We start from the raw sequence: 140,934 nt of genomic DNA, 5'->3' as shown, positions 1-140,934 counted from the left end.
GATATAGTCTGCATAATTCGACCGCATCATCCTACAAACCTGTGAAATAATCCATTTTTGACATCCAGAAATATTGTTGGATCGCCACTTCCAAGATCCCCAACAAATTGCAATTAGGATAGTAGCATTATGGTGATGAAGAAGAGCCTCCAGCCCAGTGTAGACATCATTATGGCTAAACAATAATCTATCAAACCTTCCCATTCTTAGCCAAAGTTCCTTGGAGTGAAGACAATCTCGGAAGTATGTGAAGCGTAGATTCTACCTGAGAAGAGCATCTTGGACAAGAAGCATTTGATGTGAAGTGGCTGCAAACACACTTCTCATTAGTAGGTAGTACATTAGTATAATAATCTGTCAAAGAAAGAAACGAACCTTCTCTAGCACTTGGGCTTGCAATATTTTCCTCCAGACGGGATTAGAATGACTGTCACTGATCTGTTTGAGCCAACGGTATGCTAACTTAGACGAATACAACCCAATAGGATCAAGTTTGCAACAAATCACATTTGCACTCTATGGACATCAGGGAACATTGATCATCTCAATCTGCTAGATGTAACTCTTGGGAAGAAAACCTCCTTAGTAATTGAGTGTTCCATGTATTGTGATCCCAAAAGCCTGCTATGACTAGATTTGAATCAATAATATGAACATAAGGAACTTACTGACATAGATTCCCCGTTCCTAGCCAAGTAGAAAACCAAAAGGACGACGAGCCATCCCCTAATCTTGGTTGAAACCCATTAAGAAAGGCATCCCTAGCTTTGATAATTCTTCTCCATATATAAGAAAAACCTGTAGGGGCTATGGTTGTTAAGATGGAGGCACCCTGCAAATATTTAGCACTAAGGATTTGCACCCAAAGTTTATGAGGGGAGTTAACAAGAAGCCAAACAAGTTTGCTTAAGAGTGCAATATTCATACATCTAGCATCTTTGACCCCTAGGCCACCCATGAGCTTAGGCTTGGTAATGATCTCCCAAGATGCCAAGTTCCAATAATTAGAATTTTGTTGATTAGACCATATCATAGACCTGCATGATTTGTTGATTGAAGCACAAACAAACTGAGGCAACCACATTAATTGCATGTTATACGTGGGCCAGGCCATTAGCATTGAGTTTGTGAGGCACAAATGCCTTGCCTTATTGAGTAACCGTCCCTTCCAAGAGGCTAACCTGGAATTCACCTTGTCCAAAATTGTGCTAAAATCTGATTTAGCTACCCGGTTAGTCATGAGATTGAATCCCAAGTACTTCCCAATGTGTGTAGTGCGTTGAATACCTAGAATATTCATGAGCTTCTCTCTAGTTGCCTGAGTGACGATTGGAGAACAGATAAATTTAGACTTATCTTGATTCACCTTTAAACTTAAATTATCGCAAAATTGTTGTATAGTCTTAAAGAGCACACAAACTTGTTTCGAGGTAGCCTTTCAAAACAACATGACATCATTTGCAAAGAGTAAATGAGACAAAGAAAGCCTTCCTGTTGTGAACGGAACAGGTTCCTAGACACGATTATCCACCAGATGTTGAATTTCAATGGAAAATCTCTCCATGCATAACATAACGAGGTATGGAGATAAAGGATCTCCTTGGCGTAAACCTCGTTTTGGAAGGAATTCCTCCAGTTTAGAGCCATTCCATAAGATAGATAAGGCAGATCCCGTGACACCCCAAATGATGAGGTTAGAGATCACTGTAGGGAAACCAAAGGCTCTCAATGTATCTTGTAGAAAGTTCCAGCTAACTCTATCATAAGCTTTCTCAAGATCTACCTTCACAGCTAAGGACCCCTTTTTAGCCTTACACTTTTTAATAGTATTTATGGCCTCCTAAGCCAATATAACATTCTCAGTTGTACATCTGTCAGGGATAAAGCTACCTTGGAAAGAGGTAATTAAATCATCCAAAAAGGGTCTAAGACGTGCAACCAGTACCTTCATAGTGACCTTATAAGCCACATTACATAAGCTTGTAGGATGAAATTCCTTTAGTTGAGTGGGGTGATCAACTTTAGGAATGAGTACAACCAAGCTTTGAAGCAAACTTGAATCAGCCTGACTAGATTGGGACACATCACGTACCATTTTCCAAATACCATCTCCAATAATATGCCAATATTCTTTTGAAGAAGAACGGTTGGAATCCATTTGGGCCAGGGGCCTTGAAAGAGCCCATCCCCATGACCGCCGCTCGCACTTCTTCTTTGGAAACAGGAGTAAAAAGTGCCATAATAGTTATCTTAGGTAATTGAGGGAGGTGGACACAGGCACGAGAGCTCGTCACTTGATTATCTGGGGAAAATAGGTTCTTAAAGAATCTATGTGTTTTCTGTTTGAGTACCTTTGGGTCATTGCTCTAGGAGCCGTCAACTAGAAAAAGACCATGGATTTTATTCTTTTTCATTCAAATAATTTTCCGAGTGTTGAAGAACTTGGTGTTTCTATCACCAAATTTAACCCATTTCTCTCTAGATTTTTGGAACCAAAGCAGTTCCTCCTGCTAGAAAACCGCATTAAGCTCTCGTTGAAGTTCAACCTCCAAACGGATAAGACTCTCAGAGCTTCTCTTCTCTAGTTCCTTTTGAACTCCTAACAAACAAGCCTAGATATGACGTTTTCTCTTCAAAATATTTCCAAAGACTTTTTGATTAAATACCAAAGCACTCTCCTTAACATCCTAGAGTCCGTTAGGGACGTGGGGGAAGCCTTTATTCCATTCATGTCAGATGATGTTACCAAAAGCAGCGTGGTTGTCCATGCTGCAAGGAAACGAAACGAACGCTCTCCATGAGTGTCTTTGATCCCACCACAACCAATCAAAATTGGGCAATGATCCGAGTACACCCTGTAAAGATTTTCTACAAAAGCTTCTGGGAACCCAAGCCGCCAGTCTTGATTAATCAAAGATCTATCAAACTTTTTGGCTATAAATTTACCTATTTGGTTTCGATACCAAGTGTAATGAAATCTCTTCGTGGTTAGTTCAAATAAGTCACAATTATGCATCATATCCAACATAAGAGTTACTCTGTTTAGAGAGAAAAGCCCCCCATGAACCTCAAAAGGCTTGAGCACTTCATTGAAGTCCCTAACCAAGAGCAAAGGATGGTGGATCAATTGACAAACCATGTTAAGATGCTCCCACAACTGAACTCTTTTGTGTGTGTGCGGGCTAGCATAAATAGCACTACAACACCAAGACAACGTGCCACGTGATACACTAAAAGAGATAGCTTGAGGAGAGCTTCGAAGTATATTTGTTAGAAATATTGGTGGGCATCAAAACCCAAATACCACCAGAATGTCCAATAGCTTCAATAATGTGGCACACTTCATACCCTAGAGAAGTCCAAAACTTTTCTGCTACTGCAAATAAGTAGTGTGTTTCTAAAAGGATAAAGATGTCTGGGTGAAACAACTTAACAAGCTCTCGAAGATGACGTCTCCCTTTCACATTAATAGCTCCACGGATATTCCAGGAGATAATATTCATATCCTTAAATATATTCATAGATCAAATTGTTAGATGAGAAGGTCCATCTCTAGAGTGTCATCTCAATGTCATTAAGAGAGGTATTATCATGAGCCATGCAAGGCTCCTCCATGTGTAGAGACGTGCCATCAGGGTCGTCAACCACTACAAGCAAAACTGTTATTATTTACGTAATATTACTCGCGAAACTTTTTTCATAGATAATATTTAGTTATCTATGGAATATTACTTACGAAATTTTTTCTGTAGATAATTTTTAGTTATCTACTGAATATTTCCTATGAAAAATTCTGTAGATAACATTACCTACGGAAAATTTCATAGGTAATGTTAAATTTGATATGAAAATATTATGACATAATTAGATAAGATTTTAAATTAGTATTTTATTAATGGTTGATAATTAGAAAATAAAACAAGAATAAATACATTCTTTGAATTTTATATCTTAGATTTAAGATGAATAAATATATTAAGTTAATTAATAATTTATTTAAAATATTAAAATTTAATTTATAAAAATAATATTTTAAAAGAGAAGGTAACGTTGTCTACGAAAAATTTTGTAGGTAACGATACCTACGAAAAATTCTATAGGTAACGTTACCTATGAAAAATTTCGTAGATAACGTTAAATTTGATATGAAAATATTATGATATAATTATATAAGATTTTAAATTAGTATTTTATTAATAGTTGGTAATTAGAAAATAAAACAAGAATAAATACATTTTTTAAATTTTATATCTTAGATTTAAGATGAATAAATATATTAAGTTAATTAATAATTATTTAAAACGTTAAAATTTAATTTATAAAAGTAATATTTTAAAAGATAATGTAACGTTATCTACGAAAAATTCCGTAGGTAATGTTAAATTTGATATGAAAATATTATGATATAATTAGATAAGATTTTAAATTAGTATTTTATTAATGGTTGATAATTAGAAAATAAAACAAGAATAAATACATTTTTTGAATTTTATATCTTAGATTTAAGATGAATAAATATATTAAGTTAATTAATAATTTATTTAAAATGTTAAAATTTAATTTATAAAAATAATATTTTAAAGGAGAAGGTAGCGTTATCTACAGAAAATTCTATAGGTAACATTAAATTTGATATGAAAATATTATGATATAATTAGATAAGATTTTAAATTAATATTTTATCAATGGTAGATAATTAGAAAATAAAACGAGAATAAATACATTTTTGAATTTTATATCTTAGATTTAAGATGAATATATAAATTAAGTTAATTAATAATTTATTTAAAATGTTAAATTTAATTTATAAAAATAATATTTTAAAAGAGAAAGGTTATAATAACACGAGTGTAACTTTTGCTAAGTATTATACCACTCAATAACTTTATATTAAATGTGAATTTTATAAATTCAATCATTAGATTGAAAGTTTTTTTACTCTTAGCTCATATATACAAAATTTTATATTAATTCAAGATATATGATTTGATACTTCATTATTGTAAAACAACATTGACGTAATATATAAATATACTAAAATATGAACACTTTGATTACCTTCAAGTTGTTGTTCAATTTTAACAAAATTTGATATAAACATATAAAGTGATATGAACTTTCAATCTAACGGTTGGATTTTTACAAAATTCACATTTAATATAAAGTTATTGAGCGGTGTAATACCTAGTAAAAGTTACACTAGTGTTATTATAGCCCTTATCATTTTAAAATATATAAATTATTATTTAAACTTTTAAATTTGTAATAAATAATTTAAATTATATCATAATATTAATTTTAAATAAAAATAAGTAGATTGTTAATTATACAAGTAAGTATATATATATATATATATATATATATATATATATATGAATAAAGATTAATTAAATATAATATAATTATTATTATTGGTAATATAATTATTATATATATTTTTTATATTTTTATAGCGGCCTGGACATACCAAAATGAGAGGGACTCAAAAATAGTTTAAGTATGAGATTGTATAGTTGAGGATGACTTAAATGAATTAATTTGCACTACTTATATTGATAACATGCATTTGCTTTTCGATAGCTTATCTCATTAGAACTCCACAGTTAAGCGTGTTTGACTTGGAGTAATATAGGGATAGGTGACCTTCTGGGAAGTTTTTCGGAAAATGTACAGTAAGGACAAAACACGTTGAAAAGTGAAGTGTAATGAAATAGCATCCTTGAGAGGGCAAATATGAGGGTTGTTATATTAATAAATTTATTAAAATTAAACAAAAACTTTTCGAAGGTTATCTACGAAAAAAATCTGTAGATAACAACTTTCGTGAGTTATCTACGAAAGATTTTCCGTAGGTAACGTTATCTACGAAAAATTTCGTAGATAACGTTACCTACGTTATCAATGACCTTATTACGGCCTACGGATTTTTTTTCCGTAGATAATTTTCAGTTACCTACAGATTTTCATGCTTATCTACGAATTTCTTCCGTAAATAATCATGATTTTTCTTATAGTGAACAAATGTTGCCTCTGCCATGAGTTCCTGAGGTGTCATGATATCATCCCCAAGGTTGATCGGAGATATTTATTCCCTTCTTTATGCACGAGATTCAATGAAGTCTTATAATCAATTTAGGAATTTGGTAGATCACCATTAGAGGTAGTATTTATAGTTGGATCTGGTTCTCGAATGACTATGCCCTTCAAGTGGGTCATGCAGGTAATAGGGCGTCCCCCACTAGCCAAATTTAGAGAAGTCTCTTGTTGTACATATTGTTTTCATTTTTACTTGAATTTCATGAATGTTATATGGTGAAGGTTTTAAATCACTCTACTTGGCAAGCAGACCAAGTTTTGATGTAGTATTTAAGTATCGTCCTTAGGGATTTGAGATTTTAGTAATTCTTACTCGAATGATTTATAAAGAGACAGTGATATGATTGAAAGTGAATTAATGTGAAGTAAAATAGAACAATAATGTAAAATTTATAAAAACAATTATATGAAACAAGGATTGGACTCAGGAGCACTTGCTAACTCTTAAATCTTCTTAAAATAAATATGATGTCAATTTCATGACTTCCATGTTCATTTAGTAATTCAACAAGATTCCTCAAAGTTGAATCCTAAAGTGATTAATCTAAAACATGATTCCTCTATGCTTTGAGATTAACACTTTGCATTAAAAACAATGACTTCAACAAAGGTGACTAACCAAATCAAATCATCTATCCCTAGAACAAGAGATAATTAGGTGCAAGATTCAGTTCAGGTTTTCGAAGATGTTTTCCAACAAGATTCAAAAACCAAAAATTATACAACGGGTGATCAAACCGATATAAGCATTAAGGGAAAAATCAAGCATAAGTAATGAGAATGAAATGAATATATATTTAGGAAGAAGAAGAGTTAGTAGTTACATTCGGACCAATCCTCAAAAGTTTAGCAACTCATGGCCATTACAAGATCAAAGGAAAAGAAGAAGAAATTACAAAGGAAAGGATGGAGAAAAGGAGTTGATCCTCGTTCCCAAGTGATCCACCTCAGAATCTCCCTTCAAACCTTGTTCTTCGTTCCTCAAGAGCTTTCTCTCTGTTTTCTCTATTCCACACGTGATGATCCCTCTCTCTTGTGTTTTCCTTTTATACTGCCTTCAAAACAGGGGAGAAAACATGATTTTAATCCCACCGCTGCAGCTGTAAAATCACAGCCATGGCTGCGGAGAGTTCTTCATAGAGAAGTAAGCTCCACCGCTGCAGCTATGAATCCATAGCCATGGATGTGGAGACTCCTTCATGCCTAAGTAACTTCCAATGCTGTAGCTATGGAATCCACAACCATAGCTGTGGATCTCTGGAATTTCTCTTGATCTCCAGTACCTCACCACTCCAACATGTGGACCCCCAGCCATAGCTGCAACTCTTTGGAGCTTTATTTTTGCATTCCCAGTTTCCACGACCATGGCTGCAAAACCACAGCCATGGCTACAAGTCTCTAACTTCCAAAATTCATTCCAGATTCCCACGACCATGGCTACAGAACCACTACCATGGCTAGATAATTCTGACTTCCCCTATTTTTACAAAAAGGAGAGAAATTTTCATTAAAATCTACTACTCTTCTAACCTCCTTGCAATTTTTCTATATTAGAGTCAAATATCATCCAAATATTTGCATTCCTACCTAAAAAAGTGCCAAATCTTCACTCAGAATCATGAATAATAGGCACTCAACATTATAATGTAAAGTTGGCATGCTCTCATTTTCCCCTTATAAATTTCCCAAGGATGTGAATATTATATATAAATATGTAAATTATGTTATAGAAATCCAATCCAATCAAATTATAGTAATTTTTTTTATATTAATTATGATGGTTTTGTTTTGTAGGTTAAGAGAAGAGAAATCAAGACAGAGAAAATAATTGAAGTTCAAAAATATTCATGGAAGAAAATATGTTTATCTCTATCAACTCAACAAGCCTTAAGCTATATCAGAATAGCTTAAGCCATTTCAAAGAAATTTAAGATTACAATCTGCCATAAAAAGGCTTAAGCCATTTCAGAAAGGGTTAAGCCATTTTAATTTCTTCATAGTGAAGTATTTAAAAAAAAGGCTTAAGTTATTTCAGAAAGGCTTAAGCCATTTTAATTTTTTCATGATGAAGTATTTTAAAAAAGGGTTTGAGCCATTCAAAAATAGCTTAAGTCAATTCGTGGTAGTAAATGACCCTTTGTTATAAATCATAACATATAAAAGGGGGTGAAGAAAAATAAGACAGGGGAGCTTTGGAGGAAACGACACACCTCAACCATCTCTCTCTCTCTAGCCTCGAAGACCATCCAAGTTGAAGATTTTGGTGGTGATTCCGACGTTTTGAGAACAGAACGACGACAATTTTTTCTTCTCTTCTTTTGTCGGTTGGCTCTCATGGAAATGAGTAGCTAATCTTTTCTTTTTGGGATTGGATGTAATCTCTTGAACCTTAATGTAACTCTTGATTTTCACATATATGTTATGATCTCTTCTACTTATTAGTGATTCATTTTTGTTCTTAATACCTTTACATTTTGATCACTCGTATTTTGGAACTTTGATTTAGAACTTGACTGGAAAATGTTTTCTAGATCATGATTTAAAATGAATCACCTAATGATTTAAGTTGCTAGGAATAGAGCTAAAATCATTAGTCTTTAAAGGATTTTCTTAATGCAGGTTCTCCTTTATTTAAATATGCAAGGAATTGATATTTAAGGGGGGAAACTTAGAATCTCTTAACTAAGGAATTAGTATTGAGTGATTGTAGTCCTAAATAATAATATTGTAGGAGAGGAATTAACACATGTATGCTTATTAAGATTACAAAGAGGTGTAGTAGGTAAAATCCAGTCCCAAGCATTTCATCATATATGAATTTCTCTAATACTTATTTGCATATTTGTCACTTGTTTTAAGTTTTATTAATATTAACTTTGATTTTAATGAATCAAATGTTGAACATGTGTGAATATATTATATGTATTTACTTTTTTCTTTTCTAAATTAATTGAGAATCAATCAATCTACCTAGTTCCTAAGGAGACGACCTTACTCATCACTCTTACAAGTTAACTTTGGTGCACTTGCCACAGGACCAACACATATGTCCCAATAATTTGTTTGCCTCGATCTGCACAATCCACTCTAACCCTCTTCTTCTCATTTTTCTTACTAACGTGGCTTGTTGATGATATAGCACCTTCCTTAACCATTTTTTTAAGGAATATTATCTATATATCTTGTAGGCCCCACATGATACCTATTATCTGCATGTTCGTGATTATCTACATGATAACTCTGATTGTTATTATCTCGTATCAAATCACCATGAGATTTGTTCGTAATATGTGATTATGTCTTTTTTTGCTTTTTGTTTCATAATCAACCACTCATCGTGTGCTGCAAAAAGAGGACACCCCGAGGGTTCCTTGGTAGCCTGATTAGGGTTACGCATGTCAGTGCTAGCAGCCGTTGTAGTCTTAGGTACTATTGCTTCAATATCTTGTGGTTTCTCAGAAGTTATCGCCTTACACTCTCGTGAAACATGTCCATAACAATCACATTTGGTGTAGAGTATGTAGAGACCTTCGTACTCCATATTATACCAAATGTCATTGAAGCAAAATTTTCCCACAACAGGAACATTAAGGGGGTGTATTGAATTAGGATTTTAAAAGACTTTTTTAGTTGAAAAAAGTCCTGTGAATTTTAAAAGACTTTGCAGGATTTTCATAATTTTTAAGATTTTGTAAGATTCCGCAAGACTTTCAATATGGATTTTAATGGATTCTACAAGACTTTTAAGTTAGGATTTTAATGGATTTTGTGTAACTTCGTGAACTTTGTAGAATTTCGTAGATTTTTAACATACGATAAGAGTTCATAATTTTTTTTTCATACATTCAAAATTTAAAAAGAGTCAAAGACAAAAATAATAAAAAAATAAGAATGTTTGGATAAATAATAATAATAATTCTCCATAATATCATATCCTTCTAAATATTATTCACCGTATATCCATAGCTATACTAGTCCTCAAAGCATTAACATCTTTTTGTTTTTACTTTTGGATGTTAATAATATACTCAAAATTATGATTTTCATTAACCGCTAATGTTGAAAATGAAGGTTCGTCCACCACTCTAATTGAAATTTCATCAGAATGACATTCTTTACGAAGAAAGTTATGTAATGTTGCACATGCTAAAAATTATTCTAAACAATATTTTAAATTTTTTATAATTTTTGATTTAAAATATTTTATTTATAAATTTATAAAGGATTAAAAAAAATAGTGGGAAAACTTCCCTACTCTCTTATAACTAAATATGTCCCTTCATTTTATATTGGTATTAAAGTAGAAATTTACAAACATCAACTATGAGAAAAAAAATATATCTGAAATTTGTTACAGGTACAAAATATTTTTTTATAATTTTTTAATTACTTTCAATTATTCACTCATGAAAAAATATTTTTAGTATTGAATTATAAGATATTGCAATGTCTTATGTTAATTTTTTTAAATATAAAAAATCCTAATTTCACAATATAAAAATTAAAAAATAAAATTCATAGTAAAAAAAGAAATAAAATAATTGTTGAGTCATAAAAGGAGAAGATAACAATAACAAATTCAAGAGAGGGGGAGAAATCACAATTTTTGTGCTAAGAGGGTTCTTCCTATAACTAAGATCTATTCTTATCTCATTTAACTCACAAAAACCTTAACCCAAATTCATATTTTATATATATATATATATATATATATATATATATATATGTTTTGATAAATCTAAATTGATTACAAGGTCTTGAATATAGAGATCATGATATCAATATTAGCGTTCACCTTTCCCTTTTCTTAACACCTGTTATAAAAAAATTACTACAATTGAAAGTTCATGCGTTTTCTATTATATAACTGAGGAACAATCTCAACTAAATAGAGTAAATATAGAATTTTCACCAAATAGGAGAATAAAATGGGAACAATAGTACAATATTATATGAGAAGTAGTGCAGTATTATTAGCAATAGAAAAAAAATGGAAAAGACATGAGCATAGAAAAAAAATAAAAAACTCACTTGAAAATTCTTGAAGCACTTGAAAAGTCACATCAAACAATCCTCCAAAATCTCATGGGTTTGGATGAGATTGTTTTATGAATTTGGTATTTATAGATACCACTAAAAAGTCCTTCAAAATCCCTCTAATACAACAATCCTTTAAAATTCCTATATTTTTGAATACCAATGGATTGTTTTTAAGTTGTAAAATGTCTCAAATGAATACTAGTGAATTTTAATGGACTTTTTAAAACATCTTAAAAATCCATATTGAATACCACTTGATTGTTTTTAAATGACATAAAATCCTGATCGAATACCAACAAACTTTTTTACTCAAAAAAAAGTCTTTTAAAATCCTATAAAATCCTAAACCAATACACCCCCTAAGATCGATTTAAACAGAAATTAAACTCTAGCAAAGTGGCCTCTGAACATAGTGAGTGTATTTGTGTCCACTTTAATAGTAGTACCAATGGTAGAAGCAATTGAAATCAACACACTTTCATCATAGTAGACCATTCCAAGTCTTGGAAAACGAACCCAAGCTAGAGTTTGATCTACTGATGCCTTCGATGCCATAAACTCAGCCGACAATTTTTGTACAATAAGATAATGGTCAAAAATCATCCAAGGTCCACCGTTAACGATGTTTTCCCGATCTACTTCAAGATCAAAGTTGACGATGAAGTAACCATAAGTCACATCTATTAATTCAAAACCACCTTCCAGTTTTCAAATGGAACGAACTTTCTCGCGCATAGTGATGAAGGCAATCTTCTTCCCTAGGATTTTAACCACTAAGCACCTTTTCCATAGAGAGCACAACTCATCAAGCGTTTTTGTCTCGATAGTGAATTTAGGCGACAATTTGTTTCCTCCTTCATAGTCTAACTGCATGACCCCATTTTTAATGATATTTCTCACCTTTTTTAACCTAGGAGATATTCCTAGTAATTTTTCTCTAAAGGTTGTCCTCCACTACTACTCCTCCCCGCCATCAGGTGGTTTTACTGGGATATCACCATCGTCACGTTTTTCGTTCATAGTCATTCGTGAAAAAATTAATCAAATATATATATTAATCTTAATCAAAACAACTACTTTTTTAATTTCGGAGATTTAATCGTTTGTGTTTTTTAATAAGGATCGGAGTAATTTTTTTTTTCTTCTTGCCCTTAGATATTCTCTAATTCACAGTAATATAGATTAATTTCAATTGTAGTTGTGAGACCCCCGTACGGATTTTCTTTTCCCCAACCTGCTTCCTCTCTAAACTCTCACTCTCTCATTTCTCTTGTCTCACTCTCAACTTTCCCTTTTCCCTTGGACCTTTCTCTTGCTGTTACAAGGTAGTGGAGCTGAGTGAAGTGGGTTGCTAACTGGTGTCGAATCTCTTTCTTCTTCTCTCCCGTCCGTTCAAGCTCATTTCATCTTTTTCTCATTTCTCCTTTTCTCGGAAGCTAGGATTTCTTGATTCGAGGTAAGGGAAGCTAGGTCTCACTGATCTTTGGCTGAAAATGTGTTTTAGAACTCTCTTGTTGGCTGGTATCGGTGATTCTTGGTTGAGATGGCTGAAAATAGAACTTCGGGGGGGGGGGTTTGGGTTTTGAAGGAAATTTGGGGATTTTTGATGATTAGTGGTTGCATGTTAAAAATGAGGCGTTTTTATTGTAGTTTGATGAAAATGGGAACTTTTGGCTGGATTGCATGTGTATTTTCTGTTAAGTCTTGCAGGTTTTGGGTCATTTTCGAAACTTGGAGGAGTTGCTGCTGTTCTTCGCGCTGGGCGCTGTTCTTCGCGCCAGGCGCGTGACCACCAGGAGGCTCTGTTTAGGCAAGCCGTCGGGCGCAAAGGTGTGTGCGCCGGGCGAGCTTGAGAATGGGAGCCTCTAGTTGGCCCTCGCCGGGCGGGACTTGGGCTGCGCCGGGCGCGATATCAATGGTGACCTATTTTGGATGTCCTGGTACTGCGCTAGGCACGTGTTTGGACCCGCTGGGCGTGAGACTCCTTGGGAGTCTCTGCCAGGAGGGCGCTGGGCGCAATTCAAATTGCACTGGGCGCGAGATCAAGGGGAGGTCTCTGCCTTCCCCACGCTGGGCGCGGGCCTAGGCACGATGAGCGCGTGAGACTCCATGGAGTCTCTGCCTGGAAAGCGCTGGGCGCAATTCTAAATATCGCCAGGCGCGTGAGGGGGTCACGCCGGGCGCAAGAAGTCTTGCGCTGGGCGCGCTGGTCCCTGGTGCCCTCTGGATGTGCCGCGCCGGGCGCAACCATGGGTGCGCCAGGTGCGCTTGAGGATGTTGAATTGATGTGCTATTAGCTGTTAAACTTTGCTGAAATTGCTGAGAGAGGTTGTTTTATGCTGAACTAAGTTGTGATAGATGTATAATGTTGTGCTGAGCTGGGTTGTTATTGATGATTTTAAAATGTTGTATTATAATTGATGAATATTGCTGTGCTCTAGAATGATGAGCTGAGTTGTGAGTAGTAGGCTGTGTTGAATACTACTAGCTGTGTTGCATGCTGATTTGTTGTGTTGTGCCGTGAATTGCTGAGTTGTATGCTGTGTTTAGCCACTATGGTGGTGCTGTTCTAGCCGCTATGTCGATGCTGTCATTAGCCACTATCGTGGTGCTGTTATAGCCGCTAAGTCGGTGCTGTTATTGCCGCTAAGCGGTGCTGTTATAGCCACTTAAGTGGTGCTGTTATAGCCACTAAGTCGGTGCTGATATTGCCGCTAAGCAGTGCTGATATTGCTGAATTGTTGTGGTGTAGTATAAGTTGTGTGGATGAGCTGATAGTCGTAGCTGTTTTCTATCATATTGCTATATATGTATGTTGATTTCTTTACACTAGCTTACCTTTTGTTGTTTCCATGATGTTTGGACTGTGATGATCATACTATGTATAGGAGCAGATCAGGGATAGGTTGATAGCTGATGGTGAGTCTGTAGCGGGCAGATGGAGCTGATCCTTTAGATCTTTTGCTGTTTAGCTACCCAGTAGTGTAGCCTTTGATGTATTTTGTACACTTTAACTCTATCCAGACTTGGATCATGTATATGTATATATTCTAGACCCTATATGTATACACTTGTTCCTTTCTGTGTAGTGTTTCTAGTGTGCCGTGCCGTGTGTAGTGACTAGCCGGGTCGTTACACTTTAGTGGTATTAGAGCAGTTCGAGTCTAGTGAACACTCTTTGGGGGTGGTTCCTTTAGGCTTTTGTTGTGCTGAACTCTGTGTTATGTTGTCTTGCTGTGTTGTTGCTGTGCTGATTGATGTGATGTTTGTTGTGCTGTTGATTGCTGTTTGGTCTAGTTATTGTGTACTAAAGATGTTGTTACTTTTGTAGACAATGTCTAGAGCCAACGAACAGATAGCCCGGGCCATGGAGATGATGGCCATGGCTATGCAGCAACAGAATGCCTATTTTGCTAGAGCAGAGGCGAATAGAGCTGTGGCTGGTGCAGCAAGGCCCACTGGGTCACAGGAGAGCCAGGACCTAGCCGAGTTCCGGAAGTGCCATCCTCCACAGTTCAAAGGAGATGCAGATCCAGAGGTAGCTGACCACTGGATTTGTGAGCTAGAGAATATTTTTACAGTGCTGGACTGTTCACAGGAGAGGAGGTTGGCATATGCTGTATATATGCTAGTTGGGGAGGCAGAGCACTGGTGGAGAGGTACCCATCACATGCTGATCGCCAGAGGGGTGGTTGTTGACTGGGAATGCTTCAAGAGGATGTTCCTGGAGAAGTATTTCCCTGAGAGTGCGAGGCATGCCAAGGAAGCCGAGTTCATGCGGTTACACCAAGGAGGGATGACTATTTCTGAATATGCGATGAGATTCGAGCACTTGGCTCGTTTTTATTCGCAAGGTATAGTTGAAGCCTGGAAATGTTGGAAGTTTGCGGAGGGTCTGAAATATGATCTGAAGAGGGTGATGGTGTCTATGGCCATCACGGAGTTTCCAGCCTTAGTGGAGAAGGCGAAGGTAGTTGAGCGGTTGGAAGGTGGTAACCGCGGGGTGAAGACTGTTGAGGGACCAGCTGGGTCCAAGAAAGGCAAGAACCAGAGGAAGCCGTATGATAGGCCCCAACCTCAACAAGGGGGTCCTGTCATTAGACAACCTTCTGGTGCTGCAGGTGGAGGGAGGCAGGGTGGAGGTGCCACTCTGAGATGTTATAGGTATGTCGGGCCCCACTTTGTGAGGGACTGCCCGCACACTGAGAGCTGTTGTTTCAGATGCCACCAGATGGGCCATGAGTCGGCCAACTGTCCTACTATAGGTAGACCAGAGAGGGGTGATGCGCAGAGGAGTGGTGCCCAGAGAGGTGATGCTTAGAGGGGTGACAGACCCACTACAGTTGGTAGAGTTTTCGCTTTGACTGGGGCTGAAGCTTCTACTTCCTCAGATCTTGTGAAGGGGAAGGGTAGAGCTGCTGGTAAGGATGTGATGATTCTTTTTGACTCTGGTGCTTCACATTCCTTTATATCTTATGCATGTGCTGTTATGCTGGGTGTGCCTGTGTGTGATTTGGGGTCGAGACTGCTAGTGTCGACGCCCGCTTCTGCTTCGGTAGTTGCTTATGAGCTGTGTGCTGGTTGTCCGATTGTGGTGAATGAGAAGAAGTATAAGGTGAACCTGATTTGTTTGCCTTTGGTGGATATTAACATAATCTTAGGGATGAATTGGTTGTCTGCCAATCGCATTCTTATAGATTGTGCCAATAGGCGGTTGATTTTTCCTCAGATGGAGGATGAGCTGTTGATTTCAGCTGGCCAAGCTGAGTCATTGCTGAGAGATGGGGCAGAGTGCTGTCTTCTACTTGCTGCGTTGAGTGTTGAGACCGAAAGGGTCATAGCTGAAATTGATGTTGTGCAGGATTTTGCTGAGGTGTTCTCGGATGAGGTGCCAGGGTTGCCTCCTGTGAAGGAGATGAAGTTTAGCATTGACTTGGTTCCAGGTGCGGGGCCAGTGTCGGTGGCTCCCTATAGGATGGCTCCTGCTGAGCTAGTTGAGCTGAAGGGTCAGTTGGAGGACCTGTTGGAGAAACAATTGGTGCGGCCGAGTGTATCACCGTGGGGTGCTCCTGTGCTGTTGGTGAAAAAGAAGGATGGAGGTAGTCGACTGTGTGTTGATTACCGGCAGTTGAACAAGTTGATCAATAAGAACAAATATCCACTTCCCCGGATAGATGACTTGATAGACCAACTGAGGGGAGCATCCGTTTTCTCGAAGATTGACTTGAGGTCAGGCTATCACCAAATCTGGGTGAAGGAGGGTGACATACCGAAGACTGCTTTCAGGACTAGGTATGGTCACTACGAGTATGTTGTGATGCCGTTTGGTGTGACCAACGCCCCTGCAGTGTTCATGGATTACATGAACAAGATCTTTCGGCCCTTCTTGGATAAATTCGTTGTGGTATTCATTGATGATATCTTAATTTATTCAAGGACCCCGGAGGAGCATGGAGAGCACTTGAGGTTAGTGCTGGAGATTATGAAGGCGAAACAGTTGTACGCTAAGCTTTCAAAATGTGAGTTCTGGTTGGATGAGGTGAAGTTCTTGGGACATGTGATCTCAGCTGAGGGGATTGTTGTTGACCCGACTAAGGTGGAGTCGGTGTTGCAGTGGGAGCGTCCAAGAACTGTCACGGATATTAGGAGTTTTGTGGGTTTGGCGGGTTACTATAAGAGGTTCATTGAGGGATTCTCCAAGATAGTGGCACCTTTAACCCAGTTGATGAGGAAGGAGCAGCCGTTCATATGGACAGATGCCTGTGAGCAGAGTTTTGATGAGCTGAAGAGGAGGTTGACTACTTCTCCTGTGCTAGTGTTGCCGGATTCTAGTGAACCTTTTGATGTGTACTGTGATGCTTCTCACCAGGGTCTGGGGTGCGTGCTGATGCAAAACAGGAAAGTGGTGGTATATGCTTCAAGGTAGCTGAAGAATCATGAGAGAAATTATCCCACTCATGACTTGGAGTTAGCAGCGGTGGTGTTTGCCTTGAAGATATGGAGACATTATTTATATGGTGCTCGGTTCAGTGTCTTCGGTGATCACAAGAGTCTAAAGTACTTGTTTGATCAGAAGGAACTGAACATGAGGCAGAGGCGGTGGATGGAATTTCTGAAGGATTACGATTTCCAGTTGATGTATCACCCTGGTAAGGCCAATGTTGTGGCGGATATTCTGAGTAGGAAATCCATCCACATGTCTAGTATGATGGTGAAGGAGCTGGAGCTGGTTGAGGAGTTCAGAGATCTGAATCTCCATGTAGAGTTAGCTCAGGATCACATTAGTTGTGGGATGCTTACCATAACTAGTGAGTTCTTGAGGCAGGTTGGACAAAATCAGTTGCAAGATGTCAAGCTGGTGAAGCTTCTTGGGTTGCTGGGTACCAAGAAGGCTGTTGGTTTTGAGCTGGGAGAAGATGGAATCTTGAGGTTTAAGGGCATAATTTGCCTATCTCAAGATGCTGAGCTGAAGAGAGCTATACTGGAGGAAGGCCACAAAAGCAGACTTAGCATACATCCTGGTATGACTAAGATGTACCAAGACCTCAAGAAGACTTTCTGGTGGTCTGGTATGAAGAGAGAGATAGCTGAATATGTGGCGGCCTGTCTAACTTGTCAGAAAGCGAAGGTTGAGCATCAGAAGCCGAGTGGGTTGATGCAGCAGATGGAGATTCCAGAATGGAAGTGTGATAGTATCACTATGGACTTCATCGTCGGGTTGCCTAGGTCGGCTAGGAATAGTGATGCTATCTGGGTGATTGTTGATCGGTTGACCAAGCGTGCACATTTCTTGCCTGTCAACATCAAGTGGTCCTTGGAGAAGCTAACGCAGATGTATGTGAGGGAGATAGTACAGTTGCACGAGGTGCCTTCCAGTATTATTTCTGACCGAGATCCGAGGTTCACTTCCAGATTTTGGCAGAGTCTACATCAAGCCCTAGGCACGAAGCTGAAGTTGAGTTCTGCTTATCATCCACAGACGGATGATCAATCAGAGAGGACAATCCAGTCCTTGGAGGATCCGCTGAGGGCTTGCGTGTTAGACCACTTGGGTAGCTGGGAGGAGGTCCTATCGCTGGTGGAGTTTACTTACAATAATAGATTTCATGCTAGTATTGGGATGGCGCCGTTTGAAGCCTTGTACGGAAGAAGATGTAGGACTCCTTTGTGCTGGTATCAGGATGGTGAGACAGTGGTTATGGGACCGGAGCTGATCCTACAGACTATTGAGAAGGTGAAGATGATTCAGGAAAGGATGAAGACTACTCAGAGTAAGCAGAAATCTTATGCTGATAAAAGGCGTAAGCCTTTGGAGTTTGTTGAAGGGGAACATGTGTTTCTGAAGGTGACTCCGACTTCTGGTGTGGGTAGAGTGCTGAAGGCAAGGAAGTTGACAACGAGGTTTGTGGGTCCCTATCAGATCATACAGCGTGTGGGTCCGGTTGCTTATCGGTTGGCCCTGCCACCGTCTCTTTCAAACCTACACGATGTGTTTCATGTATCCCAGCTGAGGAAGTATGTGCATGACCGAGTCATGTGGTGGAGCTGGATGATGTACAAGTAAAACAGGACCTGACTTTTGAGAAGTTGCCGGTAGCTATGATTGATCATAAGCTGAAGGAGCTGAGGGGCAAGTCCATTGCTCTGGTGAAAGTGTTGTGGGATGCAGCTACTGGCACTACTAGAAAAATTAAAATTAGAGAGGGAAAAAATCCGTCAATAAACTTCATAAAATCCGTCACTAAACTTCATAAAATCCGTCACAAATAAGTTAGTGACGGAAATGATTCCGTCACAAAATTTGGCGTCACAAAATATTTAGTGACGGATTATTTGCTCCGTCACAATTAGTGACGGAATTAAGGCGTCACAAACAATATAATTTCCGTCACAAATTTGTAACAATAAATGTTTAGAAATTAATAAAAATCCGTCGCAATTTGTGAGGGATTAAATCCCTCGCAATTTGTGAGGGATTAAATCCCTCGCAATTTGTGAGGGATTAAATCCCTCGCAATTTGAGAGGGATTGAGAGGTATGTAAAATCCCTCGCTATTTGAGAGGGATTAAATCCCTCGCTATTTGAGAGGGATTGAGAGGTATGTAAAATCCCTCGCTATTTGAGAGGGATTAAATCCCTCGCTATTTGAGAGGGATTAAATCCCTCGCTATTTGCGACGGATTTTATCCGTCACTAACTGGGATGAATCCCTCACTAACTGTTTGATTACTGAATTTGAGAAAACTATTGTTTTAAAACTCTGGTAATCGATTACCTATACATGTAATCGATTACCAGACAATGGAAATCATATATATGTTCGAAATTAACTTATTAAAAGGGTCTCTGGTAATCGATTACCCATTTCTTGTAATCGATTACCAGAGCTATTATTGAAACAATTTCAATCAAAAAAAATATCAAGTCTTTTTTATGAAAATGCATGATATCATTTAAAATGAAGATAAAAGAACAATACAGACATCAAGAGGAGTTCCCAAGATTAATGATGTGCTTAATCGGCAAGACAACACATGAAAAATAATGAATGACCTCTATCAGTGTAACTATGACAATAAAGTTTCATTGGAGTATATCCATAGCCATGATACTTTTCATCATTTAGAGATCAAAATCCACAAGGCACACATTTAGGCAAAGAAACCCCTTCAAACAATACACATGAAGCAACCTAATTTTACTAAGCTAGATTGCTTATATAGTGATGACCTTATACCTATCTACGAAACATACAATTAATAGAGGCAACATGTTGAAAATTCCAAATCAAATCATACAAAAATTCAAATACAGGGGAAAAAATTCTTAAAATTGATTACCCTTTTTTCCCGGCCTAACAAGCCTCAAGGCCACCTCAGCAGCAGTATTTGCAGTAGCAATAACATCAGCTGCCCTTCTTGTGACAGGACCTTCCTGAAGAACATGAGTGTGAGCCACAGCCGCGATGAAACCATCTATATGACAAGCCAAATCACTACAAACAACCAAAGAAACTACCATCAACTTCCCAGTAATAGCGAAAAACACTAATTTCATTCCCCTATCACTCATAACAAAATTCCTACTGAGAAAAAAAAAACCATGCTCAAAAATCTTACATTTTCAATATATCACCTTCTTCCAACACTGTCTCGTCACTGGCTAGTGGAAACTAAAGGAAAACCAGCATCATCAAAGCAAATATATGAACTGACAAATTAAAAAATATATATAAGAAAAAATCATGTGGGCATAAGTCTTAATACAAGTGTTGGGAACTTCCCTGCAAAGTGGTGCAAAATATCAAAATAAGGTTCAGCTAAAGCAATATTGAAATCAGAAACCCAAAATATAACAATTCTAAAAAGCAGGGAATCAAATTAAAAGCAAGGGATAGTAGAGCCAATTCAAAAGGATAACCAAAGCCACTTAAAAAAATTATGTAGTTAGTGTTTAAAAACATCCAAGTAAATACAATATAGCGCAATGTGACCAGAAATTAACAAGAACACAGCAATGTATTATGTGAACTGATCAGAACAAGCAAATCACCAAGTACACTCTAGAACATCCAAGAGGATCAAAATCGTAAACCCAAAACAATAAAACATGCCTGCCTTGTTGAGACCAGGTCCCAAAAAAGTTACAAACATGCACATACAATTAAGCCTTACAGTAAAATAGTCATTAAAACTATCAACACACCAAAAAAATTAACATGCCTTGAACATGCCTGCATCAATTGATTATCAAATTTACATATGCCAATATATCTTATTTAAAAAGACCCGAATGTGAGTTGATGACAATAATCCCCTCAATGATTTTCAAAAATGACACTCCACCACAACCAAGCTACTCTAAAATTATACTTCCACAGAATCTAAGAAAACAATCAGGCAACTAAAGATTTAACTATTGTTTAATCAAGTTATTGTACCATATATTTTTTATTTTATAAAATGTGATATTTTGAAAATGAAAACAAAGAAAACTCACATCTCTACAAGTAAAAGGTTGTTTAACACCGGTAACCATTAGTACAATCAGAACACAAAGGCCAAGACAGTAGTTCCTATTAGTTGCCATATTTTCCTTTCTCTATATCAAAGCAACTGAAAGCTAATACCTTGAATACTAGCATATTATTCATTTGTTTTCAGGATGAAATTTGCTTTTAACAGAGTGCAAGGATAACTAATGATTTTGAAGGGAAAGAAAGTTCAAAATGGCTGTCACTGATGCATTTAGGTTTAGAAAAATGATTGGTTTCCTTCACATACATGTTAACAAGCAATTCAGCAATAAGTGAAATATCATTTTCAGGCTATTTCAACTTTCTTCTATTTATTTCCACTAAATAAAATTTAAATCTTGCAAACATTTTAGCATGCCTGGTATGAAAAAGATGACAACAACAAAAAGAAAGAAACAATCAAACAAATTCCCCCCTTACTAAGAGAGAATAAGAGTCACACAGTAAGAGTAGACTAGATTATGCAAAAGAGCTATATATAATAAGGCAAGACAATTAAACCATTAAATAAATAAAACTTACCAAACCCATATGACCCAAATGACCATATTTGTAACAAGAAATTTCTCATGGTGTTGCATCATCAGAATTGACACAGCATAAGTGGCCAAGCCTCTTGCAGACATAACATTGAATTTCCTAATTAAACAGAAAAGGTAAATAGTCAGTGACTTAGCAATTCAAATCCAACAGAAGCCACTAATTTTATGCAAATCCAACCAAAAACATTTCCCAAATTTGACAATAAAAGAAAAGCACAATAAGAAACAGAACAACCTTGAGATCATCCAGTGAATAATCACTCTTGCAAAAAAACATATCATGCCCAGAATTTCCACACTTTAAGCAAATAGAAATGCTTTTAGAAGTACTCGCATGCTTTTCTGGACAGTCTTTAGCACGGTGACCACCTTTTTTGCAGATAAAGCAATCTTGCGTCTGTAGGAGCATAAAACATATCTCAACAAAACACATTAAACCCTCATATTCCAATAAAATGACAGAATATGACTATAAGACATACCTTAGTGCATTGTTTTGCATTGTGTCCCAAACCACCGCAAACATAGCATGGTTTCTTCCGCTTTACCGCTGAACAGTTCACAGCGGCGTGACCTTCCTCGCGGCGCATCTCTTCGATGAAGGCGTAGCCGTCGAGGAGGATGGTTTCCTTGGGGGGGCGGTTGGACCAGTTGGGGTTGGGGTCGTTGAGGGAGGAGGTGGTGGCGCATGTGGAGAGGGCGCGGAGGGAGGGGGTGGCGGGGAGGAGGAAGCAGCGGAGGGAGGGGGAGGCCGCGAGGGAGATGCGGCGGAGGAAGGAGAGGGCGGAGAGGGAGGGAGGAGCGGTGGCAGAGAGGGAGAGGGAGCGGGAGAGGAAGGGGGTTAGGGTTACGGTTTTGGGGAAGAGACAGAGAATGTGTGAAGAGGGCTCCCTTCTGCCCTCTTTTAGGGTTTCTTAAATTACCCTTTTGCCCTTCTAGAAGGCTTGGGTCAAATTGGGCCCAAACTGATTTGAACATTGCAAAACAAGGCCCAAAACGTTTCCAGATTCCGTGGGTCATTTTCGGGCTCCATTTTGACCATCTTAGGCTTCGAACTAGGAGATGCACATTAGTGAGACATTTGTAGCTTTTTCTCTTAGCTTTCCAACGCCACCAAGATTGCTCAATTCGGAGTCCTGTAGCTCCAGATAGAGCCAAAAAACCGAGCGAAGGTCAAACTGTCCAGAAACAGAAATTTGATTAGTTTTGCAATTAGGCCCATAATTCAAATGACAATTAGCAAACATGATAAAACCACGAAATTAACCCTAAATGTGAGAAGTAATCAATGCCATAATGATATGAATTGAAGCACTAAATTACGGCTCATCAATCAGTTTATAAGAAAAATGACTACAAATTTTAGTTCCTAGCCAATCAAACCATCTTGAAATCAATTTTCTTTCCACCCTAATAGTCACAGCTGATTAGGAATAACATTGATTCCAGACATCGACGAACCACCACAACTGCACTAATAAGCTTTTTCATACACAAAATTACTACAATAATATTATAATTAAATGTATTAAATTTATATATACTGATACGAGCAAGAGTTAGATAACCAGTACAAAATGACTATAATTAAAAAAAAATACTTGCTACTAATTATTTAATAAGCAGTGTTATATTGTAAAAAAAAAAAGTTACAAGAATTATAAAGTTAATTAAAGGTTTTTAGTAAAATTGGCTCATAAACTAACTGAAAATTTATAAGTTATAAATTGGAAACTGAAAACTTATTAGTTAAGAACTGAAAAATTAGAAGTTTGTGAACTAGCTAATTGAATTGGAAGTTTTTTGTAGGCTAATTGATAATTATAAAATGTCAAGAAATAATTCTTATAACGAGGATGAGAAAATGACAAGAAAGATAAAGTAGTTTTTAAATTAAAAAGAATAAAAATTAATTTCAAAAAAATAATAAGGATAAAAAAGTAAAAAGAATAAAAAAAAAAGACTTACAAACTGAGTTATTTCAATTAATTTATAAAAATAAATTATAAACACCCATACTAAACAAGCTTATTTAATCGGATTAGCTTGTAAACTAGTTAAAATAACTTAATAAGCTACTTAAATGTCTTCTCTCAAACACAATCTAGATCAACAGATTTTAAAAAAAAAATCACTCTTAAGTATACCATATAACAACTCTCTGGTAGTATTGATTATTATTCTCAAATAACAACCGAGTGATTTGAAAAGATTAGAGTTAGTTCTTAAAATATTTTAATATTGATCATTCAATTAAATAAATTAAATTCACATAATCAAGTCAAGAGATCAAAGTAATTGTTAAATATGTTTTTATCTTCATTGTGAAATTTAAAATATAAAAAAAAGAAATTAATATATATATATATAATTTTTTTTTATAATATATCATAAACAATATAAATTGTTAAGATAATTCTATAAGATATAGTTTAGATATACTAGTTTATACTCTCTTAATTTATTGTTTAGTTTCCTAAATCAGTTTTATCTAAATTCCTAAACTTTAGGGACTAAAATTATCCAATTAAAATCTTAGGGATCAAAATTGCACAATTACAATACTTGAGGAATCAAAAATGTAATTAAGCCAATTATTTATATTTGTGGACATTATCTTTTTATAGTTATTTTAATGACTTTTATAGAATGTTTTAAAGGTTTTTAATAATTATTACTATTTTAATAATAAAAAATGTATAATTTTAATATCTCTATGGTTCCTATGAGAAACCTAAAAGTATATTTGGATGAGGAATTTTAATGGGGTAATTCATTTGTTTGAAGAATTTTAAATTTTTGAGGTGAAATACTTTGTTTGGATAGAGAATTTACAAAGAATTTGAATTCCAAGCATTTGTGAAATTCTTTGAAATAATAGAATTTCAAATTCTCCAAAAAATGTAAGAATTTGAAATTCCTCATATTTTTTCCCCTTATTTCACTTATATATTTTATCTTATATCTTCATATTTTTAATTATTGAATATTTAAAAATACTTTAAAAATTATTAAATATTATCTAAATTAATTTTTAAAATTATTAAATATTTAAAAATTGGTTAACATTTTTTTTTATAAAATTTTATTTAAAAATCTCAACATATAAATATATTTTTAAAAGCAATTTTATCATGATAGAATCAAATTATCATATCCATATTAACAATTTAAAATTTTAAAAAAATTGAATTGACTTATCCAAACAAAATATTTTAACAATGATAGAAATTGAAATCAAAATAATTCAAATACCAAGAATTTCAAATTCCTTGAATTTGTAAAATTACTCATCCAAACACACCATAAGGGAATGCAATTGTAAGAGACAATTATATGAGTAAGATGTTTATTGTATGGATTAGAGTACTCTGTAGGTTCTTAAGAGAATCCTGAGAGAAACAAATAAACTATGCAAGTTTATATTTTACTTTTTGATTGTTCTCTTGTATTCCTTGTTGCGTGAGATGTATGAATATCTATTTAATTCCACAAATACATGAGTTTTGATTTGAATTAAACATGTTTGATATTTATCCGTCACAAACATTTTTTTTTATTTAGCGATGAAATTAGTGACGGATTTTTAGAGACGAAAATTTTTTCATCACAAAATCCGTCACAAATTTTTTTTTTTTGATTCAGTGACGAAATTTGTGACGGATTTTTAGAGACGGAATATATTCCGTCACAAAATCCGTCACAAAAGTCAATAAATTCTAGTCCGTCACAAAACTTAAATTCCCTCACAAAATCCGTCACTATTAGCGATGCTATTTTTTCCGTCACAAAATTCGTCACAAATATTAATTTTTCTAGTAGTGTGGTGAGGCTACTTGGGAGGTGGAGCAACAGTGCAGGGAAAGGTATCCGTTTCTTTTCCCAAGTAAGTCTGTTTTCGGGGACGAAAACTCCTGTTGTTGGGGAGGTTGTGAGACCCTCGTACGAATTTTCTTTTCCCCAACCCTCTTCCTCTCTAAACTCTCACTCTCTCATTTCTCTTGTCTCACTCTCAACTTTCCCTTTTCCCTTGGACCTTTCTCTTGTTGTTACAAGGTAGTGGAGCTGAGTGAAGTGGGTTGCTAGCTGGTGTTGAATCTCTTTCTTCTTCTCTCCCGTCCGTTCAAGCTCATTTCATCTTCTTCTCGTTTCTCCTTTTTTCGGAAGCTAGGATTTCTTGATTCGAGGTAAGGGAAGCTAGGTCTCGCTGATCTTTGGCTGAAAATGTGTTTTAGAACTCTCTTGTTGGCTGGTGTTGGTGATTCTTGGTTGAGATGGCTGAAAATAGAACTTTGGGGGGGGGGGTGTTTGGGTTTTAAAGGAAATTTGGGGATTTTTGATGATTAGTGGTTGCATGTTAAAAATGAGGCGTTTTTATTGTAGTTTGATGAAAATGGGAACTTTTGGCTGGATTGCATGTGTATTTTCTATTAAGTTTTGCAGGTTTTGGGTCATTTTCGAAACTTGGAGGAGTTGCTGCTGTTCTTCGCGCTGGGCGCTGTTCTTCGCGCCGGGCGCGTGACCACCAGGAGGCTCTGTTTAGGCAAGCCGTCGGGTGCAAAGGTGTGTGCGTCGGGCGAGCTTGAGAATGGGAGCCTCTAGTTGGCCCTCGTCGGGCGGGACTTGAGCTGCGCCGGGCGCGATATCAACGGTGACCTATTTTGGATGTCCTGGTACTGCGCTAGGTGCGTGTTTGGACCCGCTGGGCGTGAGACTCCTTGGGAGTCTCTGCCAGGAGGGCGCTGGGCGCAATTCAAATTGCGCTGGGCGCAATTCAAATTGCGCTGGGCGCGAGATCAAGGGGAGGTCTCTGCCTTCCCCACGCTGGGTGCGGGCCTAGGCACGCTGAGCGCGTGAGACTCCACGGAGTCTCTGCCTGGAAAGCGCTGGGCGCAATTCTAAATATCGCCAGGCGCGTGAGGGGGTCACGCCGGGCGTGAGAAGTCTTGCGCTGGGCGCGCTGGTCCCTGGTGCCCTCTAGATGTGCCGCGCCGGGCGCAGCCATGGGTGCGCCGGGCACGCTTGAGGATGTTGAATTTATGGGCTATTAGCTGTTAAATTTTGCTGAAATTGCTGAGAGAGGTTGTTTTATGCTGAACTAAGCTGTGATAGATGTATAATGTTGTGCTGAGCTAGGCTGTTATTGATGATTTTAAAATGTTGTATTATAATTGATGAATATTGCTGTGCTCTAGAATGATGAGCTGAGTTGTGAGTAGTAGGCTGTGTTGAATACTACTAACCGTGCTGCATGCTGATTTGTTGTGCTGTGCCGTGAATTGCTAAGTTGTATGTTGTGTTTGGCCACTATGGTGGTGCTGTTATAGCTGCTAAGTCGGTGCTGTTATTACCGCTAAGCAGTGCTGTTATAGCCACTTAAGTGGTGCTGTTATAGTCGCTAAGTCGGTGCTGATATTGCCGCTAAGCAGTGCTGATATTGCTGAATTGCTGTGGTGTAGTATAAGCTGTGTGGATGAGCTGATAGCCGTAGCTGTTTTCTATCATATTGCTATATATGTATGTTGATTTCTTTACACTAGCTTACCCTTTGTTGTTTCCATGATATTTGGACTGTGATGATCATACTATGTATAGGAGCAGATCAGGGATAGGTTGATGGCTGATGGTGAGTCTGTAGCAGGCAGACGGAGCTGATCCTTTAGATCTTTTGTTGTTTAGCTACCCAGTAGTGTAGCCTTTGATGTATTTTGTACACTTTAACTCTATCCAGACTTGGATCATGTGTATGTATATATTCTAGACCCTATATGTATACACTTGTTCCTTTCTGTGTGGTGTTTCTAGTGTGCTGTGCCGTGTGTAGTGACTAGCCGGGTCGTTACGGTAGTATTGTAATTATTATTGACATAAAAAGTTCTTGCATATAAAGGAAATCAATACCGAAATTTTTTTCTAAATAAATCATAAAATGTGAGCTTAGAATGTCATTCCAACCCATTAGAGTTCCAGTAAGGAACCGAATGAATGCTATGATGATTTATAGAGGTCTCAAAGTGAGTTCCGATGTTTTAATCTAATCCTTGTACATTGTTTTTATTCATCTGCCTACAGAAGAGTAATTAGGAAGAGTGGAGATTCTTTGTAAAATATCATTCCATTTTACATCGTCATAGAGAGGAAAGGTGTTGCAGTGGGGGTTAGATTATTTTTTTTCTCTGTTGCATTTATTCCTTTGATTTCTCCCTATTTCGAATTTACTATTTTAGTCTATTTATAATTAAAATTTAGGTTTAAATGCATTTTTTTTTCATCAAGTATAATAATTTAAATTTAATCTCTTTAATTTTAATTAAACAATTTTAGTTCTTCAAGTATACTAGTTGTGTAATTTTGATTTTTTAATTTTTAATTGAGCAATTTTAATCTCTCAATGATAAATTATATATAAAAAATACTATATTTAAATATATAAATTATATTTAAAACTTATACAAATAAATATTTTTAAATATATAAATTATACTTTAGACTTATGATCGATAATTTATATTGTGATAGAAGATTATTTTAATTATTGATAATTTATTTTAAATTAATTTATAAATAAATATGATAATTGAAAATTGAATTAGATATGAAGTTAAAAAATTTCTAACAATTGTCTCGGTGAAAAAAAAAAAGATGCCTAAAAGTGAATCATATCTTATACTAGGGCATATAGGTATTACTCCTTTCATTTAGAAGCTATCCAAACAATTTTAGTTTAGATGATTTTGATTTATTATTTTAATATGAAGAGGTTAATTGTCATCCTTTTAATTTGTTAATTAAATAAAAAATCATTATTAACATAATTTTTAAGATATTTATTACAAAATTGATAAAGTCACTATAATTAAATTAAATAAATTTATATGGTTGGCACATAAATTATTTATTTTAGATTTAAATATATTATTAGTCTCTCGAGTATTATAATTATGCGATTTTGATCCAGCACATTTTAATTAAGTGAATTAAGTTTTCAAGTATATAAATTATACAATTTTAGTGTCTAATCTTTTGTTAAAATTATAATAATTTTGTTGATATGACATTGATGAGTGACATAATAGATGATGTGACATTGAGAAATGAGATTCACATGAAGACATATTGCTAATGTAGTGCAGGAAGTAAACAATAACGTAACATGATGATGTAACATGACATATGAAAATAAAAAGAAAAAAATGACAAAATGTAAAGATAAGATTTGAAAGTATCATCCTTCCCTTCAACAACAACAATCAATACTTAATTATCACACTATTAATCGACTAACCATTTAATTGGAACAGCTAGCACAGGTTGAACCTTCTCTAAGGTTAGTCCAAACTTGTCATCCTTATTCATATCCTATGGTTTGGCACCACCCTGAGGCTCCCAATCAAAGGAATTGATAAGCAAACCCAACATTAATTGGAACAACAATCTTATGGCCAATGGCAAGCCAGGGCATATTCTCCTCCCACCACCAAATGGTGTGAGCTCAAAACTCCTTCCTCTATAGTCAATTTCTGACCCCAAGAACCTCTTTGGTGAAAACAAACAAGGATTGTCCCATAAATCTGGGTCCCTGCCAATGGCCCACACATTAACTAACACTTGTGCACCCTTTGGGATTGTATAGCCATGCATCTCCAACTTCACTTCAACTTTTCTAGGAAGCAAAAGTGGAATTGTTGGGTGCAACTTGAAAGTCTCTTTCATTATTGCTTGCAAGTAAGGGAGTTTACCAATGTCTGATTCTTCCACACCCTTACCTTTGTTATAAGTGAGAAGATTTGTGTGAGAATGTCAAAGAATATTTAGAATTATTCACTATATAGCAATAAAAGGAAAAAGAAAGGAAATAGTAATAAAACAATGACAAACATATCAATCTTATCCTTGTACATCTCCTGACTATTCTCTTCAGCATTGTTGAGCATGGCATCTAACATGTCATTTTAGGTGTAGTAAGCAGTATCTTTCCTATACTCCTATCTAGCTCTACCTTTGCCTTTTCCATGATATTTGGGTTGTGAAGTAACTTAGTCATTATCCATTCTACTGTAGATGTTAACCTATCTATTCCTGCTACAAACAAGTCCTACAAAAAACCCATAATCAGCAAGTGGGTTATTTTGCACGTGCTCATTTCAAATCACAAAACCAGAAAAATGCTGAACAAATCTACCATTATTAGTTTCTGACTGTTATAGGAACAAATGATTAATTAAACTTATTATAAACTTTTGTAGTAATTATTTAAAAGTTACATCTAATTTCTAACCGGTAATAATATAAAGTTATTTACACTAACACAATCAAACTCATCTTGAAAGCACCCAAACATTATAATTTCTTAGTGTTATAAGTGAGAAGATTTGTGTGAGAATGTCAAAGAATATTTAGAATTATTCACTATATAGCAATAAAAGGAAAAAGAAAGGAAATAGTAATAAAACAATGACAAACATTCAATCTTATCCTTGTACATCTCTTGACTATTCTCTTCAGCATTGTTGAGCATGGCATCTAACATGTCATTTTAGGTGTAATAAGTAGTATCTTTCCTTAGCTTCATCTTTTTCTCAACCAAGCTCTTGAATATGGTCAATAACTTGCTAAAGTAACTACCTGAGCGCCTTCTGATGCCATGAAGGTCAACGAACTTCAACACTGGAAAACAATCAGCTAAATTTGGCCTTCCAACCTCTTTCATGATATTTGTTATTAGTTCCTTGATTTCCCTTACCTTATCTGTAGAGTGAACCAAATCCTCTGAGTAAACCATATTTGACAACAAGTTTATGGTTGTCTTAAAAAATCCAATCTTCCAATATCCATTGCTTCACCCCTCAAGCTGTTTTGGTAGATGTCACTGAGAAGCTCCTTAACCTTGTTGTACCTAAGCCCCTCACTGGCAACTAAGTTCTTATTAGAAAACAATAGGCCATTACATAATTTTCCCAAGTCTCTCCAACGATGTGAGACTGGAATGAAGGGCAAGTTGTACTCATCATGGTTAGCACCTTTCATTACATCAGGGATTTTGCTATTTAATAAGAACTGGTCATGCATTAGGAAAACCTCTTTGGCCATTTCTATTGAGGACATCACTATGGTGGTGATTTGGCCCAATTTGAGACTCATTATTGGGCCATAAGTGTTTGCTAGATAGGCCAAGGATTGGTGGGGCTTAGCACCGAGTTGGTGGAGATTTCCAACTATGGGAAGACCAATAGGTCCTGGTGGGAGCTTGTGATTTGTTTTGCTTCTATTTAGGAATAGTAGTGAAGTGAGGGCTTTCATAATGATGATGGTTAAAAGAAATAGGATTATGCAAGTGAATGTGTCCATCTCATGTGGTAAGATGGGGGCAAATCAGCACAAATTGCGAAGATGGAAGGAGAAGAGAGGACCAGACCTTTCTACTGCTAGCAAAGGTTGTTTTCTTGTTCAGATTGATAGACCAATTTTTGTATATCTTTCTATGCATTATTTTTTGTTTACTCGACTTTTATTAGTATCATATTGTAATATTTTAGTTTTAATTTGTTCCAGTGAGTCATTTTGGTCTTAGTTGTAAATTCTAATTAATTTCCATAATTTTTCCTATTTTAACATTGTATTTTGTGAAAGTCATATCTAGAGCTCCTAACATCAGATTTGGACGTTTTTGGTGTCCTTTGGAAAGATAATAGTTTTACAACCTCTTTATTAGGTGCAAAGGTCAATTCGGACACTAAGTGATTCATTAAAATTGCGGTCCTGCACAATATTTTATTTTTAGATTGTGATGTTAAGATTTGTTTAATGATATAATTAGTTGATTTAGTGGGCTGGACCTTTAATAATACCAATAATTTTAACTACTCCCTCATGTATTTATTATAGGACCCAAAGTTTTGAATTGATTTTGTATATTTTGTAAGTTCTAATCTATTATATTTCAAGCATTAATTTTTACTTTACAAAAATATTTTTATTAAATGAATTTTTTAGTTCATTAAATAAGTGGAATTTATTTAATGTACACCTCTTAAAATACAAATAATCTCTTCTTTTTTCTTTTTTCTTGAAATGCAAAAACTTTAAAAACATATATTAAATAACTCATAGGGTAATTTTAGAAAGAAAGCGAAATTTAAGATATATTTATTAATCTTAATCAAAACAACTACTTTTTTTTTTAATTTTGATGAATTAATTATTTATATTTTATAATATGGATCGGAGTAAGTATTTTTTTTCTTTCCCTTTAGATATTCTCTAATTCATAGTAATATAGATTAATTTCAATTGCAATATTGTAATTATTATTGACCTAAAAAGTTCTTGCATATAAAGGAAATCAGTAGCGAAATTTTTCACTAAATAAATCATAAAATGTGAGCTTAGAATGTCAATCCAATCCATTAAAGTTCATTAAGGAACCGAATGAATGCTATGATGATTTATAGAGGTCTCAAAGTGAGTTCCAATGTTTTAATCCGATCCTTGTATATTGTTTCTATTCATCTACTTGCAGAAGAGTAATTAGGAAGAATGAAGATTCTTTATAAAATCTCGTTCCATTTTACATCGTCTTAGAGAGGAAAGGTGTTGCGGTGGTTAGATTATTATTTTTTCTCTATTGCATTTATTCCTTTGACTTCCCCCTATTTTGAATTTACTATTTTAGTCTGTTTATAATTAAAATTTAGGTTTAAATGTATTTTGGTTCATCAAGTATAATAATTATGCAAATTTAATCTTTTTAATTTTAATTAAACAATTTTAGTTCTTCGAGTATACTAATTTGTGCAATTTTAATTTTTCAATTTTTAATTGAGCAAATTTTAATCTTTTAATTATCACAATTGTGTGATTTTAATATTAAGTATGAAAATTATCTCAAATTTTTTTTTTACTAATTTTTGATCTGGAGGGTATGTTTCAAAAGTTCCCCAGAAATAAGTTTCATTCTTGGCCAAAGTTGTCCTGTAGGCTTCTGAAAATAAGGTCGACTGGTGATAACTATGGAAGTTAGGGACTCACATTGTTCTTTGGTCTTTCCCTGTTGGTTTCTGTGAAAATTAAGAATCTTTTTTAACTCACGTCTCCACCATGTCAGAGGTGAAAACCATTCTAACAAAGTCCAAAATAAATAATTATCTTTATCTGAATTTATCAGAATATTATAAGCTGATTGGGTTCTTAAGGCAATTGGGATTGGATTTTGGACAGTTTTACACCATATGGCCCAAAGAGTTGGTTCAGCCAAATCCCAACCAATTTCACAGAACAATTCAAAAATCCCAGGGTGTTCTTCTGTAGGGTCAAACATAGATGGAGGAACTATTTTAAACTTTAAAGTCTCATGAAGATAATAAAAATAATGGGCTTTGGCAAACTGGATAATTTCTTCAGGACTTTTTGGGTCAAAACCAGGAGGATATAGCTTTCTAGTTTTTGCTGTATTAGGTAAAGGTTTTACCATGAAAGTTAATGGAAAGTTATGGGAGGATGATATGTCAAAAACTGGTTTCTGAGGTCTTGAAAGGAAGTCAGGGATGAGATTGTGTTTTCCTTTAATGTGTTTAACAGTAAAGTCATACCTGGAAAACCAATCTTTTAACCTTAAGATCTGAGGTTTGGGTGGCAGCTTATTCTTGAAGTCCAAGATTTTTGGAAATGGGGAATTATCCATTTGAACTTCAAAATGATGTCCTCGTAGGTGGAAATCAAACTTCTTGATTCCATTTTTTACTGCCAGTGCTTCTTTGTAGGTGGTGTGATAATGTTTTTCTGCTTCTTTGAATTGTCCACTCGCATGTCCACAATAGAACTTCTTTCCTTATATTTCTTCAATGAAGACTGCTCCCCAATAATGATCATTTGCATCCGTCTAGATGATTCTTTTCCCATTTCCTGGGATTTTTAATACAGGAGGATTTTGTGCAATCTTTTTTATTTCTTGGACAGCCTGTGTTTGTTTTGGTCCCCATGGAGGGGAGTCTTTTTTTAGCATCTTCGAGAGAGGACTGGTATATCTATAACCTTTGGGAATAAAATCTCGAATGTAATTTAGGATCCCCAAAAATTGTTGAATCTGCTTGACAGTTAGATTTTCTTCAGGAAAGTTGAGTAATTCTTTGGCAATATGGGGTTGAGGCTGATAAGTCCCCTGAGAGAACTTCATACCCAAGAAATCAATCTCCTGTTGGGCTAACTGTATCTTCTTTTCTGAAAACATGATTCCATGCAAATCTACTCTTTCAAAGAATTTGTCTAAGAGCTTCTTATGGCTCTCCATATCTTTTGAAAACAAAAGAATATCATCAATGTAGATGATAGCACTTTCTAGGAGAGTTTCAAATATCTTTGTCATTGCTCTTTGGAATAGTGAAGGTGCGACCTTTAAGCCGAAGGGTAAGACAGTCCACTGGTACTGTGCATTGGGTATGCAGAAAGCTGTCTTGTGTCTTTTTCTGGGTTCAATTCTTGACTGCCAGAATCCAGATTTGAGATGAAATTTGGAGAAGATGTTGGATTCTTTTAGCAATATAGGTAAGGACGATGTTTTTGGGAGAGGAAACTTATCATCCCTCAGGAAATGGTTGAGGGGTTTGTAGTCAATGACTAATCTTTTCTTTCCTCTGAGTCTTTATGATCTTTTTTCAACATAGAAGGCTTGGCAGGACCAGTTTGATTCTGTATGCTCTATGAGGCCTTGTCTGAGCAACTCTTGGCACTCTTGTCTAGATAGCTTAAGATCATATGGAGACATGCCTGGATGGGTTGCTTTTGTAGGATTTACATCTTCATTCAGCTTGAATGGTAGTTGTATAAAGAAATCAGGATTTTTCCAAAGTGGGTTTGGGTGAGTGAAATCTTCATGACTATCAGAACACAAAGATTTCAACTTTATCTTGATTTCCTCTAACTCTGGTGGAGCTTCTGAGAGAGAATATAGCTTGTTGGTTGGCACAAAAGGCTTGAATTCTCTTTTGAATTTGAGTCCAGTAGGATGGATAAATAATCAGTGTGCTAAACTGAAAACATCCATTCCTATTAGAAGGTCTTTGTTGGGTAGCTTGCTTCCAATGACTCTGGACCAAATAATCCAATCTTTGAAGAGTCGAATGCCTACATGTGCTTTGGAAATAACCTATGTTTTAAAGGTTTTTCCATCAGCAGCTATGAAGTATGTAGTTTCCCTTTTTCCAGAAATGAGGTGGTAAGATTTCTGGATTCATCATAGTCTTCTGGGCTCCGGTGTCAAGGAAACCTATTACCTTGACAGGCTTCTCATATTTAGATGGTAGTATCTCAATTTCCACATTGGGATGTGGAGGAGTAATAGTTGACATATTATCAACTTGATCAGCAGCGAAGACCGGAACTGGTTCTTCTTCTTGGCTAGAGTCATCCTATCACTACTAAAATCGTCTAAGAAAGATTCTTATAGGGCAAATACGGTGTCTTCATCTGCAAAACTTTGCTCTGAGTATAGGGATTCTACCTCGTCTTGGTCATTCAGATGTAAAGATGTGATCATCTTTATGGCTTTCTATGCTTTGTTTGGACAGGACTTAGCAAAGTGTCCTGTTTTGCCACAAATGTAACATCTTTGTCCTGGACTCCTTCCACGAGTTTCTTTTCTTCTAAAAAACCTATAAGGTTTTTTATGCTTCCTCTTCTTGAAGTGAGACTTGAATTTTTTGCCTTTGAATTTCTTCTTTGAACAGTGGCATCTGTCTTTATCTTTGCATTTAATCTCCAAGAAGTTTTCTACAAGCTCTAGCGTACTTCCCCTTATCTCTTAGCATGTTTGAGAAATACTCATGCTGGCGGCAGAGCTTATCCACAGCTTCTTGGGTCATCTGATGAATCCATCCCATTGTTAGTGCTGTAAAGTCTTTGTTGATGGCAGCAGCCATTCTGGCGAGTTTTGGCTGAATCTCTACAGGGAGTGAGCTTACATAGGTGTTTTTCAAGCTTGGATCATTAAGACCATTGAGAAGATAGAATCTTTTAAGCATCCTTAAGTAGTGCTTATCAAGATCTTTCATCTTTAATGAACAACATTTCATCTCAAAGAATTCTGGTCTTATTTTTCTGTCTGTGAGTGATCCATCTCCTATGAATTCTTCATGTATTGCGCCAAGAACTGCAGTAGTGTTTCCTAGTTCATGAAACATATTTTGGCGAACTGGCCCCAAATTTGCATACCATTCTTTGAGAATCCCAGTCATTCTGCAACCAAATTCTTCGATGATTTTGTAGGGTTTAGTATCTCCTTTCATGAACTGGGTATCTAACCAAGCACCAAATTCAATCAGCCGAGATCTCCATTGGCTTGGCTCAATATCATCAAGTGTAAACCAGGGTCCACTAGTTGGTTTGGCAACCCCATTTCTAGGTCTTTTCTTGGGACTTTCATCAGCTGATTCATAAATTGGATCTGGTCTAGTGGATGTTGCCATTAATATAGAGAGATCTGCTAACTGTGCTTCTGATGGGGATGAGTTGAGGGAATCATCATCAGATAATTCATTAAGAAGATTATCATCTGATTTGGAGTTTTCAGATGATTCTGACACGATAACTTGCTCATCCGGCCTGACAGAACTAAAATGTTGTTTGATGGGCATCTGAGAGTAAGGATCTTGTGAATCCTAAAAATAGTGGCTTTTCCCTGAGTTATGCCTTTTTGGGAATGAAGTTGGAGTTGAATGGGAAGACTTTGGTGCATCTTCTGTGGATTTGGACACCTTCTTCGAGCTGGATTCTGTCCTTCGCCATTGCCAGGTTGTAGAGGCAGTAGGTATATTGTAATATGATCTTTCAGGTTTAGACCATGAAACTGATGGTGTCTGGAATAGAGAATGAGATACTGGTGCAGGAGGATGTAAAACAGCATAAGGATCAACAGAGATGGGTTGGGGCTGTGAAGCCTTTTTCTTTTGTTCAGCTTGTTCTTCCAGTTGGAAGAGTTGAGCTCTAAGGCTCCTAATCTCTTGATCCTTTTCATTTGCTGCTGCGCCAAAAGGGGTGTGCCTCATTTCATTCTCTAATCTAGAGATGTCAGTAGTTAACTGATGAAGGTTTTTCGCAAACACACCACTTGGCAAGTGAACCAAGTTTCGAAGTAGTATTCAAATATCGTCCTCAGGGATTTGAGTGTTTAGTAATTCTTGCTCTGATGATTTAAATGAGAATGATGTTAAAATTGCAAATGGGTAAAGATGGAGTAAAACAACACAATAAACTAAGAGTAGTAAAGACAATGGGTAAGAGACAAGGATTGGTCCAGAAGCACTTGCTAACTCATAGATCTTCTTAAAATACATGCGATTCTAATTCCATTATTTCCACGTTCATTAAGTAATCCAACAAGATTCCTCAAGGTTGAATCCTAAAGTCATTAAGCTCAAAACATGATTCCTCTATGTTTTGAGTTTAACACTTCGCATTAAGAACAATGACTTGAACAATGTGACTAACCAAATCAAGTCTATTCCTAGAACAAGAAATGATTAGGTGCAAGATTCAGTTCGGGTTTTCAAAAACGTTTCCAACTAGATTCAAAAACCAAAAATCATACAACGGGTGATCAAGCCAATATAAGCATTAAGAAAAGAATCAATGCACAAATAATGAGATCAAAATGCATATATTTAAGAAGAAGAAGAGTTAGTAGTTACATCCAACCAATCCTCAAGAAGTTTAGCCACACATGGCCATTACAGGATCAAAGAGTGAAAAGAAGAAATTACAAAGTAAAGGATGAAGAAATGGAGTTGATCTTCGTTCCCAAAGGATTCAGCTTCCAAATCTTTGTTCTCCCTTCGTTCTTTCCTCTTCACGTGCTTCTCCCCTGTTTTTCTCTGTAATTTTTCGTGATACCTAGTTTCTCCTCTTTTCCCCTTTTATATGGGCTTCAAAACAGGGCCAAAAAGTGACTTTTATTCCCACGGCTACAGCTGTAGATCCACGGCTATAGCTGTGGAGAGTCCTTCAGGGTGAAGAAACCTCTGGCGCTGCAGCTGTAGCTCCACAGCCATGGCTGTGGAAACTCCTTCATGATTAAGCAACTCCCTAAGCTGTAGCTGTGAAACCACAGCTATGCCTGTGAGTCTCTGTGGCTTTTCCTTGATCTCCCAAGCCTCAATGCTCAAGCTTTGGACCTGCAGCTTTAGCTTCAAGTCTCTGGAACCAAAAATGAGCATTCTAGATTTCCATAGCTATAGCTGCAGAACCACAGCTATAGCTGCAAGTTTCTGGTCTTCAAAATTTCTCCCCAGATTTCCAAAGCTATAGCTCCAGAACCACAACTATGGCTGTGGAAATCTGTAATCTCAATTTTCCTACAAAAAATGGAGAGAAAACATTAGGCTTTTGCTACTACTCTTCTACCCTTTTAGTATATTTTGATTCTTCCTATTTAGGGGCAAAATAACATATATAAATATCTACAAATACCAAAAAGAGTACCAAAAGTTGAGTGTAAATCATACATAAAAGACACTCAACAACTACCCCAACTTAATCTCTTGTTGGTCCCCAACAAGATACCAATCAAAAACCAAAAAGGTTACTTCCTACCATGAGATTTCTTATATATCAACAATAGGTAAACACTCAATCAATTCACCATCAAAAACCAATTTCTACTCACTGAGGTGCCCACAACAACAACCATGCCCAAACACAAAAATTGCAAGGCAAATCATAGCATGAACATTACAAACCAATATCTGAACATACTCTCTCAACAATGGCTCTCCAGGGTGAGTGTTTCTCTCAAGTCCATTCATCATTTCTATGAACATAAGCATTGATATCATCTCTTCAGTACTACTCTTTGAGAGAAAATTAAGGATCACAAGGACTTTTTTGGAAAGTTGAGGGTTGACTGAGGCTTGGTTAACAAAGGAATGTGTTTTTTTAGATTAACAGGGTTTAAACTCAAGAGAGTAATATGAACATGAACCAAACACTCCGTCTTTCTCACTCTAAATATTCAACTCCAACCAGATCTCTCAGCCCAAATTCTTCCTCTAATTACACACCCTCTTTCCTTGAGGTTCTTTGCCTAGATTTCAAGAGGTCCCTCTCTCTTTTAAGACTCTTTGTACAGGTGCTTACTTATTTTGCTCTTGATTTGATTTGATTTTTTTTTTTGAGATCAAAATAATGTCAGAATGAAAATAACAAGCACACTTGAATGTGAACAGAGAAAAATGATGGAGGGGTGACTCTTCCCTTCAACTTGCATTGGCTTACTTTCTCCATTTTTTTTCCACTTGGCAATTCTTACCAACTACCCCAACTTAATCCCCAATTCATTTTCATTTACTCTCAAGAGTTTGGTCAGGGTGATGAGTTGGTATTTGGGAAAGGTTTAAGGTGATTTGAAGGTTAAGGCTCAAATAGGTTTTAAAGGATGGATTCAATTATGGCTGGCTGTTTGGCTCTAGGCTTAAAAAGATTTTAGTTATTTACAATGGAATGCCTTGATCCTGTCCAAAACTTTCTCACAAGAACAATCATTCAAGACTCAAACAATGCAAACACATATGCTATGATGATGGCTCTCAAAGTATAAGTGTATATGATAGATGCACTGTTTGGTCTCTCTCACTCACCAGCTTGGCTAAATGTTCAATTACTGATTTTTCATGCCATGCTAATCAAATATCTCACAACTTCATGATCAAACAAAGTTGGATGAGTGCAACCTCAAAACAAGCCGCAAAACAAATCATTTTTAAGTGAATTAAAAGATGTGTTTTCCGCTTTTTGTTGATCTAAAAGCCATCTCATTTCCTACCTTTCAACAAACCATTTTTTTATTGTTAATTCACAAAAAGTATATAAACCACCAGATAGTTCAAACAATTAACAAAACAGAAACTAAAACAACTATAATTTAAAATGACATAAAATTAAAGTGGAACTTCTCTTCCTCAAAACAAGGGTGACAGCGACCCTCCATCCTCTCCTTTTCATCATTGCTTTCTCATGCTCCTGCTCCCCACCATGAAGTTGTTCACCTTGACCTTCTTGATCTCCACCCCCTCCAGAAAATATAGGACTGTCCCCAGGCCACTTCAGATGGTGGTGGTGGGGTTGGTGCATCTGGGATTTTATGAGTGGCTTTAGAGCTTCCGCTTGAACCGCCACCTCTTGAACAAACTATCTGAAAATTTTACAACCAATTCTTGCAACCAAGTTAGTCTACAAGTTGATCATACAAACAAAACACAATTCTTCATGGGGCATAAGGAATGATCAATAAACATTCTAACATGTGAAGCACTAAAGTTATTTCAAAGCCACCAATGAACAAGAAAATATTTCCTACTAGCTCCCATGATCAACCAACCACAATGATTTTACACTTTAAATAAAGAACACAAATTCACTCAAGCATTTAACCAAACACGTGGTGTACATGAGAAAGAAAAGCAAAATGCATGTGAATTCTTGCCATGCAAGGTTTACATTTCTTCACAAAAATGAAACATTTCAGTGATCACCTTTTTCAAAGCTTTCATTGTGTTCAAATCAAATACTTTTCTCATTCAGGAAGTTCTTCAAACACAAAATAGGCAGAAAATGAGAAGGATCATGCATGTGCAATATTGAAGAATCAAACACCCAAATTCAAGCATTGCATTCCACAAGTGAACTACATCACAACTGATGCCATCATCATGCTTTAAAGAACTCAAAAAGTAACAAAATCATGCTTAAGGTTCAAAAGAGTTGAAAAGAGCAAGCAAATGTTTCATGCAATGTAGACAAAGGTAGAAAGATGGAGACTTTACCTTGACACCCAAATAAAAGGTGAGTGCTTTGATGTTTAAGTGTGTGGTGAATGATGAAAAATGCAAGATTTATAAAGAAGAAGTGAATGGGAAAGGAAAGATGTGGGGAGAATAGAGATTGCACGAGAGAAACGAGAGTGAAAATGAAGAGGGAAAGGGTCAGTTTTGAAACTGACTGAAACTGTTCCAACTTATCTCATTTAAAGTTGCTTCGAGCCCCACAGCCATGGCTGCCAATTGAGCATTCAACTATGGATATTTAAAAGGGTGAAAAGCCTAGGCTGAAAGTCAGCGCCATGGCTGTGACACTAGCGCTAGAGCGGTGAAGATTTTTTTTGAATTTAAAGGAGAGTTCCAGGAAGTTGGCGCTAGAATTGACGCTGAAGCTCTGGAGGTTTTGTATGCATCAGGTTTTTGGCAGGGAGTTAGCATCTTGGCTGTGGGCCTGGAGCTGGAGCGTGGAGTGATTCAACATGCAACTGGGCTAAAACAGAAACCTGGCGCCATGGCTCTAGAGCTGGAGCTTTAGCTTTAGAAGTTCAGCACTTAAACACCTTGTGTCCGAGATTGGGCGCTATGGCTGTGAAGACTGGCGCTACAACACTGGGAATTGAGTTTCAAGTGGGGTTCCAAGAAAAGAGCTCAATTTGGCGCTCTAGCTGTGGAAGCTAGCGCTTGAGCGTTGAGAATTAAATATGCAATTTGTGCCAAGACAGCAAGTTGGCGCTAAGGCCGTGAGTGGGGCGCTGCAGCTGTGGAATTTTTTCCACATGAGAGTCCCTGGCAGCAAGTTGGCGCTAAGGCCGTGATGCCAGCGCTGCAACGCCAAGACTTAGAATTTGATTTTCTAAGTTAAAGCTTACTATCACTCAGGTCCCTAATGTTTTTCATGATTTCAGGGAATGGCAGAATATCTTAAAGCATATGATTAAGCTATTACAACCAAGGTCACACATCATTCATTCCTTTTGAATTCTTTTTGTTGAACTCCCTAATTAAACCACTAACTCACAATTCTCAAAAAATTTTAGGCCAATGTGAGTCACCACTTCATTTCAAACAGAGTGTGCAGCCAACATGATCAAGGAACTAAATATTTTACAAAATTTTGTAACCATTGAAACACATCAAACAAGCTTATAACCATATGACCCCAAACACCTACTTGAACCAAAAACTTGAAACTCTAACTCTTTCTATTATCTCACACTACTAAAACTGCACACAACTCAAATATATTAACAACATAATTTTATGCACTGCAGCAACATATCAACCATGAAACAACCACAACCAGCTATTGCACAACCTACCTATCACACACAGCAGGGAATCAAACCTCCCTATAAACAAAGACATATTTCTCCACAATCCAAATCATCAAAATACTCACAGACCCAACACTCAGAATGCTACACAACCACTCTAAAACATCAAATTAACTTCATATATCCTAACACACAAAACACAAACATAACCTCAACAAGATCAGCAATCTTAACATATCCCAAAACATGCCAATCATCAAGCACATCCATTCTGAATTCAAACAACCCTATGCACAAAAACTCTTAACTACTCACTATTCAAAATAAAACTTAGAATCTAAAATAGAAATTAAAACAAGAACATGCTAATTTAGTGTCTTTAGCTTGACAATTCAGATTGTTCATGGCTTCTTCAAATGTGTGCTGGCAGTGAATCTCTCAACTTCACCACCCAAATAGTGCTTGAGCCTCTGACCATTAACCAACCAAGTCCTTCCAGAAGCAGGATCTTCAAGTTCAATAGCTCCATATGATTTGACAAATTTAATCAAGAAAGGACTTGACCACTTAGATTTGAGCTTCCCAGGGAAAAGTTTCAACCTGGAATTGAACAGTAATACTTGCTGGCCAGGTTGGAAGTTCCTGTTCAGAATTTTCCTGTCATGATATATCTTGGCTTTGCGCTTGTAAGACTTAGAGGACTCATAAGCTTTCAATCTCCTTTCTTTCCATTCATGCAATTGAAGCTTTCTTTTCTCCCCTGCTGCCTTCAAATCATAATTTAAGGCCTTCAAAGCCCAAAATGCTTTATGTTCCAATCCCACTGGTAGATGACAAGCTTTACCAATGACCTTTTCCAATTCTTCATTAGAGATAGGCAAAGCCTTCTCTAGTGGCGATGAGCTCTTGAAATCATTTTGAGTTTCCAAGTACACATCATCTAATACATCAATTCTAAAGCAATCTTTGTTGCCTTTTGGAAACTTCGTTGTTTCAAATACATTGAAACTTACTTCTTCATCTTGAACTCTCACCTTCAGCTTTCCATCATCCATGTCTATGATAACTCTAGCTGTCTTCATGAAGGGTTTGCCCAATATCAAAGGAACTTCTACATCCTCTTCCATATCCATGACTACGAAATCAACCGGAAACATGAACTTATCAACCTTCACGATCATATCTTCCACTATACCATGTGGAAGCTTGATGGATCTATCAGCCAACTGCAAGGTCATCCTTGTGGGTCGTACCTCTACTTCTCCTATCTTCTTCAGCATGGATAAAGGCATCAAGTTAATACTGGCTCCAAGGTCTAAGAGTGCCTTACCCACTGATAGATTACCAATTGATACAGGGAGAGTGAAACTGCCTGGATCTCTGGACTTCTGAGGTAAAGACTTCTATATAATAGCACTGCATCCTGCCTCAAGCTCCACAGTCTCTTCTTCAAGAATTTTTCTCTTCTTAGTAAACAATTCCTTCATGAACCTAGCATAAGTGGGCATTTTCTCCATGGCTTCAGTGAAGGGAATATTTATCTGGAGCTTCTTTATGATATCCAGAAATCTCAAGAACTGTCTTTCTTTTTCTTTCTTAGAAGGAGCATGAGGGTAAGGTAAGTTTCTTACAGGAATAGTGGAAATGACTTCCTTGCCTTTCTTTTTCTTTTTCTCCTTCTCAACTCCATTCTTCTCTTTTATTTTCTCACTATTTACACTCTCATTTTTATTGTTTTCTTCCTCATTCTTCTCACGCTCTTCCTCAACCTCCCTCAATTCAACATTTTCTTTCTTTTCATTTTTCTCACTTACCCCAACATCATTACCTACCACCTTCCCACTTCTTGTTGTTATGGCTTGGCAATACTCTTTGGGGTTGGTCTTGGTGTTGGCTAAAAATGGGCCTTTAGACATGTCAGTTAATTGCTTAGCTAGCTGACCCACCTGTACTTCTAAATTCTTGATGGAAGCTTCATTATTTTCTGGTTGTTCATAGACACCTACATGAACTGGTTTAGAGTCTCCTCCAATTTGTTGGTTCTTTCATGCATAGAAGGATAAGCAGGCTGATGTTGCTGTTGTTGTTGTGGTGGTGGCCTATTGGATGGTCCAACTTCATTCCTCCATCCATATCCTTGGTTGTTGTTGTTGTTCCAACCCTGATTTCCCTGCATATAATTGTTAGTATTATAATTACGGGAATTAAAATTACCTCCTTTTTGTTGGTTTCCCACATAGTTGACCTCTTCTTCATTTGGTGTTTCAGAACAGTGACCATTGGGATGATCTCCCCCACAAAAATCACATTTTAGAGAAGAATTTGCTTGAGTTGAAGAAGAAGCAATAGCATGAAGCTGTTGTGGAATCTTGGCCATCTTCTTAGTCAATGCTTCAATCTGTTGGGACAGCAGCTTATTCTGAACAAGGATTGCATCATTAGTGCTAAGATCAAGAACTCCTCTTTTATGAGATTGATATCTTCCATGCTCTGCTTGGTGATCAGAAGATGCCAAAGATTCTATAATTTGAGTAGCTTCTTCTGGGCTCATAGTCATCATGGTGCCACCAACTGCTGCATCTAATAACATCTTCACCTCAGGCTTGATTCCATTAACAAAGAAGTTGAGTTGTTCTATATCTTCAAACCCATGGTTAGGACATTTTCTAAGCAATGACTTAAATCTCTCCCAGGCTTCACAAAATGGTTCACTTGCACCTTGCCTGAAAGTAGTAATTTCTGACTTGGCCTTAATATACTTGGATGAAGGATAGAATCTATTCACAAACTTGTTTTCCACATCACCCCAGCTTGTCAAACTTTGATTCGGGTGAAATTGTAACCAAACTTTAGCTTTTCCTGTTAAAGAGAATGGAAACAACCTCAAGTATACAGCTTCCTCATCACCTTCAGGAATTCCCATTGTTCCACATAACTCATAGAAATTTGAAAGGTGAGTATGGGTCTTCATGATCTAGGCCAACAAATTGTTGTGAGCTAACCAAAGTAAGGAAGGCAGGCTTCATCTCCATTTCTATAGAAGTATTTGGAGCTGCAATGCTAGAGAAATGCCTAGGGCCATGTTGTTGTGCATAATCACCTAGGGTCCTTCTAGGAGGCCTGGCTGGTCCATCTGTTCCCTCTTCAGCCATTTCTGATTCAAGGAATGGTTGATTTGATGAAGTTGAAGAACTCAGAAGATCCTGCTGTTGTTTTTGGATTCTCTCTAACTGTCTAAGCCTTCTTGTTCTACTATTGTTCCTCCTTGCCGTTCTTTCAATTTCAGGGTCAAAATGTAAATCTTCGGCTGGAGTTTTCCCTCGCATACACTTTTAAGAAGTTTGCACAGCAAGGTGAGTCCACAAAACACAACAAGACAAATATATATATATTATAAGTATTCACAAATAATTTATTTACAAAATTACAAAATCACAAGATTAAGAATCACTAAATAGCACCAAATCCCCGGCAACGGCGCTAGAAACTTGATGAGGGTTTTTCGCAAACACACCACTTGGCAAGTGAACCAAGTTTTGAAGTAGTATTCAAATATCGTCCTCAGGGATTTGAGTGTTTAGTAATTCTTGCTCTGATGATTTAAATGAGAATGATGTTAAAATTGCAAATGGGTAAAGATGGAGTAAAACAACACAATAAACTAAGAGTAGTAAAGAAAATGGTTAAGATACAAGGATTGGTCCAGAAGCACTTGCTAACTCATAGATCTTCTTAAAATACATGCGATTCTAATTCCATTATTTCCACGTTCATTAAGTAATCCAACAAGATTCCTCAAGGTTGAATCCTAAAGTCATTAAGCTCAAAACATGATTCCTCTATGTTTTGAGTTTAACACTTCGCATTAAGAACAATGACTTGAACAATGTGACTAACCAAATCAAGTCTATTCCTAGAACAAGAAATGATTAGGTGCAAGATTCAGTTCGGGTTTTCAAAAACGTTTTCCAACTGGATTCAAAAACCAAAAATCATACAACGGGTGATCAAGCCGATATAAGCATTAAGAGAAGAATCAATGCACAAATAATGAGATCAAAATGCATATATTTAAGAAGAAGAAGAGTTAGTAGTTACATCCAACCAATCCTCAAGAAGTTTAGCCACACATGGCCATTACAGGATCAAAGAGTGAAAAGAAGAAATTACAAAGTAAAGGATGAAGAAATGAAGTTGATCTTCGTTCCCAAAGGATTCAGCTTCCAAATCTTTGTTCTCCCTTCGTTCTTCCCTCTTCACGTGCTTCTCCCCTGTTTTTCTCTGTAATTTTTTGTGATACCTGGTTTCTCCTCTTTTCCCCTTTTATATGGGCTTCAAAACAGGGCCAAAAAGTGACTTTTATTCCCACGGCTGCAGCTGTAGATCCACGGCTATAGCTATGGAGAGTCCTTCAGGGTGAAGAAACCTCTGGCGCTGCAGCTGTAGCTCCACAGCCATGGCTGTGGAAACTCCTTCATGATTAAGCAACTCCCTGAGTTGTAGCTGTGAAACCACAGCTATGGCTGTGAGTCTCTGTGGCTTTTCCTTGATCTCCCAAGCCTCAACGCTCAAGCTTTGGACCTGGAGCTTTAGCTTCAAGTCTCTGGAACCAAAAATGAGCATTCTATATTTGCACAGCTATAGCTGCAGAACCACAGCTATAGCTGCAAGTTTCTGGTCTTCAAAATTTCTCCCCAGATTTCCACAGCTATAGCTCCAGAAGCACAGCTATTGCTGTGGAAATCTGTCTTCTCAATTTTCCTACAAAAAATGGAGAGAAAACATTAGGCTTTTGCTACTACTCTTCTACCCTTTTAGTATATTTTGATTCTTCCAATTTAGGGGGCAAAATAACATATATAAATATCTACAAATACCAAAAAGAGTACCAAAATTTGAGTGTAAATCATACATAAAAGACACTCAACATTAACCTTTGATAATAAGCTTTCATCTTTGATGAGAGATATTCCAACTTGTCTTCTGACATTTGCATACTACTTGACATTTTTGTGACCTTGTCATCAATCTTTTTCAGCAGGGAGTTCTGTGCCTGGGCATTTTCTGTCTGCCAGTTTAGAACTTCTTCTGCTTTGCTGAGTACCTTCAGTTTCCCGTCAGTACCAATTTCTGATGGAATGATGGTGGGTTTGGTAGAGTATCTGGTGTTAGGATCTATTTTTCTCTCCAAAGGAGGGAACTCTACATCTCGTTCTGCTTCTGAAAACATGAAGCATGGTGTAGGTTTAGAGGTAGGTTGGAAAACCTTTTCTACCTCTCCTGAACATCTTGGTGAGACCATGTTGAAGGAATTACGGTTAGTGTTATGAGTTCTTCCCCAAGATTTGTTCTGTGAATCAGATCGCCTGTTGGGACGAGGAGGTAACTTGCAGGGCGTATTCCATCCCTCATCATCACTATCCGATTCACTATTTTCCTCTTCACTGGTATCTCCTGAGTGCATCCAGCAATCACACTCAGGATCGCACATATCTAGGTTGACATTCCAAATAAAGTGGCCATTGATGCGGTCAGTATAGACCACGTTCCCATCTGCTTTGACTGAGTCTATGGGAATTCTTTCTTCTTTGACGAAGGGTTCCAGCATCATGGTTTGGAAATTTGGTCCTGAGGATTTTTCTGGTTGTTGAAAAATCGTCCAAACTATTCCGTCAGTATATCGACGAAAGGTTGCCTGGTCTGTCTGTATGGGTTTCCCATGATGTTTATGAAGATTTTCATAGTTGGTTACCCACTGCAAGGGGATGAGCTCCTTCAGTTGTTCCCTAGTAATATTTCTAGGGACTTGGACAATAGAAGGGTTTTCTTCTGCCTGGTTGGCCAGGACAAACAGGGTGTTGTCATTACTGCTGGGCAGGGCTAGGTTCACTGCATGAGACTGTAATCTGTAGATGATTTGGTAGTGGAGTGTGGCACAAACAGCATATCAGAGATCTGAGCTGCTCTAGTGATCTGAACTTGGACCTTCAATCGGTTTGGCACGGTAGGGTCTTTTAGACTAACATTATAATCGAGAAATAATGTTAGTACAACACTTCCAGCATGAAGTGTAGTTAAGACTGTGCCTATCACAGCATTTTCATAATGGAGGTAACTAGTGTCTAGCAAGGAAATCCTTGCAGAGACAGGAAGTCCACGTCTTCCATGGAGTGTGAGCATTAATCTAATGGCTCCATAGTGAAGATGATTATAGCCATCAGCTCTCCAGTGCCTGATAAGTTCTCTGGGAATCTCAATAGTGACATATTGTTCCTCAGAGGTGACCATTAAAGAACACTGTTCCATCTTGGAAGATTGAACGTATTCTTTCTCATGAGGTCGTTTGGATCAGATCAATTGGGTGATAGATCTCACAGTAGATGTCTGTCTTTTAAATATGTTGTATGGGCTCAAAAGGGGGGCTGTGCTTTCAGAAATCTGAGCGTCTTCAGGAATATAGGAATATTCTACAAGGTTTTCTATCTTTGGAGCTAAGGTTCTGGAGACATGGTTTGGTAAGGATAAGGGAGTATTTAGAAAAGTGGGTTGGGTTTCTGAGTTTGATTAAGTAAGGATTGGATTTTCCATGATAAGAAAATCTCTCCCCTACTCACTCCTTCCTCTATAATAGTATTATATTCTCAGTCAACGAGTTAGGCTCTGATACCACTATGCCTGGAGCCTTAGAGACATATAACTCACTTACCGTCGACGTCATATAAGAACTTGCTTACTTTTATTTAAATATATAAAATTATATTTAAAATTTTTACAAATAAATATTTTTAAATATATAAATTATATTTTAGACTTATGATGGATAATTTATATTGTGATAGGAGATTATTTTAATTGTTGATAATTTATTTTAATTTAATTTATAAATAAATATGATAATTGAAAATTGAATTAATTAGATACGAAGTTAAAAAATTTCTAAGAAGTCTCAATGTAAAAAAAACGCCTAAAAGTGAAATTGTTCTAGTTAAACAGAAACTCCTAAAAAATATTTTCACACAAAATAATCAGGTCTTATACAAGAGCATATAGGTACTACTCCTTTCGTTTAGAAGCTATCCAAACAATTTTAGTTTAGATGATTTTGATTTATTATTTTAATATGAAGTGGTTAATTGTCATCCTTTTAATTTGTTAATGAAACAAAAAAATTATTATTAACACAGCTTTTAAAATATTTATTACAAACTTGATAAACTCACTATAATTAAATTAAATAAATTTATATGGTTGACACATAAATTATTTATTTTATATTTAAATATATTATTAGTCTCTCAAGTATTATAATTATGCGATTTTGATCCAACACGTTTTAATTAAATGAATTAAGTTTTCAAGTATATAAATTATACAATTTTAGTGTCTAATCTTTTGTTAAAAATATAATAACTTTTTTAATATGACACTGGCGAGTGACATAATAGATGATGTGACATTGAGGAATTACATCCATATAAAGACATATTGTTAATGTGGTGAAGGAAGTAAACAATGACGTAACATGATGATGTAATATATGAAAAAAAAATAGAAAAAAAATGATCAAATGTAAAGATAAGATTTGAATCTATCATCCTTCCTTTCAAAATCCACAATCAATACTTAATTATTACACTATTAAATTTCTTTAATATATAAATAAAATTTATAATATATATATATATATATATCTTTATTCAAAATCAAAATTACAATATTTTAATTACAACTAAACAATATATGCATATAATTTTTTAATTTTTCAGAATTACAATAACAACACTAAGGTTTCATAGATAAAATCATGTACATACTACTAGAACTCCCTACCGATAAAAATCTTGTAATTCTAGAATGACAAAATAATTAGTCATATTTCTCATGGAGTTAGAACATTATATAATTCACTTGCAAATTTATGAAACTAGGATAGAGCAATACACTACATTTATTACAAGGACTAAACAAAACATGGTGTAAATGAAAAAAGGAAGAAAAAAAAAAAGATAAAACTACTTTGCCATATCACATAAACCATTTAATTGGTTGTTTTAATCGGAACAACTAGCACAGGTTGAGCCTTCTCTAAGGTTAGTCCAAACTTGTCATCCATATTCATATCATGTGGTTTGACACCACCCTGAAGCTCCCAATCAAAGGAATTGATAAGTGAACCCAACATTAAGAACAACAATCTTATGGCCAATGGCAAGCCAGGGCATATTCTCCTCCCACCACCAAATGGTGTGAGCTCAAAACTCCTTCCTCTAAAGTCAATTTCTGACCCCAAGAACCTCTCTGGTGAAAACAAACAAGGATTGTCCCATAAATTTGGGTCTCTACCAATGGCCCACACATTAACTAACACTTGTGCGCCCTTTGGGATTGTGTATCCATGCATCTTCAACTCCACTTCAACTTGTCTAGGTAGCAAAAGTGGAGCTGCTGGGTGCAACCTGAAAGTCTCTTTCACTATTGCTTGCAAGTAAGGGAGTTTACCAATGTCTGATTCTTCCACAACCTTACCTTTGCCTATACTCCTATATAGCTCTGCCTTTGCCTTTGCCATGATATTCGGGTTATGAAGTAACTCAGCCATTGCCCATTCTACTGTAGATGTTATCGTATCTGTTCCTGCCACAAACAAGTCCTACCAAAAACCCATAATCAGCTAGTTGGATATTTTTATGACGGTTAAAGGCCAAATGATTAATTCAACTTATCATTAACTTTTGTTGTAATTATTTGAAGGTTGTCTTTAATTTCTAACTAGTTGATAATATAAAGTTATTTACACCAACACAATCAAACTCATCTTGAAACATCCAAACATTATAATTTCTTAGTGTAGTAAGAAGACTAGTGTGAGAAGATTTAGAATTATTAACTATATAGCAGTAAGGGGAAAAGAAAGGAAATAGTAATACCACTGACAAACGTTCAATCTTATCCTTATACATTTCTTGATTGTTGTCTTGACCATTGTTGAGAATAGCATCTAACATGTCATTTTTGGTGCAGTAAGTAGCATCTTTCCTTTGCTTCAACCTTTGGTCAACCAAGCTCTTGAATATGGTCAACAACTTCCAAAAGTAATTACCCGTGCGCCTTCTGATGCCATGAGGGTCAACCACCTTCAACACTGGGAAACAATCTGCCAAATTTGGCCTTCCAACCTCCTTCATGATATTTGCCACTAACTCCTTGATTTCTCCTGCCTTATTTGTAGAGTGAACCAAATCCTTTGAGTAAATCGTGTTTGACAACAAGTTAATGGTTGTCTTAAAAGCCAACCTTCCAATATCCACTGCTTCACCCCTCAAGCTGCTTTGGTGGATGTCACTGAGAAGCTCCTTAACCTTGTTGCGCCTAAGCCCTTCACTGGCAACTAAGTTCTTGTTAGAAAACAATAGGCCATTACATAATTTTCTCAAGTCTCTCCAGCGATGTGAGACTGGAATGAAGGGCAAGCCGTACTCATCATGGTTAGCACCTTTCATTGCATCAGGGATTTTTCTGTTTGATAAGAACTGGTCATGGATTAGGAGAACCTCTTTGGCCATTTCTACTGAGGACATCACTATGGTGGTGATTTGGCCTAATTTGAGGCTCATTATTGGGCCATAAGTGTTTGCTAGAGAGGCCAAGGTTTGGTGGGGCTTGGCACCTAGTTGGTGGAGATTTCCAACTATGGGAAGACCAATAGGTCCTGGTGGGAGCTTGTCATTTGTTTTGCTTCTATTTGGAAATAGCAGTGAAGTGAGGGCTTTCATAATGATGATGGTTAAAAGAAAGAGGAGTATGCAAGTGAATGTGCCCATCTCATGTGGTAAGGTGGGGGCAAATCAACACAAACTAGACATAGATTTGCACGATGCACGAATTAAAAAGAATTATATAAGTTTTATATATAATGAGCATAAATGTCAATTAATAATGATTATTAGGTTTTGACAAAAACAATTTTTTTAATAATGATTCATAATTAGCATTAATATTAATATTAATTATTTTTTAAAATAGAGAATTTAATCAAATTAAATTTCTTAAATAGTAAATTAAAATTAATTAATATTACTTCATTTTTATTTATAACTAAAATTAATTTTTTTTGTAACTGAAAGTTTAACAAAATTTAATCTCTTAGTTAATAAAATCATTAATTCATATATAATGGCATATTAAATGTAATTTACATTATAATTTTGGCAAAAAAAATGTTTTTATTTTTGGTATTTTATTTTTTTATAGCAAACAATTTAATTAAATTTCATCTCTTAATTATTAGTTAATATGATTATTTATATAATTATTAATTTATTAATTAAATATAAGTTTAAGTTATTTGTTACTCAATACAAATATAGAAGAACAATAAAAATAATATTATAGATAAAATGTGTGACAAATTGAGAATAGTGGGAGAAGGAGGAAAATTAAAGAAAGAGGATAAGAGATAGATTAGATAGAATATAAATATATAATATAAAGGATAGAAGAGAAAAACAAAAGGAAGTGAGAAAAGTAGTACCATGATGAAATAAAAATTAGACAATAGAGAAATGAGAAAGAAAAAAAATGAAGAAAAAAAAGTAGTATCTTTTTGATGACGATGATGATGAAATAAAAATTAGACAATAGAGAAATAAGAGTTAGATTAAATAGAATTTGGATAAATGTAACATATAGAAAGTAAAGGAAAAATATGATAGAAGATAGAAGTTTAGAGAATTTGTCACATAAACTGATATGATACATTTAAGTTATGAACTCAATTTTGCATACATAAAACATTTCCGATAGGTACTTAAATACTAAAACTGACTAATTCTTGGTTAGATAAATCAAACTGTAAAATATGACTAAGGTCATAAGCAAACATCATTTGCTTGTACAACTTTTTAACCAAACTTTTTTTTAAACATAAACAACTTTTAACCAAATTTACAAGTAAAACAAAAAATTGCAAGAACTTTAAAATATTCACTACTATAGGATGCATATTCTACATCAGTTTTGTGAAGTTATCTACATCGGTTCTAAAATCGATGTAGAATAGAGCGACTTAGAAAATGTATACATTTTTACATCGGTTTAAAAAATGTAGATTATACATAAATCTACATCGGTTCTCTTGAGAACCGATGTAAATATATGCATAAATTTACATCAATTCTTAGGAGAATTGATGTAGATTTATGTATAAATTTACATCGATTCTCAGGAAAATCGATGTAGATTTATGCATAAATTTATAATTTTATATTCTTTCTAATTACCTGTAATGAATATATATATACATATATATATATATATATATATATATATATATATATATATAAATTTTAGACAAAATACGATAATCTACAGAAACAAATTATAATATACATACTTATGTATAAATTTTAATGAAACAAATAAATATTTATGACACCTATAAGCAACATAACCATAAAAATGAAATAGAAATCCAAATGTGATAGGAAAAATAATTCCAAATATGATAATCCCTACAATAATCCTCTTAATTATTTGAAAAATATTACACTAATATTCCTTAAACATTACATTAACTCTCTTAATTATTTGAAAAATATAACATTGTGGTAAAGAGGTTCATGAAAACGTTACAAAAAAGAAGGGAGTTTTGGTGCAATTCTCGCTCTTGCTACTCCAAATTGTCCTAAGCCTCCAAGAACCGCGTGGAATAACTCCAAGTTCTTCTGCCAAGAGCATGTTTCGAACTCTCCTTTTCCTGAACCACACCAAGTAGATGACAAAAACTATTTATTAAATTAAACAATTTTGATACATGCATTCGTCAATTATAAGATGTAACATTTTCCATGTTGCCATTTCAGTCTTTTAATTATATGAATTAATTAATTGACCAAAAGTAAATGACTAGACCAACATAAAGTTAATCAATAATAGAAAACTATGACCGTGGACCTGGTTCTAATTCTAATCCCATGGAAACGTTTGCATCACTCACCCATATTATAGAAAAAGACTATTATGTTTGAGTTCAACAACCACACTAATTAACTAGGTATGCATAAAACATGTTAGATTTAAACTCGATGTAGAATATGTAACGACCCGCACTAACAACTAGGGTTTTTGTGAGTCGAAGGTCAGCACCAAAAGAGTTCGCGAGAGTGTTATGTCGAGAGGGTTCAGTTGCGTGTGATGAATGTCGTAGAAATTTGCTTTCACTTCTACATTGGTCAGATTTAAACCTGATGTAGAATATGTAACGACCCGCCATGGTCCCTACACTTTGTAGAATTGCATACTACTACTAGTGAACTAAGAGAATATAGAAACTGAACAACTCATACATACAGGTGTATAAATATAAATATAATAACTACGTTTCTATGTACAAAATATAGCACATCACCATATATGTACAGTCATCCCAAAATCATAACCTCCTAGTGTCGGTCAAGCACACACAACAGTTACCCAAGAAGGTAACTCTGACACAAGAATAAAACTCCTTCTCTCATAGCAGTCATCTCAACTCTAAGCTAGCCCTGACCTGCTCCCACACAAGGTATGATCATCGCAGTCCATGAACATGGAAACAAAAGGGTAAGCTAGAGTTCAAAAATCAATCATACAAGTACAAAATATCAATCTATACTACCAATTCACCCAAATCAAGTCCCACAGGAACTTCCATCTCAATCATTCATCAATTAATAAAACATGAAGTCAAACACCATGCACCTCATCATCATAGCAATCATGATATGCATGCAACTCATGACACATATCAACGCATATCAATCATCTAATGCGTCATCACACATACACCTAGAAGATCTCCCTAATAGCAGAGCAGCATAAGTGACATCCCATCCTACCGAAACCACCCCAACCGTTTTCACGCCCAATGCGCCCGCTCGGTCACAGCTAAACAGGATATAAATCCTCACTCGGGTTTACTCGGATGATGTCACTTACACAATTAGAAGTTCGGTTCCATCGTCAGGTATAGCATAGCTGGGTACAGGCTTACCACGACCTTTACATGCATCACCAAGTCACTCGTGGGGTTCGTCCATCGACTATCCGCAAGGAACCACACACCTTCCCCAGTACTTGGTTAAGGGAATAACCCTCGACCTTATACTCCGCTCCAACACTAGCTAAGGACTTAGAGGAGACTCACCCAAACCAGTGGCCTACTTGAGCACCACTCTCACCCAAAACCAATGGCCTACCGGAGCATCACTCTCATAATCAGTGGCCTATCCAAGCACCACTCTCAAGAGACTCTATTTGAACTCTTCCATTTTGAAAATGTTTCCCTCTCCTAAAGTCCTAGGCTAGACACATGCCATAAGGCATCACATGCAATAATGCATCATACATCATACATGGCCTACCCACCATCACGATCAATATCATTCTCATATGAACATATACACATGTCATATCATATTTAAACATTCATACATATCTTCACTAAGCATATATACATATGAATCAAACACCACCACACATCATATATCATACATACATGATCAAAACTTCAACTTTAAACATGCATAAGCATCATTTTCAATCCAAAAGTATCAAACCCACTCATATCTAAAGCAACCAAATCACGCCCAACCTAACATCTAACCCAAGAGCTCTAAGCTCTTCCATGCCCGACGTGCTCAACTTGCTCCCAGCCTAGACCCAACTAGAGAGTCCTGAAACTTATCGATGCCCGGTGCGCTCAGCTCGCGCCCAGCGTCCTTGAGGTAGAGACTCATAAGAGTCTCCACACCTAGTGCGCTCACCTTGCGCATGGCGTGCTCCAAACAGAGACCATCCAGAGTCTCTCCACGCCCGGCGCACCTAACCTGTGCCCGATGCCATACCAAAAAAATGCCCTTGAAGTCACTATCTGATATCGCGCTCGGCGTGGTTCCTCTCATGCCCAGCGCGAACCCATCTAGAGACCTCCATTTCAGTTCACGTCTAGCATGACTAGCCTCGCGCCCGGCGTGAGTTTGAAATGGTTGCCTCTAATGAAGGCATGCTTGGTGCCAAGAACTGCGCCCGACATAAATCCAAATAGTAGCCTCTCCAAAACTTCAAAAATTCCCTCCAGCACCTAAAAATCAGAAAATTCCAATCACATGCAAACCAAGAAATACAATGCATGAGCTCCATACAATTCGAAAACAATCATGGATCCAACATGCATCTAACATATGCATCAAATCATCAAAAACCCTCATTTTTCCCAAAACCCCGAAAAATGAGCAATTTCTCCAATCCAATCATGGATTCTCAACACTCATGCATCAATTGAGTTTCTAAACTCACATGTAACGAAACAACAAATATTCTAGCTTCCCTCACCTGAAAATTGGCTTAGAATAGCCAAGAAATGAGAAGAAGAAAAAGTTTCCTCCAAAGCTCGACTCCCAGACTTCAATCCCCCAAAAGCAAGCTTCCTAGCCTGAATTCCAAGACAAGACAGAAAGAGTTAGTGATCTAGAAGAGAAGAGGAATCAAACAGATAAATTTGGGAGAGAAAGGAGCTCACTGTTCGAGAGTCCTTCTCTCTAAAATTTCTCTCTAGCTTTCTTTGAAAATGAACTTATGAAGTTCCCTTCTCAGAGAAACCCTTATATACTCTTCTCTCTAAAGTCAACTAAACTCTGAAATCTACTCTCTACGTTACAGAATAATTTTGTGATTCCATTTCTACATCGGTCAGTGACAAAATCGATGTAGAATTTTTCACATCTATATCGTTTCTCCACAAAACCAATGTAAATATGCTTACATCTTTTATTTATTTACAAAACTGCCATCGCGTTTCTTATTTACATCGTTTCTATTGAAACTAATGTAGATATAATGATGTTAAACAGTGTTTTTCTAGTAGTGATTTAATTAAGACAATAATAAAAATAAAACACTTTGAATCTCAACTCTTATTAAATAAATCTGATCGACTTATAATTTTAGTTTTAAATATACTTCAACTCTGACAAAGACATTATTCTAAAAAAACTTTGAACCATTGTAGTTCACCTAATAATTACCATTCTATAATTTTTTTTATTGATAAAAACTATTGAAAATTTGTTTATAACACTCTTTTATATAATTTAGATTACTAACAATACATTTCTTAATATATTATTTTTAACACACATTGTGGTCTATAAGATTAATCAAGACGAATTCTTAGGTGGACCAATATTACATGTGGCCCACTATACAACATTATTGATGACCATTCTATAAACTTATACTGCAGTTTATTTTCTCATATACCCTCATACATCCTAATCTAATTTCCACCCAAAATTTGAACAGTTCCATATCTCAAGTCAGAGACCAGGGCAAACTTTCAGTGTCTAACCATGGCACTAGTGGAAGGCAACGCCACCATAGAGTGGGATGGAGGACGACACAATAAGTGACCATGATGGTGGAGGGAGACTTGTATTTTGAGCCAACAAAAATTTATCAAATTGTCTCTTATTTTACCAGACTTTTTTATAGAGGAAATTATTCTAGTGTTAACAATTTTATATATTAACAATTTTATATAATAAGATTAGTACTACTTATCATATATGAAAAATACAAAAAAGGTTATATATATATATATATATAACTAAATTAAATTACCTCTCTTTAAACGCAATGTATATTCAATTATTCATACAATTCCAACAAAAAAAAATGTGATCGAAAGCAATAACATTAATCAAAGCTCTAACTTTATATTTATACCAACCATATATTAGATTCAATTAATTTAGTTTTATAATCAACTCTTATATATTAAATATAAATTATATATAATATTGAAATGTTTTTAAAAAAAAATTCTTATAGATTAAGTTTTTTTAACTTCTTATCTAATACAATTTTTATATATCATAATTATTTATGAATTAAATTTTAATATTTTAAAATAATTTACCAATAAATAAAAAAATCTATTTTATAATATAAATTATTTATCATAAATTTAAAAGATATTTTATAATTTTAAAAATATCTACTTATATAAATTTTAAATATAATTTATATATTCAAACATAATAATTATTATTTATATGTAGAATATACATTTTAAATGTGCATTGATTGCACATCCTAAAATAGTAGTTATTTATTATTATAATTTCAACCAACAATTAAAACTAATTAATAGCATTAGATAATGTCATATTAACTTTTATTTTGATCAAATAGAAATTTACCAAATTGTCCCCCATTTGGATGGACATTGGAGAGGGAGAAATTGTTTAAATATTAACAACTTTATATAATAAGATAATTATTTATCATGTATAATTTCAACAAAAAAAATTAAAAGAAATTAACATTATAATTAATGACATCATGAAATGTCATTTTAACCCTTATTTTTTAATCCAACCAAAATTAAGCATATTGTCTTCCATTTGGTCAGACTTTTTGTGCAAAAATCGCTCCAATGTTAACACTTTCCATAATATAAGATAAGATGTTTTGAACTATCACCAAATTTGTCACACCCTTTTACCCCAAAACATAAATATTAAATATTTTAAGATATAAAAGCAATTTGAATTAAAAACATTATAAAATACTTAAATTTTAACTCTTCTAATAAAAGGATTCACAAAATTTTTAATAACACTGTTAAATAAAAAGATAACCAATAAATTACCTCAATTTAACTCATTTTTTTTATTATTTATGAGTTCGAATGTAAGATTCTGAGTAATAATCTATTTCAATCCCAAAAAAAAAAAATTATCTCTCCAAAATAAGGATTAATTAAGCTTTCGTACTTATTTTTAATTAATTCAATTTTTTAATTATGAATAGATTTAAATAACTTTTTCGCCTTGTAAGATAAGAGTATTAGTTTTACTTCTTTTAATTTAATTTTTCAATTTTTTATTTTTTATTTTTTATTTATTTTTTCATTGTCATTTAATTGACCGTTAAATCAAATAGAAAAAATTGAAAAATTATAGAACCAAATTTAAAAATAAAAAACAAGCACAAAACAAAAACCAACTAAATTTTGGAAAAATTTTTAAACTAAATTTATAAAATCCAAAACTTAATTTACATTACACTAATAAACAGTAAAAAAAAATAAAAAAAAACCCTCAATTTCTAGTGAGTGACTTTTTTTTCCGTTAAAATATATAAAAATAAAACATATAATATTTGAAAGAAAAAAATAAAATTAGATAGTTACATTTTATATATAAAAATTAGATGGTTAGATGCTTAATATAAAAATAATTTATCCTATAAATTAAATGCCAATTATTTATTATTAATACCGTAAGATAGCATGCCGAAGGGAAGAATAGCATTTATCTATAAATAAATAAATAAATATATATATATATATATATATATAGGGAGTTATAATTACATTGCATAACTTTTACTAAGTATTACACTGCTCAATAACTTTATATTAAATGTGAATTTTGTAAATTCAACCGTAAGATTGACGTAATATATTCATTTTAAAATACATTAAAATATGAACATTTTGATTATTTTCAAGTTATCATTTAATTTTAACAAAATTTATATACACTTATAAAGTGATATGAACTTTCAATTTTACGGTTGGATTTACAAAATTCACATTTAATATAAAATTTTTCAGCGATATAATACTTAATAAAAATTACATCGGTGTAATTATAACTCCCGGCATATATATATATATATATATATATATATATATATATATATATATATATATATATATATATATATATATATATATATTTGTTCGCAATCTTTGACTTTAATTTTTTATATTGATTGGTCTTCGCATACATTACAATTTACACAGAAGACGTCATTCAGAAAACGCCGCCGTGAAACCGGCAACGAACAATCCGGTTGTCTATCGAAGAAAAAATTTGTGTATTCAAAGTGAATTTTCTCATTCTTGAAGGGATATGTTAATGATATTTTCTAAGAAATATATTAGAAAGTAATATAATTATTAAATTAGATTAAATATGTAATTTAGTCCCTATATGGAATGTAAATTTTCAATTTGATCCTTGTAAGTAAAATAAATCAATTCTTATACGTGTAAACATTATTAATTTAGTATCCAATATACCGTCAAACTTACTACACATTCTTAATCTGGTTTGTCTTTATAACATTCTAATTTTTATAATTAAATATTATGTCATAGTTTTAATTAAATAAATAATTTAGAAATATTTAGGCTTTGAAATGAAATAAGTTTCTATAATTAAAATATTTAAAATAAATAAATAAAAAGGATTATAATGATCCAATCTAACTTAAAAAAAATCCAACTTTTGTCCTTTTTGACTCTAAAAAATACTCTAATGAGAAGTCTCTTAAGCCTAAACCTAAACCTAGCGTGGATCTCCTATTTTTATGTTTTAACCTAATGAATTTATGACTTGTTAACAATGTTGTGTGTATGATTTGAATGATATATATGAATATGCTATGAATGATGATAAAAAAAATGTACAAGAATATTATTGTATATTGTTATTATTTGAATGAAACTTTGATTTGTAATTATTGTTGTAGGTTGTTGAGATCACAAATCAAATTAAACGCATCACAATTCAAATCAAACTCTTCAAGTGTAGAATGCACCATGCATGTAAGATACAATAGGATATTCCTAATACTTAAATTGAGAGTGTAGAACTGACAAACTCCTAATCCATAAAAGATTGAAAATAGAGGGAGAGAGAGTTGAGAGCAAAAATAAAAGGGAGAGCGATGCTTAGTGCATCCAACTCTTTTGAGTGCTCAGGTATTTATAAAAAAAGAATCTAATCATTGTTACTACGATTAATCATAAAAATAAAAATTAATTAATTTTAAAATATTGATAAAATAATTATAACTACAATGGTTATATTATTATATCTTATTAAAACTTATATTAATTGAACATTAAAACTTGTAATTAATAAAATAATAGTTTTGAGTTTAAATTTAAATTTAATATAATTTTGTGAATAAATTAGTTAACCTTTTTGAAATATAAAAAATATACAATAGTAACAATAGGGTCCTAAATGTGAAACCTTATGAGATCATGTTCAGCCCTTTGTGGTCCTCCATGTGAAAACTTATGAAACATAAAAAAATTACTAGATGTATATTATCACGATGGAATGTTGTTTTTAAGAAAATATTTAATGAACCTATCTAGTGGAGGCTACAAAGGGTTGTAAATCTTAACTAGGGTCGGCCCAAGCATAAGGTTGTCTAAGCCTTAACTTTAGGCCCTCAAAATATTTTTTTTACTTATAAAATACTGACTTTGGTTTGTTGATCATTATTTAAGCCTAACATTGTACGAACTGGGATTTGATTCTAGTATTATAATTTTTTGCTAAAAGTTCCTTTTTTTATGGATGACTGTTGATTTTCTTTCTCATCTTTAAAAAGGTCTAACTTCAAAACTCGCTTTAGGTCTTAAAATATGTTAGACCAGTCTTAACCCTAACCTTGGGGGGAGATTACATCTAGCAAAGAAACCCCAATGGTCCATGTTGATTCATAATGAGTTAAGACGTATTATTGTAGCTAGGTGACCCTAGCTGACTAGTCACTAGGAGGATATCATACTAGTTGAATAATGTTAGTGTCGGTCTTATCATGTGAGAGGGTGAGCTGTGACTATATGTACTCTTCCACTTTCAAATGTTCTTTACACGATACCATATGCATGAGATAGAAAAGTAGGGAAATTGAATGGCATCATTTGCATATGTTTGGAGTTGATAAAGGACATTATAAACTCTTTATTGCTTTTGTGAACACATGTTTTACTCACTCCCTTTATTACTTTAGCATGATGTAAGATAAGGGTGTAAACGGGTCAGGTTAAGTCAAATTTTACCCATTTTAGGATCCAACCCAATTTTACGTTGATAAGTTTGTATTTTTTTTCTTAATATGGTTGGGTTTGTAACATTCCAATTTTCATAATAAATTAATAAATAATTTTAAATTTAATCAATTGGGATTATTTTTAAAACAAGAGTTATTGATAAAAAGAAATATTTTCTAGTTTAATTATAATAGATAATTATTTGAATTTCAAGATAGGAATAATTGACGATGAATTAATGGAATTTTACTGACTAGTTTAGGGTTTAGGGTTGACAGTGGATTAATGCAATTTTACGACTGATTACACAGGATAAAGTTTAGTATCTTTTTATATAAATATGTTAGTAAGACAAGAGTTGCCTCACAAACTCTTCTAACACACGCTCTTGGAGATTTCCATCAAGTGTTTGGCATCCATCAAGGTAAAGGGGAATGAGTGAGTGAAGTGACTGTTAGGCTACCAGAAAAGGGGTTAAATTATTTTTTTTAAATCAGTTTTTTTTATGGAAATTTTTTCTTCAAAAGGTAAACTTTTGAGTATTTAAACTTGGAGTATTCTTTTGAAAATAGTTTATGAGTTAACTTATTTTTTCAACAGATTATGCAGCAATAAAATACAAAATGCAGTAAGGTAAATAAACAAGTAAATGGATAGAGTTGGAGAGATTGCACAGAATTTTGCACTAGTTCACCCTAATTGGACTACATCTAGTCCCCAACAAACTTATGAGATTTTCACTATCATAGCTAATTGTTGTTTAATCACAATTCAGCCACCTGCTAATACAATAACATCACTACACAACCACCTATTGTTAGTGATAAACATTCAGACACCTATTGAGATTGTACACTCAATAACTTGATGAGAAAACCAACTTCACAACCACCTACTATGAGATCACACAACCACTGTTGTGATTCCTTTATTCCTTCCTACACCTCTTCAAACTCATATCTGGATAGGAATGGTTTTACAAATGGGTTTTGTAACTTAGCACTTTGCTAAGATTACAACATGTTCTCCTAAGTTGGATCTTTCACTAAGGAAGATTCACACTTCTTGTATCTATTACAAGATTGATACAAAATATTAAAGTGAAGATCTCTGAACAAATTAGAGCATGAAGCAAGGATTGTAGCTTGATAGCTTGTGTTTTTATTATCTTTTTTATCTTGCTTGCTTCCATAATGTGTATCCTTAATCTTCCTTTTATAGCCACTAAAATAGATTTGTTGTGACTAGCTTAGTTTTTAAGCAAAGTTGACATCATTGTACTTTGCCGTTTTTGATACTGTCAACTTTTTCTTTAGATGAGGTACTTTTTGAGTACAAGTTTTATAAGAAGTTATGATTTAACTGAAACCTTCTAATAGATGGGTCAAAGTATTGGTCATCTGAGTCAAGTCTTCAAGTCATTTCCTCTTAGAGGAAATGATTAATTTGAACCTCTTTGAACATAGACATAATACAATCATCTTCTTGTTTAGGACAGACAAGACTCTTGGTACTAAATAGCAGTTCAAACAAATTAATTAATATCTTATGAAGCTTCTAAATAATTAAGTTTAGACAACCTCCTAAAACACTATTTACATTCTCTTATTATTAATTTCTTACTTTATTTTATGTTAGTTCTAATATACAGAAACCCAAATACGCTAGTCAATGTTACAATGTAGATTTTCTTTTTATTGCTAAAACAACGATTAACAATATTGAATAACTCATACACAGTGCCATCACTAAAAATAAAAAAGTAACACCATAATAGCATCAAATTAACAATCAAACTAGTAAAATTAAAGACACACCCGCTGGCTTATGGTCTCTACAGATGATTTTGATCATTTTGTTAAAATTAAAATTTTAATCAAAATCATGATTGAAAAAAAAAAGTAATTTACACTAGTTTAACATGTGTAGGGTAACCTTTTTTTTTTTTGAATTTACAATTTTGTTTTTGATTTTCATATCCATTACCACCTACCTAATTGCAAGACTCTTCAAAGGGTGGGTCTGTGATTTCTCTCAAGAAGGCCCTCCATGATGACTTTTTTCTTGTACTCCTCAGAATCAAAATAGCCGTCGTTTGACTTGGTCGTATGCGGACGGTCATCGTCGTTTACGGCACCAATGTTCCTGAAACGCGGAGTACAGTACAACCAGAGGGAAGTGCAGAGGATGGCGCATAAACGACCCCAGAATATGATAATCACTAAGGTCACCACCAGCACCGACATGCCAACCACAGGGTCGTACGAACTCCTCGCGTTTTTGGCCTTCTTCGATGTCGTTTGGCTTTGCACTGACGACGACACCCGCCGGCCCTGCCGTTTCGCCTCTGCTGGAGAACCTCTACCCTGTCTCTCCTCTACGTTGCTCGCACCATGCCTTGTCTGGACACATGAATTAACAATAACAACTTATTCATCCAAAATTAATTTCCTCATGCACTCTAAATAATTCTATTTATAAATAAAAAAAACAACTATCCATTTCTCAGTTTATTTAAATGGAGGGAAAATAAAATTAAAAATAAAAAGTTTCACTTTTAAAAGTTTATAAATTTTAATGAAATGAGAAATTACTTAAAAAATAAAAATGATAAAAAAAGGTAACTAATAAAGATAAAAACACCTTAAAAATATGTATATGTAAAATGTATATCTTCCTTATATATCGTTACATATGTTTTTCCTCTACCTTTTCATTTTTATAATTAATCATGCTGGAATAGCTCAGTTGGTTAGAGCGTGTGGCTGTTAACCACAAGGTCGGAGGTTCAAGCCCTCCTTCTAGCGGCATTTTTTAAAATAAAGTTATTCAATTAAAAATATTTTTTATTAATATTATTAATAATAATAATCTAACTTGAAGTTTTCATATATATATTTATTCTAATTCAAGTGATTTTGTTTAATTATGACTCAAATCTAATAATTTTGTAAATTTTTTTGTTAAACTAATTAATAAAAAAATAAATTCAAGTACTCAACATAACAACATATTCACAAAAGGAATTGAAAATTGATAGTACTATATGAAAATATGGAAGATTTATTCGCTCAATAATAAAATAAATACTTGTGTGGGCGTATAATAGGGTGTGGCGGGGAGCACTGGAGGCGGCGGAGGATGGGTTGCCACCGGAGGTTGAGGCTTATTCTGAAGAGTTGACTTTGACCTGGCCTTAGAGTAATGAGCATGATGAGATACTGAGGAGGCTTCAAGCGGCACCGTTTTGTAAGCCGAGTTCTTGTTGAATCGAATCCTTGGCCACGAACACCAACTACTCTTCTTCTTCTTCTTGGTCATCTTTGAGGCAGGATGAGACCCTTTTGTGGTTGATTCCTCAACAGGAGAGGATCTAAAGCAGCATAGAAAAATGGAAGTTTTGGGTTTTGAAGAGGATTTGGCCATGGAAGAGAGAGTGAGAGATGAAGACTAATGATATTCCATGGTGGTGGAGGATTAACTTTGAGAGGGGAAACTATGGGTGCAAATGATGATGATGAGGATGATGTTGTAATTGAAAGCATGATAATTATTATTAATTAAAATATAATGAAGGGTAGGGTATATTGTTTGATATATAAAGTTGGGGTTTGGAAGGAAGACTTGGACTTTGTCCTTTCAGTTCAGCGTACCCTTCTTCACACGTTTACACCTTCCCCACGTTTCCTCGTTCTCTTCGCAATGCAATTTTTTTATGCATATGTATGTGGAGGCTTTTTTAAGGTGCTTCTAGTTTACGTGCATGCCTCTTCATGTTGCCATCACCCTCGTGGGAGCCACAAGGTAAATTAACCATACACATGTAATTAGTTACGGTAGGTTTGACAAAAAAAAGTAAATAATCAAATTTGAATTATTATCGATGGGAATAGTTTGAATTGATCCATTGAGGACCTCAAATCAGGTTTATACAAACTATTGTTACAATATTATTATTATTATTATTATTATTATTATTATTATTATTATTATTATTATTATTATTATTATTATTATTATGTGTTATTCACTTGTGCTGCACGCTTGAATTTTAGTTTGTGTTATACACTTGAATTTTACTTCATGTATTTTTATTTTTATTTTTTATTCTTTGTTGTTTAAAATTTCTTGTTAAATAATCTATTATATATATATATATATATATATATATATATATATATGTATATGTACTGACCATATCGCGAAGCCGAGCTCCAAGCTCGGCATCACAGTGCAAGATGATCTCGGGCACGCGTCGTACGACGTCAGCTCGGCCTTCAGGTGAATCACAACTGATTCCCGAGGATCTCGCCCATACGAGATCCATTATCCAATCACTGATCACCGAAGATCTCGCCCCAGACGAGATCTGCTATCATATCTTATCTCAGGCCCAAAGCCCAAAGCAAACCTAATTCACTCCAAGGTACGTGCATTACATATACGAGACTATTACTCATACAAACCCTAACTTTAGCATCAGAGTCTCTTTTGCAGGTACCACCCCCATCTTGGAGCATCAGCGTACCAGTGAAGGAGGCTCACCAATCTTACTTGGAAGATCGTCCCTACGACAAATTCCGGTAAGAACATTTGGCGCCCACCGTGGGGCCGATCGAGACAGCTCTTATCGGCCACCCGTATGGTATTCACCAGAAGCCACCACAGACGTGCAACAGAGGACGCTGAACACTCAGTCACCATGAACAGGGACGCTGCAACCTTGAGAAGGCTGATCGACCAAGTCGAACAGATGCGCCAGCAGCATGACACTGACCTGCGCAACATGCGTGCCAAACACGAAGCCGACCTAGCGGCAATGCGGACAACCAATGAAGCAGACCTCGCAGCGCTGCGGGAAGAAAACGAGCGCATTCGCGCCCAACTCCCCCGACGCCCCTCTGATCGCCCTCCTCACGGGAGCAACATCCATGAAGATGAGGCACACTCGGCCTCTCAATCCTGGACTGCGACTAGGGCACCAACGTTGCAACCCGCCACGCACCGATCTCATGCATCGATGCACAAGCCGGGCCCAGACGCCAGCAGAGCACCCTCACATGCGACGGAAGGCCGCGAAACCTTCCGCCGACATCCTTTTGTGGACGGCATCATGGAGACCCCACTCCCCCGAGGATGGAAGCCTCTCCATCTCGACCGCTATGACGGCACGATGGACCTCGATGAGCACATTGACCTATACACAACCTAGGTAAACCTCTACACTAACAGTGATGCTATCCTGTGTAGGGTTTTTTCGACCTCGCTCAAAGGGGCCGCACTCCACTGGTACACCCAGCTACCTGCCGAGTCCATCGACAGCTTCAGTACCTTAATCCGCCGGTTCACGGCGCAGTACGCCACCAGCCGACCTCACCACACAACCTCCACTGCGTTGGCCAACCTCAGGCAGAGTGATGACGAACCTCTGCGGGCCTTCATGGAGCGCTTCTCCAACATCTCGGTGAGGATCCGAAACTTAAACCCCGAGGTCGCCCTTCACTCCATGCTCATGGCCCTCAAAGCTGGCCCCTTTGTCGACAGCCTCTGCCGAGATCCCCCCCACGACATGGATGAACTTCACGCCCGCGCGGCCGGATACATCCAGATGGAGGAGCACTCCGCCTTCCGCGACCAGGTTCACGGGAAAGCCCCAACAAAGCCGGAACAAGGGCATAAGGATAAAATCAAAGTCAACAATGACAGCCAATTCAAGAAGTCGACTAGGGCAAACAGAGGGGGGAGATACGACTTTTACACTCCACTGAACGCACCTAAGGTACACATCCTGGAAGAAGCCAGCAATAATAACCTGCTCGCCCTTCCACCACCGGGTCACACTCCCAGCAGCGTCGACAAGTCCAAGCACTGCCGGTACCACAGGAACCATGGTCACACCACGGAGGAATGTTGCACACTCCGGGACCGCATTGAAGAGCTCATCCAAGCAGGTCACCTCGGCCAGTATGTCCAGCGCCAACAGAGTAACAGAGGTGGCTATGGAGGCCGAGGACGCGGTAGAGGTCGAGGTTCAGGAGCCCGCACTGACTCACACCCGGGTTCCCAACAAAATGCTATCGGCGCAGTACAAGTCGAGATAAGCCAAGAGACAGAGTCGGCTCCCTTACGGGGAGTAATCAACACAATTGCAGGTGGTTTTGCGGGAGGAGGCGCCAGCAGCTCGGCTCGAAGAAGACACCTGCGGAGCATCAACTGCGCCCACTCTACCACCTCGGCCCCGCACAAAAGCTCACCGCCGATCTCCTTCTCCGACGAAGACTACGCCGGCGTCAACCCTAACCAGGACGACCCCATGGTCATCGTTGTGGAGATAGCCAACTGGAAAGTGCAGAAAACACTCATTGACCAGGGAAGCTCGGCTGACGTCCTGTACTGGCCAACGTTCCTCAAACTAGACGTCCCTCACTCTCTCATTCAACCTCACACGGAGCCCCTAGTCGGCTTCGCAGGAGAGCGAGTTCACACTCGGGGATACGTAGACTTGCTGACAACTTTTAGAACGCCACCGGATACAAGGCGGGTCACGGTCCGGTACCTCCTCGTGGAAGCCAACACTTCCTACAACATCACCATCGGGAGGCCAACCTTGAACCAACTCGGAGCGGTAGTGTCAACCCCACACCTCACCATGAAGTTCCCAGGCAAGGACGGTAAAGTCATCTCCGTCAAAGCTAATTAGAAAACAGCTCGGCAATGCTACGCCGAGAGCCTGAAGATTTCCTCGCCGAGCAAGCAAAGCAAGGGGAATCCCCTCACCATAGCTCCTTAAGTTTTTAAGTCTCTCTTCTTCTTCCAGTGTGAACAAAGCTGTGCACTCTTTTCCCGCCTCAGCCTTTGACTGAGAGGGTTTTTAACGAGGCACACAAGCACCATAAATAAAATTACTCCTTTCGCTCATCTCATATTCTTATTTTCCTGATTATCTAAATCCGAGGTCGAGTACAAACCTCGATGCTTCCGTCAAAGGTCGAGTTCGAACCTTAATCAAATAGAAAATCTGAGGTCGAGTACGAACCTCGATGCTTCCGTTAAAGGTCGAGTTCGAACCTTAATTAAATAATCTATCTCAAACCTGAGGTCGAGTACGAACCTTGACGCTCTCGGTCGAGTTCGAACCTTAATTAAATAGCGTATCTCAAATTTGAGGTCGAGCCCGAACCTCGACATTTCCGCTAAAGGTCGAGTTCGAACCTCAATTAAATAGCAAATCCGAGGTCGAGTACGAACCTCGATGCTTCCGTTAAAGGTCGAGTTTGAACCTTAATTAAATAATCTATCTCAAACCTGAGGTCAAGTACGAACCTTGATGCTCTTGGTCGAGTTCGAACCTTAATTAAATAGCATATCTCAAATTTGAGGTCGAGCCCGAACCCCGACATTTCCGCTAAAGGTCGAGTTCGAACCTCAATTAAATAGCAAATCTGAGGTCGAGTACGAACCCCGACGCTTTCTTCAAAGGTCGATTCAGAACCTTAATCAAATCACTCTTCAAAGGTCGATTCAGAACCTTAATCAAATCACTTCACTCGAATTCGAGGTCGAATACGAAACTCGACGCTTCTGTTAAAGGTCGAGTTCGAACCTTAATCGAACCAACTCGCAAATTCTGAGGTCGAATACGAACCTCGACGCTCTTGTCAAGGGTCGAGTTCGAACCTTAATAACTTATTATGAGGTCGAGTCCGAACCATATATCCGAGATCGAGTTCGAACCTCGATGAAACACGCACCACCCTAAATCTAAGGTCGAGTCCGAACCTCGACACTGTCGTTAAAAGCCGAGTACGAGCCGTATACCTAAGGTCGAGTTCGAACCGTGACAAAACATACATGACCCTAAACTTAAGGGCAGATACGAACCACCTATCCAATTCACTACACTCCGGTTTGAGGTCGACTCAGAACCTCGGCGCTAATAAATCAAGGTCATCAAACCTTCACAGAAATGCTCACCCAAACAGAAGTCCGAGGTCAAGTCCGAACCTCCCTTAACATATGAGGTCGAGTACGAACCACAGCATCCAGATCCGAGGTCGAATACGAACCTCGCCAAAAATTCATTTTATTCAAAACCGAGGTCGAGTATGAACCTCGATGTCCGCGCTTAAAAGTCGAGTTCGAACCTTAGCTAAATCATTTTGCTCAAACCTAAGACCAAACCCGAACCCCACCAAAGCCTAAGGTCGGATACGAACATCGGCACTTTCAAGGTCAGACCCGAACCTTAATAAAATCGGTCAAATCCGAACCACAATAAAATCAGTTGCTCAAAATAAAAGTGTAAGGGCGAATACGAGCCTCGCCACTCCTGATAAAGGTCGAGTCCGAACCTAACCAAATCGTCTAATTCAAATCCGAGGTCGAATACGAGCCTCAACACATTTACTTAAGGTCGAATTCTGACCTTGCCTCTAGTCTAGGGTCATTTATGAACTTTCACAATAATTACTTAGTCAAAATTCGAGGTCGAATACGAATCTTCACACATTCATTTACAGCCGAGTTCGAACTCCCACGAAAAATCCTACTAAACAAAAAACTAAGGCCGACCTCGAGCCTCGACTTCACCAACTCAAGGTAGAACTATCACCATATACACAAGCATATAACAAACACCAAACATGTGCCTCAAACAGCGTGAACAACCAAAATTGAACGCAAATACGGACAAGATAGAGCAAAATATATATATATACAAACAAAGTTCTCAAAATTCAGTACATCAATTCAATCCAAAGAAAAATAAACCAAGCTATTACAAAGGCGGCCTAGGCTGAAGCATCCTCGCTAGAACTGTCGTCGGCATCTCCTCCTTGACTAGCCTCCCAAAGAGGACAATTTTCTCCACATGCATGGAAGAAAAGTCGAATCCGGGAGCCAGAAGCTGAGCCTGACGAGCAGCCTTTTGGAAGCCCCTCTTGTGCTCAACCACAACGGAGCGTTCGACCTCCGCGAGCCTCTTGTCCGTGGCCCCCTTCCCCGCCGCCAGCTCCGCGAGCTCCGCCTTCGAGGTGGCAATTTCGTCCTCACGGCCACCAAGAATGACCTCGTTACGGAGGCGCTCCTCAGCCGCCGCTGCCAACTCTCCCTTAAGAGAGGTCACAATGTCCTCCAGAGCCCGCACTTGGCCACGAGAAGAGGTCACCTCATCCTCTAAGGAGCGAGCGTGGCCTCGAGAGAAGGCGACGAGCTCCTGCAGCTCCCCCACCTGAGAGGCATAAGCCTCATTGGATCGCAACGCAATCTCAAGAGACTTCTGCACCCGTGCAAGGTCGCCACGCGCAGAGCGGAGCTCAGCCTCGTGCCGCTTCGCCTCCTCAAGGGCAGTGCTGAGAGCCTTATTCTCCTCCCTTAGAATTTTATTCGCATCCTTCCAAGGTTGAAGCCGACCCCTCAGCTTGGCCAACTCCTCTTGCTGCTTGGCCAGGTCCTCTCGCTACTTGGCCAAGTCCTCCTGCTGCTTGGCCCACCTCGGTTTCCAGTGGCCTAGGATGCCCATAGTCCTCTGCAGCAGGACCTGAGCAGCATCGAAACTATCCTCAGGACCGACCTCCTCTATCATCTCCTGGTCCTCGGAGCTCAACGAACCCTGAGGGAAGAACTTCTCAGCGGTCACCCCGAGCTCCACAGTGAGTCCATGTCGGCTGAGGCACTCACGTGGTCCAGCCGCACTTTCGAAAGGCCCTTCCCGAAGCGATGGGCCAAATATCCACTCCGGGAAGCCCCCTGTGGCGAGCCCGAAGGCGGCGCCGAGGCCGCAGCAGTGGACGGGGGAGCCTCACAACTCGGGCCCCCTCCGCGAGCCTCAATGGAGGCAGGAATCGACGTCCCCTGCTCGGCATCCAGGGAGTCCACAATGGGAACCTCCGACCTCGCCTGCGAAAACCAACCACATGTCAAAAAATAAACAAGGTGGCATACGGGGAATCACAAAAACAAGTTAACACTGTTTACCCTAGTAGCTTGGGAGGCCCGCTCGGTGGCTGGGACCACTTCTTCGACGGAGGGAGCGACTGGCCCAGCGCCGGAGGTCGCCTTCCCGGCAGCATTTCCTGCCTGCGAAAAATAACCCCAGGTCCAAAGACAAGAAAACATAATAAAAGGCAACGAAAAGGCGAAGAAACAATACTCACCACCTCGGCAACTCGAGCAACTTGCTCAGCCGCCCGTACTCCTACCTCAGTGACGGCTACCCCGGCCTACAAGAAAACCCATATCACCACAATAAACCAAGCAAAGTCTAACACAGAAGAAACGTATAAGGAAGTACACCACTCGCATCGGCGACCTGCGTGGTAGGCTCAGCAGCCTAGGCCGCCTCCCCAGCCCCCACTAGGGGAGCCTCTTTAGACGGTGGACTCTCAGTGAGATCCACCGCATCAGCGTCAACGGCCTTGGAGGTCACCTCCTCGGCACCTGGAGGGGAGGAGGTTCCCCCGACCTCTTTTCCCCCCTCTTTCTCTTCTGGCTAACCTTCAGGGGGGCAACTTCCTCCTCCGGAGGCTCGGGAACCTCAAGCTCAGTAACGTTGTAGCGGTACTTAAGCTCGTGCCACAAGTTCTTCCCCATAATGCCTGCAGACAAAAACGGAAACACATCAACAAAAGGAAATTACACGAGCCCTAGCAAACCACCAAAACACGAAATACTCACTCTCTAGGCCCCTCTCCCTGTAGGGCGAATTCGCAAGCGACAGAACGAGCTTGCAATCCAACGGGCGAGGGAGCGCAACAAGGTTTTCAATGGCGGCTGCCTCAGAGGCCGTCACCTTCAGGTTACCCAAACCGTGAAACCTAGACGGTTTGGGACACCAGTAAAAAGGAAATTTCGGCAAGCCGCCGAAGTGGAACACCTCGTCCTCCAGGGGGTCAATACCCACAAGGGCAACCCTGAAGAACTCCTGTTTGAAGTTTTTATATGATTGGGAGTAGAGAGTAAACAAACCCCCATCCCTACTCCCATTCAAGGACAAAATACCATAAGGCGGAGCGCCCGCCTTCAGTTGATAAAAATGAAGAAAGATGCGAAGGGACACCTCTATCCCCAGAACCGCACACAGGACCTGAAAAGCCCTCAAAAAACCCCAACTGTTGGGATGCAACTGGCAAGGAGCCGCGTTGATAAAATTCAAAAAATCGCACTCGAACTGAGTGAAGGGAAGACAGACACCTAAATCCCTAAATCCCTCAAGCCGAATCATATGGGAGATAGAAGGGTCGCAAACCCTACACGACCTGGAGATCCTATTGACCCCTAGGAAGGTCCGAAACACGCTTTGGACCCCTGCCATCTCGCTCTTGACCCAGTCGTAGCTAGGAATGCCTGGCTCTGGGCCCCGGGGCGAATCCCTCTTTTCGGCGGTGGCCTTCCCGGTGGCCACCGCCTTGCCACGCGCCTTGCCCCGAGAAGGCGCAGAAGGGCCGACACCACTTCCCCCAGCCATTGAAAAGACAAGAAAATCCGGGAAGAAAAGAAAAGAAGACAGTAAAAAGGAAGTACCTGGTACTCATCTTTAGAAAATAACCCTAACAACAAAGGAGTTACCGGAAACGGCGACGGAAACGGAGAAGACGGAGACGGAAGACAAGCAGAAAAGCGAGAGCAACGGCGTGCACAAGAAGCCACAAGAATGGAAAAGAGCAAAGTGAAAAAGGCCAAGAGGCGCGAGTGAGAGAAAAGAAAAAACTCTCCCCCAGAATTTCAAAACAGTCACGACACGTGTCATCGAAGGGACACGCCTAACCACGCATTAAATGAGACCCATTATGACAGAGGAAGCCATCATTGCATAACCGTCATGACCACTAACGCGCGTTTCGAAATACGAAACGACCTTTGCACGCGTGGCATCTTGACAGGCGGACATACGCGAAGGGTCACTTCCCCCTGGCGAGCTCGGTCTTAACTCCTCGACCTACGGTCTTTGGAGCTCGGGGGGCTAGTGTACTGACCATACCGCGAAGCCGAGCTCCAAGCTCGGCATCACAGTGCAAGATGATCTCGGGCACGCGTCGTACGACGTCAGCTCGACCTTCAGGTGAATCACAACTGATTCCCGAGGATCTCGCCCATATGAGATCCATTATCCAATCACTGATCACCGAAGATCTCGCCCCAGACGAGATCCGCTATCATATCTTATCTTAGGCCCAGAGCCCAAAGTAAACCTAATTCACTCCAAGGTACGTGCATTACATATACGAGACTATTACTCATACAAACCCTAACTTTAGCATCGGAGTCTCTTTTGCAGGTACCACCCCCATCTTGGAGCATCAGCGTACCAGTGAAGGAGGCTCACCAATCTTACTTGGAAGATCGTCCCTACGACAAATTCTGGTAAGAACAATATATATATATATATATATATATATATATATATATATATATATATATATATATGTATGTATTTAATGAGATAAAGAATATTTTTGTTAATTTAATTATGATAAAGATAAACATTTTTATTATGATAGAGATAAGATTGTGGTCTGTATCAACTAATATTCAAATTCATATAATTATCATTAGCTATACAATTATCTTATTACACGGGTTTAGGAATTTTTCTTATCAGTTTGTTGAGTTTGTTGTGTATAAATATATAGCCATGTAAATTTGAATTCAATATAGAAAAATATAATATAATTCTCTATTCTATAATTTAATATGGCATCGGAGAAGAAATCACATACCTTTGGGATTGTGAATGATTCAACTATTATCATTTCTTTATCACCATATTATCTCGGATCATCAGACAATTCAAGAACACCATTGGTGGCAGCAACACTTACTGGTGATAATTATCAAAATTGAGCACACTCTATGAAGATGGCTTTACATGACAAAACAAAATGTGGATTCATCATAGGTAGCATTACAAATCCTACATTGACCTCTAGGAGAAAGTAAATTCAAAAGTGATAGCCTAAATCAACAACTCAATGGATCCAACATTGCATGGTAGCATCTCACATGCAACCACTACAAGAGAGGTTTGGTTGGATCTAAAGGAACGTTTTGCTCAAGCCAATGCACCTAACATACATTAGTTGTGGCGGAGTCTTTGCTTGATGCAACAAGAACTGGACATGACCATGACTGAATTCTACTCCAAGTTCAAATGCTTATGGGATGAATTAAGCGAGTTGTAACCATTGCCTGAATGCACTTGTGGTGTAGCAAAGGAGTTGGCACAAAGAGAAGAAGAGCATCATGTCCATTTGTTCCTTGAAAGCTTTGACAATAATTATTTTGCTCTGTAGACCCCTAAAATTGTCCGGGTCGGAAATAAAACTCGAAGACCCTCAAAGATCGAAGGAAAGTCAGCCAGAAGGACTCCTAGAAGACCATAGGATGGCTATCTGTAGGTTTAGAGGTCTTAGAGTAGTTTAAAATAAGGAAGTGGAGGGAATGAAGCCCAATACGGCCGTACTACACTTAATACGGCCGTATTGAAGCTTCAACACGGCCCCAGTGAACTCAATACGGCGTATTGAAGTTTCTGAAACTTCAATACGGCCGTACTGAAATCAATACGGCCGTATTGAAGCTTCAATACAGCCGCAGTGAACTCAATACGGGCGCATTGAAATTTCTGAATTTCAATACGGTCGTATTGAACTTCAATACGACCGTATTGAAGTTCAAAAATTTCAATACGGCCGTATTGATTCTGTAGCCCGTATTGCGCCTATTCCCTATAAATATGACGTCAATTGGACGTCATTCCACACTTTTTCACACAGTTTCAACCCTCTCCTTGAGTATTCTGGGGTTTTTGAGCAGTGTTCTGCCCTAGAAATCACTCAGAGAGTTGATCCAACGAAGTTCTTGAACCCCGAGCCATTTTGCTTGAGGATTGAACCTAGTCGAAGGGAAATCCTCCGGATTTCCGTAGTCAAAAGTTTTTAGGAGGGAGCGAGCGGGCTTGTAGAGCGAGGGAACGCCAAAAAGCTTCCCAGTTTTACGAAATATATAAAAGCACGCTTCAAAGGTTTCTTCTTAAAGTCCTTCCTTTTACTGCTTTCTGTATGCATATTTAAACTGTCATCATGTAGATAGTTAATTTATAATTGCTTAGAATAAATAGGGGTAATTTAGTAATTTTACACTGTTATTTTAGAAATAATCTGTCATAGGGAACCCGAAAGGGGCGCTGTGGGGTGCTAACACCTTCCCCACGCGTAACCGACTCCCTTACCCAACTCTGGTTGTAATGGCCAAAGTTGATTTATAAAATCAATTGCCTTATCCCTTTTTCCAATGTTTTGAGTAAAACATTGGTGGCGACTCCACGAACCCTTTTACTACGAAAACCACTAATCCATGGAGGGTCCCGCTTGGGATTAACATGGATTGGTGAGACTTTTAATAAATAAATTGGATAAGATCGACAAGGTCTCAGTTTGAGAACAAGTCGTTCTAATAATCCAATACATTTTCAAAACTAAAATAAAAGCGAGCTCGACCGTCTTCGCGACCGCCGAGGCCCGTTTGGGCCGGTGGCGACAGATGGCGACTCCACTGGGGAAGCCTCGAGAGTCAGTCCCATTTAGTGACAGATTATTTTAACAAATAATAGTTAAAATTACTTCATTACCCCTCACTTGTATGATAACATGTTTATCTATGTGGCTTTTAAATAACTGTTGTATGTTTAAATTACGCAATTGTTTGAAATAAAAAACTGCACACAAACCTTTGCACACAACAGTTCCCCCTATACCCGGGGGCATGAGTGATTAACCATAGGGAGTGGATGTTAGTACGGCCGGTTGTCGAATGGGTCTATAGGTGCCCGTAGACCGTTGTCGGAAAACATCACTCAAGGTGATAACCATGAACTTGAGTCCGACGGTGCGTTGGAGCTTTCCATCGACCTACGATGAGAGGAATTGGGTCCCTATAATGGGGGCACCTTGGGGGCCTTGGACTGGTGAGAACAGTTAAAACCTACCTTGAATATGCACCTTTCTGCAGGATACCCCTACCTCGTGATTCGCTCGTGACTGTTCGTGGATGAGTGAATTGTTTGTGCATTCGTTATGTGACATTGTTTGTGCATTAATAAATAACCTCGTGATAAGGTCTAAAGAATAATCCCCATGCATGAAAAAACCATGACATGAGAGGAAAGACCATGTGTGAAAATATAATAAAAGTGAGGAGCATGTACATCATTACCAATAAAGATATCATGCATCCTCATAAACCATGCATTCTAGGTTCACCAATACCTCTTGACATGAGTAAAAGAGACCCATAATTATCGAGATTCTCCGTTGAGGAGAGATCATAAGTCAAGGAGGGTAGTAACACTCTGTTTTAAAAAGGCAGCGCCTTAAAAATGGAGGGTTATCAAACTCATGTCAAGAGCGTATTCATGAATAAACTAATTAGATTAAAAAATTCATTTTAGAAAGTGGTTGGTCATCTCTCTGTCCTCACACGCGCAAAGAAGATCAAGAAAATGGAAGCATTGGAGGAGCAAAACAAAAAGCTCACAACCGAGCTTTCACAACTTAAAGACCAAATGGCGCAAATGATGGAACTCATGCGTCATCACAACATCCATGGATCTCATCACAGTGATCATGGGTCCCATCATGAGGGAGAGGAGGAAGAGCATGAAGAAGATCCTCCACATGCTGTACCTCTTGGGGCTGGAATTATGATTAAAGAGCCCGAAGTATCAAAGGAACAATTCCACGCCCTCGAGGATCGGCTAAGGGCTTTGGAGGGGCATGATTTTGACATCAAGGATGCCGCCGACATGTGTTTAGTGAGGGACATCCAATTCCCTCCTAAATTTAAAGTGCCGGATTTCCCAAAGTACGTGGGATCGACTTGCCCCAAAAGTCATCTCACCATGTACTGTCGCAAGATGGCTGCATATGCCACAAATGAAAAGCTCTTGATCCACTGCTTTCAAGAGAGCTTAGCTGAAACTGCACTCAACTGGTATATGCAGCTAGATGGAAATCTAGTACATACATGAAGGCAGTTGGCCGACGCCTTTCTCAAGCGCTATAAATACAACATCGACCTAACACCCGATAGGTCTGATCTTCAAGCCTTGAGTAAAAAGAACGATGAATCCTTCAAGGCGTACGCCCAACGTTGGAGGGAGTTGGCGGCACAGATAGAGCCCCCGCTGTCGGATAAGGAGACGGTGTCCTTATTCATCAACTCGTTGACTGGTCCCTATTACGATAAAATGATAGGGAACACAACGACACTCTTCTCGGACATCATCACCATTGGAGAAAGGGTGGAACAAGGACTTAAAAGTGGGAAGCTGGCTAAGCCTTCCCAACCATATGAAGCTAAGAAGGCCTTCGGGAAGAAGAAAGAAGGAGGAGTCAACGCTGTAACCATTTCTCCATCTTCTTCCGCTTCGAAGTCAGGCAAATCGCAAAACAACTCTGTGAAGAAGTTTGATAAACTTCCGACCACTTATAGCGATCTCCTGCCGAAGCTAGTGGAGGCGCGTCTTATAGCTTACATTCCACCAAAGAAAGTGAATCCACCTTACCCCGATTGGTACAATCCACAAGACAAATGTCTATACCATTCGGGGGCACCGGGACATTCAACGGAGAACTGCAGAGCTCTCAAGTATAAGGTCCAAGACCTTATCGATGCTGGGTGGGTCACTTTCGATTCGACGGCGCCCGACGTGAGCAAGAATCCTCTACCGCAGCAGGAGTAGAGAGAAGGGCAAGCCATGATAGGGCCCCTCCACATTTTTTCTTTTAGGGACTCATGATCAGTACCCGAGATCATGAGGACTTTTTCATGTAAATAAAGGGTTTTGTACAGTTTTACATACATATATCAATAAAGAGGCATTTTTCACACATTATTCTCTCATTTTGTTCTATTCTCTCTCTCTCATTAATATTAATAAACTCTAAACCTAAACAGAACCAATAAATAATTATGTCTGTGATTGCTCGCTCTGACCGGGATCCGAAAGCCGAGGGTGAATGGGTTGAGTTGGACAGTGATGAGGAGACCATCTCTCCGGATCTGCAAAGACTGCTAGATCAAGAAGCTCGTCTACTCCAACCATATCAAGAGAAATTGGAGACCGTAAATTTGGGGCAGGGTCAAGAGTTGCAAGAGGTCAACATTGGGACCCATATCAGTGATGAAATAAAGGCACAATTGATCCAACTATTGAGGGAATACAAGGACGTATTTGCATGGTCGTACCATGATATGCCCGGATTGGACTCTAATATCGTCGAGCATAAGTTGCCATTGAAAGAAGGGTTTCGACCTATCAAACAAAAGCTTCGACGAATCAAGCCCGAATGGTCTTTAAAGATCAAGGAGGAGGTAGAAAAGCAATTAGATGCGGGATTCTTGGTTGTATCCCAATATCCTGAATGGCTGGCTAACATTGTGCCAGTCATCAAAAAGAATGGGAAGGTTAGAGTGTGTGTTGATTATAGGGATTTGAATCGTGCCAGTCCAAAGGACGATTTTCCCTTGCCACACATCGATACACTTGTGGATCATACTGCCACAAACACACTCTATTCCTTTATGGATGGATACTCGGGGTATAATCAAATCAAGATGAATATAGAAGACCGCGAGAAAACTTCTTTCATTACACCCTGGGGCACTTTCTGCTACAGGGTGATGCCTTTTGGACTTAAAAATGCGGGTGCCACCTACCAACGAGCAATGGTGACACTATTCCACGATATGATCCACAAAGAAATTGAAGTATACGTGGATGACATGATCGCAAAGTCAAAAGACGAGATGGACCACATCCAATATTTGAGAAAATTATTCAATCGGCTTCGTAAGTATTAGCTTAAGCTAAACCCGGCTAAGTGTACTTTCGGAGTTCGGTCGGGTAAGCTTCTCGGGTTCATCGTCAGTGAAAAAGGCATAGAGGTGGACCCCGATAAAGTAAAGGCAATAATGGAAATGCCTCCTCCTAAAACTGAGAAAGAAATTAAAGGATTCCTCGGCAGGGTGAACTACGTCGCAAGGTTCATCGCACAGTTGACTGACACGTGCAAACCAATATTCAAGCTGTTGCGCAAGAATCATTCCGAAGTTTGGGATGAGAATTGTCAACAAGCTTTCGATAAGATCAAACAGTGCTTGGCCAATCCACCAGTGTTGGTGCCACCTGTCGAGGGAAGACCATTAATCCTCTATCTAACGGTGCTTGATGAGTCCATGGGAGCTGTGCTAGGACAACAAGATGAAACAAAGAAGAAAGAACAAGCCATCTACTACCTGAGCAAAAAGTTCCTTGATTATGAAACCCGCTACACGCCACTAGAAAAGACGTGCTGCGCGTTAGCATGGGCAACACAACGGCTCAGGCAGTATATGATTAGGCATACTACTTGGTTGGTTTCCAAAATGGACCCAATTAAGTACGTGTTCGACAAACCGATAATCACTGGGAAGATTGCCCGATGGCAAGTGCAATTATCAGAATTTGACATCATACATGTCACACAAAAGGCCATCAAGGGTAGTACCCTAGCTGATTACCTAGCACACGGGCCGACCAATGACTATCAATCCCTTCAGGATGATTTCCCCGATGAGGATATAATGCATTTACAACATGAGGATCCTAAGGATGATATGTGGACCATGTATTTTGATGGAGCCTCCAACATGCTTGGACAGGGGATTGGAACGGTATTAATCTCCCCACAAGGAAAGCATATCCCCTTAACGGCAAGACTCAACTTCGACTGTACAAATAACATGGCCGAATACGAGGCTTGCGCATTAGGAATCCAGGCAGCTATCAACAATGGTATCCTCAAGCTCAAAGTGTTTGGAGATTCGGCTTTAGTCATCCACCAACTGCGAGGTGAATGGGAAGTCCGAAATCCTAAGCTGATACCATATGTTGAGCATATCAAAGACCTGATACAATTCTTTCAAAATGTCGTCTTTGAATATATCCCAAGGGAGGAAAACCAGTTCGCTGACGCCCTTGCTACACTATCATCGATGTTCGCCTTGGATAAGGAGCATGAAATGCCCATCATCAATATCCGGCGGCACGATAAGCAAGCGTTCTGCCTACTGATAGATGAAGCTGTTGACGATCATCCATGGTTCCATGACATCAAACAATATCTGTCAAAAGGGGAATATCCTGATATGGCTAGCGATAATGATAAAACGCATATCCGAAGAAGGGCCATGGGATTTCTGTTGATTGGAGAAACCCTCTACAAAAAGAATTATGACTCGGTCTTGTTGAGGTGCATAGACCAAGTCGAAGCTCAAAATGTAATCAAAGAAATACATGAGGGGGTTTTCGGTACCCATATTCCCGGGCCTGCAATGGCTAAGAAAATCCTCAGAGCAGGATATTATTGGTCGACCATTGAAAGGGATTGTTACCAATACGTCCGGAAATGCCACAAGTGTCAAGCATACGCCGACAACATTCATGTCCCACCAACGCCACTCAATGTGTTGGCTTCACCATGGCCATTCGCAATGTGGGGCATGGATGTTATTGGACCCATTGAGCCAAAGGCATCCAATGGACATAGGTTCATCCTTGTGGCCATTGACTATTTCACCAAATGGGTAGAAGCGGCATCGTATGCTCATGTGACCCGAAAGGTGGTAACATCCTTCATCAGAAAGAATATCATATGCAGATACGGTATTCCCGACAAAATCATCACTGATAATGGATCCAATTTGAACAATAAAATGGTGGAAGAACTGTGCAAAGAGTTCAAAATTCAGCACCACAACTCTTCCCCATATCGACCAAAGATGAATGGGGCAGTCGAGGCAGCCAATAAGAATATCAAGAAGATAGTACAAAAGATGGTTGTCTCATTCAAAGACTGGCATGAGATGCTACCCTTCGCTCTCCATGGTTATAGGACTTCAGTACGTACATCCACAGGAGCTACTCCATTCTCCCTTGTTTATGGAATGGAGACAGTTCTGCCGGTTGAAGTCGAGATACCGTCTCTGAGAGTAATCATGGAAGCAAAACTTTCCGAGGCAGAATGGGTTCAAAGTCGACACGACCAATTGAACCTTATCGAAGAAAAACGACTGAACGCCATATGCCATGGTCAAGCCTACCAAAGGAAGATCAAAAAGGCTTTTGACAAGAAAGTCCATCCTCGAATCTACCATGAGGGAGAGCTGGTGATGAAGAAATTGCTACCAGCTCAAAAGGACAAAATCGGAAAGTGGGCCCCAAATTATGAAGGACCATACGTGGTGAAGCGAGCCTTCTCCGGAGGAGCATTGATTCTCACAGACATGGACGGAGAAGAACTTCGATACCCAGTCAACGCTGACGTGGTAAAGAAGTATTATGCTTGAAGACGTTGCTTGCATCAGCCCGCTAGGATGAAAACCCAAAAAGGGCGTCCTAGGCAAAAGTTAGGGCAAAATAAAAAGCCTGCCAGTACAAGGGTACTAGGCAAAACAAAGGCAAATTTACCCCGTTAGGATACGTCCTAAGCAAAAGTTAGGGGGAAAAGAATAAGATATAAAAATAAAGCAAGCAACGATCACTTGAACCGAAAACCGAAAGGCGGTTCAAGTGATAATCTTCTAGAAGCAAGCGTCTTGCAGTATCTACACTCCTGGCTCAGGCATCTCACCCGAAACGATTAGGGGAACGGGAAGAGCGACAATTACAGATATAATTGTTTAAGCCAAAAATGTATAGCCTACCTTGGCCAGCCATTCTTCAGAAATTTCCTTCTGTATATCTTTCTGTATAAACATTTGTGAATAGCAATAAAATATCCATTTGTTTCTTTTCTCTCTTGACCATGTGATTATGCCTCTGAATTGGTTTTTCATAAAAATTGTACGAAATTCCATTAATAATCGGTCAATAAAAGAAAATTGGAGGGGTTCCTGTAAAATCCATAATCTCCTGCATAAAGGCTCACAAAAATACTCCCTCGCGTCAATGACAGAAAGTCCTCCAAGAAGGAGAGAAAAGGGAGAGCCACTCACTTTTCTAAATAAATGAACAAAAATAAAAAAAATTGTATTGCATTTGTGCATCACACACACATTAGTTGCACATTCAAAGACCTTATCATGAGGCAACCGCATAAAATAGAAAAATAGAAAATTGCTTGTGTATGACAGCAGCAAGCAAAATGCAAAGATTCAGAAAATCAACAGCATCATACAGAATAACTGAGCCTGGAGAGGCTTGCCGAAAGAATACTCTCAGAATAATTGAGCCTGGAGAGGCTTGTCGAAATAATACTCCTTCAGAATAACTGAGCCTGGAGAGGCTTGCCGAAATAATACTCTCTCATAATAACTGAATTTTAAATTCTCTAGCAATTTAAATTCTGTACAGCAAAAGCCAAAAACATAAAAAAGGCAAAATACCAGAAAAAGCCAAATCAGAAGAAAAGGCAAAATACAGAAAAAGCCGAAAATGAAAAAAGGCAAGGATATAGAAAATCCAACAAACAGTTTGTACAGAATAACTGAGCCTGGAGAGGCTTACCAAAATACTCCTCATCCTCCACATCAAAGAATAATTGAGCCTGGAGAGGCTCGCAGAAATAATACTCCCCAGAAGGAACCTCAACTCACGCTCTTGGACTCAAAATCCCCAGCAAGAGCTATCAAGCAAGATCGTCAAAGTCCCTAATGGAAACACGATCGCCCAAGAAGGATATCCAAGTCAAAGGACTTTAAAACTTCCTCAGTGAAGATAGCTCTTCAACTCAGGTGTTGAGTGAGGCTAAGCCTGCAGAGGCTTCCTAAAAAATACTCTGGGATACATAAGATCCCCAAATCCCCAGTCGCCTACTCAAGAGGCATCCCTGCAAAAGGAGAAAAATCAAAAAATATCAATAAATATTCCCCAAGCGGAATCCGGCACTCAGCCGAACACTGAACTTCAATTCCCCAGTCGCCTACATAAGAGGCACTCCTTCGAAAGGAAAATTCATAAAAAGATCAATGATCATTCCCCAAGTGGAATCTGGCTCTCAGCCAATCATTGAACATCAAGGTGATATGCCTAACAGAAGAGGCTAATCAAAATCAACGACAAAATCCCCCAGTGGATAACAGCCTACACAGAGGCAGCAAAATCAGAAAACCAAAAGAGACACCCGAACAAGGATAACCGGGATACTCCACCAACGTCGAAAGGACGTCAGCCAATCATAAGGCACCGCTCACATCAGAAAGAGCATCTTTGTGTCTGCACCCCAAAGGAATCAGAAATTCCCCAGTGGGCACCAACTACGCAATGGAAAGTTGGGACACAAGAACCTATGAGTAACTGCACATCCCCTAGACGGATCCCTGCGTTATCCAACCCTCAGAGGCACAAAAATCAAAAAAACAACTGTCGAAGCAGCATCGTGGACTGTGGAGACAAAAATCATCACAAATTCCTGGAAAGGAGATATTCACGCTACCCCGTCATCACAAACACGGAGGTATGCGGCTTCCGGCTCGAGCAATGAGCGAAGCTATCTCTGGAAAGGAGGTACTCACTGCTCACCGTCGTCACAAGGGTACTTAGCTTCCGGCTCGAACAAAGAGTGAAGCTAAGCCTGGAGAGGCGGTACTCACAGCTTCCAGCTTGGGCAGCAAGCAAAGCAAAGCCTGGAGAGGCGAAACTCACACTGCTCACCGTCGTCACAAAGGTGCTTAGTTTCCGGCTCGAACAAAGAGCGAGACTAAGCCTGGAGAGGCGAAACTCACACTGCTCACCATCGTCACAAAGGTGCTTAGTTTCCGGCTCGAACAAAGAGCGAGACTAAGCCTGGAGAGGCGAAACTCACACTGCTACCGTTGTCACAAGGGTACTTAGCTTCCGGCTCGAACAAAGAGTGAAGCTAAGCCTGGAGAGGCGGTACTCACAGCTTCCAGCTTGGGCAGCAAGCAAAGCAAAACCTGGAGAGGCTACTCGACAATTTTCCACCGGAAGACGCTACAAGTCAGAAGGTCGGCGCATCACCCGGACAATTGGGTCAACTCCTTTACTTGTCAGCCGGTACACCAAAAGGCCGTCCGACTAAGTAAAGGGGGGGCAGCTGTAGACCCCTAAAATTGTCCGGGTCGGAAATAAAACTCGAAGACCCTCAAAGATCGAAGGAAAGTCAACCAGAAGGACTCCTAGAAGACCATAGGATGGCTATCTGTAGGTTTAGAGGTCTTAGAGTAGTTTAAAATAAGGAAGTGGAGGGAATGAAGCCCAACACGGCCGTACTACACTTAATACGGCCGTATTGAAGCTTCAACACGGCCCCAGTGAACTCAATACGGCGTATTGAAGTTTCTGAAACTTCAATACGGCCGTACTGAAATCAATACGGCCGTATTGAAGCTTCAATACAGCCGCAGTGAACTCAATACGGGCGCATTGAAATTTCTGAATTTCAATACGGCCGTATTGAACTTCAATACGGCCGTATTGAACTTCAATACGACCGTATTGAAGTTCAAAAATTTCAATACGGCCGTATTGATTCTGTAGCCCGTATTGCGCCTATTCCCTATAAATATGACGTCAATTGGACGTCATTCCACACTTTTTCACACAGTTTCAACCCTCTCCTTGAGTATTCTGGGGTTTTTGAGCAGTGTTCTGCCCTAGAAATCACTCAGAGAGTTGATCCGACGAAGTTCTTGAACCCCGAGCCATTTTGCTTGAGGATCGAACCTAGTCGAAGGGAAATCCTCCGGATTTCCGTAGTCAAAAGTTTTTAGGAGGGAGCGAGCGGGCTTGTAGAGCGAGGGAACGCCAAAAAGCTTCCCAGTTTTACGAAATATATAAAAGCACGCTTCAAAGGTTTCTTCTTAAAGTCCTTCCTTTTACTGCTTTCTGTATGCATATTTAAACTGTCATCATGTAGATAGTTAATTTATAATTGCTTAGAATAAATAGGGGTAATTTAGTAATTTTACACTGTTATTTTAGAAATAATCTGTCATAGGGAACCCGAAAGGGGCGCTGTGGGGTGCTAACACCTTCCCCACGCGTAACCGACTCCCTTACCCAACTCTGGTTGTAATGGCCAAAGTTGATTTATAAAATCAATTGCCTTATCCCTTTTTCCAATGTTTTGAGTAAAACATTGGTGGCGACTCCACGAACCCTTTTACTACGAAAACCACTAATCCATGGAGGGTCCCGCTTGGGATTAACATGGATTGGTGAGACTTTTAATAAATAAATTGGATAAGATCGACAAGGTCTCAGTTTGAGAACAAGTCGTTCTAATAATCCAATACATTTTCAAAACTAAAATAAAAGCGAGCCCGACCGTCTTCGCGACCGCCGAGGCCCGTTTGGGCCGGTGGCGACATGCTCATGCTAAAGGGACTATCCTCAACACAAATCCATTCCCTTCCCTTTCCCTTTGCAGAACTTTCAACCATATACTAAGGGATGAAGTATGAGTTACAATAGAAAGAAGTAGAGACACCAAATAAGAAGCAGGAACAACATTCTATGCACCTAATTCACGCAAGCAAAGGGGACGAGATGGACCTAAAATGAAGTTTGAACATTGTGGGAAAATATATAGGACATGAAAAATCTAGGTGTTTTGAGTTGGTGGGATATCTATCCAATTGGGACTCTAAGCGGTTACAACGTGATTAGGCATGGCAACGGGGTGGGGCATGGGTGAGTTTTACATTCTCTACCCCCGCCCTCGATACCTGCTCGAGGTAAAATTTGGGTACCCATCCCCGTTCCCGGCGGGGTTCAGGTTTCTTCGCCCCGACCTCACTCTTACCTTTTTTTTTAAATAAATATGAACAAATTTAAAAAAAAATAAAAGAAAAGTAAACTAATACAATTTTTTTACATATAAATATTTCTAATTTTGGTTTATATATATATATATATATATAAATAATTTTTTAATTATATTATTAAGCGAGGCGGGGGCGGGGGCAGGGCGGGGTAAGGTAAGTATTAACATCCCCGTCCCCGCCCCTAATTTTATCAATCGGGGAAAATCCGAACCTGATAAACACGAGTTTTCTGCGTCCAAATCGAGGCTGGTTCGGGCAGGTATCCACGGGACGGGTTAGATTGTCATGCCTATAAGCGTGATCATAGTAATGCCACTTCCAATCAAGGAGGTGCTTATATGGTCAATATGGATAGCTACCAGAAAAATGTTGAGAAAGTTGTGAGTGGTCATGCATCCAATATGAAGAGCAACATGGACCAACATGACTCCATGTCTAGTAATAACATGATGAGTAAGGAAGTAATTAAGATGGGTCTTGGATAGTGGTACATCTCACCACATGACCCCTCTATATCACCTTTTAGAGGAAGTGAACACTCTTAACAAACCATTTCTTATCATTATGCCAATAGGAAACACGGTGATAGTCGAAAATGGGAATCACACTCTAAATAACAACATTAAATTTCATAAAGTTCTTTATGTCCTTGAATTCAGTTGTAATCTAATTTCAATTCACAAACTGATTACAATTTGAATTGCACCATGACTTACCATGCTACTTATTATGTGATATAGGTCCAAACCATGAGGAAGACGATTGGCTTCTATGATTTGCATGATAGGGTGAAGGAAAGGCTAGGGTCCTTTCTAGCTACTATACAAGGCAACATAGACACACTTTGGCATGTCAGAATGGGTCACTCATCAACTCCAATATTGCATAGGCTTTCTAATTTTCATAATTTTAATTATAAGAAGAATAAAAATGGACTGTTGTGATGTATTTCATAGAGACAAACAATGTAGATCAACCTTTCCTTTGAGTAATAATAAGCTGAAAAGCCTTTAATTTGTTTTAATTCATTGTGATCTTTGGGGAAAATATCAGACTGCATCTCATAATGGGTCTCAATATTTTCTCATTGTAGTAGATGATCATACACGAGCTACATGGGTATATCTAATGAAAGATAAAACCGAGACCCCTAACCATATCATCAAATTTTGTAGGATGGTATAGACTCAGTTTGATCTTAAAGCGAAAAGGACTCTTAGTGATAATGGGACAGAGTTCAAAAACTCCACAATTCAAAGCTTCTTATATCAAGAGGGAATTCTACATGAAACATCATGTGTAGGAAACCGTTAACAAAATGGAAGAGTGGAACAAAAACATCGGCACATCCTTAATGTTGTGCAAGCTCTCAAGTTCCAAGCAAACTTACCCATATCCTTTTGGGGAGAATGCATCTTGGCATCCACTCACATCATCAATCAAACACCAACATTGATTCATATGGAATTACACCTATGAAAATATTTTTGGAAAGACACCAAGTTATGATTATTTAAGAGCTTTTAGGTGTTTATATTACATGAAGAGTTCAACTAAGCCACAAGACAAGTTTGATTCAAAAGCAGAGTGTTGCACGTTCATAGGTTATCCCCAAGATTAAAAAGGATGGAGAGTATATAACTTGAAGACACAAGAGTTTTGTTAGTAGAGATGTGATTTTCTATGAGAATGTTTACCCTTATGTCACAAAAGAGTTTCTCAAAACAAAGCATTTGCCTTTCATATCTGTGTTGTTTCCCGACTCAACTCTTACATCTTATGAGGAGAGTGTTCCATACCAAGTTGATTTCGAAGAAGTTGACCATTCATTAGAGTCAAACATTGACTTGAATGAAAGCTCTAGTGTATAGAAAGTGAAATTGCACCCACAATTTTAAATGATATACATGAAGAAAGGGAGCCTAGTCCATCAAAAGAGTCAACAAGGCCTACACCATGTAACAGACAACCATCGAGCTACTTGAAGGACTAGAACTATCATACTGCCACAAAAATCCCCTCATACACACATCATCAAGCTTCTCAACTTCTCATAGTAAGGCTTATCCTATCTCAAGCTATTGATTGTAGCCAATTTTCATCTAATCATCAAGCTTATTTAGTGACCTTCACCTCTCATGATGAGCCAAAGTCATATTCTCAGGTTGTCAAGGATCCTCAATGGTGAGATGCTATGGCATAAGAAATTTAAGCATTGGGATAAAATGGTACATGGTCACATGAACCACTACCTGTAGGCAAGAAAGTTATGGGTTGCAAGTGGGTATATAAGTCAAATATAGGGTAACCAACAAGATAGAGAATGTAAGGCTTAATTAGTCGTGAAAGTTTACACTCAAGTTGAGGGGGAGGATTGCATTAAGACCTTCACACCAATAGCCAAGATAACCACAATTAGGTGTTTAAATCCTATTGCGGTAGCTAAAAAATGGGAATTTCACCAAATGGATGTTAGCGATGCCTTTCTTCACGGGGATCTCGATGAAGAAGTTTACATGGAGATTCCTCATGTCTACAAGATCCACATGAAAGAATGGTTTGTCGACTAAGGAAATCATCATATGAACTAAGGCAAATTTCTCAAAACTAGTATGCAAAACTTTCACAAGCTCTGACACAATATGGCTTTCACCAGTCTCATGCAAATCATAGCTTGTACACATACACATGTGGGACCACATTCTTAGACATCTTAATATATGTAGATGACTCGGTAATAGGGAAAGATGACATGAAAGCTTGTGCTCACATACTCAGTGCACATTTTGAGTCAATTCATGCAAGCAACAAGACAAAAGCATTGCGATACTACTATACACATGTTATGTTACTTGAAATCAGCATCGGGTCAAGGGATATTCCTTCCTAGAGATAATAACTAGAAGCTTGTTACATATTGTGATTCTAATTGAGGTAGCTTGTCCTCTAACTAGAAGATCAATTTTTGGCTATTTGATGAAGTTTAGGACAACACCCATATCTTGGAAAACTAAGAAGCAAACAACGATTTTCAGGTTTTTTAGTGAAGCAACATATTGTTCCATGGCACACGCAACTAGTAAAATTGTTCGGCTTTGCAACTTGTTGTTATCTCTACAAGTTATTTGTGAGAGTCCTACCATCTTGTATTATGATAATCAAGTTGTAATTCATCTGGTTGTCAGTTGGTGTCGCCACCCGCCGAAACGGACCTTGGCATTCGCGACGATGGTCGGACTCTTTTTAAAGTTTTGAAAAGTGGTGGATTGTTAGAACGACTTATTCTCAAACTGAGACCTCATCGGACTAACAATTTTATTAAATGATTCACCAATCCATGTTAATCCCAAGCGGGACCCTCCATGGATTAGTGGTTTTCGCAAAAAGAAGGGTTCTTGGAGTCGCCACCAATGTTTTACTCAAAACATTGGAAAAAGGGATAAGGCAATTGATTTTCGCAAATCAACCTTGGCCATTACAACCAGAGTTGGGTAAGGGAGTCGGTTACGTGCGGGGAAGGTGTTAGCACCCCACAACGCCCCTTTCGGGTCCCTATGACGGATTATTTCATAAATAATAGTGTAAAATTACTAAATTACCCCTATTTATTAGAAACGATTATAAGCGAAATATTTACATGATGAATAATTTAAACATGCGATGCAACAATCAGAAAGCAGTAAAAGGAAGGATTTTGAAGAAAAAACCTTTGAAGCGTGCTTTTATATATTCAAATAATAGGAGGCTTTTTGGCACTCCTTCCCACTAGACGCTTGCTCGCTCCTTCCCTAAAAATTAATTTTTACTATGGAAATCAGAAAGATTTCCCTTCGACTAGTTCGAATCCTCAAGCAAAATGCTCAGAACTCAAGAACTTCGTCGGATCGGCTCTCGGAGAGACTTCTAGGGCAGAACACTGCTCAAAAACCCCAGAATTACTCAACAAGAGAGTCCAAAAGGTGTCCAAATGTGTGGAAATGTGTTCAAATGACGTCCTATATATAGGAGTGAGGCGCAGTACGGCCTCTGACATCAATACGGCCCGTACTGAAGTTTTGAACTACAGTACGGCCGTATTGGTTTCAGTACGGCCGTATTGTAGTTCAAATTGTTCAGTACGGCCGTACTGAACTTCTAGGAGGCCGTATTGAGCTCCAATCCTCCCACATCCTTATTTTAAGCTACTCTAAGACTTCTAAACCTATGAAGAATCATCCTAGGGTCTTCCAGGGTCTTCCAGGGTCTTCCAGGAGTCCTTTCGGCTGACTTTCCTTTGGTCTTCGAGAGTCTTCGAGTCTTATTTCCGACCCGGACAATTTTAGGGGTCTACAGTTAGTCTTTCACGAAAGAACCGAACATATTAAAGTGCATTATGATTTTGTTCATGGGCATTTATAGCTAGGAAATATTATTACCACTTATGTTTCGATTGAGGAGCAATAAGTCGATATTTTTACAAAATCATTGGTTGCTCGACATTTTCAAGTGTTGATGAGCAAGTTAGGTGTTTACATTGCTCCCACTCCAACTTGAGGGGGAGTAATGAGATAAAAAAAATATTCTTGTTAGTTATGATAATGATAAACATTTATGTTATGATAGAAATAAGATTGTGATCTATATTAATTGATATTAAAATTCATATTATTATCATTAGCTATACAATAATCTTCTTACATGGGCTTAGGAATTTTTCTTATTAACTTGTTGAGCTTGTTGTCTATAAATACATAGCCATGTAAATTTGAATTCAATATAGAGAAATACAATACAATTCTCTATTCTATAATTTAATAATATTAAATACAAATAATTATCTTACATTTATAGGAATTCTTATAAGGTATGTTTGGATGGAGGAGAGGAAAATAGTTTAATAGAAGGAAAGAGATGAAAGGGTTTATATCTTTGTTTGGTTAAGAGGAGAGGGGGAAAATATTTTAATGGAAGAAAAAGGCGGTAAATTTTTTTTTGTTTAGTTTACAAATGGAAGAAAGAGGTTTTAAAAACTAATTTATCTTTATATCCTTATAATTTTAAATTTAAAAACATTAGTAAAAATATTTTAAACACTATATTGAAAATGTTTTAAAATTTTCCCCTCCCCTCCAAAAATTGAACTAAACAAGAAAAAATTATAAAAGTCCCCCTTTCATTTAATGATATAGGTATAATATCAAACGAACTAATAAAAATCTATATATATTATAAAAGGAAAATCAATATGTGTAACGATTTTTAGTCTCCATTTTTTAGTAAATCATTATATCTTTCAAATATTAAGAAAGTAATAATTTCTCATATTCTTTTTGAATGACCACTCATAACCATCTATTTTATTATCTTTTTTTTTATTTTTATTTTTTATTTTTTATTTTTTAAAAAATTTAAGAGACACAAAATATCTTTTTCTATTAGTCATAATAAAGGGGACCAAATTGCTTCTAGGTTAGACTTAAATAAAAGATAGCAATAATAATTTATTGGAATAGATAGAAGAAAAAAAAATCATAAACTACTAAAATCATAATGAAAGAGGGCAAAATATGAACTCTTATGCTCTGGTATGCATAGAGAATGCAATGTATCAATGTAATGGTCAAAAGTTAAAAATATAATATTAACTTTAATTAATAGTTATAAATAAATTCATGTTATTGTATGTGAAAGAAGGTGTAAGTCTTTTTTATTTTTTCATTTCAATAGAAAAAAATGGCAGGTAATCTTATACATTGATCATATATCTATTTGGCAGCATGGTTGAGTGGTAAGATGGGGGATTACAAATCCTTTTTCTTCAATTCAAATTCAGGTGTAGCCTTATCGACTAGAGATTTAAAATAAAATTTTGTATTATATTTTTTTATGGAATTTTTTTTTACAACAAAAGTTAGTGAGTGAAAAGGAGTCTTAAGACTTGTTTGATTCTAAATTATAAGAATTGGGAGGTTTGTTCTAAAAAAATATTTATAAATGTTTTCGTCTCAAATTCAAGGAAAGATTCTAATAGTGAAAAGAAATTAACCAATTTTGAGATGATAGTTCTTTCACTACACAACTATTATAGTGTCCATCACTTACCAAGTCTTGAATTAGATTGGATAAGTCATATAGAGAATTACAGAAAAGGGGCATAAGAAAAACTTGTATACAAAGTATATGAGCACTTCTACATTTAATCAATATTAGTTAGATTGAATAGTTCATTTAGCTAATTTTCTCTCTTAAAGTACACACACACACACATATATATATATATATATATATATATACCTATATTCTAATAAAAATTCAAAAAATATTGTATATTTTAATATAAAATAAAATAAAATAAAAATATTTCACTTCACCTCTAGTAAAAAAAAATGGATATGAAAGATATCTTCTAATTATTTTAGAGAATGAATCGAGAGATATTAAGAGGCATTTTTTATTTTCCTCAAAATCTTAAATCAAGAATTTTGATTCCCATATGGTAGTTATTTAAAAAAAAACTCAAGAATATAGTTTCTTGGAATCTTTTTCTCTCACTTTTCCACAAAAATATTCATAGGGATGGGTGTGAGATCCCCGTAAAAACCCCCCTCTCTTTTCTCTTCCTCACTCACTCAAAACACTCTCTTCTTCCCTCTCAAAACATTCACTTGGCTGATTATACTCTTTTTGCTTGGATTCAAGGTGCTGATTCTTAGTGTTCGGTCTAACTGAGCCGTGCAGAACTTTCTCAAGCTTCTCCTTCTTCTCCCTTTCTTCCCCGTTCAAGCTTGTCTCCTTCCCGGAAGCTCGGATTTTTTGCACCGAGGTAAGGGAAGCTAGGTTTTGATGTTTTTGGTTGCGAATGAGTCCTAGAAGCTCATTGTTGTTTGATGATTTGATGATTGCTGACTGAGATTGATGAAATGGCATTTTGGGGTTTTCGGGGTTTTTGAATAAATTTGGGTTTTTCTTTGATTTGGGGTTGCATGCTGAAAATGAGGTGATTTTCGTGACGTTTGATGAATATGTGAACTTTTGGATGGATTGCATGTTGGTTTGCTGGTTGATTTTGCAGGGTGGGATGAAAATTTCGAAAGTTGAGGGTTGCTGCTGAGCTTCGCGCTGAGTGCCGTTCTTCGCGCCAGGCGTGTGACCACCAGGGGGCTCCATTTAGGCAAGCCCGCCGGGCGCAAAGGTTTATGCATCGGGCGAGCTTGAGAATGTGAGCCTCTGGATGGCCCATGCCGAGCGTGACTTGGATCGCGCCGGGCGCGATATCAGTAAGTAACAGGTTTTCGGTTTTCTGGTGCTGCGCCAGGCGCGACCATGTCGCGCTGGGCGTGGAGGCTCCTTGGGAGTCTCTACCAGAGGGGCGCGGAGCGCAATTAGAATTGCGCCAGGCACGAGACCTTGGGGAGGTCTCTACCTTCCCCACGCTGAGCGCGAGTTTGGGCACGCCAGGCGCGTGAGACAGCTTAGAGTCTCTGCCTAGGTTTGTGCTGAGAACAATTGGTATTGTGCCAGGCGCGTGTGAGCCTTGGGCTCTCTGGCTGGGTCACGCCAAGCGCGAGCACTCTTGCGCCGGGGGAACTGGCCCCTGGTGCTCTCTGGTTGTGCCACGCCGGGCGCGACCATGAGTGCGCCGGGCGCGGATATGATGTTACTTTATAGGTTGTCTTATGCTGATGTATGTTGAAAAATTTTTGAGATTTTTGATAGACGTTGGTTTATGCTGAGCTGAGCTGTTATTAATGACTATTGCTGTGTTGTTAGATGTTAATGTTGGATTATAATATTGCTGTGATGTGAGCTGTCTATGTTGTGCTGTGTATTGGTTAGCTATGTTGTATGCTGATATTGTTATTATGTTGTGCTGTGTTGTATGATGATATGAGCTGTTGTAGGCCGTAAGGCTGAGCTGTTGTAAGCTGTAAGGCTGAGCTGTTATAGGCCGTAAGGCTGAGCTGTTGTAGGCCATAAGGCTGAGCTATTGTAGGAGATCTCCAAGCTGATATGCATGACGACGCATTGTGTGTTTATTGTCGTTTACGTTGTATAGTTGATGAGCCGTATGCTGATGATGTGCTGATAGTTGTAGCTGTTTACTATTCATGTATTTCCATATAGATGTATGATGATTCTTTTCACTAGCTTACCCTTTTTTGTTTCCATGTGTTTGGACTGTGATGATCATACGTTGTATGGGAGCAGAGCAAAGCTAGGTTGGTGAGTTGAGGCAGGTCTGCAGCTGGCAGATAGAGCTGATTCTTTTGATGTTTTGTTATTTTAGCTACCCAGTGTGGCATTGTTGGATGAAATTTGTATACTCTGATGTTAGCTCAGATTGGACCTTGTGTATATATATATATATACTTGCTCTTTTCTGTGTGGTGTTGTGGTGTTGTGCAGTGTGTAGTGACCAGCCGGGTCGTTACACTTTAGTGGTATCAGAGCAGTTCGAGTCTAGTGGACACTCTTTGGGGGTGGTTCCTTTAGGCTTTTGTTGTGCTGAACTCTGTGCTTTGCTGACTTCTTGTTGTTTGTTGTGTTGTTGATTGTTGTTTGGTTTAGTTATTGTATACTGAAGATGTTGTTGCTTTTGTAGATAATGACTAGAACCAATGAGCAGATAGCCCGTGCCATGGAGATGATGGCTATGGCTATGCAATGTCGCCACCGGCCCAAACGGGCCTCGGCGGTCGCGAAGACGGTCGAGCTCGCTTTTATTTTAGTTTTGAAAATGTATTGGATTATTAGAACGACTTGTTCTCAAACTGAGACCTTGTCGATCTTATCCAATTTATTTATTAAATGTCTCACCAATCCATGTTAATCCCAAGCGGGACCCTCCATGGATTAGTGGTTTTCGTAAAAAGGAAGGGTTCGTGGAGTCGCCACCAATGTTTTACTCAAAACATTGGAAAAAGGGATAAGGCAATTGATTTTATAAATCAACTTTGGCCATTACAACCAGAGTTGGGTAAGGGAGTCGGTTACGCGTGGGGAAGGTGTTAGCACCCCACAGCGCCCCTTTCGGGTTCCCTATGACAGATTATTTCTAAAATAACAGTGTAAAATTACTAAATTACCCCTATTTATTCTAAGCAATTATAAATTAACTATCTACATGATGACAGTTTAAATATGCACACAGAAAGCAGTAAAAGGAAGGACTTTAAGAAGAAACCTTTGAAGCGTGCTTTTATATATTTCGTAAAACTGGGAAGCTTTTTGGCGTTCCCTCGCTATACAAGCCCGCTCGCTCCCTCCTATAAAATTTTGACTATGGAAATCCGGAGGATTTCCCTTCGACTAGGTTCGATCCTCAAGCAAAATGGCTCGGGGCTCAAGAACTTCGTCGGATCAACTCTCCGAGTGATTTCTAGGGCAGAACACTGCTCAAAAACCCCAGAATACTCAAGGAGAGGGTTGAAACTCTGTTCAAAAGTGTGGAATGACGTCCAATTGACGTCATATTTATAGGGAACAGGCCCAATACGGGCTACAGAATCAATACGGCCGTATTGAAATTTTTGAACTTCAATACGGCCGTATTGAGTTCAATACGGCCGTATTGAAGCTCAGAAATTTCAATACGGCCGTATTGAGTTCACTGCGGCTGTATTGAAGCTTCAATACGGCCGTATTGATTTCAGTACGGCCGTATTGAAGTTTCAGAAACTTTAATACGCCGTATTGAGTTCACTGCGGCCATATTGAAGCTTCAATACGGCCGTATTAAGTTTAGTACGGCCGTATTGGGCTTCATTCCCTCCACTTTCTTATTTTGAGCTATTCTAAGACCTCTAGACCTACAGAGAACCCTCCTAGGGCCTTCCAGGAGTCCTTCTGGCTGATCTTCCTTCAGTCTTCGAGAGTCTTCAAGCTTTATTTCCGACCCGGACAATTTTAGGGGTCTACAGCTGCCCCCCCTTTACTTAGTCAAACGGTCTTTTTGGTGTATCGATTGACAAGTAAAGGAGTTGACCCAATTGTCCGGGTAATACGCTAACCTTCTGACTTGTAGTGTCTTCCGGTGGAAAATTGTTGAGTAGCCTCTCCAGGTTGAGTATTAGTCGTCGCCTCTCCAGGCTCATGCATACCTCGGTGCTCTCGACAACTGGGTAGCTGAGTACTGCCTCTCCAGGCCTGTGCATACCTCGGTGCTCTCGACAACTGGGCAGCTGAGTATTGCCTCTCCAGGCTTGTGCATACCTCGGTGCTCTCGACACCTGGGTAGCTGAGTATTGCCTCTCAGGCTTGTGCATACCTCGGTGCTCTCGACAACTGGGCAGCTGAGTATTGCCTCTCCAGGCTTGTGCATACCTCGGTGCTCTCGACAACTGGGTAGCAGAGTATTGCCTCTCAGGCTTGTGTATACCTCGGTGCTCTCGACAACTGGGAATCTGAGTATTGCCTCTCAGGCTTGTGCATACCTCGATGCTCTCGACAACTGGGTAGCTGGGTATTGCCTCTCAGGCTTGTGCATACCTCGGTGCTCTCGACAACTGGGTAGCTGGGTATTGCCTCTCAGGCTTGTGCATACCTCGGTGCTCTCGACAACTGGGCAGCTGAGTATTGCCTCTCCAGGCTTGTGCATACCTCGGTGCTCTCGACAACTGGGTAGCTGAGTATTGCCTCTCCAGGCTTGTGCATACCTCGGTGCTCTCGACAACTGGGTAGCTGAGTATTGCCTCTCCAGGCTTGTGCATACCTCGGTGCTCTCGACAACTGGGTAGCTGAGTATTGCCTCTCCAGGCTTGTGCATACCTCGGTGCTCTCGACAACTGGGTAGCTGAGTATTGCCTTTTAGGCTTTGAGATGATTTTGTCTCCACAGTCCACGATGCTGCTTCGACGGCTTTTCTGATTTTGTGCCGCTGAGGGCTGGATAACGCAGGGATCCGTCTAGGGGATGTGCAGTCATTCATAGGTTCCTGTGCCCCAACTTGCATTGCATTGTTGGTACCCATTGAGGAATTTCTGTTTCCTTGGGGTATAGACACAGATGCTCTTCTTGAATTGAGCGATGCCTTATGTTTGGCTGACGTCCTTTGACGTTGGTGGAGTATCCCGGTTATCTTTATTCGGGTATCTCTTTTGGGTTTTCTGATTTTTGTCGCCTCTGTGTAGGCTGTTATCCGCTGGGGATTCTGTCGTTGATTTTGATTAGCCTCTTCTGTTAGGCGTATCAGCTTGACGTTCAATGATTGGCTAAAAAGCCAAATTCCGCTTGGGGAATTGTTATTGATTTTTTTTCTTTTTTTTGAGTTTTCCTTTTTGAAGGAGTGCCTCTTGTGTAGGCGACTGGGGATTTGAAGTTCAGTGTTCGGCTGAGTGCCAGATTCCACTTGGGGAATACTTATTGATATTTTTGATTTTTCTCTTTTTGCAGGGATGCCTCTGAGTAGGCGATTGGGGAATGAGGGATCTTATGTATCCCAGAGTATTATTTAGGAAGCCTCTGCAGGCTTAGCCTCACTCAACACTTGAGTTGGAGAGCTATCTTCACTGAGGAAGTTTAAGTCCTTTGACTTGGATATTCTGCTTGGATGATCGCACTTCCATTGGGGATTGCGTCGATTTTGCTTTGATAGCTCTCGCTGGGGATTTTTCCATGAGCTTGAGCTGAGGTTCCCTCTGGGGAGTATTATTTCTGCGAGCCTCTCCAGGCTCATTTATTCTGAGAGAGTATTATTTCGGCGAGCCTCTCCAGGCTCAATTATTCTAAGAGGGAGTATTGTTTCGGCGAGCCTCTCCAGGCTCAGTTATTCTGCATGAGTATTGTTTTTTGTTCAGCCCGAAAATGCGAGCTGAGACGTCTTTTGGAGAGTATTATTTCTGCGAGCCTCTCCAGGCTCAATTATGATGAAGGAGTATTATTTTGGCAAGCCTCTCCAGGCTCAGTTATTCTGAGAGTATTCTTTCGGCAAGCCTCTCCAGGCTCAGTTATTCTGAAAGAGTATTATTTCGGCGAGCCTCTCCAGGCTCAGTTATTCTGTACGAGGCGATTGATTTTCTAAATCTTTTGCCTTTTTTGTCGTTTTTGGCTTTTTCTGTATTTTTGCCTTTTCTTGTTGATTTGCGGCTTTTTTCTGTTGACCGCTGCCATACACAAGCAATTTTCTATTTTTTTCTATTTTATGCAATTGCCTCATGATAAGGTCTTTAAATGTGCAACTAATGTGTGTGTGATGCACAAATGCAAGTTTGATTATTTTATTAATGCTTTTTTAGAAAAATGAATGGCTCTCCCCATCCTCCTCTTCTTGGAGGAATTTCTGTCGTCGACGTGAGGGAATATTTCTGTGAGCCTTTTATGCAGGAGATTACGGATTTTATAGGAACCCCTCCAAATTTCTTTATTTGACCGATTATTAAGAGAGTTTCGTACAATTTTTGAAACATCAATTTAGAGGCATAATCACACGGTCAAGAGAGAAAAGAAACAAATGGATATTTTATTTGATATTCAAAAATGTTTTTACAGAAAGATTTGCAAAGGGAATTTCTGAAGAATGGCTGGCCAGGGTAGGCTATATACATTGGGGATTAACAATTATATCTGTAATTGTTGCTCTTTACGTTCCCCTAATTGCTTCGGCCTGAGCCAGGAGTGTAGATGCTGCAAGACGCTTGCTTCTAGAAGATAATCACTTGAACCGCCTTTCGGTTTTCGATTCAAGCAATCGTTGCTTGCTTTGCTTTTACATCTTATTCTTTTGCCCCTAACTTTTGCCTAGGACGTATCCTAGCGGGGATAATTTTGCCTTTGTTTTGCCTAGTACCCTTGTACTGGCGGGCTTTTATTTCTCCCTAATTTTTGCCTAGGACGCCCTTTTCGGGTTTTCATCCTAGCGGGCTTATGCAAGCAACGTCTTCAAGCATAATACTTCTTTACCACGTCAGTGTTGACTGGGTATCGAAGTTCTTCTCCATTCGTGTCTGTGAGGATTAATGCTCCTGCTGAGAAGACTCGTTTTATCACTTATGGTCCTCCGTGATTTGGGGCACACTTTCCGATTTTGTCCTTTTGAGTTGGTAGTAATTTCTTCATTACCAACTCTCCCTCATGGTAGACTCGAGGGTGGACTTTCTTGTCAAGAGCCTTTTTGATCTTCCTCTGATAGGCTTGACCATGGCATATGGCGTTCAGCCATTTCTCTTGGATAAGGTTCAACCGGTCGTATCGGCTTCGAACCCTTTCTGCCTCGGAAAGTTTTGCTTCCATGATTACCCTTATATAAGGTTTTTCGACTTCGACGGGTAGAACTGCCTCCTGAAGTCCTATAACCATGAAGAGCAAAGGGTAATATCTCGTGTCAGTCTTTAAATGAGACAACCATCTTTTGCACTATTTTCTTGATGTTCTTTTTGGTTGCCTCGACTGCCCCGTTCATCTTTGGCCGATATGGGGAAGAGTTGTGTTGGATCTTTGAATTCTTGGCACAGTTCTTCCACCATTTGGTTGTTCAGATTAGATCCATTATCAGTGATGATTTATTTCTCCGTGCTTCCACTAGATTATTCTAAAATCTTTTGGGACAAGAGAGAAAAGAAGGGAAAAATATATTTTTTATTCTGAAGTTTGTGTTTTAGAGGGGATTTATTTTTCAAAAATGGTTTTTGTAAGAATGGTTAGCCGAGGTAGGCTTATGTGTTTAGGCTTGTTTGATTAAACACTTATGAAGTTAAAAAGTCGTGTTGTGATTCGACAACTTGGATAGCTTCCCTTGAACCTTTCTTGAATTCGGTTCGTGGTACCATCATGGATTTCTTTTGTTTTTTGATTGTCCTTATTTTTGCCTAAAACACCCTTTTGTGGTGTTTTAGCGGACTTTTGTTTTTTGTTTATTTTGCAACCCTAATTTTTTGCCTAGGTCACCCTTTCGTGGGATTCCTAGCGGGTTCTTTGCTCTTATTTTTGCGCATCCCCCTTTTTGGGTTTTCTGCCGAGCTTCTTTTATTTTAAAGGATTTATTTTTATCCATGATGGCACTTGTCAAGGCCAAGGGAAGGTGCTCCAAGTTGTCACACACACTTCCACATAAAAATGATGTGGGTTTATTATTATTAAGATGATTTTAACCTCATTCATGTTTATTCAAACAGGGTTAAAAAATGTGGTTTAGAATTTTATTATAAGCAAGAAAAGAAGCAATGAGAAAGAATGATTTTATTATAATCATAGTGGAAACATGTGTCCTTATTTCATCACTGATATGGGTCCCAATATTGACCTCTTTTATTTCTCGGCCCTGCCCCAAATTTACGGTCTCTAATTTCTCTTGACACGGTTGGAGTAGACGAGTTTCTTGATCTAGCAGTCTTTGCAGATCCGGAGAGATGGTCTCCTCATCACTATCCTCAACTTTTGGATCCCGGTCAGAGCGAACAATTACAGACATAATTATTTTATTGGTTCTGTTTAGGTTTAGATTTATTAATGTTAATGAGGAAAGAGAGAAAAGAACAAAAGAGAGAGTGATATGTGAAAAATGCCTCTTTATTGATATATGTATGTAAAACTGTACAAAACCCTTATTTACATGAAAAGGTCCTCATGATCTCGGGTACTGATCATGAGTCCCTAAGAGAAAAGAAAAATATGGAGGGGCCCTATTGTGGCTTGCCATTCTCTACTCCTGCTTTGGTAGAGGATTCTTGCTCCCGTCGGGCGCTGTCGAATCGAAGGTGACCCACCCAGCATCAATAAGGTCTTGGACCTTATATTTGAGAACTTTACAGTCCTCCGTTGAATGCCCCGATGCCCCCGAATGGTATAGACAATTGTCTTGTGGTTTGTACCAATCGGGGTATGGTGGATCAAATTTCCTCGGTGGAACATAAGCTAGAAGTTGCGCCTCCACTAGCTTCGGCAGGAGGTCGCTATATGTGGTCGGAAGTTTATCAAATTTCCTCACAGGCTTGTATTGCGACTTTCCCGACTTCGAAGTGGAAGAAGATGGAGAAATGGTTACAGCGTTGACTCCTCCTTCTTTCTTCTTCCCGAAGGCCTTCTTAGCTTCATATGGTTGGGAAGGCTTAGCCAGCTTCCCACTTTTAAGTCCTTGTTCCACCCTTTCTCCAATGGTGATGATGTCCGAGAAGAGTGTCGTTGTGTTCCCTATCATTTTATCGTAATAGGGACCAGTCAACGAGTTGATGAATAAGGACACCGTCTCCTTATCCGACAGCGGGGGCTCTATCTGTGCCGCCAACTCCCTCCAACGTTGGGCGTACGCCTTGAAGGATTCATCGTTCTTTTTACTCAAGGCTTGAAGATCAGACCTATCGGGTGTTAGGTCGATGTTGTATTTATAGCGCTTGAGAAAGGCGTCGGCCAACTGCCTCCATGTATGTACTAGATTTCCATCTAGCTGCATATACCAGTTGAGTGCAGTTTCAGCCAAGCTCTCTTGAAAGCAGTGGATCAAGAGCTTTTCATTTGTGGCATATGCAGCCATCTTGCGACAGTACATGGTGAGATGACTTTTGGGGCAAGTCGATCCCACGTACTTTGGGAAATCCGGCACTTTAAATTTAGGAGGGAATTGAATGTCCCTCACTAAGCACATGTCGGCGGCATCTTTGATGTCAAAATCATGCCCCTCCATAGCCCTTAGCCGATCCTCGAGGGCGTGGAATTGTTCCTTTGATACTTCGGGCTCTTTAATCATAATTCCAGCCCCAAGGGGTACAGCGTGTGGAGGATCTTCTTCATGCTTTTCCTCTTCTCCCTCATGATGGGACCCATGATCACTGTGATGAGATCCATGGATGTTGTGATGACGCATGAGTTCCATCATTTGCGCCATTTGGTCTTTAAGTTGTGAAAGCTCGGTTGTGAGCTTTTTGTTTTGCTCCTCCAATGCTTCCATTTTCTTGATCTTCTTTGCGCGTGTGAGGACAGAGAGATGACCAGCCACTTTCTAAAATGAATTTTTTAATCTAATTAGTTTATTCATGAATACGCTCTTGACATGAGCTTGATAACCCTCCATTTTTAAGGCGCTGCCTTTTTAAAACAGAGTGTTACTACCCTCCTTGACTTATGATCTCTCCTCAACGGAGAATCTCGATAATTATGGGTCTCTTTTACTCATGTCAAGAGGTATTGGTGAACCTAGAATGCATGGTTTATGAGGATGCATGATATCTTTATGGGTAATGATGTACATGCTCCTCACTTTTATTATATTTTCACACATGGTCTTTCCTCTCATGTCATGGTTTTTTCATGCATGGGGATTATTCTTTAGACCTTATCACGAGGTTATTTATTAATGCACAAACAATACCACATAACGAATGCACAAACAATTCACTCATCCACGAACAGTCACGAGCGAATCACGAGGTAGGGGTATCCTGCAGAAAGGTGCATATTCAAGGTAGGTTCTAACTGTTCTCACCAGTCCAAGGCCCCCAAGGTGCCCCCATTATAGGGACCCAATTCCTCTCATCGTAGGTCGATGGAAAGCTCCAACGCACCGTCGGACTCAAGTTCATGGTTATCACCTTGAGTGATGTTTTCCGACAACGGTCTACGGGCACCTATAGACCCATTCGACAACCGGCCGTACTAACATCCACTCCCTATGGTTAATCACTCATGCCCCCGGGTATAGAGGGAACTGTTGTGTGCAAAGGTTTGTGTGCAGTTTTTATTTCAAACAATTGCGTAAATTTAAAAATACAACAGTTATTAAAGCCAAATAGATAAACATGTTATCATACAAGTGAGGGGTAATAAAGTAATTTTTAACTATTATTTGTTAAAAATAATCTGTCACTAAATGGGACTGACTCTCGAAGCTTCCCCAGTGGAGTCGCCATTTGTCGCCACCGGCCCAAACGGGCCTCGGCGGTCGCGAAGACGGTCGAGCTCGCTTTTATTTTAGTTTTGAAAATGTATTGGATTATTAGAACGACTTGTTCTCAAACTGAGACCTTGTCGATCTTATCCAATTTATTTATTAAATGTCTCACCAATCCATGTTAATCCCAAGCGGGACCCTCCATGGATTAGTGGTTTTCGTAAAAAGGAAGGGTTCGTGGAGTCGCCACCAATGTTTTACTCAAAACATTGGAAAAAGGGATAAGGCAATTGATTTTATAAATCAACTTTGGCCATTACAACCAGAGTTGGGTAAGGGAGTCGGTTACGCGTGGGGAAGGTGTTAGCACCCCACAGCGCCCCTTTCGGGTTCCCTATGACAGATTATTTCTAAAATAACAGTGTAAAATTACTAAATTACCCCTATTTATTCTAAGCAATTATAAATTAACTATCTACATGATGACAGTTTAAATATGCACACAGAAAGCAGTAAAAGGAAGGACTTTAAGAAGAAACCTTTGAAGCGTGCTTTTATATATTTCGTAAAACTGGGAAGCTTTTTGGCGTTCCCTCGCTCTACAAGCCCGCTCGCTCCCTCCTATAAAATTTTGACTATGGAAATCCGGAGGATTTCCCTTCGACTAGGTTCGATCCTCAAGCAAAATGGCTCGGGGCTCAAGAACTTCGTCGGATCAACTCTCCGAGTGATTTCTAGGGCAGAACACTGCTCAAAAACCCCAGAATACTCAAGGAGAGGGTTGAAACTCTGTTCAAAAGTGTGGAATGACGTCCAATTGACGTCATATTTATAGGGAACAGGCCCAATACGGGCTACAGAATCAATACGGCCGTATTGAAATTTTTGAACTTCAATACGGCCGTATTGAGTTCAATACGGCCGTATTGAAGCTCAGAAATTTCAATACGGCCGTATTGAGTTCACTGCGGCTGTATTGAAGCTTCAATACGGCCGTATTGATTTCAGTACGGCCGTATTGAAGTTTCAGAAACTTTAATACGCCGTATTGAGTTCACTGCGGCCATATTGAAGCTTCAATACGGCCGTATTAAGTTTAGTACGGCCGTATTGGGCTTCATTCCCTCCACTTTCTTATTTTGAGCTATTCTAAGACCTCTAGACCTACAGAGAACCCTCCTAGGGCCTTCCAGGAGTCCTTCTGGCTGATCTTCCTTCAGTCTTCGAGAGTCTTCAAGCTTTATTTCCGACCCGGACAATTTTAGGGGTCTACATGCAACAGTTAAATGCCTATTTTTTTCGGATGGATGCTGATAGAGCTGCAGCTGGTGCAGCAAGGCCCACGAGGTCACAGGAGAGTCGGGATCTCGGTGAGTTCCGGAAGTGCCATCCTCCACAGTTCAAGGGAGATGCAGACCCAGAGGTAGCTAACCACTAGATTATGAGCTGGAGAAAATCTTTACAGTGCTGGGATGCTCTCAAAAGAGGAGGCTGGCATACGCTGTTTACATGCTGGTAGGAGAGGCTGAGCATTGGTGGAGGGGTACTCACCATATGCTTACTACTAGAGGAGTAGCTGTTGACTGGGAGTGCTTTGGGAGAGTGTTCTTGGAGAAGTACTTCCCGGAGAGCGTGAGACACGCCAAGGAGGCTGAGTTCATGCAGTTGCACCAGGGTGGAATGATAGTATCTGAGTATGCGATGAGATTCGAGCACCTGGCTCGTTTCTATTTGCAAGCTATATCTGAGGCTTGGAAATGCATGAAGTTTGCTGAGGGTCTGAAATATGAGCTAAAGAGGGTGGTGGTGCCTATGGCCATTGTCGTAACCAGGATCACGACGGGATGACGCTAACATTTTTTTTCAATGGAGCCGCCACCAATATTTTATTTTAAGGGAAAAACATTGAAAAACCCTTTAAAATATTATCTTTAAAATTAAAGTTGGGATCGTGAGTCGATTACGTGTAGAGAAGGTATTAGCACCCTACAACGCCTGTAAAAACAGTACCTTTAATTAATTGCGCAAAATTATATGAATTTATAAATATTTAATTTATTCCTCAAAATGTATGTGAAATATATATATTTTTTAATCTGAGATGCCCCTTTTTTGTATTTTTATTAGAAAACTACAGGGATTTGGGTTAGCAAATGGCTAATCAATAAACTCTTCCAATAACATGAAAGATAGAATTGTTATTCAATCAATGTTATTGACTTTTATTTGTTGATACTAAATTATACTTATTATATTAACTTTTATGATTTACATGATATTAAAGGGTAGAAGTGCTACTCAATCAATATCATTAACCATAAAAAATAAGTGTACGTAAGGAAAATTATGTTTATATTTTTATCTAAGGAAATAGATTTTGCATAAGGATCCAAGTTAGCAAATGGCTAATCAATAAATCCCTCCAATAACGTTAAAAATAAAAATGCTATTTAATTAATGTTATTGGTTGCAACAGATCTTTATTCTTTAGAAAGAAATTTCATACAAGAGAGTTTAAGCTAGCAAATGACTAGTCATTAAATCCCAGGACCTAATAATGTTAAAGATATAAATGTTATTCAATTAACATTATTATTAGTCGTATATTAAATATTCTTTTTAAATAATAATCTTAAAGGCAACAAATCGTATTCACTATGTACAAACAATAAACAAAAATAAACAAACAAACAAACAAAAAATAATAAATAAATAAATAAAAGAAAAATTAAGAGAAGAAACGATACCAAATGAGTTGAATCTTTGAATATGATGATCAATAAGGTGCTTTTTGGCTACCTTTCACACTACAGAGGTGTCTCACAGATCTTAAGAAATACAAAAGAGAGAGGGAAGAGAGAGAAAAAAATTTCGAGCTCTGAAGAGTACGGGACGAAATTTTTCGGGGTCTAAAAATTGTGCCCAACACATCTATTTATAGACGCCAGACCTGACTAGAACTGCCCGTTCCAAAATCGGAACGACCCGTTCTAGATCATACAGTTACAAGCAAAATGTGAACCTGGAACGGCCCGTTCTAAATTCAAAATGGCCCGTTATAAAGGTGAAACGGCCCGTTCTAGATAAGGAAATCTAGGTCCTTTTTGTCACTTAGAACGGCCCGTTCCAATATTGGAACGACCCGTTCTAAATTAATAACTGCCCGTTCTAAGATCAAAATGCCCTGCTCCTGATTAGGGTCGTAGACCTTTTAACGGACTTGGAACGGCCCGTTCCTGTTTTGGAACGGCCCGTTCCCAATTAGGGTTATTGTGCTTTTTTCTAACGTGGAACGGCCCGTTCCGAATTTGGAACGACCCGTTCTGGGTTACCACTTTTTTTTTTCGTCTTCAAACTCTCTTGTTGTTATATGGTGTTGCCTCCTTTGGGAGCTCCTCCTCTTCATAGTAGATGTCTATTTCATCACTTTTGTGAGTCCGGATAAAATTGATTATTCACAGTTGCCCCTCTTTATTTATTTCTTATTAAATAATCTAAATAAGGTAATTTAGATCATTTATGATAAGAAAGAAATAAAGATGTGAATTAATTTTATCCAGCTATTGTTGATGAAGTAAGTTCTTGAAAGATTCAATGCTTTTGCTTGAAGCTAGTCCAATGCTAGAATGTTGTGTTGGAATCATCAAGTGCTAGTGCTGTATCATCCGAATGTTAATGTTGAATGCTTGTGCTGGAGGGTTGAATGCTTTTGCTTGATCAACCGAATGCCAATGTTTGATGGAGTGGTTGAATGCTTGTGCTGGATCGACCAAAAGCTTATGTTGAAGTAGTTGAACGCTTGTGCTTGATGGAGTGGTCGAATGCTTGTGCTAGATCGACCAAAAGCTTATGTTGAAGTAGTTGAATGCTTGTGCTTGATGGAGTGGTCGAATGCTTGTGCTGTATCGACCGAATATTTGTGCCAATTCAATCAAATGCTGGTGCTGGATTGATTGAATGTTGATATTGGATCGACCAAATGCTTATGCTGGATTAGTCGATGGGTCGAGCCAGGTAAATACTGGGCTTATACAAAAGAAATTGTAACTTGTGCCAGGTAAGTACTGGACTTATACAAAAGAAAAATGTAACTCGTGCCAGGTAGATACTGGGCTTATACAAAAGAAAAATATAACTGGTGCCAGGCAGATACTGGGCTTAAAAAGAAAAATATAACTGGTGCCAGGTAAGTACTGGGCTTATACAAAAGAAAAATGCAACTTGTGCCAGGTATGTACTGGACTTAAATAGAAAGTCAAATGTGACGTAGGTGCTTAGCCTAAAACTCTACGTCATAAGTTCTAAGAAGCAAGAGACTCAAATGAAATGTGATGCAATGGTGATATGATGCAAAATGTTTATGAGTCACAACTTTCAAGACTTAAACTTTTGTTTATTTCCTTTTTTTGTTTTTGCTTTAGCTTTATTTTTCAGAAATTCCTCATCGTGATACACAGCCAGGGATCATGGATGAGTGAGGCCTTTGAACGCTCTTTGACTTGAATGACAGTTGGTTATTCCCTTGGGTTACCCTTAAGCTATTGTAAGTACTTGTGAGTTGAGACAACGTTATTTTGTTGGTTGCGCTTTTTCCAGAAATTATCAAGCATACTATGGCTTTTAAAACTCATAATTTGTAATGCCTTGAATTTTCCTTTTTAGATGTAACATGCATTTCCTTTCAGTATATTATCATAAAATGCAAAAAGAATTGGCAACAAAGAGATAGGATAATCTTATTTAAGAGAGTAAGAATGTGTTTACAAAAGAAGTCATTGTATGACAAGAATGATAAATATGTACAATGGTAACAATAGGAGGTAACTGTTATGTGAGTGACACTTTTCAGATGAACAATGCTAGTACTGCAGTTCAAAAATCTTGATTGCTCGCCAATAAACTTTAGAGGATAATTCAATGCATTTTGCCCCAATTTTCAGCTCTGCCATGGCTTGCCCCAATTGATACCTCAAAAAGTGGCATGATACTTATATGCTAGATTGCCCTTTTTTTTTGCCCTAATTTTTGCCTAGATTGCTCTTTCGAGTTTTCAACCTAGCGGGTCGCTCTAACTTTTGCCTAGATCGCCCTTTCGGGTTTTCAATCTAGCGAGCATTTTTATTTTTATTTTTATTTTCATATATTTTTTTTAGGCATAATATTTTTTTACTACATCTGAATTTACAGGATGTAGGAGATCTTTACCATCCATATTTGTGAGGATCAAAGCTCCCCCAGAGAAAACCTTTTTAACTACAAAAGGTCCTTCATAATTTGGTGCCCATTTACCAAGACGATCTTTTTGAACTTGTAGAATTTTCTTAAGCACTAGGTCTCCTTCTCGAAACTCTCTAGGGTGTACTTTCTTTTCAAACGCCTTCTTCAATCTTTTTTGGTATAATTGGCCATGACAAATTGCATTCAACCTTTTCTCCTCAATGAGATTTAGTTGATCCAAACGGGTTTGGACCCATTCTGCTTCTTCTAATTTGGCTTCCATCAATACTCTTAAAGATGGAATTTCAACCTCGATTGGAAGGACTGCTTCCATTCCATAAACTAAGGAAAATGGGGTTGCCCCAGTTGAGGTTCGAACTGAGGTACGATATCCATGTAAGGCAAAGGGAAGCATCTCATGCCAATCTTTGTATGTCACCACCATTTTCTGAATGATCTTCTTGATGTTCTTGTTTGCTGCTTCAACTGCCCCGTTCATCTTTGGGCGGTATGGGGAAGAATTATGGTGCTGAATTTTGAAGTCAACACATAACTCCGTCATCATCCTGTTGTTCATGTTGGTTCCATTATCAGTAATGATTCTACTTGGCACACCGTAACGACAAATTAATTCCCTTTTGATGAACTTCACAACCACATTTCGAGTCACCTGGGCATATGAAGCGGCTTCAACCCATTTGGTGAAATAGTCAATCGCAACCAGAATGAAGCGATGTCCATTTGACGCTTTCGGCTCAATAGGGCCAATAACATCCATTCCCCACATCGAAAATGGCCAAGGTGATGATAAAACATTAAGGGAAATTGGCGGAGCATTGATGTTATCAGCATATGTCTGGAACTTATGACATTTCTTCACGTATTTAAAGCAATCATTCTCCATGGTTAACCAATAATAACCGGCCCTTAGAATTTTCCTTGCCATGACATACCCGTTGGTATGAGTGCCAAAAGAGCCTTCATGAGCTTCTTTGATAATCTGTTGAGCTTCAACTGCATCTACACATCTAAGCAAAACCATATCATGATTTCTCTTATACAACACCTCTCCATTTAGAAAGAAACTCATGGATAGTCTTCTCAAAGTTCTCTTGTCATTCTCTGAAGCATTTGGTGGATATTGTCTACTTTTGATATACTCCTTAATATCATAGTACCAAGGATTTCCATCTGGCTCTTCTTCCACTGACTGACAATATACAGGTTTGTCACGACATTGAATCTTTATGAGTGGCATATCTTCATCATTACTCAACGTGAACATAGATGACAGGGTGGCTAGTGCATCTGCCAATTGGTTATCCTCTCGAGGGATGTGATTAAAAGTGATTTTCTCAAATTGCCTTATCAATTCCTTAATGTAAGCTTGGTAAGGAATTAATTTTGCGTCTCGAGTTTCCCACTCCTCTTTTAACTGATGAATAACCAAGGCTGAATCACCGTATACCTCAAGTATTTTGGCTTTTGCTTCTATAGCTGCTTGTATCCCCAGAGTACATGCTTCATATTCTGCTATATTATTGGTGCAATAAAAACACAACCTAGCCGTGATAGGAGTATATTGTTTTTCTGGGGAGATGAGTATAGCTCCAATTCCATGCCCCAACATGTTGGAAGCACCGTCGAACAACATGATCCATTTATCTTCTTGTGGTGACCTTTCTCCATTAAATAGTGCCATTATGTTCTCATCTGGGAATTCACACTGCATTGATTGATAGTCGTCTATAGGATGATGTGCTAGATAATCTGCCAAAGCACTTCCTTTAATTGCCTTCTGGGTCATGTAAGTGATGTCATAATCTGATAAGAGAACTTGCCATCGAGCAATCCTTCCTGTGAGAGCGGGTTTTTCAAAGATGTACTTGATTGGGTCCATTTTAGACACCAACCATGTTGTATGACTAAGCATATATTGTCTTAGACGATGAGCTGCCCATGCCAAGGCACAACAGGTTCGCTCCAACAATGAATATCAGATCTCATAATCGGTGAATTTCTTACTCAAATAATAGACAGCTTGCTCTCTTCTTCCAGAATCATCATGTTGGCCTAAGACACAACCCATAGACCCATCAAGCACTGTTAGATACATAATGAGAGGCCTTCCAGGGACTGGTGGCACTAAAATTGGCAGCCTCTGTAGATATTGTTTTATTCTGTCAAAGGCTGCTTGGCAATCATCATTCCACTTCATTGGTTGATTTTTACGTAACAATTTGAAAATGGGTTCACAAGTAGCTGTTAATTGAGATATGAATCGGGCAATGTAATTCAATCTTCCCAAGAAGCCTCGAACTTCTCTTTCTGTGCTAGGCGGTGGCATCTCGAGAATTGCTCGAACCTTGTCGGGATCCACTTCTATCCCTTTTTGACTGACTATAAATCCCAACAATTTACCAGATTTCACACCAAAAGTACACTTCGATGGATTTAGCCTCAACTTAAACTTTCTTAGCCGCTCAAACAATTTCTTCATATGGATCACATGATCTTCTTTTCTTGATTTTGCGATCATGTCATCTACATAGACCTCAATCTCGTTATGTATCATGTCATGAAACAAAGTCACCATTGCCCTCTGATATGTTGCCCCAGCATTTTTTATCCCAAATGGCATAACCTTGTAGCAAAAGGTGCCCCACGGTGTATAAATGTCGTTTTCTCCCTGTCCTCCTCAGCCATCTTGATTTGGTTATATCCTGAGTATCCATCCATGAAAGAAAAGAATGAATGTTGAGTTGTGTTATCTACTAACACATCAATGTGAGGTAGTGGAAAATCATCCTTCGGACTGGCTCTATTTAAATCTCGATAATCCACACACATACGAACTTTCCCATCTTTCTTAGGAACTGGTACTATATTGGCAACCCATTGTGGATATTTGGCAACAGCTAGAAATCCTGCGTCAAAGTGCTTTTTGACCTCTTCTTTAATCTTCAAAGATAATTCTGGTTTCATTCGTCTCAACTTTTGTTTGACGGGAGGACATTCTGGCTTCAACGGTAGCTTGTGTTCCACTATGCTAGTATCAAGCCCTGACATATCCTGATACGACCAAGCGAAGACATCCTTGTAATCATGTAAAAGCCTTATCAACTTATTACGTTCAGCTTCTTTCATGAGCGTGCCAATCTTGACTTCTTTCTTTTCCTCTTTGTCGCCCAAATTAATTGTCTCAGTTAGCTCTTCATGTGGTTGAATCTCTTTGACCTCTTGTTCCACTAATCTTAATAACTCAGGGGAAGGCTCTAAATCATCCTCTATTTCCTCAGAAGTTTGATTAACGGGACAATCAAAATTATTTGATGCAACACTAGCATTGTCACTTTCAATCGCATTTTTCTCAAATCTGCATTATTTGAAGTTAGGATAAGATTGATAAAGAGATTAAGGAGAAAGGAAGAGGCAAGAGATGAAAGAAAAATGAATGCATTTTATTTAATATTAAAAGGAAATACATGAGCCCTTATTCAATGAAATAAATCTTAAAGCCTTGGGCAGAGCAATAAGATTAGAATTACAAGAAAATTACTTTAAATTTGAATTAAAAACAACAGGCAGCTTGACAATCTCCCAATTATTAAGCTCCATGTTCGGTGGACAAGCGCGAACCAGACTAGCCTGTTCGTCCTCATGAAAGTCTTGCTCAACAATAGCTATTAAGTTTGGAAACTCGAACCCGGCACTCCAAAAGCTTTCTCGTAGATCACAGATAGGGACCCCGTCAATTCTTGCCTCCCGATTTTCTAGCCTGGCTAGCCTCCTTTCTCTTTTCTCATACACAACCCGCCATTTATCAGCTTTTGAGGGTTTGTAGCCCAAACCAAATCGATCTTTATTATCTATCAATTCAAGGAATTGGCTTGGTCCTTATGCATCTCTTCCTAGTCCGCAACCATGTTGATATCCACTCCCTAACATGGTTTTAGCTACCATCATGGAGGCACCAGATGGTTGTGGCTTCACGATGTTCTTTACATAACTTACATTTTCAATTTCAAGCCCTTGAAATGAAGTCTCCAAAGCTTCTTCAGCAACTTCAATATAAGGAGTGGATGAAGGTTTACTAACCAATAGGTCTTCTTCAGCCAATATAATGATTAACTTGTCATCCACAATAAATTTTAGCTTTTGGTGAAGTGTGGAGGGTAGAGCCCTTGCACAATGAATCCACGGTCTTCCCAAAAGGCAACTGTAAGCTGGCGCAATGTCCATCACATGAAATACTACCTCAAAAGTAACGGGACCAATTTGGATAGGTAAGCTTATCTCGCCGATCACTTCTCTACGAGACCCATCAAAAGCTCTCACTATCATAGTGCTTGGCCTAATGTATGATCCATCGAAAGGAAGTTTTGCCAATGTTGTTTTTGGCATCACATTCAACGAAGAACCGTTGTCAACCAAAACTCTTGCCAAGATATGGTCCGTGCATTTTACTGATATATGCAAAGCTTTATTGTGCCCTGCTCCTTCCTTTGGTATCTCATCATCAGTAAAGGTAAGGTAGTTATTGGTAGTGATGTTTCCAACAATACCTTCGAATTTCTCCTCAGAAATGTCATGAACGACATGCGCTTCATTCAATATCTTCAGCAATATTCTTCTATGGGATTCAGAATTCATCATCAATGACAAAAGTGATATTCTGGCAGGGATTCGGTTCAACTGATCAATCACCGTGTACTCACTTTGTCGTATGAGTTTTAGAAACTCATGTGCCTTTTCGTGGAAGACTTCCTTTTTCTCCTCTTCTCGCTCTTTGATTATCCTTTCATCCACTACTTCCTTTCCTTTCTCGTGAATCTTCTCTACCTCTTTAGCTAGTTTGATTTTCAACTCTTCAGGAGTGTAAATTCGACCACTTCGAGTCATTCCACCAACCCCAGCAACATTTGTAATGTCGGTGGTTTCTAATCCCTCTTTAGAGACATCAATGCAAACCTTTGCACCATATCTCCATGGCACTGCTTTGTTATCTCTGTAGGGAAAAGCTTTTGGTACTTGTATTGTGATAGGCTTTGGTCTGTCAACATTCAAAATGTTCGTACCCCTGGTATAATGGACAACCAGGGGTTTTGGGCAACCTACATTTGAATCCACAGCCCACACATGACTTTCAAAATAGCTGACCTGTATAAGTTGCTTATCCATTAAATCTTGTAGAATTTGTTTAAACTCGTCACATTCATCAATCTTGTGACTCTTACCAGGATGCAATCCACACCCCTCATGTTTACCATAACTTCCTTCCAACATTCCAAACTTACACATCTCTTCAAAAATGAGGTTTAAGGGAGTTTTGACATCCTTCACTCTCCTTATCATGAGCTGATCTTTATTCTCCTCAATAGAATTAACTGTAGGCCCTTCATGCCCTGGTAAAGGATTGTTCCCGATATTAAGATTATCCTCTTTGAAGTTTAACCATCCGGCCTTAATCAAGCTTTGTACCTTAAATTTTAAAGCTCTACAATTCTCGAGGGAGTGACCAATAGCTCCTGCATGATAATCACATTTAGAATTAGCATCGTACCCCCTAGGATATGGTGGTTCCACGGGCTTCATCGGGCAAGGTACTACTAAGGAATTTTGTAGTAGGAGAGGGAACAACTCAGTATAGGACATAGGGATAGGGTCAAACTCAATTGGTTTTCGATCTTGGGTGTTTTGTGACCTTGTATGACTAGGATTTTGGTTCCATGGTTGGGTAGATTGAGATGGTCGTATGGTGGGTGTTGCGGGTGAAGCTTGCAGATGGTGGTAATATTTGGGTAGGCCATGTGAGGGGTATAGAAATGAGGAGACTTGTTTTTAGGTATCCCAGGAGAGTTGAATGTCACTGAGTTTGTATCTCCTTCCTTTTTCTTTCCTGCACCACTTGAAAATTTCCTTGAACCAGCTATTCCAACTAGGTCAACCACAATCTTCCCACTCCTCATGCCATTCTCAATCTTTTCACCAATGATAACTATATTAGAGAAATTTGATGAAATATTCCCAATCATCTTATCATATAACGGTGCTCGTAAAGTATCAATGAACAGGGCTATCGTTTCTCTATCGGACAAAGGAGGTTCCACTTGTGCTGCCACTTCTCTCCATCTCTAAGCATATTCCTTAAATGTCTCACCATCCTTTTTAGACATGCTGTGTAGTTCAAATCTATCTGGAACCATGTCAATATTGTATTTGTATTGTTTAAGGAAAGCATCAGCTAGATCCTTCCAAGAGCGGATATAGGCTTGTTCAAGATGCATATACCAATTCAAAGCTGCCCCAGTTAAAGAATCCTGAAAACAATGAATAAGCAACTTATCATTGCAAGCATACGCTGCCATCTTTCTGCAGTACATGGTCATGTGATTCTTTGGACAACTTGTTCCATTATATTTATCAAATTCAGGAACTTTGAACTTTGGGGGGAACTCTATGTCTGGAACCAAACAAAGATCGACAGCTTCACCGATATCATAGCTACCTCCTTCCACAACCTTTAGCCTCTCTTATAGCATTTGTAACTTTTCGCTAGACTGAACATGCTCAATTCCTGAGGTTGGTTGATATCCCCCAGAAGTTTGGTGAGGATTCCCTTGGTTGGTGAAATTAGAATTTTGGGCTTGGTAGGGAACTTGATGTTTGTAAGAGGTGGCATTCATGGGTGGAACCTCAGGTTGGGTTGGTGGCATTTGTTTAGGCGGCTGGTTCACCAATGGTTGGTTCTTATCCGGAGGATCCATGATTGTTGGAGGTGTGTAGTTGGGCAGAAGGTCATATTGTGGCCATTGGACCTCTAGAGGGTCAACATGTTGGTCGGGATTGTTAAGATGTAGAGTTAATGGTTGTGCTGGGGTTGGGGTAAAGCCAGGTGGATACGTAGGAGAGGTTGATGATTCTCCTCTAGCTACTGGAGGGGTCCCTTCCATGTTTTTCACTTGTATAGATTGCAACATCTCTATAATTTGGGCCATTTGTTCCTTCAGTTGATTGATATCATTTCTCATTTCTTCGTTGCGTTCCTCCATCTCATCCATGATCTTGGCCTAAGAGCGTGTTCTATAACGATGCCGAGGAAACACTTTGTTTTTTTGCTTTATTGCTTTCAAAATACAAAGTAAATTTTTATGAGTATAAAAGAAAAAAAAAGACACAAATTATTATTATTATTATTTATTATTATTATTATTTATTTAATTTTTTTGAAAATATTGGTTTTGTATTCAAATTAAAGAGTGATTCCCCATATCTTAACGCTAGAGGCAAAATCTCTTAGGTTATACAACGGTTGACACTTATTTCAAGGGAGCATTCACTCCTCAATGGATAAGGTCATCTTACTAGCAATGCAAGAGTACGAACCACACATTTCTAAACAAGGATCAATCATCTCAAGATAAAAATGTGATCAACAATCATTCAAGGGAGAATTCTCTCCTCAATAAATGATGTCTAAAACAAAATAATATATCAAGTCAAATGTGTTATTATTATACTCCAAATCAAAATGGGTTACAATAATTGTATTATCTCATTTTACATGAGACTTCTAGCTAAATTTTGACAAAATTTCACGAGCTTGAAGATCTTCCAAGGAAGCTTCATTCCAGGACTTGAGTTGATCTCTTCATTTACTTCGTGCACATGAATCTTCAAGCTTTCTACTTGTTTTTGGACAGCTTGAGTCATGTCTCCACACGTCTTCATCCACTCTTTCACCTTCTCACGATGGTGTTTTGCAATTAAATGTAACCCATTGACATAAGATTTTAGTTGGTCCTGCTCTAACGTTAAATCGTCAATTCTTCTCAACAATTGTTCTTCATTTTGACTAGCCATCTTGAGTGACTCAGAGTATTCTATAGCCACATTCCACCATTTCTCTACCTCTTGGTGTGCATTTGTTAGCTCCTCTTGCATGCGTTCTATTTTTTGTTCTTTCTCACGATCACCTATTTCTGAACACTCTTTTTCTTCTTGGATTTTTGCCATCTCTTTTTTTATTTTTTCAATCTCTCTTTCCATATTTTTCAAAAGGGTTTCCGACTCTTTTTCTGCCATTCTCTTTACTTTTTTCACATGGGTTGAACTTTCATAAGCATCAGCACATTCATTTTTTAGGTTTTCAATTTCCATGTCCTTCTTCTGACATTGCCTCTTAAGAATCTTTGTTTCAGTTTGAGCACGTTCTTCTTTTTCTTCCATCAACCTCATTTGAGCTTTCATGACTTCTAACTGAGAGGTTAAAGAAGCCAATGCTTGGTTAGTTTCATGAGATTGACTCTCTTCATGTTGGACTTCTTTGAGAATCGGGATGGAAATTCTTCTGGCCTTCCTCCATTCTTTATATTCTGAAGAGGCTGTCACACGAGGTTTTCCAAGCTCTGCTTCCCCTTTCTTTTTGATCTTCCCCCAAGCAGCTCTAACTTCTGCCTGTTGCCTCATATTATCTGAAGCATATTGAAAGCTCAAACCTCCTAACTCTTTGCTCTGAGGCACAAATTGAGTCCATTTGAGTTGTCTAAGAGCAATTGTTGGGGTGTATGCTACACATCCTCTCGACCCCATTAATGGAACATTCAAGAAATCCCCACAACTAAAGATTGTATTTCTAGGATGGTACCAAGGACATACCCATGTAAAATGCTCTTCTTTTAATGTCTAAAGATCTCATTTCCACTCTGATGCTTCTAATTTCTTCACTGGAATACGATGGAAGCTTCTTAGAGGATCTGGCATATATCCCATATGATTGGAAGCATATAAATGGGTTATGATCCAAACATATAATAAATGATTACAACATCATAGCATTCCTCTTTTCTTTTGATGGCATACTTCCATAGAGAGGAGACTATCTGCAAGAATGGCTGGAACAGGATTCTTTTTTTTGTGTTTCGTAAGCGAAGAACACATCCATAGCTGCTTGATCGATTAAGCCCATTGTGAATGGGAACAAAACTAACCCATAAATAAGTAGAGCTAGAGTCTTGTTGAAATGTTCCCAATCACCTTTCTCGGCTAGAGATAACATATGATCCTCTAGAAGATCTTTATTCCATCCTTGAGTCGCGCCTTTGCTCACCAATTCTGTTTGTTGTGATGACAAGCCAATTAAACCAGCAATTTTCCCTCTTGATACATAGTTCCCTTTATATAGATAAACATCAGCTTCTTCTTTGAGAGGTAACCTTAGTATTATCTCATATTCTTCAATTGTGGGAACCAAATCCATATGAGGCAACTCAAAGCACCTAAAATCTGAATTCCAATATTGGGCTAATGCACTTAGCATATTAGTTTCTATTGAGACCAATAGCAAATCCAGAATCTGTCCATATTTCTTTTGAAAGTTCGCACGAACCTCCTTACTCATTTTCTGGCAGATCTTACCTACCCTTTGGAGATCATTTTTTAGCACATTTATCCTGATACTCTTACTTAACCCTGATGCATTGCTAGTATGATTTTGAATCTCCTCCATATTGAATACTATCAATTATTTTAAGGTTTAAAAGAAAAAAATGAGATGAAGACTTAAATTAAATGAAAAGAAGAAAAAAAAATGAGACAAAGACTTAATTAAAATGTGACTTACTATGCCCCTAATATGCATGTATGCATGACTTTTTATCATTTATCTTTTATTTATTAAAAAAAATTATTTTAGGCAAGAAAAGTAACCTAAAAAATGATATTGGATATAAATGTATGATGCATGAATGTATTAACATTTTTTTTGTTGGTATGAATATATATAAGAAGAGGGATAGAGAGTAGTATAATGTGACCTATTACGGTAAACCTAGGGTAGGAAATTTTTAAGGTTAACACCCTACTTTGGATTAAGTCCACCTATTAGTGCATGGTTTTGTGGGTGGATCTAAAAACTTCTCAAGATTTATTGGTCCCCAGGTTGCCCTTATCATATAAATAAGGACCTAGCACATGAATCAATCACAAGTAGGGAACATACCCTCTCAATATGATTAACCCATGCTACTAGTAACAACCTGATAAGTGACTAAACAATGGTCAAGTGAGCATCAAGCCCCTCAATAACAGTCATCAAGCCACTTTCTCTTCTATGCTCACACAGGCTCGGGTATAGAGTCCAAAGTGTATGAGGTACAAGTGTTAGTGGGTGTGTGGAGTAACAAATAGAGATGCAAATAAAATAAATAAAACTCTAATTTAAACTTAAATTCAAACAACACATGCGTAGCAAACAAAAATAACAAAACAAATAAATAAAACAAAAAATAAAATAAAAGGAAAGGAAAAAAAAATATTTATAAAGTCATAATTTTGCGCAATTAATTTAATAAGGCCTGACTCTCAAACATCCCCAGTGGAGTCGCCATCTGTCGTAACTGGGATCACGACGGGGTGACGCTAACATTTTTTTTCAATGGAGCCGCCACCAATATTTTATTTTAAGGGAAAAACATTGAAAAACCCTTTGAAATATTATCTTTAAAATTAAAGTTGGGTTCGGGAGTCGATTACGTGTAGAGAAGGTATTAGCACCCTACAACGCCTGTAAAAACAGTACCTTTAATTAATTGCGCAAAATTATATGAATTTATAAATATTTAATTTATTCCTCAAAATGTATGTGAAATATATATTTTTTTTAATCTGAGATGCCCCTTTTTTGTATTTTTATTAGAAAACTACAGGGATTTGGGTTAGCAAATGGGTAATCAATAAACTCTTCCAATAACATGAAAGATAGAATTGCTATTCAATCAATGTTATTGACTTTTATTTGTTGATACTAAATTATACTTATTATATTAACTTTTATGATTTACATGATATTAAAGGGTAGAAGTGCTACTCAATCAATATCATTAACCATAAAAAATAAGTGTACGTAAGGAAAATTATGTTTATATTTTTATCTAAGGAAATAGATTTTGCATAAGGATCCAAGTTAGAAAATGGCTAATCAATAAATCCCTCCAATAACGTTAAAAATAGAAATGCTATTTAATTAATGTTATTGGTTGCAACAGATCTTTATTCTTGAGAAAGAAATTTCAAACAAGAGAGTTTAAGCTAGCAAATGACTAGTCATTAAACCCCAGGACCTAATAATGTTAAAGATAAAAATGTTATTCAATTAACATTATTATTGGTCGTATATTAAATATTCTTTTTAAATAATAATCTTAAAGGCAACAAATCGTATTCACTATGTACAAACAATAAACAAAAATAAATAAACAAACAAACAAAAAATAATAATAATAATAATAAATAAATAAATAAAAGAAAAATTAAGAGAAGAAACGATACCAAATGAGTTGAATCTTTGAATATGATGATCAAGAAGGTGCTTTTTGACATACCGAAGATTGCTTTTAGGACTAGGTATGGTCACTATGAGTATGTTGTGATGTCGTTTGGTGTGACCAACGCCCATGCAGTGTTCATGGATTACTTGAACAGGATCTTCCGGCCGTTCTTGGATAAATTTGTGGTGGTGTTTATTGATGACATCCTGATTTATTCAAGGACCCCGGAGGAGCATGGTGAGCACTTGAGGTTGGTGCTGGAGATTTTGAAAGCGAATAAGCAGCTGTACGCTAAGCTTTCAAAATGTGAGTTTTGGTTGGATGAGGTGAAGTTCTTGGGGCATATGATCTCAGCTGAGGGGATTGTTGTTGATACGGCTAAGGTGGAGTCGGTGTTGCAGTGGGAGCGTCCAAGAACTGTCACTGATATTCAGAGTTTTGTGGGTTTAGCGGGTTACTATTGAAGATTCATTGAAGGATTCTCCAAGATAGTAGCATCTCTAACCCAGTTGACAAGGAAGGAGTAGTAATTCATTTAGACAGATGCCTGTGAACGGAGTTTTGATGAGTTGAAGAGGAGGTTGACTACTTCTCCTGTGCTGGTGTTGCCCGATTCTGGTGAACCTTTTGATGTGTACTGTGATGCTTCTCACCAGGGTCTGGGGTGTGTATTGATGCAGAACAGGAAAGTGGTGGCATATGCTTCAAGGTAACTGAAGAACCATGAGAGGAATTATCCCACTCATGACTTGGAGTTGGTAGCTATTATTTTTGCCTTGAAGATATGGAGACATTATCTGTATAGTGCTCGGTTCAGCGTCTTCAGTGATCACAAGAGTCTAAAGTACCTGTTTGATTAGAAGGAGATGAACATGAGGCAGAGGCGGTGGATGGAGTTTCTGAAGGATTATGACTTCCAGTTGATGTATCATCCTGGGAAGGCCAATGTTGTGGAGGATGCGCTGAGTAGGAAATCCATCCACATGTCTGGTATGATGGTGAAAGAGCTGGAGCTGGTGGAGAAGTTTAGAGATTTGAATCTCTGTGTGGAGTTTGCTCAGGATCACATTAGTTGTGGGATGATTACCATAACTAGTGAGTTCTTGAGGCAGGTTGGACTTAAGCAGTTGCAAGATGTTGAACTGGTGAAGCTTCTTAGTTTGTTGGGAACTGAGAAGGCTATTGGTTTTGAGCTAGGCGGAGATGGAATCTTGAGGTTTAAGGGCAGAATTTGCCTGCCTCAAGATGCTGAGCTGGAGAAAGCTGTGTTGGAGAAAGGCCACAAGAGCAGACTTAGCATACATCCTGGTATGACTAAGATGTACCAAGACCTCAGGAAGACTTTCTGGTGGTCTGGCATGAAGAGGGAGATAGCTGAATATGTGACGGCCTGTCTGACCTGTCAGAAGGCGAAGGTGGAGCATCCGAATCCGAGTGAGTTGATGCAGGAGATGGAGATTCCAGAATAGAAGTGGGATAGTATCACTATGGACTTCATTGTGGGGTTGCCTAGGTCGGCTAGGAATAGTGATGCTATCTGGGTGATAGTTGATCGGTTGACCAAGTGTGCGCATTTCTTGCCTGTCAACATCAAGTGGTCCTTGGAGAAGCTAACGCAGTTGTATGTGAGGGAAATAGTACAGTTGCACGGGGTGCCTTCCAGTATTATTTCAGACAAAGATTCGAGGTTCACTTCTAGATTTTGGCAGAGTCTACACCAAGCCTTAGGCACGAAGCTGAAGCTGAGTTCTGCTTATCATCCGCAGACAGATGGTCAGTCAAAGAGGACAATCCAGTCCTTGGAGGATTTACTAAGGGCTTGTGTGTTAGACCACTTGGGTAGCTGGGAGGAGGTCCTACCGCTGGTGGAGTTTACATACAATAATAGCTTTCATGCTAGTATTGGGATGGCGCCGTTTGAAGCCTTGTATGGCAGAAGATGTAGGACTCCTCTGTGCTGGTATCAAGATGGTGAGTCAGTGGTTGTGGGACCGGAGCTGATCCTATAGACTATTGAGAAGGTGAAGCTGATTCAGGAGAGGATGAAGACTGCTCAGAGTAGGCAGAAATCTTATGCTGATAAAAGGCGTAAGCCTTTGGAGTTTGCTGAAGGGGAGCATGTGTTTCTGAAGGCGACTCTGACTTCTGGTGTGGGTAGAGCATTGAAGGCAAGGAAATTGACACCGAGGTTTGTTGGTCCCTATCAGATCATACAGCGTGTGGCCCGGTTGCTTATCGGTTGGCTTTGCAACCGTCTCTTTCAAACCTACACGATGTATTTCATGTATCCCAGCTGAGGAAGTATGTTCATGACCCTGGTCATGTGGTGGAGCTGGATGATGTGCGGGTGAAGGAGAATCTGACGTTTGAGAAGTTGTCAGTAGCTGTGGTTGATCATAAGCTGAAGGAGCTGAGGGGCAAGTCTATTGCTCTGGTGAAGGTATTGTGGGATGCAACTACTAGTGAGGCTACTTGGGAGGTGGAGCAGTAGTGCAAGGAACGTTATCCGTTTCTTTTCCCAAGTCTGTCTATTTTCGGGGATGAAAACTCCTGTTGTTGGGGAGGTTGTGAGATCCCCGTAAAAACCCCCCTCTCTTTTCTCTTCCTCACTCACTCAAAACACTCTCTTCTTCCCTCTCAAACATTCACTTGGCTGATTATACACTTTTTGCTTAGATTCAAGGTGCTGATTCTTAGTGTTGGGTCTAGCTGAGCCGTGCGGAACTTTCTCAGGCTTCTCCTTCTTCTCCCTTTCTTCCCCGTTCAAGCTTGTCTCCTTCCCGGAAGCTCGGATTTTTCGCACCGAGGTAAGGGAAGCTAGGTTTTGTTGTTTTTGGTTGCGAATGAGTCCTAGAAGCTCATTGTTGTTTGATGATTTTATGATTGCTGGCTGAGATTGATGAAATGGCATTTTGGGGTTTTCGGGGTTTTTGAAGAAATTTGGGTTTTTCTTTGCTTTGGGGTTGCATGCTGAAAATGAGGTGCTTTTCGTGACGTTTGATGAATATGTGAACTTTTGGATGGATTGCATGTTAGTTTGCTGGTTGATTTTGCAGGGTGGGATGAAAATTTTGAAAGTTGAGGGTTGCTGTTGAGTTTCGCGCTAAGCGCCGTTCTTCGCGCCAGGCGTGTGACCACCAGGGGGCTCCATTTAGGCAAGCCCGCCGGGCGCAAAGGTTTATGCGCCAGCGAGCTTGAGAATGTGAGCCTCTGGATGGCCCACGCCGGGCGTGACTTGGACCGCGCCGGGCGCAATATCAGTAAGTAACAGGTTTTGGGTTTTCTAGTGCTGCACCGGGCGCGACCATGTCGCGCTGGGCGTGGAGGCTCCTTGGGAGTCTCTACCAAAGGGGCGCGGGGCTCAATTGGAATTGCGCCGAGCACGAGACCTTGGGGAGGTCTCTGCCTTCCCCGCGCTGAGCGTGGGTTTGGGCACGCCGGGCGCGTGAGACTCCTTAGAGTCTCTGCCTGGGTTTGCACTGAGCGCAATTGGTATTGCTCCAGGAACGTGTGAGCCTTAGGCTCTCTGGCTGGGTCACGCCAGGCGTGAACACTCTTGCACCGGGCGCGCTGGCCCCTGGTGCTCTCTGGTTGTGCCACGCCGGGCGCGATCATGAGTGCGCCGAGCGCGGATATGATGTTGCTTTATAGGTTGTCTTATGCTGATGTATGTTGAAAAATTGCTGAAATTTCTGATATGCGTGACGACGCATTGTGTGTTTATTGTCGTTTACGTTGTATAGTTGATGAGCCATATGTTGATGATGTGCTGATAGTTGTAGTTGTTTACTAGTCATGTATTTCCATATATATATGTATGATGATTCTTTTCACTATCTTACCCTTTGTTGTTTCCATGTGTTTGGACTGTGATGATCATATGTTTTATGGGAGGAGAGCAGGGCTAGGTTGGGGAGTTGAGGCAGGTCTGCAGCTGGCAGATAGAGCTGATTCTTTTGATGTTTTGTTGTTTTAGCTACCCAGTGTGGCATTGTTGGATGAAATTTGTATACTCTGATGTTAGCTCATATTGGACCTTGTGTATATATATATACTTGCTCTTTTCTGTGTGGTGTTGTGGTGTTGTGCAGTGTGTAATGATCAGCCGGGTCGTTACAATGGGAATTCAACTTTCTTGAGTCAGAGAGTAGTATCCTTTTTAAAATTAAAAAAAAATCTCTCTTTCTATTTTTCTTGCTATCTCTCTCATTTTCACTCTCCCTCTCTTCCCTCTCTCTCCCTTTCTTTCTCACTTTTTTTTTTGCCTCTCTGTCACTCTCACTCCCACTCCCCCCTCTCTCACTCTCTCTCTCCTTTTCATATCTCTATTTCTCCCTTTTATATTTTATTATCTTTTGACCTTGTTAATTTTAATAATATTATAAAATTATTTTTTCTATAATTTAATAGTATTCGTCAATACTTTTTTTTATTTGAATGAAATGAAATAATATATTTTTATCCTTCTTATTTATTATGTAATATTTTTTCTTGTTTATTTCTTTTGTTACTAGTATTTAAATAATTTTATAAGTGTTCAATATTTTTAAAATAGTTTAATGTCATATTTATGATAAGATTTGAGTATATAAATATATCTATTGACTTTATTTTAATAAAAGATATTTTTGTAAAAAAGTATTTATATACATAAGAATATATGATTAATACAAAACATAAAAATATTTAATTTTAAAAAAATTTATATGAATATTCTACCTTTATGAATAAGTAAACAAATTTTACTTATTTGAAATTAAGGGGGTGTATTGGATTAGGATTTTAAAGGACTTTTTTAGTTAAAAAAAATCCTGCGGATTTTAAAAGACTTTGCAGGATTTTCATGACTTTTAAGATTTTGCAAGATTCTACAAGACTTAAAATCAAGATTTTAATGGATTCTGCAAGACTTTTAAATTAGGATTTTAATGGATTCTGTGGGATTTTGTAGAGTTTTGACATTTGATAAGATTTAAAAAAAATTATACGTTCAAATTTAAAAAGAGTCAAAGATAAAAATAATAAATAAAAAAAATAATGTCTAGATAAATAATAATAATAATTCTCTATAATATTCTATCATCTTTTTATAGCATCCACTATCAATTGTAACAATTCATCGGAATCATCCTTAATCCAAGCTTCATAGTTTTCTTTCTCTTTTCATTTTTCTTTATTATTTCCTTGTGAATCTCCCATTTGAATTACTAAAACAATATATGTTAAAAAATAGTTATATAAATAATTACGGATAATAGACAAAATCAATAAAATTATATTATTATTTTTAGAAGCACACCATCATACAAGATCGAATATATTTTTGCTATCCAAATGGATCAAATACCTCAGTTATTATAAAAAAAATGTAAAAACGAAAATATAGAAACATAAGATAATTTTTTATATAAAAAAATTAGTATATTCGATACTGAAAAAATATTTAGATATATAATTTTTTTTATATAAACAGAAGTATTTAGATATAGAGAATATATATATATATATATATATATATGATAATTTTTAACGATATTTATAAATATAAATTATTCTAACAAATATTTTAACAATATTTTCTTTTTTAAAAAATAAGTTAATGAAGGCATAAATCCTAAACCCTAAAAAATTAGATATTGCAATGTCTTATGTTAATTTTCTTTTTTTAAAATATAAAAAATCTTAATTTCATAATATAAAAATAAAAAAGAAAAATTCATAGTAAAAAAAATAAAATAATTGTTGAGTCATAAAAAGAGGAGGGATAAGAGTAACAAATTCAAGGGAAAGAGAGAATTCGCAATTTTTATGCTAAGAGGGTTCTTCCCCTACTAAGATCCATTTTTATCTCATTCTACTCACAAAAACCCTAACAAATTCATCTTTTATATATATATATATATTGTTGAGATTATGATATCAATTTCATCTTTCACCTTTTTCTTTTCTTAACGTGTGTCATAAAAAAATTACCACTTAAAAGTTAAAATTTCAAGTATTTTTTTGTGTTATATAAAGGAACAAATTCAACTGCATAGAATAAAATAAAGTAAGTCAATTAAAGAGAACGAACAGAAAAATAAAACAAGTCAATGACACTATCATTTACATATTAGAGTTTCACAAAATAGGAGAATGGTATGAGAATAGTATTATATATGAGCAATGAACAATAGTGTAGTATTATTAGTAGAGAAAAAATGGAGAAGACAGGAGCATAGAAAAAAAAGATGAAAAACTCACTTGAAAATTCTTAAAACACTTGAAAAATCATTTCAAACAATCCTTCAAAATCCGATGGTTTGGATGGGATTGTTTTATGAATCTGGTATTTATAGATAACACTAGAAAGTCTTTCAAAATCCCTCTCACACAACAATCCTTTAAAATCCTTAAATTTTTGAATACCAATGGATTGTTTTTAAGTTGTAAAAAATCTCAAATGAATACCAGTGGATTTTAATGGACTCTTTAAAAAATCCTGAAAATCCAGATTGAATACCACTGGATTGTTTTTAAGTGACATAAAATCCTGATTGAATACCAATGGACTTTTTTACTCAAAAAAAGTCTTTTAAAATCCTACGAAATCCTAAACCAATACACCCCCCTAAGATTCTAGAATATCCAATTCCATAAATCATGATTTCTAAGTATAAAAAAACTTTTTTTTTATACCAAACACATTTTAAGAGATTTTTTCAAATAGTGATAAGAATATAACTATTAAATTTCAAAACTGTTTCATCCTTTATTTCAATATCATTAAATACTACCTTTAAAGCTCCCTTGTAATCCAAAAAAATCATTAAATACTAATTTAACATAATCAAATTCATTAAATTTAATTAACGACGAGTATGCATTGTATTCGATAATATCAATTCATTAAATATAATTTAATTTGATCAATTAAAAATGATTGGATCGAGTCAACGACTGTCATAAAATTTGTTGGGCATGATTGAATATGTCATTCACATAATTTTGATGAAGATAAAGTCAAAATTAATTCAATTGGGCAAAGGACTTCCAAAAACTAAGCAAAGGACAAAACCAAATAAAGAATTGATGAAGATAAACTTGGTTAAAAATAAATAAATTTCAAGTAATTGTTTTAGTACTGCTCATAGTCTTGATTTTGTAAGACTTTTAATTCTTTTTGTAAGACTTTTAATTCTAAGTCTAACTTTTATGGGTGTTTTTTTTATAAAAAAAATTATAAAAATATCGTAATAAGGATCGAATCTAACTCCATATATTTTTAACTATCTCAATATCTTTTCATTTAATTATTAAGTTAATCCTAACTTCTATAGATGTTCTAGGAAAGAAAAGGCTGATAGTGATTTTAATGAAAAAAATTGTTCAAGTCGATTCTCTTTTTGGATGGAATCGATTTCCACGAAGTGGAACTAAATAAAAGAGAGAGAAAAATTGGTTTTTGAACGTACATTTCTCGTTGAGAATCGATTTTCTTCTAAAAGAATTGATTCTCTCATGTTGATATAATTTTTTAATAATTTTCTATTGATTTTTTTTTTCTATCCTAAATGTTAATTTGTTGCACATTAAACTCTAATCAAATAGTAGAATATTAAAAAATATCAAACATGACATGAGACTAAATATAATACACGTTTGGAAAGAAACAGAATAAATCACAATTGATCTCTTATTTTGATTTTGTTTATTATAAATAAATTCACATATTCCTTCTTGAGTTATTGAGGACACTTAATTAACATAATTCAATAATTCATCAAAAGTTAACTACATATAATAATATCATTATTTATAATTACTATTGTTTGAGAAATATAATATATATATATATATATGTAAAGGGAATAATTTCTTCCCTCTAATGATTTTTTTTTGATAAATTTTTATCTAATAATTCTCTCCGATAACTTTTTAAAAACTATATTTATGTATAAATAAATATCATTATTAAATAAACTGCTACCAAAAATAATTAAAAAAAACATATATATCAAAATTCAAAACTGCTACTAAAAATAATTAAAAAATAAATATATCAAATATAAAAAAAAATATAGATAAAAATATATATTACTAATCATTATTAGACTTTTAGAGTATTATAAAATAAATTGCTATTGAAAATAAAATAAATAAATAAATATGTCAAAATAAAAGATAAAATTTCTATAATATTATAAAAAGTAATTACTAATCATTATTAGATTTCTACAATATTATAAAATATAACTGTTGTTGAAAATCTTTACGAAAACAAATATATCAAAATAAAAGGTAAAATTAAGATAAAATATTTTAAAAATTACTAACTAATATTAGATTTCCATAATATTACAAAATATAATACTACTGAAAATAATTATATATATATACATATATATATATATATATATATATATATATATATGTCAAATTAAAAGGTAAAATTTAGGTTAAAATATTCTAATAATTGCTATTCATTATTAGATTTATGCAATATTTCAAATTACAATTAAAAAAACAAATATATCAAACTAAAAGGTAAAATTTGGATAATTTTTTTTAAATAATTGCTAACCATTATTATATTTTCACAAAATCTAATCGTTATACATTGGTAAAAAGAGTTCCACAAATTAAGAGAAAAAATTGTGTATTCTACTTCTTTTCATGTATAATGAGATATAATTTTTAATTTACAAAAATAATTGTTCGATTTTTAGTATGACGAATATTAATATATATTTTAATTTTTTTTAATTTCATCAAATAAAAAATTATTCGTTTATAAAGATTTTACTAGCACGGATAAAAATATATTATTTATTAAAAATTTTAATCATATTTCAAAAATGTTTAATCACTTATAAAGAATAAAAGATTAGTCGTTTATAAATATTTTACCCAAAATTATAAAAAGTTGTTAATAATCTTTATTAGGTTTGCGTTTTAAAAAATATAATTACATTAAGGATTTTAAAAATCAAAATAATTAGTATTTTATTGAATTTTTAATATGGAAAATATTAATATATATTCCATTTTTTTAATTTAGTCGAATATGTTGAAATATTTTAAAAAAAACAGTTTAGTTTTACATAAAAATATACGATATAACCTGGACAAAACAAAAAAAAATATATGTTAATAACTCATTTGACAAAAACGATAGTCTATATAATTATAATTATTAATTAAAAAATAGTATTAACAAATATTAAAATTCTTAAATGATTTAAATCATTAAAAAAATTGATGTGTTTTCATTCATCAATTCTTGAATCTCTTAAATAATTGATAATTAAGGAATATTATGGTATTAATTAATGGTAATAAAATATTTATAGTATTATTTACCATAAAATATTCTTACAATAATTTATTATTGTAAATAATTAGTTATTAAAAATATTTAATAATTATTAATTATAAAAATAATAATTATTAAAATTTTAATCGTATTTCAAAAACATTTAATCAAAATGTGTAAATATTTAATTAAAATTGATTGCCAACTTTGACCAATTACTTGAAAAAGGCTATGTATACCTCATTTAAAATGTGTTGGTAACCCAAAATACAACAACTTAAATCAACATCACAAAACTACAAATTGGATATTTTTAAGATCTCAGTTTAATGAGTCATTAAATATAATTAGGTCTATTTAATTGCATCTTATCAACAACTATTGTAAAGTTTAAGTTTCGATCAACAATTAAGGTTGGTGTTTTTTTTGAGTAATGAACAAAGTTTAGATTAGAGTAAGATATGACTTATGTAAGGTGAGAACTAACTACTAACAACTTTGAGAATATTTAGTAGAATTAGGGATTATTTATGTACTCTATCCCTAGTGCAAGTTTGCATAAAAAAAAATTATAAAACATGAGAGAATATTTTATTTTTATATAATTATTAAATAAAAATTTAAAATAACATTTTATAAATTATTTTAAATTTAACTACATAATCAAAAAAACATTATTTTAATTATTATTTTTGTTAATTGTTATCATTACCATCATTATCGCTACAATCATTATTTTCACCACCGCTAGTGTCAAATAGGTCGGATTGGTCAAGCCCAACCTAGAGCCAAATGCTATTTTAGGCTAGGTTCGCTAGCCTTGCATTCTTTTTGCCCTACTATTTTTTTTATCCAACTTGGTCCATGTTGAGTCATCAGGGCAAATTGGCCTAATTAAAAAATGCATAAAAAATTATATATATTTTTACAATGAAAATTAATAAAAAGTATAACACAATTACTTGATATTATGTACTAGTTAAAAATGAGTAATCAACCAATCATAATCATATAGACTTGTGTAGTTACAGATGTACATACATCAAAAGTCAAATATATTATGCCTAAAATAGTAGTATTAACACATTTTTTAGCTTTTTCTGTTTAATTAAAATCACTTTGTTGCAATTAATTATTAAAGTATTTCTACAGTTAGGTTTAAAATTAGGATTTTACACTTTATTCACTGCTGAAATGCCTTCAAACTCAGTATAACTATATGGAAGATCATATAAATGATAATACATTTAGCAAGTGCATCTTTATAAGTCTTAGGATCAATTTTTCACTGCTTCAATAAATTAGCTTTATTATCTAACATGACCCCAACATTTTGGTACTTAGGAAATCCAATACATTTAATAATATGACATCTTAAATAATTAGTACTTGAAACAAGAATGGAGAAACTCTCATAGCAGCAGTTAACCCTAACTTTAAACTTGTAATCACAATTGTGTAAGCTAACACAAAAGAGTGAAAGATTATTGTTATTATTATTTTATAATACATTACAAACCTAAATTGACAACTCTAACCACCACCATTATCATGCAAGATTTTTTCATTTTCACCTAAAAAAGTCATTCTCGTATGATATGTCCCCTATATGATTTAATTTATCACCCTTTTATATATAAATTAGAATTACTATTTTAAACATGATTATTTTTAACTATTATTTTTTTATGAGAGTATTTTTAGTTATTTTTCTTTAATAATAGTTAGGAGAGATCATTGCTTAGTGTAAGGTCATTTGTTTGTGTGGGAGCTTGTTTGCTCAAAAATCGTGTTTGAATATGGAGTCTCATGTGTACTTTGTTAAGGTGTGAGAGCTCATTTGCTCTAAAATCACATTCGAATTACGGAAGTTCATATGTATGTTGCCAAGGTGCAAGATCTCATTTACTCAGAATCGCGTTCAAAATTTAAAGTTCATAATTATTTTGCTAAGGTATGAGAGCTCGCTTGCTTGAGATTGCGTTCAAACTCATGAGTTTGTATGTATTTTGCTAAGGTGTGAGAGCTTGCTTGCTTAGAATCACATTCAAACTCTGAAGTTTTCATGTATTTTGCTAAAGTGTGAGAGCTCATTTGCTTAGAATTGCATTCGAACTTGAAAGTTTATATGTATTTTGTTAAGGCGTGAGAGTTTGTTTACTTGAAATCCTGTTCAAACTTGGAAGTTCATATGTATTTTGTTAAGGTGCGAAAGCTTGCTTGCTCAGATTCACGTTCAAACTTGGATCGAAAGTTCAAGATATTTGTGAGTGAATGAAGAACATGTGCATATACATTGTTATGAATGAAATTTCAAATGGAGAACTTTTATTGATATTGAAAAGTTGTACATGCTTTGGGGTGCCTTATCAAAACCTTTTTAGCCAAAAATGCTTTATAGGAAAAAAAATACATAACCCAATGACATATGTTAAGGTGAAGTATTACACTAAACAAGGATTGTCTAAAGTTTGGAGGTTGAGTTCCTTTGTGACTCTTGAAGTTGGGGGTGTGGATTGTTTGGTGTGGCCCATAGATGGTGAATTTATGAGTACCATTGTATTTCTAATGGTAGATGGGTTGGTTGTATGTCCTAGGGTGAGCTTCAAGATCTCAACGTAGCATTTTTAAGTTGTGCATTGGTAAGCTTGGATTGTGGTTATCCCCCTATCATTGGTAGGGAATTTCATTACGAGGTGGGGTGAGGATACTATTGTACCTAGGATGTTGAGAGAAGTTTTCCTAAGTATGACATTGTAGAAGTTCATCATGTCCACTAACAAATATTTCACATTTAGTGACTTGGTGCATTTCATACTGCCAAATTTGATTAGAAGTTCTATGTAGCCCCTTGTGTTGACTTGTTCTCTAGTAAATCCTAGCAAGGGCTTGTCATATGGCTTGATGTCATTATTAGGTAGTTGCATTTGGAGAAAATTATTCCAATGTAAAATCTGGTCGAGCTGCCTTGGTCCACGAGGGTCTTCTATACTTCCCAGTTGACAATTTGGACAGAGATGACCATGGGATCATCTTAATTTTGATACATGCTTAGGAAATTTTCATCAAAAATAAGAGGTAGCGATCTGGGTGACTTACCATTTACAGTAGTGACACTATTGATGGTTATAAGGTGTCTTTTGCGTGAAGAGTTGTTGGGGGTACTGCCTGCAAATCCATTAGTGATGGTGTGTATGACACCTTTGACTTTGCCTTCCTTGTTACCTACGGTGTTAACATCCTCTCTTGGGGGGCACGATCATGCATGTCTCGTCAATGTTGAATATCCTTTTCCAAACTTCAAGCTTCGCACCGAGGCTGATCTTTCTCAACGACTATCCCTCTGGATGAACTGCTTGAGATGGCCAACTTGAGTGAGTTCTTCAATCTTATCGCAAAGTGTCCAACACTTTTCATTGTGTGACTGACGATCCTATGGCATTGGTAATGCTTGCTATGGTCAGTATCCTCAAAAGGTTTTTCAGACTTAGGGAGATTGAGCATTTGCATGATAAAGGCTTCCTCAAATACATTTGTTCATGAAGCAATTAAGGAGTATACTTTTTGTACCTTGGTGGTTTAGAGGGTTTACCATTTTTGAATTTGTTGTCATTGTGGGGGCTTAATATGTCTGACCTTGGGTTTTACCCTTAATATTAGTCGATGTTTAACTTTTGCATTGATTTGCCTTGTGTTCTTTCATTTGAATGAAATTGGCAACATGAGTTCATAGATCATTCATATCTCTAGGTGTATTCCAATAAAGGTCATTTGAGAAAGTTTTTTCTTTTAATGTGTTTAACATGGCAGCAAGGATGACTTGAGGGTGAAGGTCTCATATTTGTTGGTGACGTCAAAGAACCTTTTCTATTAAAGCTTAAGGCAGTTCATTGTCATCTTGTCTCATGTTGAGCAATACTAGTGTTAAAGTTTAATGAGGTTGGGTATATAGAACATCGGTAGACGTGTGTACCATAATAATGTTGGACCTTCAAGTGTTATGGGAAAGATCTTACACATGATTGCATCGGTGCATTCTGGTTTAATATGTAGGTAAATGTTTGTACAAGTAGATTGAGTCATCGTATGCTTTCATGATGAGGTGTTTCCAAACACTAGGAAGTGGGGTGTTGACTATGGCATTAGTAAAAGGATGACCACGATGTTCGCCACTGAGTTGTCTTAGGAGGGTTCAAGGAGGGAAGTGGTTTTCCTCACCAAGTTGAGATTCTTGTACAGTGCACGTGTCTTAGGATAATTTAGAGGAATTATACTTCTCCATTGTCGAGATGTTGGTTTTTGAGTGAGTGTCATTATTCCTTTAACATTAGGCCTAGAGTTTTTGTTTGTAACATGCATAATTAGTTTCATGGTGCATGTTATTAGTTTCGTGTTGTGCAAAGTGTAGTTAGAGCTTTTTCTTTACATTTCTAGCTTTCTACATGGTCTCAATGCATTGTAGCATTTCAACATTGGATGGTGTGATAGGTTTAACGACCCGTCATGGTCCTTACACTTAATGACTCAGTTACTAGCATTGGAAGGAAGCATCTAGCTTAAGATTATAGAGTTATTACATATACGAAAAACATGTATCACACTGCATAAATATGAAGGTAAACAACTACATGGATATGTGCAATATATATACAATAATTTGGTAAATGTAAACTATACATCCTAATTGCTAGTCAAGCAACTCTACAACTAATCCACACAAAACCACCTCCACTGGAAATCAAACAAACATCTAGCTCCAACGCTAGTGTATGGTCTCCACCCTACCCTGCTCCCATATCATGTATGATCATCACAATCCACAATACATGGAAACACGCAAGGGTAAGCTAGAGTAAAACAGAATAACATATATGCATATATATATATATATATATATATGTGTGTGTGTATATGTGTGTGCATGTGTGTGTATGTATACAACATATAAACATCCCATCAACTCATTTTTAACAACAGAACAATAAGGCATCACAGTATACAACACAGATCAACACTAAAGCTTTACTTCAACATAACAAACACATTTAATCACATATCAATACAACATCACAAATCATCTAAACTTAACATAGCATATGGATAACACAACCAACTCAAACACATTATATGCTCAACACAACATCTCATATGTGTCATCATGCATTTCAACTAAGAAATCTCTTATAACATGGGATGAGTAGTTTAAGTAGTTTGACCTTACTGAATTGACAACATAGGGTGATCTTTTTGGGCTTACTAGATCAAAAGAAAATTAGATAAAAATCGACAACAACAACTCGTTTTCTCGAATGTTGCCACTTAAATAAGAAAGTATAATATTAATTTCAAGATAGAACAACTAGGTATGGGCCTACCACAACATTAGCTAGCTTAACCAAGCCTACTATGGGATTAGACCACCGACTATCCTCCAAATATTATAACTTTCCAATACTTAATTAGGAACTAAGTTCCTAACTTCAAACTTCATTCGCTTGGTCACTTGTAATTAGTATAACTAGACCTGACCCCTATACTATAGTTTCTTCATACACATGTGTCTCAACCTTGCTCACACACGGTACCAATAAAATCATAGAGGAGAAACAACATAACATTCACTTCAAGGGTCAACTTTCCAAGAAGGGTTTTCAACAAATTGGGCTCTTAGAACACCACAACACACTATCCACACAATGGAATATGCAACTTTTGGAAACATCTCCTCTAGTTTTAAGTGGTCATCACAACACAACAACTCATTATATTTTTAACACAGCAACAATGTCAACACACAACTTATCAACTCATATCACCATCATCACAACTCATTTACAACACTATGATTAACATGCATCTCAACAACACATCATATTTTCAACATAACTACACAATCGACACAACTTGATCAATACACAACACGGTCAACACGCAATGTACAACTCACAACTAACTCATCATATAATAACTCAAACTAGCAAGAAATCAACACTTTATCAACCAAATCATCATGTTTTACTTCAACAACTCACGCCTAGCATTGCTCACCCCGTGCTCAGCATCATCCAAGTAGAGAGTTCTCTATCTCACCCACGCCCAATGCTACATAACCCACGCTTGACATGGCTAAGGTAGAGACCCTTGAGACCTCACGCCTAGTATGGTAAAACACCATGCCCATCTCCATCTTAGGTAAAGGATTTTTTTCCTGAGTCTTGCTCGACATTATCATCACAATGCCCAGCAAAATCTAGACAGAGAACTCTAGCTTGGCCACACTAGGCGCCAAACATCATTGGGTCTAACATCACCAAGTTAGAGAGCTCTCAAGACATCCATGTCTGGCGCCATTCAACCATTCTTGACATCGTTCCAACCCAAAATGAGTCTCTCTCCTCATGCCTGGGGCCACCAATCCTAAGCCTGATGTGATTGAGACAAAGAGCCTCAAGTTAGAACAACACTTGGCACCTTAAAGGCGCGCCTAACGCGGTATCAAAATTTTGAAAATGTAGACCTTAATTTTGAGCCATAACCTGAAATCCAGTAGAAATCAAACTCATGCAACACAAAACAACTATTATATACATCACAACAAACTTATAAAGGCACTTAAAATCAACATGCAACCAAAAATCAACTCAAATCATCATATTCTTCTCAAAACCCTTAAAACCTCAACTTTTAACACCCAAAATCTCTAATTTTATCCACATTCAGTCATGAGTTTGAAATGAATTCATGCAAGATACAATCAACACAACCTTCAACAGTTCAACAACTCCTACAAAAGCAAGAATCTAACTTCCCTTACCTCAAGTAGCACGAACCTGAGGAGAAAGAAATGAGAATTGAAGCTCCACACAAAATTGACTATTTGAGGGAAAGAGTTTATGAGGATCTACTCTAAACATAAACCTTATATACTATTTCCTCTAGGGTCAACTAGGTGTCTACTCAGAGAACCCTTTCTCAATAACATTGAGGCTTTAAAGGGATCCTCAATCCCCCGAGCCTCTCAGCTCTGACAACTCAACTTAAAAGCATAAAAAACTAGGAGTAATATAGTGTTACAATACACTAGTGCAAAAATTGAATTTAAAATCAGAGTTTTAAGATAGGTTACAAGGTAACCGATCTTAAAAGTGATGCGGTGACAATTTTATAAATAACATGAACACTTTTAAGATCGGTTAAAATTTAATCGATCTTAAAAGTAATTTTAAGATCGGTTATAAAAGAACCGATCTTAAAAGTGACACTTTTAAGATCGGTTACAAAACCGATCTTAAAAGTACTTTTAAAAGTGGCACTTTTAAGATCGGTTATAAAATAACCGATCTTAAAAGTACTTTTAAGATCGGTTATTTTGTGACCGATATTAAAAGTGCCACTTTTAAGATCGGTTCTTTTATAACCGATTTTAAGTGCTACTTTTAAAATCAGTTATTTCAGAACCGATTTTGCATGTAGTATACAAAATCGGTTATTATTAAATAATCGATTTTAAAAGTATCGTCAGAAATCTTTTATATTCCCCTCCATTCTCATTCTCTTCAATCTTTCCCTCCATTCCTTTTTTTAATCTCTGACGCTCTCATTTTCTAAAGTCTCTAATAAGGTAAATTTTGTTTTCGTTTTCGTTTTCATTTTCGTCTTCTCATGTTCTTCTAGTGTCTCTTTTCGTTTTCTCATGATTTTCTCGTCTCTTTTTTCATTGTAGGTTCAGTTTGGGTAAATTTTGAACCTGGAACGGCCCGTTCTGCAATGAGAACGGGTCGTTCTCCAAGGAGAACGGGCCGTTCTCCATTGAGAACGGACCGTTCTTCAAGGAGAACAGGTCGTTCTCCCTGGAGAACGGACCGTTCTTAAGGAGAACGACCCGTACTAAAAGTTACCTTTTAGGCATTTTGATCATATTGGAACGGCCCGTTCCGGTTTTGGAACAGCCCGTTCCAGTTTAATTTTTTTCCACAGCCAGACTTTTAAGATCGGTTATAAAACAACCGATCTTAAAAGTTAACTTTTAAAATCGGTTGTTTAACCGATTTTAAAAGTCTAACTTTTAAAATCGGCTCTTTCAAGATCGGTTAAAGAACCGATTTTAAAAGTTAAAAATAATCGATTTTAAAAGTCTTTTTTCCACTAGTGATAGGTGGGTCCATGGTGGTGGTGGTCACCATGGGTTCCACGAGTGTGATTGTGCTGGCCATACAGACGAGATGCTGTTGTTCAGAGATAGAGCATACATTGTTGTTTCCTAAAGAGATTCCCACTATGTTGTTGTTCATCACCTGATTGCGGATGGAAACCATATGTGTTAGAGGATAGTTTTACTTTGGCCCCACGGTGAACTCCAAATGTTCTTGTTGGAATTTGTAAGTGCTTCAACTACAGGATGATGCCCTCGTTACTCCAATATCCATGGTGGTTGAGGGATACCTGCAAAAACACTCTAACACTAAAGTTAGAAAAAGATTTAGGTTAAGAACGAGATTAGAGAGTATAATGATGCCTGATGCCCCATATAGTTGCATAATTTTAGGAGATAATCTCGCATGATATTTGTGGATAAACTTCTATCTTTGTGTGTGATGCTTAATAGCAAAGATATCACCTCTGGAGTGTCACTCTTCAATGTGTCCTGAGATTCTTGAAGATATGATGCGAGTATTGTCCCTTGATTAATGCCTAGGTGATATTTAGAGTTTAGTGAACCAAGTTTAGTAAGGTGAGATTAGGCCTAAGAGAATCTCGACTAGGTTGAATTAGACTATTCAAATAATGAATATCAAGCCTTTTCTTTTTATTATTATATTTTACTTAATATTTCAAAATGAATCATCATTGACTATGATGTTTGCACTCACGACGAAATTTAATTTTTTATCCACTACATATTGTTTTATCATACCTATTTGAACTTAAATACGAGAAGACATAGACAAGAAAAAATATATAAAAGAATATAAAAAAGAAAATGACATAAGTTTTCTGAAAAACTGCACGTTGCTAAGATATTTAACATATAATATGTACCATATCTAATTTCGATTTTGTCAAATCTTTATTAGAACATAAGACGCCTACCTGTTTTCCACCCCAACCGTTTATTAATTCACCTTGACAAAGACAGCACATGAGATCTCCATGGATCGACCAGCGCCACTTGCGAGTTTGGGAAATCTTTTACAATAATGATATACATTTTACAAAAAAAATATAATATTATGTTTATGTCTTTCTTTCCATTATGTATAATATTATTTAATCTTTTATATAAATCAAGCAAAAATGTCTCGCTACTTCTCTTATTTTTAAAAATAAAAAATGCATAGCTAGCCTTTAATAACAAAGAGATACTTCATATATATATATATATATACTTTTAAGGTTATGAGAGAGAATTATTATAGAAGTAAAAGAAAAATATTGAGATTTGATGGATTAAAAAAGAAGAAGAAGAAGAAACAAAGTGACGTGTGTTAGAAGAAGGAAAGAAATGAAGCACGATACGTGAAACATTATTTTAAATATTTACTTTGAAAGTTAATTTTGATTTTTCACATGGCAACTGGAACGTTGAAAAATGTTTCTGAACAATCAGTCTTGTGAAGAATGAAATGCACAATCATGTGAAAGTTGAATGCATGACTGAATAATTGTTCAGTTATATACATATGAGATATTGTTTCAATAGTATTGATAATAAAATAATCATAAACTATTTTTAAAATATGAAAATACATATAAGACAATTATAATTTATAAGAGCTTAGGTATTTTAGATTTTTTTTTTATAAATAGGAAGAAAAACAAGTTCTAATTTGAGTATATATTATGTTGAAATTTTGCATTTAAAATAGTAGATTTAACAATTATACATACAGTACCACGTGTTTATCTAAAAAAGAAAGTGAAGTGGGGTAATGAAAATTACATATAGAGTTTAGAATTATGCATACGAAAAATGAGGTAGTAATTAAATTTATAAAAAGAAAAGGACTCCCTATTGATTAGAACATTCGTTTTGTGTGTATGTTAAGGAAAGGCCTCTTAGAGCAGTTTCGTTCCTATATTATTTTTTATTTTATTTTATTTTAATAGTCACTGATATATTAATTAGTTCGAAACATTTCATATTTTTATATTTCATTTAATAAAAATATTTAAAAATTATTATAATTTGATAAATTAATTGATGTTACATCTCATTTTTAAACTTAAAAGTCTTAAGTTTAAGTTTTATCCATAACATAATTAATTTTTAATATTATTTTTTATTATTTAAAAATCTAAAAGAAAAAAAAATGTCGAAAATTGACCCATATCTTTTAGTATATTAACAATGGTAGAACTGTCCTCTTAGTGTCCCAAATTCGGACTTCCCTAGGAGTCAATATATCCGGCTAGGAGTTCTAAGCAATTGATCAAAAGACCAAGTCATTGATAGAATTTATTATGTAGTTACATTTTGTTCTATTTTACGTTCGAGAATGGTGCTATCAAAAAAAAAAAAACCAATGATTTTAGGAATTTATTTTCTAATTTTCATCGGTTATGATTTGGCTCTATAAAGAGCAAATATCTTGATTGTAATTTGTGAGCTCGTTGTTATAAATATTATTCTTCTCTTTCTTTTGTCTTTGTTTTCATATTGTTTTTGTGCCTTCTTCTTTTGTTCAATCCATTTGTTTAAAAATAATTTCTTAAAAAGATGTCGTTTAATAAAATAAATAATTTTCTTACTTTTTTTTTCGTTATTTTTACTAAACTTTTTTTTTAAAGCAGACACTTTTGAAGACAAAAATTCTATCTCTTTCTTCTTCTTCTTTTGACAGGGAATTCTATCTATTTCTTAAAAAGCTAATAAAAATTATTTTTTTAAAAAATACTATTTTGTTAATTTTAATTTTAACGAACTAGTCCAATAACAAATAAATAATATGTTCATAGTCTATTAGTCTTATGCTACTTGCGTATAAGATGAGATATGAATAAAAAAGGAATAAAAACAAAAAAACGGGCGAACAAAAAAATTCAATTCTTTTCTCTAAGCTCCAAAAAAGAAATTAACATTCTCTTAAAAATAGAGAAACATTATTACAGCTAAAAAATAGAAAAAAAGAATATTTTATCTTGTATTAATGGCACAAAAAAGATTTTAAACCAAATTAATCTTACAGACTAATATTATAAATAGTTATGTTATTATCCAAAAATAAGAAAAACATATGTTGTATATAGCAATTGTAAAGTGTCATATAAAAAAAATATCATTTCTTTCTAAATTGCGTTTTATTATAATTAGGATCAGAGGAAGTAGTACAAGAAAAAATCTTTCTCTTATATTATATTCACATGAATTCATTCATAAGAATTATATGAATAACAATAAGGTTCGTTTTTAAAAAAAAATTTATAAACTTAATCTATACATTAAAAACTTTTAATTTAATAATTAAAATACATGTTTGGGCATCACTATTTCACGTTTCACGTTGATGTTTCAAATTTCAATTGATGTTAAAGTTTTCATATAAAAGATGTTATTGTGTGAAGTTTGTTAATATAAAGTGTGAGAGTCATTAAAATATAATGTTTAATTAGTAATTTTATGATATATTATTGCACCATTGATCTATAATGAGTTTAACAACACATTATTGAAAAATCAATAATAGGTGATGATAATTACATAAGTTTTCTAACAACAATTGTGAAAAATATTTTTATGATTGTTCAAAGAAAATTTAATATTATCTATTTCAATTGTTGAA

The 140,934-nt window shown here is 37.1% G+C and overlaps 4 protein-coding genes, 2 non-coding genes and 1 pseudogene across 6 annotated transcripts; 2 read left to right on the top strand and 5 right to left on the bottom strand.

The window, feature by feature from the left end:
- Positions 1–19,255: 19,255 nt before the first annotated feature.
- Positions 19,256–22,748, bottom strand: LOC145953094 (uncharacterized). Its single transcript, XM_083066716.1, has 5 exons — positions 22,682–22,748; positions 22,198–22,616; positions 21,951–22,112; positions 20,257–21,812; positions 19,256–20,132 (listed from the first exon to the last, which is right to left on the bottom strand). The coding sequence occupies exons 1-4, from the start codon at positions 22,746–22,748 to the stop codon at positions 21,741–21,743; spliced, it is 720 nt and encodes a 239-aa protein (XP_082922842.1). The 3' UTR covers positions 19,256–20,132; positions 20,257–21,740.
- A 6,326-nt stretch (positions 22,749–29,074) lies between these two features.
- Positions 29,075–30,497, bottom strand: LOC145953093 (geraniol 8-hydroxylase pseudogene; annotated as a pseudogene).
- A 13,940-nt stretch (positions 30,498–44,437) lies between these two features.
- LOC145953624 (small nucleolar RNA R71) lies at positions 44,438–44,543 on the top strand. The gene has a single exon (XR_014430907.1). It is a non-coding gene; the product is annotated as a small nucleolar RNA R71 (small nucleolar RNA).
- A 5,124-nt stretch (positions 44,544–49,667) lies between these two features.
- On the bottom strand, positions 49,668–51,684 carry LOC109797660 (geraniol 8-hydroxylase). Its single transcript, XM_020357766.3, has 2 exons — positions 50,720–51,684; positions 49,668–50,442 (listed from the first exon to the last, which is right to left on the bottom strand). Exons 1-2 carry the CDS (start codon positions 51,611–51,613, stop codon positions 49,831–49,833), a joined length of 1,506 nt encoding a protein of 501 aa, XP_020213355.1. The 5' UTR covers positions 51,614–51,684; the 3' UTR covers positions 49,668–49,830.
- An 11,683-nt stretch (positions 51,685–63,367) lies between these two features.
- On the bottom strand, positions 63,368–65,360 carry LOC109798014 (uncharacterized). Its single transcript, XM_020358202.3, has 2 exons — positions 64,786–65,360; positions 63,368–64,097 (listed from the first exon to the last, which is right to left on the bottom strand). The coding sequence occupies exons 1-2, from the start codon at positions 65,119–65,121 to the stop codon at positions 63,705–63,707; spliced, it is 729 nt and encodes a 242-aa protein (XP_020213791.2). The 5' UTR covers positions 65,122–65,360; the 3' UTR covers positions 63,368–63,704.
- TRNAN-GUU (transfer RNA asparagine (anticodon GUU)) lies at positions 64,429–64,502 on the top strand. The gene has a single exon. It is a non-coding gene; the product is annotated as a tRNA-Asn (tRNA).
- A 47,069-nt stretch (positions 65,361–112,429) lies between the features above and the next one.
- LOC145953091 (uncharacterized) lies at positions 112,430–114,567 on the bottom strand. The gene is made up of 2 exons (XM_083066711.1): positions 114,237–114,567; positions 112,430–114,060 (listed from the first exon to the last, which is right to left on the bottom strand). The coding sequence occupies exons 1-2, from the start codon at positions 114,565–114,567 to the stop codon at positions 112,430–112,432; spliced, it is 1,962 nt and encodes a 653-aa protein (XP_082922837.1).
- Between the last annotated feature and the right edge of the window lie 26,367 nt (positions 114,568–140,934).

The sequence above is a fragment of the Cajanus cajan genome, chromosome 11 (genome assembly GCF_000230855.2).
Source record: "Cajanus cajan strain Asha chromosome 11, NIPB_CcT2T_4, whole genome shotgun sequence".
Lineage (NCBI taxonomy): Eukaryota > Viridiplantae > Streptophyta > Magnoliopsida > Fabales > Fabaceae > Cajanus > Cajanus cajan.
This window is presented reverse-complemented; position numbering and strand designations above follow the sequence as displayed.

What these genes read in the sequence shown, in the direction of transcription:
- LOC145953094 (XM_083066716.1), bottom strand. Translation starts at nt 22,748, where the DNA reads ATGGAGCCCGAAAATGACCCACGGAATCTGGAAACGTTTTGGGCCTTG. An exon ending in GTTTTGCAATGTTCAAATCA is followed by an intron (nt 22,617 to 22,681) that starts GTTTGGGCCCAA and finishes AAACCCTAAAAG; the next exon opens with AGGGCAGAAGGGAGCCCTCT. An exon ending in ATGCAAAACAATGCACTAAG is followed by an intron (nt 22,113 to 22,197) that starts GTATGTCTTATA and finishes ATGCTCCTACAG; the next exon opens with ACGCAAGATTGCTTTATCTG.
- LOC109797660 (XM_020357766.3), bottom strand. Translation starts at nt 51,613, where the DNA reads ATGGGCACATTCACTTGCATACTCCTCTTTCTTTTAACCATCATCATT. An exon ending in AGATTGAACGTTTGTCAGTG is followed by an intron (nt 50,443 to 50,719) that starts GTATTACTATTT and finishes GGTTTTTGGTAG; the next exon opens with GACTTGTTTGTGGCAGGAAC.
- LOC109798014 (XM_020358202.3), bottom strand. Translation starts at nt 65,121, where the DNA reads ATGGCCAAATCCTCTTCAAAACCCAAAACTTCCATTTTTCTATGCTGC. An exon ending in CCTATTATACGCCCACACAA is followed by an intron (nt 64,098 to 64,785) that starts GTATTTATTTTA and finishes TCATGTGTCCAG; the next exon opens with ACAAGGCATGGTGCGAGCAA.
- LOC145953091 (XM_083066711.1), bottom strand. Translation starts at nt 114,567, where the DNA reads ATGATTGGGAATATTTCATCAAATTTCTCTAATATAGTTATCATTGGT. An exon ending in CAAAATCCTAGTCATACAAG is followed by an intron (nt 114,061 to 114,236) that starts GTCACAAAACAC and finishes ATTATCATGCAG; the next exon opens with GAGCTATTGGTCACTCCCTC.